This window comes from Oryza glaberrima, chromosome 11 (assembly GCF_000147395.1).
Source record: "Oryza glaberrima chromosome 11, OglaRS2, whole genome shotgun sequence".
Classification (NCBI taxonomy): Eukaryota; Viridiplantae; Streptophyta; class Magnoliopsida; order Poales; family Poaceae; genus Oryza; species Oryza glaberrima.
This window is the reverse complement of record NC_068336.1, coordinates 10,000,922-10,123,931: the sequence shown is the minus strand read 5'-3', so window position 1 is coordinate 10,123,931 and position 123,010 is coordinate 10,000,922. Positions and strand designations below refer to the sequence as shown.

The window sequence follows — 123,010 nt, the reverse complement described above, 5'->3', positions numbered from 1 at the left end:
CCACTATATATATACCTCTTGTAAGCCGCCGTGCAGAGATGTAACCTCACCTCAGATATAGTGAAGATATTTTGCTGGCTGGCGCCCGTGGTTTTTTCTCTTCTATTTTGGGAGGGTTTTCCACATTAAATCTCGTGTCTTTTGTGATTGATCTATTGTTTTTTATCGTTTGTTCGCCTATCGTTTCCTAACAACGAGAGCATTCGGTCGAGCCGGTGGCGTGCATGAAGACCCACCCCTCTTTCCTCGAGACGTGGTACTGCCACTGGCACTGGGCTGGGAAAATGTGGCCCATACCAACGCAGGTGGCCGTGCGAAGACATGCGTTTCGATCCAGTGAGCAGTGGGGCCACAGCAGGCTGGGCCCAGTTCCTCGATCATAATTTTTTTTATTTATACATTTTTTATTAAAATATTTACAAAAATAAATTTTTGTTTCGAAAATTTACAAATCTAATCGCCAAGGGCGGCAAGGGACCTAAATGCAAAATTTTTATTTATGTTTAAACCCTTTCCACCGGTTTTAATTGCTTAAAAAGTAATAATACTTATTTGATACTCTAAATGATTTTAAATGGAAAAGTGATAAACTACAAAGCTATAGATCTCATCAAGATCTACAACTTTTATATAAAGTTTATCTCCATCCAATGTCGTTTGAAATATAGATATGAGATTTTTTAAAATGTGTTTTATATTTTGTAACGAATATTTGGATATCTAAAACATCTTAAATGAAAAAGTTAACTACAATGTTGTAGATTTCCTTGAGCTCTACAGTTTTGATATAAAGTTTTATTTCATCTAACTTTATATAATATAATTTTAAATTGTAAAATCATAGAGCTAAAAAGTTGTGCTGAAAAATTTGCATTTAGGTCCCTTGCTGGTCTCCCAAAGGGCGGCAGTCGATTAGTAAATTTTCAAAAAAAATATTTTTGTAAATATTTTAATAAAAAAATGTATAAATAAAAAAAATCATCTTTCTCTTACCTCAAGATGCAGGTTGGCATCAGAAAGATGGGTCCACGTGGCAACGTAATTGTTTGATATGGTCTGAGCAAACTGGGGGTGAGGGAATTTTTGAATTTAAAGGGTTATTCATTTTGTTGTTATTTTTAATCTTACTCTAGATCTCGAAGAGAGTAGGGCAGATGAAGCGTCTCGCAGGAGGGAGAGGCAGCGGAGTTGGCCAGAGTCTCACCAGTGGGGAGGTCTGTCAGCCGTGGCTCGCGAGGAGAGTCTTTTACCCCTATGTCATTAAAAAAGTTGCTGCTGATCTGTGTGCCACAAAAAAGTTTGGAGTCACCTGTATGCCATGAGAAAAACTTTCGTTGAGCCGTGTGTCATTTCGTCCACCTTCTGTTAGAACTTAACAGTTCCATAGCTCTGACATGTGGGACCCATGTATAAAAATGACTAATTTGACCCTAAGGATTTTCAGCTCTATTCTCCTCTCCTGCTATCTCCCGTGAGTGCCTGCTCTCTCCCCGTTGCGCTGCAAGCCGCCGCACCCTAACCCTAGCTGCATGCCGCCGCCGCCGCCTCGCCTCGCCGGAGCCGTCATCGCCGCCACCGTCGCCGTGCGCCTAGGCCGGCGCGCCGCTGCGCCAGGCCGTCGTGCCTCCTCCTCTCCTCCTCCAGGGCCCACGCGTTCCCGCGTCGTCCCTCGTCGCGCGGCACGTGGGCGGCACACGCGGCGGGTGGTGGTTGGTCCGGGAGGGCGGCGTTGTCGTCGGTCGTCGGGTGGTGCGGCGCCGTCGGGCCCTCCATCGATGGCCGCCACCGCAGGTGAGCGAGTGAGATATTTGCGGTGGTCACGTGAGATTCGAATCACGATGTGCTAGCTGCGGCTACTGCTCTCATGCTATCTCTCGATCTCTCGCTCTCGCTCTCGCTCTCTCGTGTGGGGTTTCGAGATGCATCTGTATATGGTTTGGAGTTCTCGTCTTTTGCGAGAAACGGAATTTGGAATTATGCGATTGCTTTTGGAAATTGGTGCCCTTTGGAAGCTCTATGTGTATGCTTGATTCGAAGCATTAAATACAAAAAAAAAAGGGCATATGCTTGTTTTTATGTATTGGACAATAATACCTGCCCACATGAATTCCTGTCACTGACACCAAACTACAATATTTGATTACCCGTTATTTGTTGGTATATAATAGTCATACACCTGTTTTTTCCTTTTTACAAAATTTATTTCCGATTTTTCCTTATTTTTTTCCACCATTTTCTAATTTTTCCCACATTTTCCTAATTTTTCCCGGATTTTTAAACATTTTTAAAATTTATTCTCACTTTTTCTGATTTTTACCTTTTTTAAATATTATTTTTTATTTTTTCTGGTTTTTAACGCTTTTCCTAAATTATTTTTCACTTTTCTGATTTTTTAAACCCATTATTGTACAAAGGGCAAAACTGTCTTTACACAGCCCCTAACACCTCTGTTATGTCTCCATCCATCCAAAATGGCATACGGGTCAACGAAAGTTGGGCTCATGGCATACATGTAACTCCAAATTTTTTGTGACATACAGGTAACCAGCAACTTTCTTAATGGCATAGGGGTAAAAGACTCCGAGAAGGAAGACAACGCGTCTGCTCGTGGAGGAAGAAACTTTTAAAAATCTTGATCTCCTGAGGCCAAAGACTTTTCCCCAGGGAAGGGAAGTGACGTGGATAGCGAGGGAATTTTCGGTCCCGTGGGCTTCCAAACGTGCAAGTAATTAGGCCCGTGGATAGTTCATCGTGGAGCTTTTTCATTGGGAATGGGCTGGAATTAGGGGGTGAAAACGGGGCGGGTATTTCCTGACCGTTCGCTCGGCTGTATTATTTCGGATCAAATTTGGGTAAAAAATTTGGGTATCCGGAACTTTACACGGATATAGGGTTCGAATACGGGTCATTTTTGACGGATATAAGATCGGATTCGACGAATACGGATTATCCGGTAAAAAATACAGATATTATCCGATTAGTTATATGGATAGTATCCGTATTAGCCAAAAGGCCAACCACCAGTCCACCAAGCCCAACAGCCCACCGGCCCAACAATAATCCTAGGAAATAGGAACATGCAGCCGAACAGGAGAGAGACTGAGGGAACCCGAGAGTCAGAGAGAGGGGCGGCGTGCGCGGTGCGCCTGTGCGTGAGGGGCGGCGTCGCGTCTCCTTATTTCCGCCGCCGTTGCCGCTAGCCTGCCTGGCTGCCTGCCGCGCGCCCGCTTCCCTGCACTGCTGCAGCAGCTAAGCTACCCGCGCCAAGTGCCACCAGCCCACCACGCCGGCTGAGCCACCCGCGGCCGTCGCGCTGCCTACGCCACCCGCGCCCATCGCGCCGCCACCCACGGCGCTCGTCGCTACCGCTGCTGCCCGGCCTGCACCGGTCATCGGCAGCGGTCGCCGTCTCCGCCTCGCTGGCCTGCCGTCTGCCCGTGTTGTGTCTCCCTCCATCCTATTCCTAGTAGCCTCCTCGCTTCATTCGCCTGAGCAGTATTATGGTACTATCTATTAGTACTACTTACTCCGTTTCATATTATAAGACTTTCTATCATTGCTCAGATTTAAATATATGTTAATGAATCTAGATATATATTTATGTCTATATTCATTAACATCTATATCAATGTGGACAATGCTATAAAGTTTTATAACCTGAAAAGGAGAGAGGAGAGAGTACTATGTGGTACTACTGTTATGATGAATTGGCGATATTTTGGATGATGTCTACGTTTAGCTTGTGGCTATGAGGTACTGTACTGCTATCATGTTTCCTAATACCCTAATGGCCTAATATAATCGTGTTATGGATATATAGAATTGTTAAATGGTTATTGTCCATGTGGTATTTATGATTGTTGCTTCGACTTGATATCCGAATAAATATTCGTAACCCATAGTGTACGTATCTGTTTTGGTACGTATTCGTCAAATATTTTTACCTGATATTATCTAAGGTTATATCCATATTTGACATTAATTATCCGTGTCCAACCTGATTCCGATTATAAAATGTGGGTTATGATATGAGAAGGGTGAGACTTGACCCAACCCGACCCGATTTCACCCCTAGCTGAAATCCGGGCTGCCAAAGGAGCGCTTAAGGTTAGTGGCCAGATGTGACACTTATCAACAAATGGATCGATAACAAACTACTATTCTAAGTTTTAAAGAAAAACCAACTACTATTCTTTTATTCATTAAACGATCCCTGTTAACGGTTGAGTTCGTTTTTCTAGTTGGTGGTGGCAACTCCTCATCATAAAACACGAGAAAAGCTATTAAACACATAATTAATCAAATATTTATTATCATAAATTTGATAAATATTTTTATTTAATTTTTTTAAAAAACTATCTATATAAAAAGATTTTGCAAAACACATTGTTTTCACAAAGCAAGCTAATGGAAAAGGGAAAAGACGGAAGTTATCGCTGGCAAACGGCCAACGAATTGGCCCTTGATATGGGATGAACAAATCGAGTCATACATTACTCACTTGAATAAAAGTCCAGCTAATTATCCCAGCTGGTGAATGAATACACGTGGCCACAAACCATTTGCCGCGACCACTCCCTCCGCGTGGCTGTTTTGGGTTTCCACTTTCAACGGATAAGCCCTTTTTTTTTTGGGGGGGAAAAAGGGAAATTTCATTAATCAATCAAAGAATCCTCACACACCAGGTGTGTTATGAGGTTACAAGTGTTGTCTGGCCAAAACTCAGATCGAGACATAGTACGACCCCTATTAGCTAGGAAGTGACTAACAGTATTCTGGCATCGCAACATTTTCTTAATAGTTATTTCCCTGTTTCCTGAGATCAACTCACCTATCTCCCGAATCAGGTGAGCCAGTTCTGATCTCACATTATTTGCCGACTGATTGAGGTTTACAGCTTCCAGGCAATCTGTTTCAATGCAGATTGGAAGCAAAGTCCATTGAAGCGCCATGATAATGCCTTCTTTGCACGCTACGAGCTCTGCCTCCAGGGCACTGCTGCACCTCTCAATGAAGCCGCAAGCTGAGAAAATGACTGAACCTGCATTGTTCCTCAGGATGGCACCTATACCCCCTTGATTCAGGGAAGCATCAAAGGAGCCATCAATGTTCAGTTTCATCCACCCCGGTTGCGGCTTGGTCCAGGGAACAGGGGGTTGGATCTTCACTGGTTTAGAAGTGTTTCGCAGGGGATAAACCAACACATGCTTCCCTTTTAACAGTTTCCCAACCGGGTTTTGATGGATATCATACAGCGAGTTAACATAACTCAGCAGAAATCTTTTGGAGACCACAGCTGGAGGAGGTATTTTACCGTGAGTTATTTCGTTTCGCACGAACCACACACGCCACAGAGTCATCAGGAAAATAATTCGTCTATCTTCCGGCAAAAGCATAAGTAGGTCAAGAACCCAAATTTGGTCCTATACACCGTCTGACAATAGCAGGGTCCAAAAAGATGACATCTTGCATCTGAGTCCATAGTTGTTGTGCTTGAGGGCACCGATATAAGGCATGAACAACATCCTCCGTTTCTGTACCACAAACCTTGCAAATCTCAGAAGCCTCTAAATTCCTTTTCTTTTTATTCTCCATTGTGGGCAGACTATTGGAAGCTGCTTTCCATGCATGAATTTTCACTTTCTGTGGAACCTTGGACTTCCACAGACAATCCCAAGTTTTCCTCAGGTTTTCATCTGAGGAGCTGGAGCTACTAGCCATCTCATTGAGGGATAAAGCAAGGTGATATGCACTTCTGACCGAGAAAAGACCAAGTCTATCAGGGTGCCACGAGAGGAAATCCTCTTCTTGTCTAGCTGACAGCTGGATATTCAGAATGAGATCAGCATCCAGGGGTAAGAAGATTTGGTTAATGCGGTCAGAATCCCAGGTGCCATCCGGTTTAATCAAATCCGAAACCCAGATCAACCTGCAGCTGCCCTTCGTCGAGATTAGCCGGCGCGAATGGTTTCTAGGAATCCAAGGATCGCGCCAAATGTGAATTGATCGACCATTACCCACTCGCTAGATGGGTCCCTTCTTCAAGAGTTCTAGACCATACTCTATAGCTCGCCAGCCTGGAGACGCATTGCCACTGAAGCACGTATCAACCAGAGATCCATTAGGGTAGTACTTCGCCTTGAGTACTCTTGCACATAAGCTCCCAGGGTTATCCAACAGGCGCCAGGCTTGCCTAGCCAGTAGCGCTTGGTTAAAAACCCTGAAATCCCTGAATCCTAGCCCACCTTTCTGTTTCGATCTTGTCAGGCAATCCTAGGCCTTCCAGTGAGTTTTCCTTCTACCCTTCTCTGCACCCCACCAAAAATTGCGCGAAAGCCGATTGAGATCATCACACACCGAATCTGGCAACTTGAAAACTCCCATTACATAGACCGACATGGCCTGAATCACTGCTTTCAGCATAATCTCCTTTCCTCCAGCTAACAAAAAGTTCTCACCCCACATCATTATACGTTTCCAGATTCTTTCTTGCAAGCTCTGAAACTTACCCTTGCTCAATCTCCCCTCGGGGGTAGGAAAACCCAGATATTTATTCTCAAAAGACACATTGGTTAACTGAAGGGTGTTGCTGATAGAATTTTGTACCTCGGCCGAAGTAGCACTGCTAAACAACATTTAACACTTAGCCGGGTTGATAAGTTGTCCTGTTCCTAGGGCATAATCATGAAGGACCTCTTTAGTCACTCGGGCTTTGTCATTATTTGCCTTAAAAAACAAGAGAGTATCATCAGCAAACATGAGGTGCGAAATCCCTGGAGCTCTGCGGCAAACATGAACCGGAGACAGAGATCCTTCCATCACTTTTTCTTCCATCAAACAGGAGAGACCATCAGCCACAAACAGAAAAAGGAATGGAGATAGAGGGTCTCCTTGGCGGAGGCCTCTTGATGGAGCAAATGTACTCAACAAGGTTCCATTAAATTTAATTGTATATCTTATCGTGGTTACACACGCCATGATCCACTTAACCCAACAATGAGCAAAACCCAGTTTGCACATACCTTTCTCCAAAAATCTCCAATCCACTCGATCATACGCTTTTGAGAGGTCCAACTTATATGCACAAGCTGCCGTATCTGGTCTTTTGCTCTTTTGGATATAGTGAAAACACTCAAAGGCAAGTAAAGCATTGTCTGTAATTAACCACCCCGGCACAAAGGCACTCTGATTTGGCGATATCAGGTCGTCCAGGACTGGTCTAAGTCTATTGACAAGACATTTTGAGACAATCTTGTACAGTACGTTACATAGGCTAATGGGGTGAAATTCTTTCAGCTCTATCGACTGCTGAGTTTTTGGAATTAGCACAATGGCTGTGTCATTAGTACCTTCTGGCATCTCCCCTGAGGTGAAAAATTCCTTCACAGCTCTTATGACGTCCGCTTTAAGTGTGCCCCAGTTCCTCTGATAAAAGTGTGCCGGAAAGCCATCCGGGCCCGGGGCTTTTAGCGGCCCAATTTGGAAGAGAGCGTCGCAAATTTCCTCATCAGTGAACTCTTTGCACAGCTCTGCATTCATTTGTTCTGTTACTCTCTCCTGAAAAAGTCGTGTTACCCTAGAATGATCAACAGAAGGATCTACCTTGAACACTTCTTTGAAATATGAGATCGTCATATTCTGCAGCGCTGTTGTCGTACTTTGAATAGTGCCGGAGCTATCCCGGAGTTTAGAAATTCTGTTCTTCTTTGCACGCCACACTGATCTGCTGTGGAAGAACTTAGTATTCCTATCACCTTCCTTCAACCAACTGATTCTAGAGCATTGAAGCCAAAGCATTTCTTCCCTGTAAAGGAGCTCGTTCATGTGGTCAGTGGCCCGGCGCAACTCAGTCCTATCAGAGTTACTAGCTTGCAGACGTGCCAGATTTTTACGCGCCTTCTCCAACTCTTGACCTATGTTTTTGAATTTTGTTCTGCTCCATAGCCGGAGTGCACCCATTACCCGACCTAGGGCAGAGGAAATTTTCCCTAGGTCTTGCTTGTCGCCCACTTCCTTCCAAGTCTCTTCGATCACAGCAGTGGACTGAGCGTCCCTTTCCCAGCATATCTCATAGTGCAAGCACTTCGAACGGGTGCTGTGCTGAGGTTCCGAACTGAACTTTAGCTGAACCGGGCAGTGATCAGAACAAGGGGATGTCAGGTGGACAACTTGCGACTCACTGAAGATATCCCGCCAACTGTCATCAGCCAAAGCACGATCAACTTTGACCCTTACATTATTCCTCCCTTCACGGTGGTTATCATAGGTGAAAGGAACTCCCGAAAAACCAAGATCATGAAGGTCACAATTTTGGATTAGTTCCCGGAACGCTAGCATCTGCCCTTCACCTCTCTGTCGCACTGACAAATGTTCAAACTGCCATAAAGCCTCGTTAAAGTCCCCCATCACAAGCCAAGGTAGAGACGAAGTTTGCTTAATGGCAGATATAAGAGATCACATGCGATGTCTATGTTCAACTCTAGGTTCCCCATACACAAAGGTAACATGCCACTTGGGACCATCATGGGATAAACAAACATACGCATCAATATATCTTTCATGCACAGCTTTTATTTCCATATGGATAGATTCATGCCAGAATAAAGCTAATCCTCCACTCATACCATTACTACTCACACCTGCAAAACCTCTGAGACCAAGCCTGTTACGCAACCTACGAACTCTCTCTACCTTCTGTCTAGTTTCACTAAGGAAAACAATATGGGAACCCGCCTCTTGAACTAAGGTGCAAAGGTCACGAACTGTCATGGCATTGGGACTGTCGCAGCGTTCCCAATGCCACGACAGTTCCATGCTATGCAACTCATTGCTCCTAACGGGGCCGGTTCACCGGCTCCGTCAGTTTACCAGCGGCCCCTGGGCTGGTTGCCTCCATATCCTCCGCTTGTCCTGTTTCAGCTTTCCTGGAACGCTTCAAAGCTCTAGTTAGTTTGCCCTGGTCGGATTGCACCGGCTTCCCCACCGATGATGGTTGCTGAAAGAGCTGAATGGCCTGCTGAACCTGGCCTGAAGATTGAGCCGCCGAAAGAGCCTGCACATTTTCCTTGATGAGATTACCACGATCTTCCGAAGATACATCGCCAAAGGATGCTTGCTGGTGCAAATTGGCAATTGCCGGAATCATCCCCAAGGACTGAGCCGAATGTGAGTCAGACCTTGATTGGTCACAGTGCGAAACCGAGAAACCATGTTTCCCCAGAACACCACCAGATGTCCCACCCTTCATACCAACCTGGCTATCAACCATCATCCCTTGGGCTTGCTGCGCGAGCTGTTCATCAGTGTGTATATCCCCAGACTTTTCCTGGCCCTCAAAATCATCATGGGCATCAACTCTTGGCGGAATTATTTCATCCCGTTTATCCCCCTTCACCTTGCCCGACGAGGAGGAGCCAGCACTGCCAGCACTTCTGAATATTAGGTTCCAAGCAACACCGGCGTTGGCAAAGGCCTTCACCTGACCTATTCTCCTCTCAAAAGGTTTCAAAGGTGAGCAACGAAGGTCTGCCGAGAACCTGAAGGGGTGGTCAGCATTTGGCACTTTCTTATCACAGTCCTTATCTGAATGTCCTAGGAAGCCACAGATGAAACAAAAGTGTGGAACTCTCTCATATCGAAGATCAAAGCTGCGGGTCACATCTTTTCCTTGCACTGCAACCTTGATAGCAATCTTTGCTTTCAAGGGGCGATTCACCGGGAGGTCAACCCTAATCCGAAAGAAATCATACTTGTTTAGACCATCTGTTACCACATCCACTTCCCGTACATTGCCAAGCTTACTGCCGTAAAGCTTCCCTCTCGCCTATATCATCAAAACCAAGGGGAGATCATAAATCCTAACCCAGATCGGCACTGAATTGAGGGGAATCTTGGAAGGACAAGTGAGCCTGTCAAACTCAGCCACCAAGAGAGCATCGCCCCTATGAATCCACGGACCACCCTGTAGCACGAAATTGTAGTCTCCTTCCGCACTGAAGGTGATAATAAACAAGTTGTCCCTCAGAGATTTGAAACTCATATCTGCCCTCAGTCTCCAGGCACGTCACATGTCCTCAAATAGGGCTGATGTATTCGGCGCCCGGAAAGAATAGAAATGAGCCAGGATTGTCCACTGACCCGCCTTTGCGATCTCATCTTCCTCCAGGACAACCTCCACTACGTCGTCATCTTCTTCATCAATCACTCCTTCAGTAAAAACCTCTGGACCACTATGGAGATTAGGGTTACCCACAACATCCTTCTCTGACATGCTCGAATTAGATTGGTTTCTGCTCTTGGAGCCCTGCCTCCCCTCTTTCCCCGCAAGAACCATTGCCGCCGGCGTAGCACTCGGTAGAACAAACCTGTCGCCCCCAGTCGGCTTCAGGTGGGCAATCGTCTCACCGACGATCCCTTTATCACCCCCACCGGCTGTAGACTCCATTGGTTGAAAACCGAAAAGCAGTTGGCTAAACCCTAGATTGCAAGCCAGCAAACCAGGCTTCAGGGGAAACAAAGAGCATATCCCAAGAAGCCCCCAATCGATCTCTTTATACCAAAAGGTTAGGCAGTACGAGATGTAATCCAATTCTGCCAATGAGTTTGGTAAGCAAGGCAAACCAATCTGTCCCGAGATGATTGGAAGGCAACGAAAACCTTTCTTAAACCCTCTCCTCCCTGAAATCGAATCCAAACAGAAATGAAGATGACTTCGGATGAAAAACCCAATACCAGACCAAAACGATCCGGATTCGTCAATATCACCGGTGAGATCAGAACAACAACCCAGACATGGCAAGCGGAAGCAGGCGAGATCCCTGCAGACTCCACAAACAGATCGGAGGAGAACTCCATCCATAGACATCCCAAACCATGGGTGACGGCTGCCGCCGCCCGGTCGCCCGAACGACGCCCGAGCCATCCCTGCAGACTCCACAAACGGATCGGAGGAGAACTCCATCCATAGACATCCCAAACCATGGGTGATGGCCGCCGCCGCCCGGTCGCCCGGACGACGCCCGAGCCCTAACCCAAACCCTAACATTAGCTGTGTAATTTATTTCTCCATACCTGGTTCCATTTAACAGATAAGCCCTTTTAACTAGGCATGGAAACCATCTTTATCATTTTCGTTATAATATTAATTTCGGAATCAGAATCGAAATCGGAAACCCCAGATACAAAAACAGAATCGAATATTATCGAAACTGATAACGGAGTGGAAATGAACCTTTATAAAAATTCCTCAAACTGATAAATCCAATTCTCAAGGCCTCAACGGCCAACAATTCATTATAAAACACAATCATATAAGTCCAATTGTTAAGTATCAACTGTACATCACAAAACACAATCTATAGAATAAATTATCTATATTTAAGAGAGTAATGCTGTTGATAAAGCCCAATGCATGGAAAAAATATTCTTATGTAATTTTAGATTTGCATAACAATTATCTATTATATACTAAAAGTCCATTAAACCTCCTACAAACGCTCCTAAGCCGCCACTTGGCGCTCTAATAAATTAAAGAAATCCAAGAAATTCTAGAAAAAAAGCAAAACATCTCACCCTTGATTTTCACTTAATATAGCGGGCCCATTATTTTGCACCATTAGATATATATTAAACAAAATAAACCAAGATCCCATCCTCTCCCGCTCCCCTCATGGGCCTCCACTCCTCACGTACATGTACGTGTACGTACGTTACTCCCTCACAACCTCTCTTTTCTTCATCCCATCCATCTTCTAATTTTTTAGATAATAAATTTATTATGTAAAAAATAATTAGATAACTAAATAACTATAAATTTTTACAACATATTCTATTTATCTATATGAGCCATGTATTTTGATATATAAGAAATACATCGTTTTACAAATAGTCCTACAAATAGCAAAAAATAATAACATATACTATCATGTGGTTGCAAAAAATTTTACGTCATCTCTCCTTGCTCACTTTGGCCTCCTTAATTTCTAGCTAGCAAATAATAAATATCCATTAAATTAAACATCGTATATCACAATATATCTATTATATACTAAAAGTCTATTAAACTTCCTACAAACACTCTCAAGTTGTTATGTGGCTTTTAACGAATGCTCATACATCGCCATGTGACGCGGTAATAAATTAGAGAATTGTAAGAAAAAGTGAAACATCTAACACTTAAACTGTCGATTTGTTATTTTGGACCATTAGATTATTAGATCCATTAAAATATAGTCTCTCACTTCTAATATACCGTTTCTATATGAGAGAAAATACATCTGAAAGTGATAAAAAAAGACCAAAATAAAAAAAAGATAAAAAACCAAAAAACAATTACAGATTGAAAAGAAAAATTAACAGCTAACATATAAAACGTCCAATCCGGCAATCTGCTCACCTCTCAAGCATGTATATGCATCATCTGTTCTTTTTTTTTCATAAGTTGTTGAGAGCTGAAGCACCATGGTTACATCTGTCGATGTCCTCTTCATGGAGGGTTACATGCATGCGTGCATCCTTGCATGTATTAACTTATAAACAATATATGTTGGTTTTATGCTCAGCATAATTCTTTTTATTACTGACAATCTACCATCTATCTATCTATTAATTATATACTGAAAGTCCAATAAACATCGTCTAAATGCTACTAAGCCACCACATAGCATCTCTATAAATGGTTCTAAGCCGCCACATAGCATCCCTATAAACGCTTCTAAGCTACCTGAAAGGACCTTGATGTCGCCTAGAGGGGGGTGAATAGGCGGTTTTTAAAAATAAATGCGGAAGCTAAAACAAAATAGGGTCGCATTGTCTGATATCAGGTCGGATAGTCCTATGTAATCGGATATTCTGAACTGAGATCAGACTATCTGACCTGCACAACAACAATACAAACAGGAGAACAACCTAAGAGCTCTAGATTCAATCCACAAGCAAAGAGGTGAGCTCGACCAACAAAAATATTAGCATAGCACAAAGCAATGGAACAAGAAGGTAAAGAGAGTGAGGATATCACCGAGGTTTACGCGCCGATGTATGTCCCGGAGTTCAAATCCTTAAGGGAATTCTAGTCTCCGTTGAGGGGCTCGCAAAGAGACGGGTCTTTTTCAACCCTATCCTCGTGAGGTTGCACAAATGCACTCCTCCTTCCACTAAGGGTATCTCTTTCCTTGCGGAGGCGAGATCCGGCCTTCACAAATTTCTTTTGGCCAACCACACGTAGATCGGTGGCCCAAGAACGACACCTAGCCGTCTAGGAGTCCTCAACCTCCAAGAGTAATAAACACCACACAACTCTTGGATAAATCCTAGTGCTCAAGATCAAAAGAAACACACACTAGGCTCCCAAACTCCAAATCTACACACAAAGATCAAAGTCACAAAGAACAAGGGGGATTTGAGATAGAGAGGGAGAGAGCTCAAAAATGTGACCGTTGGAGGGGAAACTTTCAGCCCACGTCGGATAGTCCAATATAAGATCGGATAGTCCGATATTTTAAACCTCCAAGGCTACGAGAAACAGAGAACGAAGTTCCATGAAATTTCGGACTTTCCGAGACATCGGACTATCTGATGTTAAATCGGAGTATCTGATATTTTAGAAGCAAAAACTTCATCCTCAAACAGAGACTCAAGTTCCATGAAATTTCGGAGTCTCTGTATCATCGGACTATCTGATCCAACATCGGATACTCCGACACATAGAAAAACTCACTCAAAAGGATTTTTCAAACAAAGACAGAGAGTGAAGTTCGATAGTCCGATACATCGGATAGTCTGATTTCAAATCGGATACTCTGATGTTGCTCAAGTAAAAATGCAATAACATTTTACTCCGAACTCCGATTTCGAAGATCTTGGACTCTATGGAAAACTAGTTTCGTGGGCTATCAAACCCAACATAAAACATGGTCCAAAACCTTCAAGAGATTATGAAAACTTGCAAAGAAACCCGGTGTAAGTGTTGTGACAAGTGAAACAACTCGAGATTGAAATTTTGGCTTAGGTTTTTCAACTCATACAAAGATGAAGCATTTTGAGCGCTAGTATTCAACCAATTATATGCATGTGGTATCCCTCTTAATAGTACGGCATCCTAAACTCAAATTTAAAAAGCAAAGTTATACCAATAGGAGTACCTTCACACCATATCGTTTCTTCACTTGGAGGGTTACCAACGTCAAGGTCATTTGATCATCGGGAAGATCTCATCTTCTTGATCTTTGACATTTCATCTTCCATTTCTCCAATGATTAATGCGGATAATCCATGGCTTCAAGTGGCCTCGCACGGTTCATCACGACATAGTCTTCACTCGCCCTTCACCATCGGTTTCGGTTCGTCGGCGCCAATCCCCTTGCTTGCCCTTCACCACCTCATGGTCCATCGTAGCTGAGCGTCGCTTGTGCTTCACCGTCTTGCCATAGGTAGTCACTTCATACCCGCATCTTCAATATCTTCTCTTTAATTCTCATCCATCGATAAGTCCATTTCCTAGCTTCTTCATCGGACTAATCACTTGCTTATACACTCAATAAATGCATTAGTCCCTTAATCGTTTGTCATCAATAAACCAAAACCCACCAGGGGCATAATTGCTCTTTCACTACCACGTGGCGCTATAATAAATCACATAAATTCTAAGAAAAACAGCATTTAACCGTTGGTTTTCATTTATTTTGCTAGACCATTGTTTTATCCATGCATTGAATCTATATTAAAAAGCTACCAATTTAATTTATCTCTAAAAGTCCCCACTTCTAGGTGTAAATAAGTATGTACCCACGCAGGTCCCACGTTCCTCTCTTTTGTTTTGTTTTCTTTGTGAAATCAAAAAAGCAATACACTGTTAAAAAGTTTGAACTCAGCTCAAAACTATAGTTGGGATGTAAAATTAAAATTTAAACCTTCTTTGGATTATAGTAAAAAAAAAGTGTGCGATTGGGATTCCTATTGATTGCATCACTATATCGTCCTTTAATTTGCACGAATACATTATAGTAAGTCTAATGAAATAATTCATATCCTACTGTTACCATGCAAAAATAAACATAGGAAAGTTTAAGTCCATTAAACATCTTATGAACACTCTTAAAATTGTACATGGTACTATAATAAATTAGAGAAAATAATAGAAATTATCAGAAAAAGATAAAATATATCAAAATGTATCAAATGAAATTCTTGATGCCAATTGCAAAAAATTGATTCTATGCCGTACCGATTGAGAAAGCATGAGTAAACAATTTCAAGTATTCTCTCCCCCTTTCTCATTTACTCTTTGGCATCTTTAAAGCATGCATTTCGATAATTGCTCACAAATATCTCACCCTTTGATCAATCTTTTCTTTATCCCCTTTAGAATACTTCTCCCCCTTTGACATCTAACACCAAAAGGGGCATAAGTAAAGAAAGAAAAGCAAAGGGATCCTTGATGAGGGATCATCGAGTACTTACCTCTCAAGTATGAATAAAGATCACAAGTAAATCAATAAGCATTGAGATACAAACTTTGCACATAGAAAGCTCACATGCAAAGGGTTTAAAGCATAGAAGAAAAAAAGTCTCCCCTTTACATGTTAAAGACACATTTTTTTAATCTAATGTATCCCTCCCCCTTAGTCCTTCTCTCCTACTTTGGCATTTAAGCATGGTAAGGAGAGGACATGATACACAATGAAGAGGATCATCGAGATTTAAACTTGCCAAACCACTTCTTCACAAATTCGAGTGAAATTCTAGAGTTTTTTTTTAAAAAAATCTCACCCAAGATTTTCACAAAACATTTCACAAATGAGTTTCACATGAATGAATCTCATAGTTTGTGCTAAGACCAAAAAATTCATGTAGAATAAGGTCTCCGAGCACATTGGTTCACTTAGAACAACTTTGTGAGTAATACTCGCTTATTGACTAAACAAGCATTTCGTCACAACATTTTGCAAATTAGGCTAATTATCAATGAATTAAACTTGACCTAGATGCACAGACAAGGCAAGTGATCCAATCATACCAATTTGAATAACAAACTATGGATCATCGAATTACCTTCCTTGTCAATTTTTGAGATGCCCATTCGATAAAATTGATATCTTGAAGCCAATTTGAACTTGGCACATTGATGGGCTTGATGAAATCTCTTCCTTGATTTGCTTGATTCCAATCCCGAGAAAGAACTTAAGCTTTCCCATCACGAACATACTTAACTCCTTGATCACAGTCTGCGTCCTAATAGTGCTTGTGCTCTTCTTGTAAGGCCATGACCCAATCTGGTTTAGCATGTGCACCATCTTCCTTCTAATAGTCCAAAGACAACAAGAGAGAGTAACATTCACAAATTTTGCAAATTTAGAATGAATAGTTACTCCCTTTTTTAATGTCATCGAGGATGTTGTAGGGATAATCTCGTTGAACGATGTGGTGAATTCTTGGATGGTACACCGATTGGACTTGAGCTTGCATGGTGTAACTTTGCTCTTAAGTTGCCCTTGGCATCAATCCCATCCACTTGTGCCGGAAGCATGTCTTCATGTTCTTCATAGTCAATTGCGGTAGGTTGACTTGAGTTGATTGAGGTTGATCAAGTAGTCCACCTTGGTCATCATGGACTTCTTGTGGTCTCACCTTCCAAACTGTCTTTGAAGATGTTCTTAATCTCCTGTGAGACTTTAAGTATGCATGTTCTTGTGAGCTTGGAGCCACCAGCCTAGATCCTTCGGGTGACCAAGGAATCTTCCCGGAGTCTCCGGGGTGTCCACCCAGAGCCTCCGGGCTCGATGGCATGGTGATAGATGAGCTTGATTGCAAATCGAGCGGTCTTACCGAAGCCTTTGGTTCCACAATAAAATCTGCAATAAATCTTGTAGATAGGTCATAGAACATTGCATATCTTTCATTTTGGGAGTTTTACCCAATTCTCAATCAAATAGAAGCCACAAAAATCACAAAGATTTAGAAAACTGAAAGTTTCAGGATTTTCAGATTTTGGGGATTCAAAATGAGCTAGAAAAGAGCATTGAAACACTATCCCAATGACCTTCGAAAACTCCAAGTAAATTTATCCAAGACGTCCAACCATAGAGGATCAAAAGTTATTATATAAACCCATTTTGAGATATAAAAATCACAAATCAGTCAAAAACCATGAATTTTCTGAAAATTTCATCAACTTAAGCAAAGTGAGAAAAAGTCAAATTATTTCCAAATTAAATCGGAATGATGCAAAACCTTGCAGAAATGATCTTTTCACTTAATAGAAACTTTTCCAAAAAGAATTTCTCAAAAAAGATTTGTCTATCAAGAGAAATGTCAAAAAGAGTTTTGTAGGCCATTCAAGTCAATAAATCTCAACCAAAATGCCAAATCGCATCCAAATAAGATTTTTATAAGGTTTGACATTTGGACAACCTTAGATGGATTAGAGATACTAATTCGAGCCCATATTCACAAAGAATTTTGGCTCAAATAGTTGAACTCACCATAAGCAAGTTTTGGCCAAAAGAGGTAAAGTCAAGATTTTTGATGAACTTCACAAGGCTGCAACATTTGAATGGTTGGTCTTTCGGAAAAGCTTTGAACTAAAAATGTGTTTGAAATGACCAACCCTAAAAGTTTTGTATTGGCAACTTTTTCAAAAACTCAATAGATTTTGATTTGGGGTAAAATATCACTTTTAACAAAAACAAGATCACTACAGATCCTGTTTAGACTAAAAAGAGTTGTTTTCTTTTGAAAATAAGAAATTTTACTCCAAAAGCTTTGGAAAACATTTCAAACAAATGTTGAAATACTTTTGAAAATATTTTCACAAATATTGGCCTTTTACATACGATTTTTGACTTTTGACTAAATATGCTCTTTTGAAAACAATGAATGCAACTTTTGAGATTTTTCAAGTTTTGAGAGCAAGAGATACATGAATGTGGTTTGCACAATTTCACCCTAAAGTATCTCTCACTTGAAATCAAAGAATTGAACATTTGGGTTAACTCATAAGATTGAGCAAAAAGATACATAAAAGCTCACTATTCAAAAACCTTCAACCAAAAGTCAAGAAATAGTAAATAAGAAGATTTTGGATTGCAATACATATGTATGAGCTTGACATACCTCCATGAACCAATATATATCAAAAATAAGGTTCTAGTGGCAAAACTCACTTAATCTCGTAAAATGACCAAAACACATTTACGGGATGCAAAAGACAAGAGAGGTTATAGCACTCCCGCTAAATTTGGTAAATCAAAAACATTAGTCAAATTTAACTTATGCATCAACCAAGAAATGTTCAAGAATAAACATTATGCACAAGCATAACCTACACAAGGTTAGGACATAAATATTTAAATGTAAATACTTGTTACCGAGATGACATTGGTTCTTAATGTAGAACAACTATCCTCGTATTTGACTCCAATTTTGCGTATTGTGTGAACTTGATTTTCCACAAATGAGTCAAACCTCCAATGCATCTCCAAATACCTATTTCTCACTTTAGCACATTTTGGTCCCCAAAAACATTGGATCCATAAAGGTTAGTCACAAGAGACTTAGGCACCCAAATGGCCTTTGTGCTAGTGTGTGGCGAACAAATCACCCTAGTAGCATAAATGTCATTTTTGGCATTCCTAAGCAATTTATGATCAAATGAGAGACTTGGCTTAGGAATGTTACCCATGGGACAATTTTTACCAATATGTCCCTTTGCCCGGCAATTATAGCAAAGTCGACTTTTGCTTCTATATTGCTTTTTGGTTTGCTTGTTGCCGGTTTGCCTCTCACTTGATGTTTTGCATTGTACATCCAATGTGCAAGGAGACCTTGAGGCAATGTGTCCCACTTCGGTGCACTCGAAGCAAGTAATGGAACTCTTGATCATCTTTTGATTTCGTCCCTTGGTATAAGCGTTGTTGGACTTGCTATCCCTTTGATGGATCTTGGTGCAAGCCACGGTTGATCCCTCCTCAAGCTTCTTCACCATGCCCTCACGGTTATCTTGAGAAGGTTGAGCAATGCACACAAGTCCATGATCTATTTGCTTCTCCCTTTTGCCTACACAATCCAAGTCACATATAGTGCTCGGGGAAATATTTGCTTGGAAGCAACAAGGGTTAGTACAAGTGAGATCAACTTGAACATGAGGCTCATAGGATTTTACCGTTGCAATTATCACCTCATGAGATACCTCTAGCATGGCATGAGAATCCACAAGATTTTCATGAGAACACAAAAGTTCATCATGTCTTTCTTGTAAATCCACATACTTGTTAGTGATCTCGTCAAGTTGAGATTTAAGCTCTTGATTTTGCTTCTCCAAAGATGCTACACAAGCAATAAAATTAGTGGCACAAGCAAATTCATTTTCTAATTTTTCATACCTCATAATCAATGAAGAATGAAAATCCTTATGTTTCTTGTGTTCTTCAGTTAGACTCATGATTTCTTCATTCTTCTTAATGAGGCATGCTTGTTGCTTCTTAATGGTCTCCATGAGCTTTATCACAATTGTAATGTCCTTCTTGCTCAAGTGATCAAACTCGAAGTCACCATCTTCTCCCATAAAGCAAGCATGATCTTCGGAAATAGAAGATGAGCATCTTGGTGAGGTGGATTCTTCACTTGTCCATTGGCGCTAATTTACTTCTCCCTTCAAAAGGTTAGTTCCACAAGTACTATAGGAAGTTGAGCATTTATCCATATCATCCTCACACATATACTTGGGGCTAGGTGAGATACATGAGTCAACAACACAATGCAATATGACAAATTCATTATCGGTGTTGTCGGAATCCAATGGGAGAATTGGATGATCGTCAACCTTACTCACCAATTCATTACCTTCAATGTAGTCATGTGTTGATGATAAGGTGGATTTGGGATGATTATCTTGATCATCGAAGGTAGTCACTTGAGGTTCTTCGCATGGTGATGAAGTTGAGCACTCCTCAAGTGGTTCTTCCAAAAAGAGTACATCATCACATTTGGACTTGTCGTATCTCTTCTTGAGTGTGGTCCAAATGAGATGAGCATCTTCAAGCGGCATGATGGTTTTAAATACATCTTCATTCAAAACACTAAATAAAACATTAGTAGCTTGAGCATTGAGATGTATGCATTTCTCTTCCTCTTCAAATGATAGCTCTTTATCATTAGGAGGAGAAATGCTCACATCTACAACTCACTCTATTTGAGAACCCATGGTCCTAAATATGTCAAGTATGCGAGTACTCCAAGAATCATAATTTGAACCATCTAAAAGGAGTAAAGGAACTATATCTACTAAACCACTAGTCGACATCATTACTCTCTAGGCGGTAAAGCCCTTAATAGAGAGACCTGGCTCTGATACCAATTGAAAGGACCTTGATGTCGCCTAGAGGGGGGGGGGGGTGAATAGGCGGTTTTTAAAAATAAATGCGGAAGCTAAAACAAAATAGGGTCGGATTGTCTGATATCAGGTCGGATAGTCCTATGTAATCGGATAGTCTGAACTGAGATCAGACTATCTGACCTGCACAACAACAATACAAACAAGAGAACAACCTAAGAGCTCTAGATTCAATCCACAAGCAAAGAGGTGAGCTCGACCAACAACAATATTAGCATAGCACAAAGCAATGGAACAAGAAGGTAATGAGAGTGAGGAAATCACCGAGGTTTACGCGCCGATGTATGTCCCGGAGTTCAAATCCTTGAGGGAATTCTAGTCTCCGTTGAGGGGCTCGCAAAGAGCCGGGTCTTTTTCAACCCTATCCTCGTGAGGTTGCACAAATGCACTCCTCCTTCTACTCAGGGTATCTCTTTCCTTGCGGACACGAGATCCGGCCTTCACAAACTTCTCTTGGCCAACCACACGTAGATCGGTGGCCCAAGAACGACACCTAGCAGTCTAGAAGTCCTCAACCTCCAAGAGTAATAAACACCACACAACTCTTGGACAAATCCTAGTGCTCAAGATCAAAAGAAACACACACTAGGCTTCCAAACTCCAAATCCACACACAAAGATCAAAGTCACAAAGAACAAGGGGGATTTGAGATAGAGAGGGAGAGAGCTCAAAAATCCAAAGCACTTAGCACAAAGCTCAACCCAAAGCAAGATTGGAATGAAATCAGTTTGGGCAACCCTAGAAAAGGGTTGGTGGGGGGTTTATATAGATCCCCCCCAAAATGTGACCGTTGGAGGGGAAACTTTCAGCCCACATCGGATAGTCCGATATTTTAAACCTCCAAGGCTATGAGAAATAGAGAACGAAGTTCCATGAAATTTCGGACTTTTCGAGACATCGGACTATCTGATGTTAAATCGGAGTATCTGATATTTTAGAAGCAAAAACATCGTCCTCAAACAGAGACTCAAGTTCCATGAAATTTCGGAGTCTCTGTATCATCGGACTATCTGATCCAACATCGGATACTCCGACACATAGAAAAACTCACTCGAAAGGATTTTTCAAACAAAGACAGAGAGTGAAGTTCGATAGTCCGATACATCGGATAGTCTGATTTCAAATCGGATACTCTGATGTTGCTCAAGTAAAAATGCAATAACTTTTTACTCCGAACTCCGATTTCGAAGATCTTGGACTCTATGGAAAGCTAGTTTCGTGGGCTATTAAACCCAACATAAAACATGGTCCAAAACCTTCAAGAGATTATGAAAACTTGCAAAGAAACCCGGTGAAAGTGTTGTGACAAGTGAAACAACTCGAGATTGAAATTTAGGCTTAGGTTTTTCAACTCACACAAAGATGAAGCATTTTGAGCACTAGTATTCAACCAATATATGCATGTGGTATCCCTCTTAATAGTACGGCATCCTGAACTCAAATTTAAAAAGCAAAGTTATACCAATAGGAGTACCTTCACACCATATCGTTTCTTCACTTGGAGGGTTACCAACGTCAAGGTCATTTGATCATCGGGAAGATCTCATCTTCTTGATCTTTGACATTTCATCTTCCATTTCTCCAATGATTAATGCGGATAATCCATGGCTTCAAGTGGCCTCGCACGGTTCATCACGACATAGTCTTCACTCGCCCTTCACCATCGGTTTCGGTTCGTCGGCGCCAATCCCCTTGCTTGCCCTTCACCACCGCATGGTCCATCGCAGCTGAGCGTCGCTTGTGCTTCACCGTCTTGCTATAGGTAGTCACTTCATACACGCATCTTCAATATCTTCTCTTTAATTCTCATCCATCGATAAGTCCATTTCCTAGCTTCTTCATCGAACTAATCACTTGCTTATACACTCAATAAATGCATTAGTCCCTTAATCGTTTGTCATCAATAAACCAAAACCCACCAGGGGCATAATTGCTCTTTCACTACCACGTGGCGCTATAATAAATCACATAAATTCTAAGAAAAACAGCATTTAACCGTTGGTTTTCATTTCTTTTGCTAGACCATTGTTTTATCCATGCATTGAATCTATCTTAAAAAACTACCAATTTAATTTATCTCTAAAAGTCCCCACTTCTAGGTGTAAATAAGTATGTACCCACGCAGGTCCCACGTTCCTCTCTTTCGTTTTGTTTTCTTTGTGAAATCCAAAGAGCAATACACTGTTAAAAAGTTTGAACTTAGCTCAGAACTATAGTTGGGATTTAAAATTAAAATTTAAACCTCCTTTGGATTATAGTAAAAAAAGTGTGCGATTGGGATTCCTATTGATTGCATCACTATACCGTCCTTTAATTTGCACGAATACATTATAGTATGTCTGATGAAAAAATTCATATCCTACTGATACCATGCAAAAATAAACATAGGAATGTTTAAGACTATTAAACATCTTATGAACACTCTTAAACTTGTACATGGTACTATAATAAATTAGAGAAAATAATAGAAATTATCAGAAAAAGGCAAAATATAACACGTTTAGCAGTCCGGGAAACGTTCTCACTATGAACTAGATGGCCCGTACATTGCTGTAGGAGAATTGTGTGATAAAATAGTAGATATGAGTAGTAGAAAAAATATCTTATTTACTATATGATTTTCTTTCATGTGCTTGTATATTTTGTACCTTCATCAATTATTCAAAAGTTATAAATGGTTGAGTTGTATGGTGTGGCTTTTGGGGAGAAGAGATGTAATTTGCACCCTTGATGAATCATCCTAGGGCTAAAAACAATTGAGGTGTTGTGGCTTCATGAGAGAAGAGAGAATTAGCATTAGTTATACTTATTGGGAATGAACTTTATAGATATATAGGATAAGGGAGTAGCCACTCTGATAAGTTCTTTAGAGAGCTACTAAAACGCTTAATATGCAGTATACAATATACTTGATCAATTATTACGAGGTATATCCACACTACCACTATCTACTAATCCCTAAATCATATTTCTTATGAGGTAACCATGCACGGTGCACATAACGATTAGCTGATATCTAAAAAGTTGCGGTATATCTCTATAGCAAATAAAATTAATAAAATAGTAATAAGATGCATGCGTATGTTTTTTCCCTCCGCATGGGATCGAGAAAATCAAGCTGCTAACGGAAAGGTTGTTTGGTTAACTGCAGTTTATTTATGCAATGAAAGATGATGATTTCATCTATGTGGGTTAACAAATTTTAAAATTCATGTTATTTCTGTACTCTGTACAAAATTCGTTTACTGTCCAAAATTTGTTTATTCGCTGTTTTACACATGCATTTCTAACATGTTTCCGGCCTTCATACTTTTTTTTCAATCATGTGTTATAAACGAACATTCAAATTCTTTCACTAAGAGACAAAGTCATAATATTTAAAATCCTAATAACAAAATTTAAATAAGAGGCCCGCGCAACTGCGCGGGCTACCTTACTAATTTTTAAAATAATAACAGACAAACACCATGGTATTCACTATTCATTCACTGCTTAAAAAAGAATCCAGGGTATTTCAGTCACAAAATTTCTGGAAATTCCAAGAAAGTTTCTAGAAATTCCGAGAAAATTTCTGGAAATTTTCCGACCGATTCCGAATTCCGACGGAAACTGCCCTTATCATTTTCGATTCTGTTTCCGAGAAAATCTTTCCGAATTCGTTTCCGTTTCTGAAAAAATTCCGACCGACAGATTCCATTTTCAAAATTAGGTCTGGAATCCGAAAAGTTTCCGTACCGTTTTCACCCAGACCGGCTCAGGGAGGGAGTGAACTCTCACTGCCAAGATGGAAACTGAGCACCACTACCGACCAGCTAGCTTGCTAAATAAACCTCTTCCGGTTCAGCACTTGGACCGGACGAACTAGCAGTTGGACCGGTGACCCGGTGATATAGGTGCTTGAGCGGTTTAGTGACCGATCCGGGTTTTTTTTACTATGCTTTTAACTTAATGTTAAAGTGAAACGCAGCAACAACAAGGCGAACAAGGCGAACGGATCTTTAAATTATAGATAGGGTGCCCTCTAGCAAGGGATAGCCCTTGCTAGTTGGATGCTCGTTAGGGTACCATTGTCCGACGTACGAGACAACACACACAAGCAATGATGAACAGACGGACAAACATCAAAGTCAGATATGTGAGCCGGTGAGCATAGCCACGAAGATGAAATGATGATGGAGGAATGATACCTCGAATTATGGTTGAAAATGGTCTAAAATAACATCATTATTTCAAAACTGATTTTCATACTTAGCAATTTAACTATTTAGTGTAGACTATATAATGTTATGCTAAAAAAGAAAAAGAAAACCAAAATCTAAAATTGTGTAAAATGACACTACTTATACAGAAACAATACTATCGTTCGGTAATTTCCGCCACCGTTTTTATTCCTATTTGAAATACTTGATGGGCTGATGGTGGGCTGGCCACTAATATGATAGGCATAGGACTAATATGATAGGCATAGGACTAGAAAATAGGTCCAAATGTGTAGTGAAGTGCCACGAACTGTAACTGGGCCGATCGACCCATTCCTTCCTAATGGGTGTGTCCGCCCAACAAGGATAACAGCATTAGGGTGAATCCACCGGCTGGGTTCATGGGCGCAATGTTTTGCCACTTCGCACATCGCCCTTGTGGACTTGTGGAAAGGCACACGCACATGTTGTGTTGGAATTAATAGATGGGCTAAGGCCCATTCGAAGATTAATTCTTTGGAAAATCACAAAAGCCCACCTCATGGGATGGCATGTATGTGGAGTTTAGTACCACCTTGCTTTTCTAAAAGAGGAGGACCTCCTTAAAAGGGAGGATGCCCTCCTAGCTACTTGAAGCATGTGTGATGGAGAGAAGAGGGGAAACACGCGCGCGCTCGCCCGTCTCGCCTGGCCGGGCAGGCGACGTGCGTGCACGACGTACACGTCGAATGGTCCGCAAAATTGGCATGTTGCACATATTTGATATTGTTGTTCATGTTTTACTGTTTAGTTTACATGTGTAGATCTAATGATGCGTTCAATCTAGTTTACATCTGCAATGTCATGATTTATTTATGGAATAAATTAAATCATTATGTGCTTATAATTTCAACATGTTGCACCACAATGCCCTAGTAAATCAACCAATTTGTTGGCTCATAAGTCCACAAATATAAGCACCATTCGCCTTTCTTCTTACTATACAACAATTTGAAACACTGTTCTCCTAGAGAAGGTGATGAGATGGGAACTTCCCACTGATGTGGTCACTGACATATGGGCCATGGACGATCAGGCACACATGTTGATGACCTCGTTGGTCCGACTTTACGTCAGACGATCACAGTATAGAGGGGAGGATGCATGGGTTGGGTCTACTCCAATGGGTACTTAGGTCAGCCGCCATACCTATTCTTGTCACATGGGGGTGCTCTCTTGTGTTTTGGTTGGTCTCTTAAACCGTTAGTTTCTAACAGTTTGAAATGTACCATTTACGTGTTTAGTGAAGTATATGTTTCGAGCCTCCAAATCGTTTTGGGTAAATCTATATGATTCGTAATCTTGAACCTATAGGTAAGTTGAGTGAGATCTCAGGCATATATTTTTTAACCATTAGAGATCGAGCAGTCTTAAACAGTTTTTTAACCATTATAGTCCTTCATCGCTTTTGATTCTAGCACTTTAACGTTATCTGGACAGCTATAGCACGTATCAACAAATGTGTATGCATCCAGCTACTGTAATCTTGCATTTACTACAAGATCCTTGCCAGTACGAAAAATTGAATAAATCAAGCCACGGATCAACTTAAAACAAAATTTCCAGCTAAATGCTAACAGTACTATGCTCCTATACTTGGAATCATTTTATCAAACAATTAATTCGAATGATTTGGAAACGGCTATCCTACTATACTTGCTAAAAGAAATGAACCAGACAGAATGCAGGCATGTACATCCAAATTAACAGCTAGCATGACTAGCACACGTGGCGTCTAGCCGTTGGCCACGGCTGCCTATTTAAGCATGCATCAAGAAACCTCACCTCTTCACTTCATCGACATGGCCGCCGCCTTCCGCATCGCTGCCGCCATGGCCGTAGCTCTGGTACTCCTCCTGCTAATTCTTCCGGTGTAGCCGCGCGTGGCCATGGCCGACGAGCTGCCGTACTCGTGCGGGCCGCCGCCGCCGCCGTCGTCGTCGCTGGCGGCGCAGGGCCAGCAGCAGCAGCCGCACCGGTTCTGCGACGAGCGGCTGACGGCGGAGCAGCGGGCGGCGGACCTGGTGGCGAACCTGACGCTGGCCGAGAAGGTGTCCCAGCTCGGCGACCGCGCGGCGGGCGTGGCGCGGCTGGGCGTGCCGGCGTACGAGTGGTGGTCGGAGGGGCTCCACGGCCTCTCCATCTGGGGCCGCGGCATCCGCTTCAACGGCACCGTCCGCGCCGTCACCAGCTTCCCGCAGGTGATCCTCACGGCGGCGGCGTTCGACGCCGGGCTATGGCGGCGCGTCGGCGAGGCCGTGGGCGCGGAGGCGCGGGCGCTGTACAACCTCGGGCAGGCCAACGGGCTGACCATCTGGTCCCCCAACGTGAACATCTTCAGGGACCCGAGGTGGGGACGCGGCCAGGAGACGCCCGGCGAGGACCCCGTCACGGCGAGCAGGTACGCCGTGGCGTTCGTGACGGGGCTGCAGGGGATCGGCGGGGAGGCGTCCGCGTGCTGCAAGCACGCCACGGCGTACGACCTCGACTACTGGAACAACGTCGTGCGGTACAACTACGATTCAAAGGTGATTCCGCACTTGTGTGATGTCGAACACTCAAACTAAACCTATTTGGATCTTGGCCCAACTTATGATAACCGCGATAGCTAATTCGCGCGCACGCGTTGGCGGCACGTGTTTTAGGCCCATATGGCCCAGTGCTGGCTGGTGCGTATGCGACGGCTTCCACGTCTGTATTATTTCCCCGGAAAAGCCAATTTCCGTGTTTTTTTTCTTCTTTTCTTTTTTCATGATCTTTTTATTTTAGAATTGAATCTTTCGTCTTTAATTTTAGTTGAAAGTTTTGAATTTGAGTTAAAAAATTTTAAGATTTGAGTTGAATTTTTGAATTTTGATATGAAAGTTTTCAAATATTTAGTTAAAAGTTTTTAAATCTGATTTGAAAGTTTTCAAATTTGACTTAATTTTTTCAAATTTAGATTTGAAAGTTTCAAAATCTAAGTTGAACTTTTAAAAAAAAAATAAATTGAAAGTATTCAAATCTTAAGTTGAAAGTTTTTAAATCTGAGTTGAAAGTTTTCAAATCTGAGTCGAAAATTTTGAAATCTGGGTTGAAAGTTTCAAATCCGAGTTGAAAGTTTTCCAAATCTGAGTTAAAAGTCTATTTATGTATTATTTTAAAAAAATAATACTATAATAATTATCATTAGCGCTCATTAACGTTATCGATGTTAATCAGCGTTATTAACGCTAGGAGAAGCGAGATAGGGTGCATGCGCGGAGTTAGGCAGCTAGCGAGCTAGTGCGCACACGCCCATTAGGAACTTGTCAAAGGTTTTCATACTTTTTTTTTTTAACTTTTTGTGGCATACTCCCTTCCTCCTAAAAACGACAAACCCTGAGTTTGAATCTGGACATGATGTGTGTCCAGATTCAAACCCAGGGTTTATCTTTTCTTGGACGGAGCGAGTACGGGGAAAAGAGGGGAGACATCCTCTCAAGTGGAGAAAAAACATGGCCCTTACGAAAAAGGCTATTTCGCGGTCAGTTGCGTGCGTGGGCCCTCACAATAAGGACCAGGCAATGAGGCCCATTTCCGCCTGATTTCCTCTTGTGCGTGCGTTTGATTATTTTTTTGGGCCGGCGTATTTCTCTCTTTTGGGCTTCCCTACCTGATGGAAGTGGGCTTATCCGGTCATACCATTCTCTTATTTTTCCTTTTTATTTTTGTTTTTTCAATACTAGACTACTCATGTGGCCTTACTTTTGTTTTCCCTGCTCTACATGTGTGGATGGTTTTTCTTGAGTATATATAAGCTATGTTTTGATTGATAACGGGTGTTAGTTACGACGTGAGGTTCGCGCATATATATGCAGGTGACTCTCCAGGATCTTGAGGACACCTACAACCCGCCGTTCAAGAGCTGCGTAGCGGAAGGGAAGGCGACCTGCATCATGTGTGGTTACAACAGCATCAATGGCGTCCCTGCCTGTGCCAGCTCCGATCTCCTCACCAAGAAAGTAAGACAGGAATGGGGAATGAACGGGTACGATCGATCGATCCATGTCATTTTATAACTTTGTCAAAATATATGTCTCATTTATTATATAGTTTCTGTACATTTTGTCCATGATCACCTGTGTAGAATTATTAATTCTTTCATGAAAAAAAAAACTGGACGTTTATTCTCATATATCGTTTACACATGCATACTCAGGTATGTTGCTTCGGACTGTGATGCGGTGGCTACTATACGCGACGCGCATCACTACACGTTATCGCCAGAGGATACAGTTGCTGTTTCTATCAAGGCTGGTAAGTTCATTCTGCATTTCCTGTAAATAATGTTGATCAAGTTACAGCTAAATATACTCCAATCTATCATCACTTTGAAGCAAATGTTCAATATTGAAATTTCCACCGCGATAAGAAATTACCGGAAATTGAACATTTTATCCATATCTATCTATTATATAGTAAAAGTCCATTAAACTTCTTAAAAACGCTCTCGAGCCGCCACGTGGCACCCTATAAACACTCCTATGCCGCCAGGTGGCATTTTCTAATCTCACCGTCGATTTTCATTTAATTGGTGGACCCGTTATTTTAGACCATTAAATTAGATATATTTGCTTCCTCTTAATATATCATGTCCTGTGCATAGATGTCGTTTATACCCGAAAAAATAAACCATCCGTACGTACTTGGAAAGCACTAAAGGCACCTTTAGGACTGTTCATTTTAAAAAAGAACGTACTTACGTACGATAAAAAAACTATAAAACAGGAAAAAGAAACTGTTCACTTGAAAAAAAAAGCAAAAAATATATATCATAATAATAATAAAATTATAAATATATGACCCTAAAAATAAGAAAAGCTACAAGACCCTAAAAAATATATGTACATAGGTAGAAAAAAATATGATTTTTTTTACTATAATAATATAATTTATTCCACAGATATGGTCACGTGGCGTTCCTACTAGCACTCTTACCACCACATGGCACTATATAATTTCGCTATCAATTTTCTTTTAAAATGATGGACCTATTTTTAGATTATTAGATTAATTCGCTTACTGTTAATTTTCCTATGTATATGAGAGAAATTGTTTACCAGATGTTCGATTGAAACAAAACAATGAAAGAAATATAAGTACGATAATAAAGCTATAAAGCCCATAAAATACATATATAAGAGTATGTAAGTACGATAAAAAACCATCAAACAGAAAAAACTTTAGATATTGTTCACTTGAAAAGATACGTACTTATGCATGAGTGAAAAGAAAATCTATAAGACCAGAACAAAATATATGTACATCGATATAAAGAAAAATATACGGTCTTTTCAAAATACGATTTTCTATACTACAAAAAAAAAATTTATTACTCAACAAATATGATCATGTGGTGTTTCAACAAGCACTCTTAGATTGCCACGTGGCACTCTATAATTTTGTTGTCAATTTTCATTTTAAAATAATGGACCCATTATTTTAGATCATTAGATTAGCCCATTTCCTCTTAATCTCCTGTGTATATGAGAGAAACTATTTATCGAATATTCGATAGAAAAAAAAGAAACATACATACATAAAATAATAAAGCTATAAAGCTCCGAAAAAATACATATATAAGTTGGTAGAACCTTCGAAAACATATAGACGTTTTTCATAATAGGATTATCTACACTATTAAATATGCAAGTTAAACTACATTAATATAAAAAACAAATTAAATGTGTTTAAAGACCTATTTTTAAATTATATAGTCAACTTATAATCAGGTCTATTCAAATGTTGATGATTTATCATAGTTATATTATAGTGCTAAATACATTACAACCCATGGAGCGGACACATAATAATTAATATCAAAATACTTTTCAAATCATTTTGGTGACATATAATAATTAATGTCATGATAATTTTTGAAATAATTTCACATTGTATTTTATGGTCAAATATCACTTGATAATTATATAACACTAACTGAAATCTACATGCATGAAAATGAAACAACATTATAGTTTGTCAATTACATCTAATTTTATTTTAATTTTTGTGAGATTAATATTCTCAATTTTTTGGATTTTTCAGAATTATTTGATTGGTATGCCCAGGCAATGATCTTGCCATAATACAACTCCTTAATCTATCACAAAAAATATGGTCATTTACGTTTTTTCTTTGCCAAATAAGTTTGGTAACAAATGAACAATCCTATAACATGTACATAAAACTACTCACGATATATTTTCTTATTTTCTTATAGTTGAGAAATTATAATATGTTGGACAGATGTGATAATTGATGAATGTACGCTATACACCCTACTGATATTACTATAAGTGCACTTCATCTAATTAGTTATTATAAATAATTTGGAAAAATAAATACATTTTTAGAATTAGTAAAGGTGTCTCATGCAATTATTACCAATAGGTGCCAAAAACAAACCGGATGCTAAAATTTAGATCTTTGTCAAAATATATACAATGATATGATACTTTGAAGATTATCACGGTCACATGTTTGTTTAGCTACATTGTTGGCGGATGGCATGAGGCCCTTCGACCAAATCTGCCGAAACCTGTGGCGAAGGCTATGGAGCAAGAACGGCGTGAGGCGAAGAGTCGTACGAGTGCCTTGCCAGGCCAAAGGCGTCTCAGGCGAAGGGTGCAAGGCGAAGACTATCTGCGGAAGGAAGACGACTTCGCCATGGCAAGTTCGCCCCCGCGAGGGCCGAGGAAGCCTTTCCGGCCCATCAAGCTTAGGGGCTATAGGGCCGGCGATCGCCAGACGGCCCATCAGGGGCCCATGAGCCCCCATAACATTATGTACCCCTGTAAATGTCCCTTTCGTAAGGGTAATCATGTAAATTCCCCTGTACAACCTAAACTCTAGTAGTAAGAACCTGTAATGGGGCTATAAATAGGCCCCTAGGGCCATGTAATGGGGGGATCTAGAAAAAGGCAAACAATTCAAAATTCAATACACTTCGTTTCCTTCCAACCACTGTTGAGTAACCACGTCTTTCGACGTATGCAGTTGTCATTTCGACAACAGCTGGTGCCGACCGTGGGGACCTCCGAGTGAAACCACTAAGAGCGAATGCCACCGAAGAAGGTCGTGAAGGAGAAGGTTGCAAGGCGGAAGGAAAGCAACGCCGGACCAGACATGGCCGCCGAGGAGGGAGCAGAGCCTTCGGCGCCCGTGGCCGAAGATGGAGGAGGACCATTCGCTTCCACCTTTGCGCCATCACAACCGCCTTCGGCCCCCGCCACCTCTGTGCAAGTGCCGAACGTGGCCGACGTGGCGAAGGCGGCTGCGGTGGCAAGGGCACTCCAGACCAGGGCGGAGATCCTTTCGACAAGCCAACTGGTGGTGCCCCAAGCCGCTCCATCGCAGCCGGCAGCGGCCCCGACTGCGCTCGTCGCTGTGCAGGCCCAAGTCAGCCCTGACCCCGAAACACAAGCCGAAGCCAACATGGAAGCCATGCGACAGAACATGACACGGCTCCAACACATGCTTCGCCAAATGCAAGAACAACAACATGCATACGAGGCGGCAAGGCGGACCAAGGTCACGTCGGCTCCAATCCTTCAGTATTCGGCAGGTTATGTCCCACCTCAAGTCCATCCACAAGTGACGACCCAGCCCTTTCCGCCTCAAGTCGTACAAGAGCCAATGTACTTCGCCGGGCAGCAATCGGCCGCAGTCGCTGCCCAAGTACACCATCAACCACCTGCCCAAGCGCCACAAACAGTGGCGGAAGGGGCTTCGGCTCTGCAGGCGCAACTCCAAGCATTCCTTCAGCAACTCAACCAACCCCACTGCATTTCAAGTACAACCCCATCGGCCCACCCGGAGGGGAATACAACTCAAGGTGCGCCTAATTGGTTGCCACCGATTCAGCCGGGCCTGGGAGTTTCGCTGTGGAATCAAGGACCGCAGTTCGACTTCGTCAACGCTGCTCAGGCGCCAACCGTTCGGCAGCAAGCTCCAACTCCAGGCTTCGGAACAAACCAAGCACCAATCCAAGCTGCCATGACGTGGTCACAGCCAATTTTTGACCCATCCATGGCGGCTCAGCAAGTACCTCCAGTTGGAGCCGGGCAGCCGAATGCCATGGCCCAACCTCGCGTGCAAGCTACGATTTCGCCCTTCACCACACCGTACCCGCAGCAGGGTGCGGTAAACAGGGCGAGAGGCGAAAAGGGGCAACCGCTGAGTGGGGGAATCAAGACTCGTCCAATCCCACCCCAGTTCAAGTTCCCACCCATCCCGCACTATTCAGGCGAAACTGACCCGAAGGAGTTCCTCTCCATCTACGAGTCAGCGATTGAAGCGGCTCATGGTGACGAAAATACCAAAGCGAAGGTAATACATCTCGCTCTAGACGGCATCGCCCGTTCTTGGTATTTCAATTTACCAGCCAATAGCATTTACTCATGGTAGCAATTGCGCGATGTTTTTGTCCTTAACTTTGGAGGCACCTACGAGGAGCCGAAGACGCAACAACACCTACTCGGCATTCGCCAAAGGCAGGGGGAGTCGATAAGGGAGTAGATGCGTCGCTTCTCGCAAGCCCGGTGCCAAGTTCAAGACATAACCGAGGCGTCGGTTATAAACGCCGCTTCGGCCGGTCTGCTCGAGGGCGAACTCACAAGAAAAATCGCCAACATGGAGCCTCAGATGCTCGAGCACCTACTTCGCATCATTGACGGGCTCGCAAGGGGCGAGGAGGATTCCAAGCGACGGCAAGCTATACAAGCTGAGTACGACAAAGCCTCCGTCGCCGCTGCTCAAGCTCAAGCACAAGTTCAAGTTGCTGAACCACCTCCCCTCTTCGTTCGCCAGTCTCAGCCGGCGATCCAAGGACAGCCGCGAAGGCAAAGCCAAGCCCCCATAACTTGGAGAAAGTTCAGAACAGACCGTGCGGGCAAAGCTGTGATGGCGGTCGAAGAAGTGCAAGCCCTCCGCAAGGAGTTCGATGCCCAGCAAGCGAGCAACCATCAGCAGCCAGCCTGCAAGAAAGTCCGAAAAGACCTCTACTGCGCCTTTCACGGACGCTCTTCGCACACCACGGAGCAATGCCGAAACATTAGGCAACGTGGCAACGCGCAAGACCCAAGGCCGCAGCAGGGAACAACTGTCGAAGCACCCCGCGAAGCAGTTCAGGAGCAAACACCCCCAGCCGAACAACGCCAAGATGTACAGCGAAGGGTAATCCAAGTGATTACAAGGACTGACCCGCCAAGCCAGTTGTCCAAATGGCAGAAGAAGATGCAGATCCGTATGGTCCACAGCATCGCTTCGGCGGGTAAAGGGGCGCCGCAGTATCTGAACCAGCTAATTTCTTTTGGGCCGGAAGACGCAGAAGGAGTTATATTCCCGCATCAAGATCCCCTAGTAATCTCTGCTGAGATAGCTGGTTTCGAAGTCCGACGAATCCTGGTCGACGGAGGGAGTTCGGCCGATGTTATCTTCGCCGAAGCATATGCCAAGATGGGGTTGCCTACCCAAGCCCTTACCCCAGCACCAGCATTGCTCCGCGTTTTCGGCGGAGAAGCAGTTCAAGTTCTCAGCCAAGCACTTTTGCTGATAGCTTTTGGCTCGGGGGAGAACAGACGCGAAGAGCAAATACTGTTCGATGTCGTCGACATCCCGTACAACTACAACGCCATCTTCGGCCGTGCAACACTGAACAAGTTCGAAGCCATTTCCCACCACAATTATCTCAAGCTCAAGATGCCCGGCCCGACAGGGGTGATAGTAGTCAAGGGGCTTCAGCCTTCGGCCGCTTCAAAAGGCGATCTAGCCATAATCAACAGAGCAGTGCACAGTGTTGAGACCGAACCGCATGAACGGCCGAAGCACACTCCAAAGCCCACCCCTCATGGCAAGATAACAAAAGTGCAGATTGATGATGCTGACCCCATAAAGCTCGTATCACTAGGGGGCGACATGGGTGAAGAAGAAGTTGAGAGTATCCTAGAGATGCTCAAAAAGAACATCGATATCTTCGCCTGGAGCCCTGACGAGGTGGGGGGTGTCCCGGCGGATCTCATCATGCATCACCTAGCAGTCAAGCCGGACATCAAGCCAAGAAAACAAAAGTTGCACAAGATGTCTGTCGATCGCCAAGAAGCGGCGAAAGCCGAAGTACAAAAATTGCTCAGGGCGGGGGTTATCCAAGAGATTGACCATCCGGAGTGGTTGGCGAATCCAGTGCTGGTGCGGAAGTCAAACGGCAAATGGCGCATGTGTGTCGATTTCATAGACCTGAACAAAGCGTGTCCGAAAGACGACTTCCCCTTGCCGCGAATCGACTAGCTCGTGGATTCAACAGCAGGATGCGAGCTCATGAGTTTCTTGGTGCATATTCCGGTTACCACCAGATCCACATGAACCCGCTCGACATCCCCAAAACATCCTTCATCACTCCATTCGGCACATTTTGTCACCTCAGGATGCCTTTCGGCTTAAGGAACGCAGGAGCAACTTTCGCCAGGCTGGTGTACAAGGTCCTTGGCAAGCAGTTGGGGCGGAATGTGGAAGCTTATGTCGACGACATCGTCGTAAAAAGCCGCAAGGCTTTCGACCATGCGATCGACCTGCAGGAGACATTCGACAGCTTGCGCACAGCAGGCATAAGGCTGAATCCGGAGAAGTGCGTTTTCGGCGTCCGCGCAGGCATGTTGTTGGGTTTCCATGTTTCCGAAAGAGGCATCGAGGCGAATCCTGAGAAAATCGATGCCATCCAGCAAATGAAGCCTCCGTCAAGCGTACATGAAGTACAAAAGCTTGCAGGCCGAATTGCGGCACTCAGTTGATTCCTCTCAAAGGCAGCCGAAAGAGGTTTGCCCTTCTTCAAGACCCTCCGGGGCGCAGGAAAGTTTAATTGGACACCAGAGTGCCAAGCAGCATTCGACGAGCTAAAGCAATACTTGCAAAGCCCGCCAGCTCTGATAAGCCCACCCCCAGGAAGCGAACTGCTGTTACACTTAGCAGCTTCGCCGGTGGCAGTCAGTGCTGCCCTCGTCCAAGAAACAGAGTTCGGACAAAAACCGGTCTACCTCGTCTCCGAAGTACTGCAAGGAGCGAAGACAAGGTACATTGAAAGGGAAAAGCTCGCTTACGCCCTAGTGATGGCTTCGTGCAAGCTTAAGCACTACTTCCAGGCCCACATGGTCATAGTGCCATCATAGGACCCCTTGGGCGAAATACTCCGAGGCAAGGAAGTCACTGGCCGGCTCAGCAAGTGGGCAGCAGAGCTATCCCCGTTCAACTTACATTTTGTTGCACGCTCTGCTATCAAGTCTCAAGTGCTAGCCGACTTCGTAGCTGAATGGACACCGGTACTTGCCCCCGACCCCGAGCCCGCCTAACAATTCTGGGTGATGTGCTCTGACGGCTCGTGGTCGCACAGGGGAGCAGGCATTGCGGCAGTCCTATTTTCGCCGAATGGTGTGCCGATTCGGTACGCAGCAAGACTGCAGTTCGACACAACCAACAATGCAGCAGAATACGAAGCCGTTCTCCTGGGCCTAAGAAAGGCGAAAGCACTAGGAGTCCGGCGCCTGCTAATTCGAACTGACTCCAAGTTGGTAGCAGGCCATGTTGACATATCCTTCGAGGCAAAAGAAGAGGGAATGAAGAGGTATCTGGAGGCTGTTCGGTCCATGGAAAAATGCTTCACCGGCATAACGGTCGAACACTTGCCTAGTGACCAGAACGAGGAAGCAGACGCCTTGGCGAAATCCGCTGCTTGTGGTGGCCCACATTCGCCTGGCATCTTTTTCGAAGTCCTACATGCTCCAAGTGTGCCCATGGACAACTCGGAAGTCATGGCAATCGACCAGGAGAAACTGGGCGAAGACCCATATGACTGGCGAACCCCATTTGTGAAACACCTTGAAACTGGCTGGCTTCCGGTAGACGAAGCAGAAGCGAAGCGTTTGCAACTCAGAGCCATGAAGTATAAGATGGTCTCGGGTCAGCTTTACCGCTCTAGGGTACTTCAACCCTTACTTCGTTGCATCTCTTTTGCCGAAGGCGAAGAAATGGCAAAGGAGATACACCAGGGGCTATGTGGCGCGCACCAAGCTGCAAGAATAGTGGCCTCCAAAGTATTTAGACAAGGAGTTTATTGGCAAATCAAGAAGTGCGAAAGTTGCCAGCGTCATGGCCGAAGCCAAACCGTGCCCTAGTATGATCTGCAGCCCATTGCGCCAATATGGCCCTTCGCCAGATGGGGACTGGACATCATTGGGCCGTTCCCGGTGGCGCGAAACGGGTATAAATTCGCAATTGTAGCTGTGGAATATTTCTCTCGATGGATTGAAGCCGAACCCCTTGGGGCAATCACTTCGGCAGCAGTACAGAAGTTTGTATGGAAAACATTGTTTGCCGTTTCGGAGTGCCAAAAGAGTTCATTACTAACAACGGCAAGCAGTTTGACTCTGATAAGTTCAGAGAAATGTGCGAAGGGATTAACCTGGAAATCAGGTTCGCGTCGGTCGCGCAACCGCAGTCAAATGGGGCGGCCGAACGTACAAATGGCATGATCCTAGAAGCACTAAAGAAAAGACTCGAGGGGGCAGCGAAAGGCAAATGGCCAGAGGAATTGCTATCGGTTCTCTGGGCCCTTCGGACGACCCCCACAAGACCAACCAAGTTTAGCCTGTTTATGCTTCTTTATGGCGATGAGGCAATGACCCCAGCAGAGCTAGGGGATAACTCACGAAGGGTTATGTTCTCTGGGGGCGAAGAGGGGCGCGAAGTGTCGCTCGAACTCTTGGAAGGGGTAAGGGTCGAAGCGCTTGAGCACATGCACAAGTACGCCACAAGCACTTCGGCAACTTACAACAAAAAAGTTCGACCCATGGAGCTGATGCCTGGTCATCTTGTCCTAAGGAAGAAGGCGAACCCAGTAGCGGTTGGTAAGCTTAAATCAAAGTGGGAAGGACCGTACCTCATCAAACACAAGTCCAGGATGGGATCTTTTCGTCTAGCGACACTCGAAGGCGAGGAGTTCGACCATTCCTGGAACGCCGCCTCTCTCAAGCGCTTCTATGCCTAGAATGGGTGGCACCCAAATCGCCAACTTCTAAAAATGTACATACAGTCATGTAAGCCCTTCGGCACTATGTAAGCCCTTCGGCACTATGTAAGCCTTTCGGTAAAGAAAAAAAAAGAAGAGAGGAAAAAGGAAAAAAACTGGATGTAGGGCTATTATCCACCATGGAGGCCCGAACTAGTATAGAATCTCTGTGTCCTCCGCCTTCTTTTCATTTTTCGTGTGATTGATAATTTGTGGAAAAACCCCAAGGCAAACGCCTGATCCGCGAAAAAGGCCGGGGGGGAGAAACGAATCGGCCGAAGCATCGCTCGCCGAACGTTGAAACTGCAACAGCTTGTCTCGGAAAATAACTAGCCGAACGACGTTACGATTCGATCAACATAAAAGCAAAAGCGTCTCTTTCGACACAAAATGCTACAGATCGAAAACGAACGACGAAAAGCTGAAAAGTCAGTACACCTATTTCGCTAATATACGCAAAGGGGCCAGCATGTTCCGACCTAACAAAAGCACAAAATGTGACGATGCGAAGAATAGCGAAAAGGAAATAAAGCACATTCTTTATTAACTTCGAAAAAATAATCGAAGAATAGAAGGTTCACAACACGATACAATTTACTTTACAAGTAAATTACATCTTCGTCTCCATAATCACTATCCCTCCCTAAGGAATGATCAGGCGAACTAGGTTCGTCATCACTACTAATATCATACACAACCTTCAGAGGAGTACGGGGTGAAACACAGACTAAACTGTAACGACGCTGAAAGATCGTTTCCTGACGTTTAGTCTTCTGATGGTCTCGCCAAAAGCGAGCCATATCCTCCAAACGTCTTGAATGAACAAGATTGTAATCTTCTAAGGTTCGCCCGGGGTGCGCCCGCAGCCAGTCGGCAACCTTGAAAACCTTATAGCTGCGACCGTTTATCTCCATTTCGCGATAAACAGGCCGAAATGGACATCGCACCTTCGGCAGACACTTCACTGCCACAAATTTCTCGTTTTGACTTCGCCAGCTCCCGGAAGGGGGCCGGATGCACAACTTTCTGCGAACCCCCTAATGGACAGTGCAGAAAAAGAAAAACACAGCTTACATAGTAAGAATAGGCGAAAAAGGGGGAGGTAGGGCATAATGCGAGATGAGCGAAATAATAATATGCCAAAGACTTCGATCATCAAAAAGTAATTAAGATTGTGTCATATATTCCAAATGTACAAAAAAGCCTTTTTTAAGGTTTGGCGGCAGCCCGCCGAATGTACATCATTCGCCTCTCTAGGCAAACGCAAAAGAGGGAGAAAAACTACAAAACTCTAAAGAAAGGGCGGAAGGCCTCACACCTCTGGGTGATCCTGGGCATCGCCTCCAACCTCTTCGCCCACCGCGCCCTCTTCTTCGCACCGATCTGCCGCCTCCGCCTTCGCCAGTTGCTCCAGAAGGCGCGTCTTGGCAGCGGACCGGCCATCTTTCTGCCAGAACTGTTTTTGCCACGCGCGAAGAGCGGGCGAAATGTTCTGCGCACTAATCTCTCAGTCCCCCTTTGCATAGGTAGGGAACACGGTAACATGCTCGCAGCCGAACTGTTGCAAAAGGCCTAAGGTGAAGGCCGCCGATACACGCGCACAGCAATCGCCGTATGCGGTGGCGCAGTCCGAAACCGATCCGCCAGCCTGCTGGGTCTACTCAGAGAAGTCGAAGGCTGAGGCATCCTCGGCAAAGACCCCCGCACCTTCGCGCCCATGTCGGTAAGGGCGAGACAGAGCGTTTGGCAGGCCGTTCTCACGGATTCAGTGGTCTTCGCCATCTCCCGTGAAAACCGCTGCGACACCTCCGCGGCGCTCGCTTCGGCCCTGCTAGCCTTCTGGCGAAGAGCCTCCATCTTCGGCTCAGTAAGGTTGTAGTAATCGATGAGCACCGCCGAATGGGCCTTCTCCTTCTCCAGTTCGGCCTTGAGGCGATCAACCTCGGCCCTAGCCTCTTTCCCCTTATCCAATTCGGACTGAAGGCGTTTGACTTCAGTTTTCGCCTCCTTGAGGGTGTGGGCCAGGGCCTCCACCTCCAAGTTCTTGCGGCTTATTTCATCATCCTTGGCCCAAAGACGGCTCTTAAAACCGTCAAAATGGGCCCACACAGTTCGCTCCGTCGAACAGTGAGCCGCAAGAATCTAGATGAAAGATAGGTGCGGGCGAAAAGAACAAAAGGTTAACTGTGAGACGTAAAAAAAAAGAGGGAAGAAGAGGAAAACAAAGAAGAAAGAAAAGGCATACCCGAACCGCCAAACTTTTAATGGTGGAACATCCCTCGTCGAATTCGTTAAGTTCGGTGAACAGGCTCGGGGTGCTGGCGGGCAAGACAAGGTTGCTCACACCCTCCACAAAGGGAATAAGGTCCGCCCGAGTCTCAAAATCACTAGGGGCAAAGTGGGGCGCCGCAAGGGAATACTCCGAGGCAGATGCTTCGGCGGCCGCACACTTCCCCTTCGCCTTGACCAGCGGCGAAATAGCTGGCTCACGCACAGGGCTCCTGAAAACCTTCGCCGCAGCCGACACGATCCATTCGGCGGAGGCGGAAGCCCCGGCGGCGGCGCTACCGCCTGCCCTAGCAACGCCGAGCGGAGCAAGGGGAGCAGTCGAAAGGTCCAAACTGCGGCCAGCAGGCGAAGTCGGAGTCTCGTCAGAAGACTCGTCGTCGCTGAAAACGCGGGCGATGTCGACGAGTCCTTTCTTTTTGGAGATCTTCTTCACCGGACCTCCCTTCGCCACCGTGCCCGAGGAGAAGGCAACTAGAGCTTTCGCCCCTTCCAAATCCTTCCGTCGAAGGGGGGAGCTGTTCGACTCCACCCCGGTCTTGTTGTGACCTGGACTTGGGGTAGGAGTGTAGCCGGGGGTATCGAAGCCTTTTCGGCCCATCAAGCCTAGGGGCTATAGGGCCGGCGATCGCCAGACGGCCCATCAGGGGCTCATGAGCCCCCATAACATTATGTACCCCTGTAAATGTCCCTTTCGTAAGGGTAATCATGTAAATTCCCCTGTACAACCTAAACCCTAGTAGTAAGAACCTGTAATGGGGCTATAAATAGTCCCCTAGGGCCATGTAATGGGGGGATCCAGAAAGAGGCAAACAATTCAAAATTCAATACACTTCGTTTCCTTCCAACCACTATTGAGTAACCACGTCTTTCGACGTATGCAGTTGTCATTTCGACAACATATATATATGTTTAATGATCAATCTCACTCATTTCTAAAGATTACATTGTATCTCTAACATAAAAAATTAAGAAGTACTACTTAACACCATAAACAAATCATGTCTACACAAAACATAAAAAAATTATTTTTTTACGGGAAGAAATGAAGAACTATTTTGATCACATCCATCTTCTCTTTGTTTCCCTGAAGGGCACTGGGCAGAGCATGAATAACAAAGCTTGCTAAGCTACCACAAGTATAGTAGGGGGCACAGATATGGTTGAGTTAAAGCAAGCCTAGAGGAGGCCACAATTGATAATAGTGCTGAATTTCTCACTTACTAATACAATCTTCTTTAAGGGTGCCGATAGCAAACTAGGATTAATTAAAATCGTGCTCCATACTGGCTATGAGGCACGACTATCTCGACCCATGCTTGAAGGCAGTGGATAAATAAAGCCTTGATGGTTCCACCCATTAGAGGGGGCATTTCATGTCTATTTTTTAATGGTGTTATCGTATTAACCAATAGAAGCGCGGTAGTTTTAGATATTTATTCATAGATTTAGAAATAAGTGTTGACATAAATATTTAAGTATGTAGTGGAAATGAACGTTTTTTTTATTAATGATGTATTAAGCTTATTTTGGTGGTACAAATGAAGTTTTATTTATTAAAAAGATATCTACCTTTTAAGAGCAATGATAAAATTAATGGTGATAATAGGCAAGTTTACATATAACCTGGACAAAAGCGATTTTTTTAATCTGAGACATTCTTATCATCTATATTAAAGATTACGGTCTATTTCACAATATAGATTTTTGTTATTATGAGACAAAATCTATAATTTCTTATATCTATTGGATGAGATATGACATAATTCTAATAGCATTATTTTTATAAATAATAAATAAGATACCCACGCATATGCGCGGGCTTTCTTTCTAGTTATGTAAAAATAACTTAGAATTTTCAAGACAACGACAATTTTTTGGATCTATATCCCCTTTTCCCTTCTCGCAATATTGAACCCTGTTTAAAGCTAAGATTTGTTCCGATCCAACAAAAAGTACCTTCAGATACACATACACAGTACCTCATGGTACCAAATTATTTATGATCGTTCGATCTAACAATACAAATCCTGTCCAGCTAGATCCAACGGTCGGAAATGATTTAGTACCGTAAGGTACCGATACCTCGAGATACTTTTTGCTGGCCCGGAACAAATCTCTTAAAGATAGCTCACGACAATTGCAATGAATTGTGCGGGGAAATTCACAATGTACCAATATTGTTGCGAAATTTGCAATACTGTGAATCCTTGACAGTTAATTTAGCGTTCCATTAACAAAACTCCAGGTATGGAATTAAAAATCCTAGATTCTAGGCAATGAATTTAACTGAAATCGTGTTGCAATTATCAGGAATGGACGTGAACTGCGGGAACTACACACAGGTGCACGCCATGGCCGCAGTCCAGAAGGGGAACCTGACGGAGAAGGACATCGACAGGGCCCTCGTCAACCTCTTCGCCGTCCGCATGCGCCTCGGCCACTTCGACGGCGATCCCAGGAGCAACGCCGTGTACGGCCACCTCGGCGCCGCGGACGTGTGCTCGCCGGCGCACAAGAGCCTCGCCCTCGAGGCGGCGCAGGACGGCATCGTCCTCCTCAAGAACGACGCCGGCGCCCTCCCGCTCCAGCCCTCGGCGGTCACCTCCCTCGCCGTGATCGGCCCCAACGCCGACAACCTCGGCGCTCTCCACGGCAACTACTTCGGCCCGCCGTGCGAGACCACCACGCCGCTGCAGGGGATCAAGGGGTACCTCGGCGACCGCGCGAGGTTCCTCGCCGGGTGCGACTCGCCGGCGTGCGCAGTCGCCGCGACGAACGAGGCGGCGGCGCTGGCGAGCTCGTCGGACCACGTGGTCCTCTTCATGGGGCTGAGCCAGAAGCAGGAGCAGGAAGGTCTCGACAAGACGAGCCTGCTTCTCCCCGGCGAGCAGCAGGGCCTCATCACCGCCGTGGCGAACGCGGCGAGGCGGCCGGTGATCCTCGTTCTCCTCACCGGCGGGCCGGTGGACGTCACGTTCGCCAAGGACAACCCCAAGATCGGCGCCATCCTGTGGGCGGGCTACCCCGGCCAGGCCGGCGGGCTCGCCATCGCCAAGGTGCTCTTCGGCGACCACAACCCCAGCGGGAGGCTGCCGGTGACGTGGTACCCGGAGGAGTTCACCAAGGTCCCCATGACCGACATGCGGATGCGCGCCGACCCGGCCACCGGCTATCCCGGCCGGAGCTACCGCTTCTACCAGGGCAACACCGTCTACAACTTCGGCTACGGCCTCAGCTACTCCAAATTCTCTCGCCGCATGTTCTCCAGTTTCTCCACCTCCAACGCCGGTAACCTGAGCCTACTCGCCGGAGTTACGGCGAGGCGAGCCGGAGACGACGGCGGTGGCATGAGCAGCTACCTAGTCAAGGAGATCGGCGTCGAGAGGTGCAGCCGGCTCGTCTTCCCGGCGGTGGTCGAGGTGCAGAACCACGGCCCCATGGACGGCAAGCACTCGGTGCTCATGTACCTCCGGTGGCCAACCACGAGCGGCGGCCGGCCGGCGAGGCAGCTGATCGGGTTCCGGAGCCAGCATGTCAAGGTAGGGGAGAAGGCCATGGTGAGCTTCGAGGTGAGCCCGTGCGAGCATTTCAGCTGGGTGGGGGAGGACGGTGAGAGGGTGATCGATGGAGGGGCTCATTTTCTCATGGTTGGGGATGAGGAGTTGGAGACCAGCTTTGGCCTTTGGGGGTTGAGTTTAAGGAATAGATTTTAGAGAAAAAAACAATCGAAAGATTAGGTGGATGTGGGTATAAATTCTTTAGCTGGTTAAGCTAATTTAGCATTGATCAATAAATCTTATCGTTTGTTCTTCTCCATTCTTTGACATGCCTGCTGATGATTGAAGTTGTGATATATAATCCGTTTCATAATACAAGTTGTTTGAATTTTTTCATAGTCAAAACCTTTTAAGTATAATTAAGTTTATAGAAAAATATAATAGTATTTTTGACACAAAATAAATATAATATACATATTATATTTGTTTTGGGTTGAATATTCAATGCTAGATTTAATAAAACTAGTTGATAATTTACATATGTTAATTTTTTTTACAAACTTGGTCAAATTTAACAAAGTTTCACTAGGAAAAAGTTCAAACGACTAATAAAATAAAATTAAAAAAAACTTTTTTTTCTACGTAAGACAAAAATACCATTCTAAAAGTTGTTATCCAACCGCCTGGAAATCATACATTTTCATATCAGGGGAAGTAACATACTGAGGTGGAAATGCATTTTTAGAGACGCTCATTCTTACCTCCTCCGTTTCACAGTGTAAGTCATTCTAGCATTTCCCACATTCATATTGATGTTAATGAATCTAGACATATATATGTCTAGATTCATTAACATCAATATGAATGTGGGAAATGCTAGAATGACTTACATTGTGAAATGGAGGGAGTACTTGTTAGAACAAACGCATCCGGAAATGGTGTTTCAGCCTGCATTTGTATTTTCTAGGCGAAAACAGCTCAAAAAATATTTCATATTTTTACAAGACATCTATATTGGCATGTAATTAAGACCATATGTGTTGGTTGTACTGTGATGGAATATTGGCATTGTCTTGAATACATTATTTGGTTAAACTAAATATTGATAGAAAACGACCACTGAATATGAGCATATGAAAATTTGCGTCAAAAGATAGTATCGTTGAATAAATATTACTCCCTCCATCCTAACATGATGGTCATGTAAAAAAATCGTAAGTTTCAAATTGATCATCACAATAGGCTGTTTGGAGGAGATTTGCATACTGATTTACATTACTCGAAAAACGATTTTTTATGGCATTATCCTATTTTTCACTGTCGGTTATATAAGAAATCCGCTTGCAAAATTCTAACGAGGGATAGTGGGTTTAGGACCGCTAGTAAAAATCTATTTTCGCTGGCGGTGAGTTTAGAACCGACAGCGAAAATCCGTTTTCGCTGGCGATAGATTAAGAAGTCCGCTTAGAAAAATATCCCTATTTTTGCTGACAGACCTCTTATCCTACCGCCAGCAAAAATCTTTTCACTAGCGGGGACCGTGCAGCTCCAGCCCTTAAAAAAATCGCGGCAATAAAAATCGCTCCACCTACCCATCCTTATCTCCTCCTCCCTTCACTCCACCTACCTTATCTCCTCCTTCCACTCCCTCTCTCCCTCCATCCACAGGCGTGAGCAGCAAGCTCGGGCACGGGCGGCAGCGTGCTCGGGCGCGGGCGAAAGGGAGGGCGGAGGAGAGGGCTGGCGTGGGCGGCGGCGAGCTCGGTCGCGGGCAACAGGGAGGGCGGTGACGGAGCTCGGGCATGGGCGAAAGGGAGGGCGGAGGAGAGGGCTGGCACGGGAGGCGGCGAGCTCAGGCGTGGGCAACAGGGAGGGCGGCGGCGGAGCTCGAACGCGGCAGTTGGCGGCGCTCTGGCACGGGTGGGGAGGCCGGATCCGGTGCCGCCGAGCCGCGGGGAGGCCGGATCCGCTGCCACCGCGCAGCTAGGAGTCTGGATCCGCTGCGGGGACAAGGCCACCGCCGCCCCGGGGGACAAGCCTAATGCCAGTGGAGCTACTCCTCATCCAGATCTACCATCTCATCACCTTCCAAGGTCAGCACCCATCCGTTCTTGCGCTTCAATTCGCCATTTTTGTTGACACGGCAATCTGAAATCCATGTGTGGAGGTGATGGTGGATGCGCAGAAGTGACGAAGGCATTGTGGGCGAGGAAGAACGAGAAGATGCGGCGGTGCGAGCCTAGGCAGCAGCACGACCAGCTCCAGCGAGGCGACCCGCTCGTCGATGTAGCCAAGGAGGAGATGCAACGGCGGTGGCGAGGGTACTTCAAATTTTTTGTTATTGTGTTGATTTTTGTGATGCTATTGTGTTGATTTTTGTGATGCTTGAATGCTTGGGTGAATGAAAATTCTTTAATTTAAGTGGAACAAGGAAAACTCGAAGCTAGGTAAGCTGATTACGTCCAATTTTCTTTTCCTATTTTTTGCAACTAGGAAGGTAGCCCGCGCATATGCACGGACATCTTATTTAATGTGAGTGAAATTTTATTACGAATGTCCATGCGTGGGTGGCTTTCTATCAAAAATATTCTTTTACTTTATCCTAAACTAAAATTAAACTTATTTAATGTACTTTGAACTATGGTTATGATTTTTCTTCTAACTACCATTACAACATATAAATTATAAAATAAAATTACTTTAAACCGTATAGTTTTTAATTTATGATAAAATTTTGTGTCGAAACAATAGATATGTTTACTATGAATGTCCATTTGTGTGTTAGATTCTGCTTGAAATTTTAGATATATCCATTTTATTAGTCCTATCAAAATGTTTAAATATTTCTATTTAGGATGGGTTTTAAGCCCCGCAAAAAAAATCAAAATTAGATAAATTTTGTTCAATTTTCATTTCTTTTCATCTTCATCTTTTATCTTTTGGGGGAGAATTCCACACTATAAAGCATTCTTGAAATGTTTTGATATCTACAATTCAGGATGAAAATATAAGTGGGTTGATCCTGCAACCTGGCATGGGGTAAAGGCATTCGTTCTAAATTATATCTCTCTAAATATGAAAATTTAAAATAGAGGTCAAAGTATTTTTTTTTCACAAATTACCACTAAACTGGAGTGTCATGTAACAAAAACACGTTTCTAGATTGTTCTATGCTAAATGTTAGGAATTCACGATGTACCATAGCAAGTTTTACCAAAAAGAAATAAATAGACATGATCTTTTAATTACTATCTAAAATTGGCCTATATATTGCTAAGGCAACATCATGGTTGTTTTGCTGTTAAGATTCCTTAGTGCAACCAATATTCTTAGTACGATCTGTATGTTCAATTGGCCACGTAACTTTATAGGTCACATATATAATTTAGAAGCTATGATCATTTTAAGATCATTTATTGATAAAAGCATCCACATCAAATTGCATGGATGAATAGCTCCTATATACATGTTGAGAGAGAAAATAATTTAGTAGATAGAAAGTCGTTAGATGTCTAACGGGATATAAGTAATGGCTCTATCAGTTTTATAAAAAAAATAAGGTGGGATATTTTTTATTTTTAGTAAGAAATTTTAGTATTTTCTTATATTTAGTGGATGTCTCAATATGGATGTGGGTTGTGGAATGTAACTTTTTTTAGCATTTAAATATAGTAAATATGGTTATTAAATTATTGATTTCACTTAAAAAAAATAATGTGATAGTTCAAACAGATCATAAGAGACATATGGTGGCTATACCTAATAGGTGAAGTTTCGTTGGCCTTTTTCTTTGCGCACAAAGGTAATTTTAATTTTAATTGTCAAGAGATAAAAAAAAATATAGAAAAATAACACACCACACATGGACGGGAATGAAGGGAGTGTTGGGATTTTTTTTTAAAAAAAAGATTGATCTAACGACCTAAAATACTGTATTCATGTTTAACTTAAAACCAATGGTTGAATGTTTTATTTTTTTTCTCGGATTATTACGATTTTCTCTAATTTAAGCAGGACAAATAGTAGCTTAGCATAGCGTTTATGTGATTTAATGCCTATAGGGATGGAGAGGGAGGGAAGATAGTTTGGGATGTTTTTTTTCAAAAGAAAAAAAAATCTAATGACGACGTAAAATAATGTGTCCATCGATTTAAGTGAATACCAATGATTGATTAATGTTTCTCTAATTTAAGAGTGCCACACAACGGTTTAGAAATATTTATAGGATGTTTAATGGATTTAATGCAAATGATGTCTATTTGTGGGTTTTTTCCCATGAAGATAATTTTAATTTTAATTGTGATATGCTTTCACATGGAAAACTGTATGTATTATAAAGAAGATGAAAGGAATTCATTTTGAAAGGGTAATTTTAATCTTGGCCTGAGTAGTTAATAACCTTAAATTCATTATTTAAGACGAAGAGCAGGAACCGCAGGATGGATATATCAGGTTGAATGCTCCATCAAGCGACCATTGATGATCCTATTCATTGTTAATTTTTCTTCCAGTTATATTCTGATTTACATTCTTGATCTGGGCAATTCTCAAGTAACAGTAGTAGCGTATTGGCCACTGGTGCCGGAGGAATCAACATAAGATGCGAGATTAATTCTCTCCAGGGACGAATGTACCCTTTCTAATTGATTTTCAGATTTTTAAGCACCTTCTAATCTTAGCCTCTCATCTTCTTTAAAATTCGTGCATTTTTTTTAGTGGGAGAGTGAAGCACATCTCGATAAGAAAACAGAAAAACTACGTAAAAAAGATTACGTGCGGGGTCGGTGGGAGGTTTTCCTTTTTTTTAAGATAGATCTAACGATCTTAAATAATGGGTTCACCGATTTAAATAAAAATCAATGGTTAGATTTCTCTATTTTATTAAAGTGTCACGTGTCAACTTGAGAGTATTTATAAGGTACCCTGTGACGATTTGAGAGTGTTTGTAGAAAGTTTAATGAATTTTTAGTATATAATAAATAGAAGATAGATTGATAGATGGCTGTAGTTGCCTCCAAATCACTGGTCAAAGAACAAACAGGAAATACAGATAGTGCAGAGTGCATAGACCTCTAATGATTTACTGCAAGCTCTAATTAAGTCGTAGCTGCATAGCATTAGCAGTTTAAACGGCTTATAAAAAAATTAATTTATACGTAAAACTTTAATATATTTGGTCGCAACGACTTCAAAGTCAATGTAAAAAATTACGTTCAAAATATCACAAAATTAACTTCGAAACCGAGTTTAAAAATTCAAATTTTAAGTTTTGATTTAAGTTATTAGGTTGACCGATGGGGCTGTTAGCACGCCAAGTTGCCAAGTGTACGTCTGTCGTTTTGTCTTGTGCGTCGACGCACCCGAGCCGCCGCTTTTGACGAATTGCTTGACCTGTGCAGCGTCGACGCCCCTCTACTTTTCTTTTATACCCAACCGTATACGTACGTAGAGAGGAAGCAAGGCAACGCCCCCTCTACTTGTCTTGTCCATCTCCAATCTCAGTCCATTGCGTTCCAAGGAGCTGATTGGATCGACGGGAAGCCGGAAACTTTGGCTCCACAATGGATTAATTCGTCACCGCCCTATTAATTCCACTTCCCTGGTAAGCTTCTCGACTAACTTAAACATTTGTACCGTGCCGTTAGCTGCACCAAGTTCTACAATTACGCAGATATATTGAAGTCCTCTATTCAGCGATAATTAGCATAGTAAAGTGTTAGCGTCGCCGTGGTTGGCACGCCGGAACCCCTGCCCTGCCGGCCTATGTTTTCACCGCGCGTTGCACATGCATGCGCTGAGCTCTCCATCCTTGCCGCCTCGGCCCTAACCGAAACAATATGGCTTGCGGTTTGCGGCTCGGAATTGCGATATGGCTTCACAGTCGTCGTCTTGGCTTTTCTCTTGCCCTATTCCAACTACCTTCAATCTTAGGTCCCTTTTTTTCTCCAACAAAAGTTGGATGAAGATTAAGATTTCTGTGGCACGCTTTTCAAACGGTTAAACGGTGCGTTTCGTGCGAAAACTTTCTATATAAAAGTTACTTTAAAATATCATATTAATTTATTTTTTTAAGTTTGTAATAATTCAAACTCAATCAATCATACATTAATACTACCTCGTTTTGCGTGAAAAACATAATCTTTATCTTCAGAAGAAAAGAACGCCACCTAGCTTGAGATTTGCTAAAAGGACAACTAAACTGGAAATGAAAGCTAATTTGTTGCTGACTCTACCATTTTATTGTCCCATGCCAGTCCAGCTCGTGCAGCCGCGCCCACCTACTGGTTAGTGCTAATTAGTGTTAATGATATTCATTAGTGCTAATGATAATTTTAGTTTTATTTTTTTAACAAAAATACATAAACAAAATTTTTAGCTCAGAATTGAAAACCTTCAAGTCGAGATTTGAAATTTTTAATTCATTTTTTTTTTGAAAATTTTTATCTCAGATTTGAAAATTTTCATGTCAAGATTTAAAAACATTCAACTTAGATTTAAAAGCTTTCAATTTGAATTTGAAAACTTTCAACTTAGGATTTGAAACTTTTAACTCGGATTTAAAAACTTTCAATTTAGACTTGAAAACTTTCAACTCGGATTTGAAACATTCAACTCAGATTTGAAAACTTTCAATTCAATTTTAAACATTCAACTCGGATTTGAAAACTTTTAATTAAGACTTGAAAACTTTCAACTCGGATTCGAAAACTTTCAACTGAAAATTTTAAACATTCAACTCAAATTTTTAAAAAGTTCAAGTCAAGATTTGAAAATTTTTAACTCAAATTTTAAAACTTTCACATCAAAATTCAAAATATTTGATTTAAATTTGAAAACTTTCGTCTCAAAATTCAAAACATTCAACTTAAATTTAAAAAAGTTTCAACTCAAATTCAAAACTCTCAACTGATATTGAAGTGAAAGATTCAATTCATAAAATATCGCAAAAAAATCACGCGCATGTTTGGATGAACGAAGCGATTTCCGAAAAAAAACTAGTTGAATTTTATAACTGATTATTGCACTTCCATACTACTTTGGGGATGTGAAACTAATATAACTTTTCGAGAAAGAAAAAGCCAAATCTAACTCATCTTATTCTTGCTTCAGAATATATTTACAATATTGTGGAAGCAAATGTCATTATTGAGCCTCAAGCACAATAAACTTGATCCGGAGATCAAATCTAACATGTTAATAAAAATTTGAAGACATACTGAACTGCTGAAATGCCGGGTTGAGCCCGACATAGTTGTGTTCGGTGGGCTTGGTTGGGAACCCATGTACTGCGCACGGAAAACGGAGTAGTCTATTAGCACGCGATTAATTAAGTATTAGCTATTTTTTTAAAAAAATAGATCATTATGATTTTTTAAGTAACTTTCATATATAAACTTTTTTAAAAAAACGCGTCGTTTAACAGTTTGATAATCGTGCGAGTGGAAAAAAGGGGGATATGAGTTGGGGAAAACTGGGGAAGAACACAGCCAGTCATGGGGCAAAAACTGATAATTGCCGGTCTTAACAGCAGGTCTTAAAAGCAGCTCTGATCCCCAACTTTCGGTATATAAACAGCAAAACTCAAAAGTCTAATGCATCGATTTGCTTAAGATAAACATATTTCTAGTAGTTTTGTTGTTTTCCAGCTACTTTATAATAAGAACTTGTAGTAAAATAAAGGAGAAATAGTGCATAATTTTGAGTAAAGATGGGAATGGCTATGCCAAGTGCCCACGTGCACTTTGATCAGGCCCACTGGCCACCCCCTAAATCCAAGTTGCTCGCTCCCTCAAGTTGAAGACCCAACTGAGTAGTGGTCTGGCCGGCCCAACAATGGTGCTAGGCGGGTGGCCTAGCTAAGGAATAAGTTCACCGGGGGTCCCTTAATTTAATAGCAAGATTTTTTTTTGTCCCTCAACCATAAAATCAGAAATGTTCACCTCTAAATTTATTCAAACCATGCAAAGGAGGTCCCATGGCAGTATTTGCGTCAAAAAAAACCGTACAACAGGATGCCACGTCAGTAAAAACGGGTGCAAATACTACCATAGGACCTCCTTTGCACGGTTTAAGTGAGTTTAGTGGTGAACATTTCTGATTTTGTGGTCAAGGGACCTTAATAAATCTCGCTGTTAAATGGAGGGACCTCCGGTGAACTTATTCCCCTAGCTAATCACTGCAGTAAGGTCTGGTCAATCGCTCCTCGTCCAAATTGTCAACCGCTCGTCCGTTGGAGGGATTAACCTCAATGGTAGAGCTGTAGAGGACTGGTTATTAGCCATTCACATGCGGAAATGCTCTTCGGCGATCGATCACCCTGGAGATGGGGCAGCGATCGATCCCCCCTCCCTTCCCCCATCTGATTTTCTTTTTTAGCACCGCATTACTTTCCTATTTTAGTAAATTTATACATCTAAAGTTTATACACCTTAAGTTTACACATCTAAGTTTAGAGGCTAAAAGTTTATATATCCGATTCAAATTTGAATTTGAATTCAAATATTTTTTTATATATAGTATTTCTATACATCTAAAGTTTATAGACCTAAAGTTTATAAGTCAAAAGTTTATATACCCGTTTCAAATTTGAATTTGAATTATATCTGATTCAAATTTGAATTTGAATTCAAATATTTTCTGTATATAGTATTTCTATACATCTAAAGTTTATACCCCTAAAGTTTATATATCCAAAGTTTATAAGTCAAAAGTTTACATACCCGATTCAAATTTGAATTCGAATTATATCTGATTCAAATTTGAATTTGAATTCAAATATTTTCTATATATAGTATTTCTATATATCTAAAGTTTATAGACCTAAAGTTTATAGACCCAAAGTTTATAAGTCAAAAGTTTACATACCCAATTCAAATTTGAATTTGAATTCAAATTTTTTATATATAGTATTTCTATACATAAATTTTTCTAACTTTTGTTTTTTTAAAAAAATTGTTTGGTGTACTGTAGTAGAAAGAGAAGAAGAGGAGGAGGAAGGGGGAGAAGAGGGAGGAGTATAGGAGGAGGGGGGCCAAACCGATCGCTGGGCGATCGCCCTGGCGATCGGTCGCCCATTAGCCTCCCCCATTCACATGGCCGCACGGTCCCACCCATGGGTTCCCTCTCAAGTTTAAGCACAACAGAGGCCTTGTTTAGTTCCTAAAATTTTTTTCCCAAAAACATCACATCGAATCTTTAAATACATGCATGTAGCATTAAATATAGATAAAATGAAAAACTAATTACACAGTTTGTATGAAAAATGCGAGACGAATCTTTTAAGCTAATTAGTTCATGATTAGTCATAAGTGTTACAGTAACCCACATGTGCTAATGACGGATTAACTAGGCTTAATAAATTCGTCTCGCGGTTTCCAGGTGATGAGTTTGAAATTAGTTTTTTTATTCGTGTCCAAAATACCCTTTTGACATCCGGTCAAACGTCCGACGTGACACCCAAAATCTTTTTTCGCAAACTAAACAAGGCCAGAAAAGAGTCATTTCAGTCAAAGCGGTCAGCCACTCGGCCTTTGGTCCACTCTTTCATCCACTCAAGGTTCTATTCCTCATTTAGGAAAATCGAACTCAGGTCCACTAACTCTAGCCAGTAGAATATGAGTAATACTCCCTCCGTTTTAAAATATTTGACACCATTAACTTTTTAGCACATGTTTGACCGTTCGTCTTATTAAAAAAATTTGTGAAATATGTAAAACTATATGTGTACATGAAAGTATATTTAACAATGAATCAAATGATATGAAAAGAATAAATAATTAGTTAAATTTTTTTGAATAAGACGAATGGTCAAACACGTTCTAAAAAGTCAACAGTGTGAAACATTGTGAAACGGAGGGATTAGTAGGGAGGAGGGTTCGAATTGACTTCAGGAGTTTGTGACAGGTATGTATTGTTTCCGATTTCATACATTGCTATCAATATCGATGTATCAGTCAATTTTCTTGTTTACGTCTTACCAATTTATTTTCCGCATTTACTCTTTTTTCTCAAACTGTCATATCGTTGCCGACGTTTTATACTAAGTTTTAAGAAGATGTCCCATTTTAAGGAGTAAACGGGACCAAACCTTACAATGCCACTTTGGCTCCACAGTGGATTAATTCGTCACCGCCCTATTAATTCCACTTCCCTGGTAAGCTTCTCGACTAACTTAAATATTTGTACCGTGCCGTTAGCTGCACCAAGTTCTACAATTACGCAGGATATATTGAAGTCCTCTATTCAGCGATAATTAGCATAGTGAAGTGTTAGCGTCGCCGTGGTTGGTACGCCGGAACCCCTGCCCTGCCGGCCTATGTTTTCACCGCGCGTTGCACATGCATGCGCTGAGCTCTCAGTCCTTGCCGCCTCGGCCCTGACCGAAACAATATGGCTTGCGGTTTGTGGCACGGAATTGCGATATGGCTTCACAGTCGTCTTTGGCCAATCTGAGTAATCTCCAGCCACATACGCGGATTACAACTCCACCCTTTGTACGCCAGATTCAACTTTTCCCTTGCCCTATTCCATGTTCCACCCATGCTCCCTAGCCCGTAAGCCCGTAACTGCCTGGCCCGTTGGCGAGGAGAAGCGTTGGTGTTTGGAGCGCCGATGCCGCGGGGACGACGAGGAAAGTGGAGTGATAGGAGCGTGCGTGGATTATGGGATTTCTTGTAGAGAGACCTGCTCCCTCCCTCAGTTTTATATTACAAGTCGTTTTTATTTTTTCTTAAGTTAAACTCATTTAAATTTGTCCAAGATTATATAGATATATAGTAATATTTATAACACCAAATTAGCTTCATTAAATCTAAATTAAATGTATTTTGATATTATGTTTGTTTTGGGGCAAAAATATTGCTACATTTGTCTATAAATTTAGTCAAACTTATAGAAATTTGATTTAAAAAAGGTCAAAGCAACTTGTAAGAAAAAATAGTGCAAGTATAACATTTGCTAGAACGACAAATAAACTGAAAATGAAAGACTATATTACTAATTTGTTGCAGACTCCATTTTATAGTCCCATTGTTGGGTGTCCCTCATGTTCAATATTCTTTATTTAAGTTATCCCTTATATGTGTTTTTATAATTAATACAATTATCAATTCCCCATCGTGTTGAAATTTTATAATTGATTATTGCACTTCCATACTACTTTGGGGATGCGAAATATAACTTTTCGAGAGAGAAAAAGCCAAATCTAATTCATCTTATTCTTGCTTCCAGAATATATTTACAATATTGTGGAAGCAAATGTTATTATTGAGCCTCAAGCACAATAAACTTGAACCGGAGATCAAATCTAACATGTTATTAAAAATTTGAAGATATACTGAACTGATCAAATGCCGGATTGAGCCCGACGTAGTCATGAGGCAAAAACTGCTGGTTTGAGCCCAAAGCTGATTATTGCCGGTCTTAACAGCAGGTCTTAAAAGCAGCTCTGATCCCCAACTTTCGGTATATAAACAGCTAAACTCAAAAGTTTAATGCATCGATTTGCTTAAGATAAACATATTTCTATTACTCACTCCGTCCCAAAATATAAGTATTTTTGGATCCTGACATGGTCTCCGAGATGCTACTTTTACCAACAATATCTATATAAAAGTAAGATGTTTTAAATAAAAAGAGTTATATATTATGATAGTTTGTTTAATGATAAATCCAGTAACATCAATTTTACATGATTAATATTTTTATTTTTTAACTATTAGTAATCAAAGTAAAAAATGTTTGACTTGTCACTATGCTAAAAATGCGCATATTTTAGGACGGAAGAAGTAGTTTTGTTGTTTTCTAGCTACTACCTTCGTTTCAGGTTATAAGACTTTCTAGCATTGCCCACATTCATAGAGATGTTAATGAATCTAGGTATATATATATATGTCTAGATTTATTAATATATATATATATATATGGATAACGTTAGAAAGTTACTTTATAAGAACTCAGTAAAATAAAGGAGAAATAGTGCATAATTTTGAGTAAAGATGGGACCAGCTTGGCCAAGTGCCCACGTGCACTTTGATCAGGGCATCAGGCCCGCTGGCCACCCCCTAGATCCAAGTTGCCCTCTCCCGCAAGTTGAAGACCCAACAACCGACATAAGGGGGGCTGGCCGGCCCAACAATGGTGCCAGGCGGGTGGCCTAGCTAATCACTGCAACTAACTTGCACTTGCAGTCAGATCTGGTCAATCCCTTGTCGTCCCAATTCTCAACCGCTCGTCCGTTGGAGGGATCAACCTCAATAGTAGAGGAGTCCTACCCCCGTGGACCATGGTTAGAGGAGTTCTACCCATTCACATGGCCGCACGGTCCCACCCCCGTGGGTTCCCTCTCAAGTTTAAGCACAACAGAAAAGAGTCATTTCAGTCAAAGAGGTCAACCACTCGGTATTTGATCTAACAAAATTGGATAAACTTTTAAATAAAAATTGCATGCTTTTTAAACTGCTAAATGGTACGTTTCGTGTGAAAATTTTCTATATGAAAGTTGTTCTAAAATATCAGATTAATCTATTTTTCAAGTTTGTAATAATTTAAACTCAATTAATCACACGTTATTACCACCTCGTTTTTGCGTAAAACCTTTAATCTTCATCTTCATCTTCATGAGATTCCAACACTACTTTCTATAACTCATTTAGGAAAATCGGACCCAGGTCCGCTAACTCTAGCTAGTAGAATATGAGTAATAGTAGGGAGGAGGGTTCGAATTGTCTACGGGACTTTGTGACGTGTATTTATTGTTTCCGATTTCATACATTGCTATCAATATCAGTCAATTTTTTTTATATACCTATAGTGGTGTTTGAATCTCCTAAAAATAAAGATAAAGATAAAGATTAAGTGTTTCACGCAAAACGATGTGGCAATAACGTGTGATTAATTGATTTTTAATTATTATAAACTTAAAAAGTAGATTAATCTGATATTTTAGAGCAACTTTCATATAGAAAGTTTTCACACGAAACGTACCGTTTAGCAGATTGAAAAGCATGTCACGGTATTCAAAATTTAATCCTCTCCTTACATAAGAAACGAACAGGGTACGCCTTACCAATTTATTTTCAGCATTTAATTTTTTTTCTCGAACGATCAAGTCATTGCTAAAGTTTTATATTAAGAAGAAGGTGTCCCATTTTAAGGACCAAACTTTATAGTGCCCCGTTAATCAGGAAAAACTGTGCGAAAACCACAACTACAATAACACACCAACAACTAATCTAATCTAAGCTAACATGACAAATTAAGCCTGACACAAGGTATCGGCCAAGCTTGTCATTGAGGTGACACAACAGCCTACACATGTTATCGTTGTTGAGCTTGCCACCCAAGCGACACGCAACTTTGACTTCAGTGCGATGCTACCCAAATGCCAAAAAATGAACAAACATAATCGATACCCACGAAGGACATTGGCCCAAACTACCAAGGAATCACTTCCTACACACAGCTAGCATCAACAACCATATAAAGTGATTGCAGTGTGTCATCGTTTTTAAGCTTCGTCGCACCCCAGCAGCTAAGCAGCTCTGACTCTACCCAGCAGTAACCAAATAAGAATGATGAACACCCGTCGTAGAGCAAGGAACGAAACCGAGGTAGCGAAGGCCTCGTCAAACACCCTAGGTTTGTAGAGCTTCAGAGGCATTGTAGGAGTCCACCATTGGCGACCGTTGCACGCGAAAGGTTCTTGGTGCTATGAGAGGTCAACGCTAGAACGACGCTTGCAAGAAGGGGAATGATACCTAATGGCCTCGTCGTCGTCGTCATGCCGGCTAATGGCCTGGCAGGGCTTTTGCCAGTGATTCCCAACCAAAGACCCACACAAACATCATGCACAACGATTGTCACCGGACCACCACACCATCACTTCAGCGCCCAAGCCTCCTAGTCCACGATAGTGGCCTATCACAGCGGTTGGCACCCGAGTGACCAAATTCGTCGCCAGCCGCCACCTCGCACACAACCAGCTACCACCTCACCTTGGCCTGCGGCCTCGCCCTCCTCCTTCACGCTCGTCCCACACGCAGCACGGACGACGACAACAACGATGTCGGGTCACGACTTCGCCCGCGCTTGCCAGATCTGTGGGTGCTTGGGGGAGGGGAGATCCGGCCATAGAGGTGCCAGATTCGCCGCTTCAAGCCGACCCGCCGTCTCTGCCTCCGGCCCTGTCATCGTCGGCCTTACTCCAACCTCCTCGTGCTTGGGTCGGTTCCATCATGCCATGTGGGCCTCGCTGCTGCCTTCCCAACTCGTCGCCAGCGAGCTCCGGCGCCGACGGCAATGTGGAGGAGGAGATAAGGGTGTAGCGGTGTGGGCAGCTAGGGTTCTACCCCCGATCTGCCCGCACGAGAGCGATGTGGGGGCCCTTCTGCATTTACTTGTCGGAATTAATTTCATGCACAATAATATCTGATGGTTGTTTCGGCCAATCGGTTGTTCTATGTTTAGTCTTGATGCTCTTATTTTCATCAAGAGGGCAATACTAGGATAAGTCATAGTGTGGTGCCTAATTGCTGTTTTAGGAAGAAAAGCAGGTTAGGAAACTAAGGACATAGTCAATTGAATGGATATCCGTATTCGTCCTTCGAGGGAAGATACACTAGCCCTAATTACGATGGTCTGTATTGGCTGGTCAGTCTTGATCCTCTTCTTATCCCATTTCCGTAGTGAGTGCTCTTGTGCCCGAAGTAATCAAAGGTATATTAGTTGTCACTTTTTTTTTATCTCAAGGCATGTTTATAGATCCAAGGAATCGAGTACTCAACCTTAAACTTCCCTGATTAAGTCTCTCCTTATTGAGCTAGTTAGGTTGATACGGGAGGTGGCCCAACCTTCTCAGTGTAGGATGGAAAATACAATGAACCCAACGAAGCGGATGAATAACATGCAATCAACATAGCACACCTTTCATCTCACCATCACAAAACTACGAATGCGGAAGCTAACTATCTAACCCTTCATCCCTAGCGGGAAAGCAAACAATAATGTTGATACAATCACCATGTTCCCCTTTATGTGGTTGTGCCAAATCATGGAAATATCGTGCAACGAGACCCTCACATCCCTGTAACTCAAAGCTATTTTTTCTTTGTAATGTCAAGTCTCTACAATGGAAGTATACCTATTTCTTATATGGAAATTCTAAGACCTCTAAAATAATAAACAAGCTCATTACATAACTTGGACACAAAGAAAGAAAATCTGCTGCAGCGACCATTGGCTTTTTTAGTGGATTGCGGTTCAAACTTATAAACACGAGTAATCTGACTGTGGGACAAAAACCATGACGTGGTCCATCAAATTATCTTTCTAACAAGTATGCGAACAACTAAAATGGAGTCCGTATGCAAAATCCATGACCATTTTACTGTTGGACTGACCAGGCTGTCCAAACCAAATCGAGCTAAATATACAATTCTTCTTATCTTCAATTTTCTCCTTGCCGATGATTTGATCACCGAAACAATTGAACCCATGTAGATGAGTTACTTGCCAACTTATAGAGAATATTGTAATAGACGGGAACTATCTAATCATGCCATAGTTTAGCCCATTGGGCTCTTCGCACCAAATCGTTTGCGGTGCGGCGTTTTCAGGATCCAGGGAGTGTGTCTGAGCTTCTCGCTCAAGATTGTAATCATATTGTGTTGAATAAATAAAGCTCCCTGTTTCTTCGCAAAAAAAAAAAATGCCATAGAACCCACAAACTCCCCAAAGTTAGCTATTCTCACGCATCACTTTTCCAACACTTTTGATTGGACCATTCAAATCATGTGCCACTTAATCCATTGGAAAGTAGGCATGAAAAATCCGTTGGAAAGTAGGCATGAAAAACTTTCTTAATATGACCCTTGGATACATTGAATACATCTGTTTAGGTATGCAACTCTTTAGAGAATTTATTGTCGATCGATACTGCACCATATCCTCATCACAGGTGTCCTTTCTTTTATCCTTGACCATAAAACTTCGATATATTTTCTCAGATAACCCCCACAAGAGGTTGGCTCGATTATCTTCCTTAGTAGGAAATGTAATTTGACGGTACATTTTGACCAAAAGTGTGTCCTTGTGGACGATACCCTGTGTTGTCGAATGACAACTGCGAGTGTCGAACGACGTGGTTCACTCATGGTGGAAAATAAAGACAATGTGTATATTAGTACTAACTTTTCTTGGGGATCTCCCCTTACATGCCCCTTAGGGTCTATTTAGTCTTAATACAAGCTCATACACACTAGGGTTAATAAGTACAGGGAAATTTACATGGATACTCATGATAGGGAGATCTATTAGGGTAACTAGAGTCCATTTTACTTTGGGCTCCTTAATGGGCCCTAACTTGGGCCGTCTGTGGCGAACGACCTTTCTAGGCCTCATGCCCTCCCGGCTTCACGGCGAAGACGCGCTCCTGACAGCGGTGAAGCTCTCATGCTTCGCTTGAACGTTTGCCCCAGGATGAATGCCGTGGTCCTCAACTAGTTGCTTCGCTTGAGCCGTAGTGGTTTCAGCAGCCTCGGTTGAAGGCCCTAGTGGCATGCCTCCAACACCATGTTTCTATTTGAAAATCTCATAAGAAAACATAAAAAGACCTTCCAGTTCGTCTTAGTTCACAGAATCATCATATCATTCTCAATTTTGGATTTGGTGCAGTTCGCATCAAGCTTTCTAAATATTTCACACATGAATCTAATAGATGTTATTATTTTACATGTGTATTCTATAACTCAATTTATTGTTATAGAGGAAACCAGTAAAGTTTAGTTCAACATTTTCCATTTCTTTTTTTTATTTTTACATATCATTTTGGTTTATAAAAAAGAATCCTACCTTTTCAGGAAAATGGCCAGGCAGATGCGACTACAACAGCTAAAAGACATCACAGGCAACTTCTCAAAAGAGCAGGAACTTGGTCGTGGTGGATTTGGAGTAGTCTACAAGGTATGATGAAGCGTTCTACCTTCCAGAGAGTAATCATATCTGTTTTTGAAGCTAACACTATGAAATATTTAGTTTGGGGGACGATTTTGTTCATGCAATGCATATGAATTGTTATATAGTCAATTTGTAATATAACTATTGTTAGTTTGAATCATTGGCCTACAAAATAAACCTAGCTTTGATAATATATATATAACAGGGTCTGTATGTAGCTATAACCACATTGGAAATGTGGAAAACTAAGGCCTTGTTTGGGGGAGCTTCTAGCTGCTGCAGCTTCTCCCAGAATCAGAAGCTCCCCTAAACAGTTCAGCTTTTGGTCCAGATTCTGGGAAGCTGTAGCTGTAGAATCTAGAAAATAAACTAGAAGCCAGAAAATGGGAAACCCAACTTTTCAAGATTCTCAGATGCTAGCTACCAACCAGTTGCTTCTCAGAATCTTAAGCTTGATCCCCCAAAACAGGCCCTAAGACAGCCAATGCTTAGATACTCCACACTTTTTTTGGGCATTTTTGAAAAGGAAAACGTCGATATCTCCCCTAAATGCAGTGATAAAATTCAGCATACGAACAATCCCCGCCCACACAAACGATTTTATAACTCTTTTTAGCACAGTGAAACCGTAAACGAATAGGTTGGACCAACTAGCTTGGACAATAAGCATTTTATCAGTCCTCGGTCTTATCTATAGTTTATTGCGATGATATCCTAGAACCATATCGGTTCTTTTTGGATGTACATACTTAATGTGCATTGTCAAACAAAGGTTTCATTCAAAGTTTCCATCATATTGCATGGTGTTTGCTCTTCAAAAATTTATGTCTGTAGTAATGAAATAATGTTAACAGGCTATTCTTAAAAATGGGGTATCCGTGGCTGTGAAGAGGCTTGAGGTCAATCCTGGAATACAGGACAAACAATTTAAGAACGAGGTTAATCATCTCCTGGGGCTAAAGCACCAAAACATAGTACAATTATTAGGCTACTGTGACGAACGACAAGAGAGATTGATATACGATGAGTACCAACGAAAATACATTTGTGCTGAGGTGCAAGAAAAGTTACTCTGTTACGAGTATATGCCAGAGGGAAGCCTTGATGGGATAATTTTTGGTAATATTTTCTATTCAGCATTTGTTTTTTCAACTGCTTATGTACGTAGTTGTTAATTTTTTTTAAGAAAAACGGATAGGCTTTTATTATGTGCTTATTAAATGTTCATAAAAGTTTGTTCGCAATTCTACTTTTTCTTCATTCGCAGATCAATCTTGTGGTCTTGAATGGTGTGACTGTTATGCAATTATCAAAGGAATATGCAAGGGTCTGTGCTACCTTCATGAGGAATGCCAAAGAAAGCCTATTATTCATTTGGACCTAAAGCCGAGCAATATATTACTGGATGATAACTTGGTGCCAAAAATTGCTGATTTTGGCTTGTCAAGGCTCTTTGGTGAAGAACAAACACGAACTTGTACCACAATGGTTATAGGATCAATGTAGGTCAATTTCCTTTTCGGTATTTACATGTTCATTGCCTCTTCATTTTGTAATTCAATTAAGTACTGTCATATATAAAGTTTAAAAGCAAGGTATTCTTGTCGTTGTCATGCAGAGGTTATATGGCACCAGAGTACTACAGCGAAGGAGAAATCTCTTCAAAGTCAGATGTATATAGTTTCGGTATTCTAATCCTAGAAATCCTGACAGGAGAGAAAAACCAACGAAGCCATGTGGATCCATCTGGCCAGCGCTATATTAGTACTGTATGCCCCTACTGCCTGCTGCCCTCTCTAAACAATTGAGGATTGTTTCTCAAAATATACTGTTAAAGATTTTCTTTGTGCAATTATTGTGATACTCACATGATAATTGTTTCGAATGATGATTACATGTAGGTACGGAACAAATGGTCAAGGATATCGAAAATAATGTCACAGTCTTCATCCCTGGATGCAGATGGCTGCCAACAAGTTGTTAGATGTTTTAAAATTGGGCTAAATTGTGTGGACTTAGATCCACGTAGAAGACCCTTGGCAAGTCAAATAATTAATATGCTTCCATGGGAATGTAAGAAAAATGAAGGAATGCCATCAGAGCTTGTTCCAAAATCTTCAGACGGCAGCTGTACTAGTTCGGCGGTGACCAATCACGTAACACTTGTACAAGTAACACATGCTCATTTCTAATTAAATTATAGTACATATTTGGTACATATAACATATTCTGGTGCTTTTGTAAGATAGTCATAGGTATTATATGTGGAAACGGCTGGTGAGGTATTATGCCTAGTACCGATGCCTAAATATAGAGTAGTGGTGCGTACTCCCTCCTTCACATAATAATAATGGTTTTTGGGTGGACGTGACACATCCTAGTACGCACAAAATCTCTTATATTATAGGACGGAGGGAGTAGATCACAAGTATCCAAACTAACAAACCATATTGGTCATCTCTGTAACCTGTGAGCATTGTACCTAGTATCCATAGGATCAGGCTTGGGTGTCGTATCAGGCTACTAGTTGTATCATATGTGGAATCAACGGGGTATTATGTATGGTATATATAGATATGATAGGTATCATGTATGATACCTCAATCTCTCAATCCCAACCCCAGAATATGCTCCTTCCACTAACCTTCCCCTCGTTGTTCCCGCACCTGCGCTCGCCCTCATCTTCTCTTCTCTACCAAGCTGCTATGCTGCTTCTCAAGGATCATGCCCCCCCCAACGCCCCCCATCAAACTAAATCACAAATGCTATTCACCTGCTGAGTACGCACATGGAAAAAACTAACTTCGACACAAACTACTAACTAGCTAAACATGACTTGATATGGTGAAATATACAAATGGTAATATTAAGTCTAACAGTAACTCTGTCCCTCTGCCTCTACCTTTTTAGGCTTCTGCCGGTCTCTCTCTCTACCTATCATGACCTCCCTTCCATGCCCAAGCTCGCGCTAGACTGTCCCTCCACCTACCTCGACCTCCTGCCCTTGTCATAGCTCTTGCTGGTCTGTTCCTCCACCTATCTGAACCTCCTGCTCTCAATAATCAAGGAGGAGGAAAGCACAAATAGTTGGAAGGCAAGTTGACACCGCACTGCTGGGGAAGGGATCTTTACTCCCGGTTGGCAACCCTTTGTAGTCCCGGTTGTGCAACCGGGACATCTTTAGTCCCAATTGAAATAACTAGGACTAAAGATGCATATCAAGTAAAAAAATGTGTGGGATGTGGGAGTCAAACTCAAGATCTCTCACCTCAACCCTCATACACGTTACCATCCCACCTACTATACACATCTGACCTGGATAGAGATGCTTTCTTTTTACACTAACCCTAGAATCATCTTTAGCGAGACTAAAAATATCTTTAGTCCGGAGTGGTGTTACCAACTGGGACTAAAGATCGTCACTTTAGTTCCGGTTGGTGTTTATCGTCGGGGCCTGACACGGCTTGATAGTTATTGAACCATGTCTAAAAATGACCTTACGGCTTTCGAACCGGGGCTTAAGATATTCTTGAGTCCCGGATCCTATTCAAACCGGGACAAATGTGATTTTTGTCATCCGAGTAAAGATTAGTTCTCTAGTAGTGCCAGAGGACTTGGTGCTGCCGTTCATCACTTGTGTATAGTGGAGGTCAGGGAGTCGTGGGCAAAGGAGAAAAAGCCATTATACATATCAACAGTGGGAGGAGGAGCCTTCAGATCTGAATCACGAGGTTCATAAAGTGACATCCTTTGGATGGTGGACAGCTATTTTTAAAAACATACTCAATTTTGATGCATGATTTTCATTTTCTACCAAAAGAACTTAAGTTCTATGAAAGTATACAAAGTGCTCAGAGCAAGACTTCGCTTTTTAATCTGAATCATAGTAAGTAGGATCAAAGCATGGCAAACCATGGACCAGTTTGGTTGGTGCCCTCAACAATATGCCTAATAAATTTGTGCGCCTGAGAGGCACTTGAGTGCTTGCCTGCACTAGTAGAGATCGGCATATCTATGACGATCTGCTTTTGTCATGGAAGATGCGATAATCGTCGTAAAGTAACATCTATGACGAACTTATGACGAAATAGGATTCGTCATAGAAGTCGCGTCACATTTGTTTTCTATGACTACATAATAGATTTCGTCATAGAAATGCTTCTATCCATGACGAAGGTGCTCGTCACAGAACTGCTTTCTAGCTGGCTAGTGACAGGCATTGTCCAAGCCACGTGGCTGCCATACGTGGAATCTACGTTGGATGTGACGTGGCAGATGACGTGTACTCCATGTTGGATCAGCATCTCCAATATGCTAGAGCCACGTGGAAGTCGTATTTAACCCCACGTGTTGGCATTTCATATGTCCACGTGGCGTTGCATGCTAACGCCACGTGGCCGAAGGTGGCAGCACCACGTGTTCTCATTTTGAGGCGCCACGTGTCTGTATCTGATTTATGAAACGTGTCTTTACCTGATATAGCCACGTGTTAATCTGTTTTGATGACACGTGTCAAACACATTAGGGATTATGGCCCACTCATTTGTTCTGGCCCAACCCATTTGGCCACACATTTTACATCTAGTTGTGGCCTAGTCCACTATTAGTTCTAGAAAATTTTTAGCATTAGCCTATTTGGAGCAACAATTAGAACTTCGCAGCACATTACAAATAGGCCCAACATCAACATTGAACATAGATACCAACTTCATTACAAATAGGCCCAACATCAACATTGAACACAGATACCAACTTCACCGATAATCCCAAACTTGTGAGAGCCAGCATCGCCATCAGCTCCACTGGCGGCAGCGGCCATGGGCCACCGAGCTCGACATCGATTGTTTTTCTGACCTGCCCGAGGGTGATGGGGAGGAGCCTGGCAACCTGATAGTACAGAACCATATGTTAGATTATTTTTTTATGCGCTAGATAAACAACAAGAAACAATATGTAGATACGGCATTAGTTTTTCAATGATAGGGCTACTTTGCAACACCAATCTGATGTCCCCATAATATATTGCACTAACATATCTCAATGTCCTCATCCCTAACCCACCTCATTTCATTGGCCAAGCAAATAAGCAACCGAACTAGAGTGCATAGGAGTATAGCACTAAAATTTTAGACACTAAAGTTATGATACGAGTAACTTCCTATGCATGCTTCATTTCTACGGACTATGGGCATATAGCATTTAAACATACAGATTTGTATGTAGGACCGTAAAGTGTGGTGGAAAGTTATGGACACCATTTAAACATGCTTCATTTCTACAAAGTACATGCATACAGCAACAATTTCAAAATTTATATCACTAGTGGCATAATGTGGCAGCAACATCACTAAGTATAATACTATAACACTAGAGTAGAATGCGCGCTTTGCGCGCTGCACCAGTGGCATCAGAAGACGAAAATTTGTCATTATTTAGGTAAACAGAGTAAATGAAAAGATATTATAGCAGATGAGTACCAATTCTGCCATATATATTTTAATCTCAATGGAAAACTAAATCTCAATTTACAATATAGCAAGTCCAAACATATGTAAACTTATGAGCATAAAAACGTTTACATATGTTTTGTTTATAAAAGCTGCTTACATGACCTCACTTGCATGTCTCACTTGCAAGCAAGGCCTGCAATCATGGGTCATCTAGGAGTATTGATTTCTATTCAATCCAGCTCAAGTGTTACTAGATTGTTACAGTATAGTATTGTTTCACTTTTGGTGTAGGATAATCCCAAATGATAGGGCTGTTTCAACATCCTAGTTACTGTAGTGATGCTGTTTTTTATGACAGGCAAACGGCTAGTGACATGATCAGACCATGGAATTAATTTAGTAGTACCATATACCTTTTTTTGTTTCAAACAGCAGACTGCAAACTAACCATTCAATGGCACTAACAGATTAAAGACTAGTATAGTTACAGAATACAGAACTAAGTGCATAGTGATCTACCCAAAGCATCAACCGATGTAACATTGTTGTTTGCTCTTTCTTATACTAGAAGGGGGGAAGTGTGTTTTTGGAACAATCACAATAGTTTAGTTCTCTGGAGTCACTAGCTAATGGCATAGTGATGATGGTGATTAGCATTGTGCAGCCAACGATCAAAGTGTCCATATGATTTTTTTCTCAAAAAGTTTGGTTCAGTTGATATCATTCAGGAGCATCTATGTACAAATTGGCTTATTGAGATGATTCACAAGTCATAACCAAGTGCAATTTTCATTTAACTATACACTGAACTGAACATCCTGACGCACTATCAGTCTATATATCCCATGGAATAATGGAAGACAAGGCGTACCGCATATGCTCAATTATATATTCCATGTGCAATCCTACCATGACGAGGAGGGCATTCGATCCAACTTCCAAGACAGACCAGGTTAGCTAAACCCTTCACATCGAAGAAACCAAAACAAACTCTTCTGAAAAAAGAAACCAAAACAAACACGACATGCGAAACGCAAAGAATAACGCCAAGCCTCCACTCCATGGGAGTTGTGACATCCAATCTAGACAGTAAAAATGCCGAAAATCTAGAACAAGAACAACTAGAGAACCCTCACGGGCATAACGCCGAGCACCTGGTTCACGCTCCACCTCCAGGATGGCAGCGGAAGGTAAGCAAGAGACCTTCGATCCCTCCCCCCGACCATATACCTTTTCCACGTCTCAAACTCCACCAGATCCACCCACCCAACCAAAGTAACCAACCCCCATGAAATGCGTGAAGGGAAGGAGAAGGTGGGGATGGCTTACGGGGTTGAAGCTGCTGGTGGTGGTGGTGATGACTTGCCCGAAGATGTCGACCTTTGGACGGAAGATGACGAGCTGACCAGATGAGGCGAGGCTGAGACAGCGGTCGCAGGGGGAGAGCTGCACGGATCCGCCGAAGTAGAAGACGCCGACGCTAGCGAAGGCGATCCCGAAGCTGAACCCGTCCCCGCGCTGGATCCGCGTGTCGCTGCAGGGGTCGTGCACCCCGTTCTCATCCGTCGCTGCCGCCGCGAGCGCTACGTCGGCCAACAGCAGCGAATGCAACGGCGCGGAGGCGGAGGCGGAGGCGAATGCGGCACTAGATGCCGCTGCCGCGGATCTGGCGAGGCAGGAGGGGAAGGAATGAGAGAGGACGGGGGTTAGGGTTTGCAACCCTATTTTATACTTCATTGGCGCAACGATAGCCATTCGATCAAGAATCAATGGCCAGAAATTTATGGGCCGAGTACAGTAACGGGCCGATTTCAGGGTTTAGGCCTACAAATATATGTGGTATTTTTTAAATTTCAATTTATGAGAATTTTAAATTTAATTTTAGGATGACTTTTATGTTTCAAATGAAAAAATCATAAACAATAAAATTGTAGAACTCATTGAGATCTACAACTATTGTATGGTCTTTTTTACAAATAAGTTCATTTGAACAATTCAAATTTTGAATTTTCAAAATTTGACAACTTCAAACAAAAATTAGGGTTAATAAATGATTTTAGATGGAAAAGTCACCAAAACTAAAGTTGTAGAACTAATCAAGATGCAAAATTTTTATTTTGGTCATTTCTTCATTTGACTCTATTTGGACAATTTGAAATTTGAAATTCAAACTTTGAGAACTTCAAATAGAATTTTTTATCAGTGAACGACTTCAACTGAAAAAGTCATCAACAACAAAGTTATATAATCCATCTAGATCCACAATTTTTATTTTGGTCATTTATTCATCCGTCAATGTGATAGTAACATTGTTTACAAATTTTACATATTTGTACTATGATTTCATAGATTATAAGAGATATGTGTAAATTTTGAGAACAATGTTACTATCACTTTGTCGAATGAACAAATGACCAAAAGAAAATTTGTAGATCTCGATCAATTCTACAACTTTTGTGTTCATGACATTTTCAGTTGAAATGATTTACTGCTTCAAAATGTCGTTTGAAATTGCCACTTTTTGAAATTTAAATCTTCAATTGATAAAACAAAGTCACATGAAAGTATGATAAAAATAATATTTGTAATAACACAATAAGTTGATAGATCATGAATTTAGATAATTTTAGAAAAAAGAATAATCAAATTTGAAGTTAGTATGAGGGAGAAAGACTACCTATAAGTTTTAGCCAAAGATTAAAAAGAAAAACCACACTTTATGATGAACCCCATGAGCAGGAGATAAGGGCCATTACCTGCTAACATTTTGGTATATATAGCCAAGTGCATGACCAATGACAAAATACTTGAGTGGCTCAGTGGTTCAGAGGTATTGTGTTAGTGATCGTGGGTTCAAATCCCATGTAGAGGAATATTTGTCCTTTTTTGCTACGCCGTGCTGTATTGTGGGACCCAGTAAATTTTGTTTTACCTCGCCGTGGGGCCCAGTAACAATTTTTTGTACCGTGGGGCCCGGTAGTAACAATTTTTTGCGCCGTGGGGCCAGTAACAATTTTTTTTACCGCGCCGTGCTCTATTGTTGGGCACAGTAACAATTTGGATAGCCACATCTATGCGTTGGGACCGATAGGTATTAATAAATGAATGGTGTGTATTATTTGTGACGAAATTTTCTTTTGTTCTTTGACGTAATTTTTCATTTCGTCGTAGAGTTTTGCTATTTACCCCCACCAAGACTGATCCATGACGAAACAAAGAAATTTCGTCATGGATATGCTTTATTCAATGACGAAATTATACAACATTATGAGGAAAACGTCATAGATGGGCGATTTCCTACTAGTGCTGGTCAGGTAGCCAGAGAACGAACTTGTTGGGTTGGCTGCCCTGGCTTGAGAGAGGAACGGAAATTATGCTTCAAATGGTTACTTCTGATGGCCTGACGCATGTGTACATGGCAAGAAATAAATCTGAGCATAATTGTATCTTCTCTCGATGGGTTGCAACCTCTACGAGGGGGATTAGGATAATAACTGAAATGTGCTGCTATGCCTAGAGCTCAGGCTACCCTCTTTGGACGCCTGACTAAGGCTAAGCCCATGCCGGAAGATATCAGGTCATGGGAGGATGCGCATCAGGGTAGCAACCAAACAACTATGTGCAATACTCACGCTTGTCTCAGACCAATTTCTCTCAGGGAAGCAACGAAATAGGTCTCCTATCTACCAAAGACTGGGTAAATAGCTAAAAAGGGTAATGGAAGCAAAAATATCAAATCTTGTGAAATAAAAATTACCAATACAATCGAGTTGAAATACAAAGCAAATAAAACTAGAACAATATAAAAAGAGAAAGAGATTTTCCACAGTCACCTTTATATGAAGATGATATTTATTGAAATCAAAGCAAATAAAACTAGAACAATACAAAGTTCATCCAAACCACTCATCTGTGACCACACGAACTAAAATCTAAATGAAAGAGCAAAAGTCTAATAACTTAACTTTTGTCTCCACAAATGTGTCTCAACTGCTGTCTCCCTCAAGTATTTACCCATAATGTATTCATTACCTTGTAGCCCCTATAGTGTTTATATACCATAATGTCCACCACCAAGTATGAGTTTGGAATCCCACTAAAAAAAAAGTATGAGTTAGGATTTCCGTACATTCTAATCCCTTTCAATCTTGCCTCATGTGGCTCCGTACAGTTTTGATATAGGACACGAGGTTACCGGTGCGAGGATGCACGAGCAACAACACGTGAATGGAGGGATTGGCTAGGTTAAGGAAATGGTCAGGGTCAAAAGGGACATTTCACCTGCTCCACACTAGCTCGCTTACATGTTTTGGCGCATGTTAAGAAACACTCTTTGCACTGAAATTTTTAAGAACAAATGTAGACGTATTTGGAGAGGGGCCACCAATATCAAATTTGTTAGAACAAATACGATGTTTTTAGTAGGTATAAAAATAAGAAAGTTTGACCTTTTATACTTTTTCCGCGACACACTCTATGGCATAGTAATAAATGAAAACAAGCTCTCTCTTCTCTCTCTGTACATGCACATGCACTCAAGTGCTAGCTCCCACTTTCTCTCTTTGGGTGGTAGTTGTATCTTGCATATAAAGGAGTATTCATGCTATCTGCCATCCGATTAGATCGTTGTATTCGTCATGATTATATTTTTATAACATTGTCTCGTATCTCAGATGATTATATTTCCATGAAAGAAATATATATGTTTCAACCATTAAAATTCTGTGCATATATGTTTCAACCGTTAAAATTCTATGCATGAGTGCAAAATTGCATCGGATCGAGTCACTCTCATCCGAAATACGCAAGCATGCGTGTGTTCATCCATGTCCTTTGCCTCTAACTAGATGGATTCCACACCAGCCGTGTAGCATGTTTATTTTTTCGAATAATGTTGTCTGCACACATGTTAATCCCTCCGTCCCAAAATATAAGGAGTTTTGGTGATGTGACCTCTCCAGATTCGTAATAATAGGATGTGTCACATCCAACCAAAAACTTTTTATATTTTGAGACGGAGAGAGCATATGTTTTCAATTTAAACTTTAATGGTACTAAAACAATCGTATCCATTGGTTACATAATGGTTCACATAGTTCCTTCTTCTCCGATTAACTTGGGAGTTCTAAGAATTTTTAATTAACAAGGGAATTTCGCATCTCCATCTCCTAGATTAATGTGGAGGCTTGCAGAAAGGGCCTCCAATTAGTTCGTGATTTTTTTTGGCAAAGAATGCAGTAACTAAATTGAAGTTTTCAGAAACATTCAAAAGCACTCCAATTTATTTGACACCCTGAAGAGTTTCATATCAAGTTTAGGAGTTGTGTTGCAATCGTTCACTTAGTAACACTTTCGAGCCCCCATAAGGTTTTAGTAATGAGTTGTAAAAAAAAAGTGTATCGATGTTACGCATATCAAAAACAGAAAGGAAAGGCTTAGCAGCACAAAATGGCAAGTTACTCTTCCAGGATTAACATTGAAAGAATGCATGGAGTGTTAATCAGAATGATGTTTGCATGTGAAACTTAGTAAATTATGTACAGGCTTGGTTCTTGTGTGATGCCTTTAGTTGCATACTGCGATCTACTTATAACAAGAGAATATGTAGTTAAATTCATAACAGCTTAATGATTAATTTAGAATTTCTCTATGTCCAGACTGTTGATGGAATGTGTATATCTGTCAAGATTCCGTCCATTGCGAAAACCATTGAACTCAGTGTAAAAAAATCAGACATTGTTGCTGATGTCAAGTTGCAGATTGAACTGAAGGAAGGAATTCATCTGGATAACCAAATCCTGATGTATGCAGGTCGACATCTTGGCGATAGTCAGATTTTAAGTGAATGTGGTCTATCAGATGACCATATACTTCATGTTTTGGTTTCTCCAGCCGACAAAATGTGTGTCTATATAAACATTAGAGATACAAGAACTGTTAGGGTTGATGTCAGGAACTGGTATACTGTTGCGGATGTCAAGTTGATGGTAGAAACAATGTTTGGTTTTCCTGAGTGCTCACAGACACTCCTGCCGACTAAATCGGGAGATGCTATCGAGCTTAACGGCACTCAAACACTCAAAGATCAGAATATAAAGAACAATGCCGTCCTGATGCTGCTTCCGGATTTCCCGATCTTCATCAAAACATGGGAAGGGAGGACATTGACCATGGTGGTTAGCTCATTTCACACTGAAGAAGACATCTGGGAGAAAATTCAAAAGAAGTCCATGATTAATCCAAAAAATACTTTCTCTGTTACTCTGGGCATGTTCTAAATCCTGGGGTTACGCTTCACGTGTATAAAGTTAAGAGCAATTCCACTATCAGTATCCGCCTTGGGAATTCTCATTCTCAATATGTAAAAGAGGAACAAAAGAACTAGTGAGCAGGTTGGAAAACTTCTTTAAAGTCCCATGATTAGGGTGGTTCTTCACCGTACCAATCAGCTTGAGGCTGGCTTCCAGATCTGGAATACTATTATTCTCTTGTTCCAGAACACTATTATTTCATTGCTTACCTGGTACTTTTGGAATCAATGGGTAGAATAATGTTGCTTATAATTATGATGACAGAAAACATAACTGCACTATTTTTCTATCATATTGAACAATGGTATCTGTAAAATCGAAGTGTGTTTCATTGTTATGTTGTGATAAACAATTAGTATCTGAGATAATTGGTTTTGATATTTGAAGATTAATTATTGGCGAAGTAGTTTTGGCACCGGTCAAATAGGGTGTGTGTACACTACTAGGAATTCGGGCAATAGTCACGAGTCCCCCCTTGCAACGGCACTCATGTGGATGCAATAGGGTTTTGTATCGCATCCAAACCGTGAAATGGTGGTAATATGTTATAGTAATGCAACGGCGTGTGTGTGTTGCGATATGTATGGATTTCGGTTGCAAAAGAAGGGGGTTGATGCAACCATTTTCCTATTTGTGTTGCAATTCGTTGGGTCTATTACCATGTCATTTCAGAGTTGCGTTAGTGATGTTTGGCGTTGTAAAAGAAATTTGATATTGCAACCACATTGTAACATACCCGAAATTTCAGGACTTCAAATTTCTTGTCAAAATAGTTAGAGGTTAACTTCTCCAATTTTGAGTGCCAAAAAATTTCCGTTTTAATTTAGGTGATGACCAACTTAAACCATTGCATGATTAAAATTTGAGAACAAAATAAAACCTTTTCTTTCCCAACATTAGACTAGAAATGTCATCAAGCATTTGAGCATACATGTGCATAATGCATGCCTAGTCTTGAGTCCATTGCGCATTTGGTTTTTGTCTCGCTTTTCATAATAGGTCTCATGAGTATAAACTAAAAGGGTTAAAATTACTTAAAAAACTATAGTTAATCTTGGGTGATAACATGTGGACTTAATATTAAATTCTAATATCATTTTCTCAGCCCAAAAGAAGTTTAATGTAATCCCTATAATAATAATATTAGGTGCCATTATGAAGTAGGAACACATATACAAAGAAAGGTTATTCTAATTCTTTTAAAAAAAATCTGTGCAAAATGAAATCATGGAAAAATTTATGTAAACTATGTTTAGCATAAGCAATTCACTATAATATTGGTACAAGTTAATAACTAAGTTTAATACCACAAATTAATCAGTCAAAGAAGAAAATTAAAATAAATCAAATTAAATTTTAATCGGCTAAAACCATACTTCATCCAAAAGTACATTTAACTGCACATAAGTGAACATGAAAAATAAATTATTCAAATACTAGATTATTTATCATGCCTAAATATAATTTTTCTAGATTTTTCCTCCTCTGTTTAGGCTTCCTAAAAATTCAATCTACCTTTCTAATAGCCCATTTTGTTTAATTTCTGTAAGCAGTCTACCCATTATTTTTGAGTGCAACCAAAGAAAATGGAATCTAGGTGTAATCATTTACCTGCAGTAAAATCAACACTAATTAATTTGGTCCACACATTAAGTTATGAAGCTACAAAGTTAGGGGAGAGAAAATAATCTAAAAATTCGTCTAAAACCGTGTTCACCCAGAATCTTAACCACACCTCTCTCTTCCACCTAGAGCACTTCGTCCTGGGCCCACTTGGCAGCCTCTCCAGCTCGCCCTTTCTCTGTGCCTCACCCTCAGCCGACCAAGAACACAGAGAGGGAGAGATCGAGCTAGCCGACGCGTGGCCACAACGTGTCGACAACCTCGGGCTTTCCTTTTCTCGCTCTCTTCTCCTCCAGTCTGAGTCGCCATTCCTCACTCATCACTCAGAGCCGAAGAAGCCGACGGGAACAGGTCCTCTGCCTCTCCGTCACCAGCGACCTCACCGCTGGTCGTAGTGACAACGACCATCGCCATCTCCGTTTGAGTCAAGGTCACCTCTATCTCTTTCGCGTTTTCATCTCTCCACAAAATGCTGAGAATTTCCTCTTTTGACCTCAACCCCTCTCAGGCAGTGCATCGCCGGGAACGCAAGCCACGCCGACGACGCCCCGGAGCACGCACCGGAGCGCCGCCACTTCACTCATCGTCGCTGTCCAACCACCCTCGTCTACCTCGGAGCAAGCCGCTGCGCCATCGTCATCGCCTCAACCTTCTCTTCAAGACGCCTCAAGAACTCCAGCCGGAGACATCAAGAACACAGAGAGCGCACTCTTTTCTTCCTCGGTGCCGATCTGAACCCGTCGCCATCGCCATTGTCATTTCCTTCCTCTCCGGTGAGCTATAGTCCGATTCTTCGTGCACACACCATCCTTGAGACCTCACAAAACACACATTTATGGCAGGACCTTGAGTTCTTCGAGCCATCGCCGTTCACTCAAGGAGGAGCACCATCCCCGAGCCGTTCCGCAAGCCGCCGCTGCTGCCAAGACCTCGACAACCCTAGCTTGACCCACGGTGAGCATCCTGAGGGCTAGAAGACCACATACATGCATCCTTTTCGTTCGGAATCGACTTCCATGCACACATGCACTTTCACCCCGAGAACCACCGCCGCTCACACTGCTGTCACGATTGTTTCCGACCACCTTTGACCTTGAGATAACCATGGATAGATGCGCAAGGAGCTTAGGAATGTTTTCTCTTTTGGTCGCACCGCGAGAACGGCCGCCATTCATCACCGGCGCCGGCGAGAAGCTCGCCGAGTCGCCGCTGCTCTGCTGCTGCCCATGCCTTCTTGCTAAGACACTGACCAGCGGACCCCACATCATTAGGCGCTGAGGATTCCGCTTAGAGAGAGTTTAAATCTTGCAAGGTCTAAATTGTAAATTATGCTAGGATGACATGTGGAACCAAGGACTAATTAGTAATGAATTAAAAGAATCTGAGGACTCTTAATGAATTTGGTTCATCACATACTTTGGACTGCGGGTTGATTCCTAAAAACCTCAAGGGCCTTTTTGCATATTGGTCCCTCACTGACACGTGGACCCCATCCTTTAAAATCTGGAGAATAATTAAGAAAATGCCCAAACAAATATATGTTTAGCAGAAAAATGCACAAAGTTGTAAAATCTATATAAAATCAAATATAGCTCATTTTGAAGTGATTCCAGTTGCTGTAGATTCTTAAGTTATGAACTCTATTTTAGAAATATAAAACTTGACACTCACTATACAAATAATGTCTCTAAAATTTATCTAAGATAGGTCATACATAAAACATGTATAAACTTATAAAATACATAGAAAATTCATCTCAACTCATTTTGAAACAAAATCAAATTCTATGAATTCATCATCATGCACTCTCTAATTAGGTGAAATAAAAGTAATTACTTACTTTGCATCAAATGCCTCTAAAACTATTATCTCTAGAATGATTAGTTTAGATAAGCTAAACTTTAGAAATTCATGTAGAACTCAATTTAGCTTCAATTTGAGTAAACTTAAGTTCTATAGGATCATCAAAATATGTATTTCCATGTTATGAAATAAGATTATATACTTCCTGTGTAGTAAAAGTCTCTAAATATTCATATAAGGATTTACTAACATAGAGCAGCCTTTAATTTGTAAAACATGTAGAAAATTCATTTTTAGTCCAAATGAAATTAACAAAGTTTCTATAGAACCAGCAAAATAGTTAGCTTCAACATAGTAAAATAAAATTTGGCACCTTTTGTAGAGAACATAGATCAAAACCTTAACATAGTGAAATAAGAATTTAAACACATAGTGTTGTTTAAGTATTACATAAACATGTATAAGTATATATACACTTTAGGTCTAATTAAACCTAAATAAAAACTTGATTGACCAGTGAAGCCATAGTTACATTCCCATCCACCAAAACTTAGAAGAACATAGCTCATATAATAATTTCTAGGTTAATATAATATATTGCTAGTTTAGATTAGAGCATCTCTAGTTTATAAAATATGAACCATGGTAGTAAAAACCATAAACATGTGAACTAAAAATGTTTTAGTTAACCTAATTATTCCTTTTATTCAACTTAATTAAACAGGAAGTAGCATATTCTGAACCTACAACTTGAGAGTCATGCACATATAAAATACTATATGCCTAAAACACGTTGTAACTTGTAAAATCTATAAGAAAATCATTATAACTCCAAAAATCGTGAAACCAAATGTATTAGTCTGAGAAAACACATCTCCACACCCTTGTGAAGTCTAATCTAATAAAAATCACTTTACAAAAGTATTTCATAACACTACCTAAGACTATACTACTATAAACCGATAAAACTTCTAAAATTCATAACTCCCAAATGGAATAAGATAAAATAGGAGTTCTTTCACCTAAATTCATTTTAGGCCAGTACCTAATCACTGTGCATAAATCATGCATTTTAGAGCATTTTGAATTTTCAGCTCTTTCGGTGTTTAATTGCATAACGTGTCCTTTATCTAGATAATTGCATAATCGGTGAAGGAGTGGATTAAGTGCTAACATTTCTCTGATAAAGGAAAGTTTTCTCCTCCCATCTTTTGAACACATTGAATCCCATGATTTGAGGAATGAAAATATTTGTTTGCAAAGTTTCATGTGAACTTAGACTATATCGGTATTTGAAATTGGGTTAAGGTAGTTATGTCCTATTTGCTGTATACCCCACCTTGAATAATTGATCCTCTTGTTGTTTGAACCCCTAGAAATGGTTAGAGTACACTCTTTGTGCTCAAATGGGTTTATATATGATGTATATGCAACTACTTGCTTAGCCATGCTTAGAAATATGCAAATGCTCATTCCATCTATAATTAAAATGTGGTTTTGATACTCGAACCTTTGCTTGAATAAAATGAATATGATGGGTATTTGCGAACTAAAATGTGTAAAATGTGATTTTATACTTGGGCGGTAAGTGGTGTGCATATGGTGTTAGTTACATACCGATAGGGGGAGTGTTTGCCCAAGTCCATAAGGACCGAACTTGGGTCACCCATTTAAAGTTATTCGTACATCCACATGTGCTAGTATGGGATGGCCTAAGCTGAGTAATCTATTTAGGATTAGCCTTGCATTCTGGTAGGCCAGTGTGTATGAGTTCGTATAATTCAGAGGAGCTTCCTATTTACCCCGACGTGGTAGTTTAGGTGACTAAGCGTATCCAATACAACGGTATTGTGCCACGTGGTGGGTTCCCGTCGTGTCCGCCACCACGACGTTAAGTTTAAGGCGTGGGCCTAGGATGGAGGAACACGTATTGTGCTGGTGCAAGGCTAGGCTCTAAGTAGTGTAAAGGCTTTGTTATGACCTCTAGTTCACATTCAACATGAAGAGTGTGGTGGAGTCTTGCAAACTCAAAACAAACTAGAGAGTTCATATCATGTGGTTAAATATGTACAAACTCTGCAGAGTTCTTTAATCTAATCGATTAGCCGTGCTCACGGTCATGAGCGCTTTGGTGATGTGTCATGAGTATAGACTTTATGTTTTAAAAATGTGATCATGTGACATTGGTTTGAAATTGATAAATGTGTTGAGTTGTGTGTGTGAGGTGATATATTATGACTTGTTGTCAAAGGATGACAACAAGAGATTGATTATGATGGAATTATGATGAACTTAATATTGAAACTTAAAATTTGTTTTGTTAATTGAAGCATCAACACCTTTACAAAAAAATTGCGAAACAAAACTTGCTTTATGCTGAAATTGAACTACATATTGCCTTCCTTTGAATATATGCCTTACATGTAGTATGGTAGGATTAACTTGTGCTTGCCAGTACATTAACTTGTTTAATGTACTGACTCTTGCTGTTGATATAACCTTTTGTTTGCAGGTATAGACTTAGTCTTTGAGTGATGCAGGTTCCGATTGCTTTTTCTAGGATGAGAACTTAATGGGGTAAACCCCTAGTCAGTGTGCTTGTGATTGGGTAGTCAAGCTTCCGTTGTTCTCTAATATGTTTATTTGGCCGGTCGGCCTATGTAATTATTAAATTGTTGTAAGTCTTATGTTTCTTTCATCTTAGTTGTGTTTGCTATGTATAATCATGCTTAAGATGAAAGTGTGAATCTAGGGCACATCTTGGGTACTAGATTCACATGAGTATGAGTTAGGGATATTTGAGAGGTTGTAGATCTTTAGCCATTTTTGTCAAGTCTCCTGAATGTGTAACACATCTGTGTCACGACCGGAAATAACCCAACGGGCGTTCCTTACGTGCGTGTATTAATCCTTGTCCCAGGAGGCAAGGTACACCAAAAGTTGATGCGATTCAGAGTTTAACAAGCGGAAGCGTAAATAATTAATTTATTACATGGGCGGCGAAGGCCCAGCACACAAGAAGACAAATGAAAAACAGCGGAAGACTAGGGCGACGACCACAGGCGCTTGACGGCAGGCACGAGCTAGACACCAAAGCCTTCATCTTCCAGGAACTCCTCTTCTGGGTTTGGGAAAAATTGAGCAAGACGGAGTACAACCACCGTACTCAACAAGACACACCCACAAGTGCAGAATAAATGCAAGGGAGTACAAGGGGGTTATAATATAAGGGGTTAGGGTTTGCAGTAAACAGCATTAAAAGACACTTAGTTGCTCAAAGCTATTTTGTAAATACGATCCTAGAGCTATACAAGATTATTAATCAAGGCCGTGAACCCACACGAACCTGCCTTAACCCAAGGCCTACGATGATTCAGACCGAACTGGCAACCCGACCCTGGGTCCCAGCTCGTCCCAGGCCAACCCAGGCCAACCATTCCACATTTTAGTTGTTAAGCAGGTTTTAAGAACTAAAACACTAACTTGGGTACATTGCTCGGCTTGCCCATAACCGAGGGCGCGGCTATTCGAATAGGTTATACTCTGATCAGAGGTGTACATCTTTACCCACAAGACACATCTTCCTCACGTGTAACCACGTGCCACATACCACCACGATATACGGACGGAAGACGTGACATAGTTTCCAACCTATCCTAGCTATAGACAAGAGTACCGACCCAACCCCACCTACGGCTGGAACCCCCGAGACAGGTAGGCAGGACTGAGCCCCTAGCAGCAGGACACCCGTCCTGTGCCATGACATCTCGACTACCGAGCCGCAGCTTGTGTAGGCTTCATTTGCCCTAGAGATGTCCATCGACCCCCGACTTCGTCCATCTCCATCCGTGTACTTTTGTTTATAACCAGACTGAGCCACAAACTAAGCCTTACCCACTAGACATGTGGAAGTACGATAGTGTTTTGCAACAGAGGCCCGAAGACCGGTCCTTATATGGCCGAGGTGCTACTATCAAAACCATGCACCCCGAGCCCAGCCTAAAACCATTTTGAGGATTTTGAATAGAGGGGGAGGTGTGAATCCAATTCCATAATAATCCAACCATTCCATAGTGTCCAGGTGATATGAATATTCCCAAAGTCTAGAGTTGTAAAACCACCTAATGTTGCCTAATTAAGCGGTGAAGCATCTACCTAAATTCATACTAGTGGTACCATGAGTAGAGTGTCCACTAGTTGGGGTTTTGTTTATTCTAGAGTGAACAAGGTAATAATAACAATAACAATAATAAGGTCATAACAAAGGTAAATAGGCATGGCTAGATAAAACAGTGATAACGCGAGAATTTAAGTAAAGCGGTAATGCAATAATTTAAATCAAAATAATTTTATAAACTGGGATTTAATATGCTCAAGGATGATGTGACTTGCCTTGCTCGCTTTCCCAAACGTCGGCTTCAACCTCCACGAAGAGCGGATCTTCCGAAGCTGCAGCGTCTACACGACCAACGGGAAAGAAAAAGGCTTTTAGTCTAATAAACTCCATATAAAAAGCAGGAACAAAGCACAAAAATGGGTTCTTGACTTCTTAAGGAAAAATTAGAGACTTGAACGGTCCAATTCCGAGTTCAAATGGCCAAGTTATGGCCATTTGAAGTTTATATGCTCTTTAAATAAATATTTGCGAATTTCTTCATTTAAATTTTAATTTAAAAAGGGTTTGTTGCGTCAGCCGAGAGGAGGGGGCGCGCGGACCGGGTCCACAGGAGTGGGGCCCACGCGGCAGCCTCACGGTCCACGGTGGACCGGGCGCACCCGGGCTCGCACCGGCCGGCGCCGTGGGCCCCATGCATCGGCCGCACCCAAGGGCGCGGGCGGCTGACGCCCGGGCCCCACGCGGCAGCCACTCGGCACGCCCGAAGGCGGCCATGCTGGCGCGGTCGGCGGGAGGCGGCGCCTGTGCCCCTATGGTCACCGGCGGCGGCCATAGGCACGGCGGAGCGGCGGCCGAGAGAGGGGAAGGGAAGGGGGAAAAGAGGCGGCGGTCCACGGCTCACCCTAGGTCGACGGCGACGACGAAAAAGGCGGCCGGAGCGGAGGAAGGCGGCGGCGCGGCTCGGGTCGACGGGGATGGCGGCGCTCCGGCGGTCGGCGAGCTCGACGAGGGGGTGAACGGGGACGGCGACGGTGCGGCGAAGCCGAAGGAGGCGACGCCGGGGCGGGAAACGGTCCGGGGCGACGACGGCAGCGGACCGGAGCTCGGCAGCGACGGCGGAGAGAGAGAGCGACGTCGCGAGCTCGAATCCGGCGAGGAGGAAGGGCGGCGAGAGGCGGAAACGGACGGGGGAGGTGCGGCGAGGGTTTAAATAGGGTTGGAAGGGGGAGAGAGCGGCCGGAGGGGAAGGAAACCGACGCGGGAGGTCCGGCCGCCATTAATGGCGCCGGCGAGATTTGCGGGGGCAAATCCGCCCGTTTGAACGCGAGAGAGAGAGGGAAAAATGGGGGGAAAGGGAGAGGGAATCGGGGGAAACATTTCCCCCCACTTTAATGCACGTGGGGACGGCGGGATGCGGCGGATTTGGCGGCGGCGGCGGCGCTTGGCGTGGGCGGAGCGGCGGGAGGACCGGGATGACGGGTGGGCCCCACCCGTCAACGAGGGTGGCGGGCGGGCCTGCACGTCAGCGGCGCGCGCGCGGGGAGGGAGGCCGAATGGGCCGCGGGGGAGAGGAGAGAGAGAGGGGGGAGAGGGAGATGGGCCGAGCCGGCCCAAGGGAGGGAAGGGGGACTTTTAGGGTTTTTCTTTTTATAAAACCTTTTTAACTTTGTTTATTTCTTAATAATTATTATTTGTGCTCTGAAAATTCTACTAAAATTTATTTACGCATTTTAGGCTTTTAGGAAATATACAAAAATCCTCCAAGCCTTATTTGACTTTTAACTTTGCACATTTTAATTTTTGGAGGCTTTCACACGGATTTTAATTATTCTAGGCATAATTTTAAAGGATATATTTTAGGGTCGTTTTGGGACGTGACAATCTGGTCGCTGCCTTCGAGTGGTTTGACGGGCACATCTCAGGCTGAAGTTGACTGGCAGGCTAAGGACCCAGCAATGTCTCCAATATTCCTCTCTTGAGGCGTCGGATGTTTCATTATGCTTGTTTGATGACTTGAAGTATTCATTTCATCTCTCAAATATAATGGAAGGTCCGGAGAGCCTATGACACTCATAAGGTTGCGTTGCTTTAGTTTGCCACTATCACAACCGTTTTCTTGCGTTGCATTAAAGGGAATTGGATATTGCATCGACGGATGCCACTGGATGCAACGGCATGTTCATATTGCCACGGTTTGTTGTGAATGCAATAATGTTACTAGACGCTTATTGCAAGGAACATAATCCCCATCGCAATAACTTGTATATATCGCAACGATTACTGGTGTTGCAATAGACATGTTTATGTGGGCCTTCAATATAGCCGCATCAGGGCACACGTGTGCTATCCCCTTTGCGGCTGCAGTGTCCCCTTCCATGCAATATTCTACGTGGTCTAAATTATTCTCTAAAATTTTCCATGAATTTTCGGAGCTCAATAACTAATTTTAATACCATAAAGTTCATTTAATCTATTAAAATAAATGAAAAACAAATTAAAATCCTTCTCTCTGTCCGTGGGCCTTTTTCGGCCCAAGTGTTACTCTCTCCCTCCCTCAACCCGCAGTCTCTCTCCCTCCTTGGACCAGCTTCCCCTTCCTCTCCTCCCTCTTCGGGCCATCGGCCCAGACCTTTTGCTCCTTGCTCGCTGAGACGTCCATTTCGCCACCCTCCTCCCAATTAATTTCAAAATATTAAAACTTAGGGTAGTAAATGTTTTCAAATGAAAAAATTGTCAACAACAAAGTTGTATAACTTATCAAGATCTACAACTTTTGTTTTAGTCATTTTGCTATATGACTCTGTTTCAATAATTTGAATTTGAATTTCAAATTATGACAACTTCAAACAACATTTTCGAATACTAAATGATTTCAACTGAAAAAGTCATCAACAACAAAGTTGTATAACTCATCAAAATATATAACTTTTATTTTGGTCATTTCTTCATCCGATAAAGTGATAGTAACATTGTTCACAAAATTTACACATCTCTCATATAATTTATGAAACCATATGGGAGATATGTAAAATTTGTGAACAATGTTACTATTAATTTATCGATAAAGAAATGACCAAAATGAAAATTGTAGATCTAGATAGATTATACAACTTTCTTATTGACGACTTTTTCAGTTGAAGTCGTTCACTAATAATAAATTCAATTTGAAGTTCTCAAACTTTGAATTTCTAATTTAAAATTATTCAAATAGAGTCAGATGGAGAAATGGCCAAAATAAAAATTTTGCATCTCGATGAGTTCTACAACTTTGGTTTTGGTGACTTTTCCATTTGAAATCATTTATTAACCCCAAATTTTCTTTGAAGTTGTCAAATTTTGAAAATTAAAAATTTGAATTGTTCAAATGAACTTATTTGTAAAAACGGCCGATAGTTGTAGATCGCAATGAGTTCTACAATTTTGTTGTTTATGATTTTTGCATTTGAAACACAAAAATCAGTCTAAAATTAAATTTAAACACTACAAGGAATATGACCTTCTGGGACGAATTCCTCGTGATGACGGTGCTATTCTCCATTAGCACATTCCATTTTATGACGATTAGTATGAGATGGGGTGGCTTAGTGAAAAAAAAAGGTGTTCGTCGTTAATACCAGATTTCGTCAGAAAGTATTTCAATGGGACATTGTGACGAATATTAATTTGTGATAAGAGGCAAAAAGCAAATGTCACAGACTTATATAATGCATTCCTAGAAAAATATATTAAAAAGTTAAAGCAATTTAAACAAGTGAATTAATGAGGGGACTAAAATTTATCCTTTAAAAATCATGTTCAAAAATATTTTTGTAATATTCCAAGTGGTATAAATTATTCTCTGAAATTTTCCGTGAATTTTCAGAGCTCAAAGTTCATTTAACCTATTAAAATAAATAGAAAAAAATCCCTCTATATGTCCTTGGGCCTTTTTCGGTCCAAGTGTTACTCTCTCCCTCCCTTAGCCCGCAGCGTCTATCTTCCTCCTTGGGCCGGCTTCCCCTTCCCCTCCTCCCTCTTCGGGCTGCCGGCCGATCCCTTTTGCTCCTCCCTCGCTGAGAGGTCCATTTCGCCGCCCTCCTCTCAATTCAAATAATTTTTCGGGTATAAAATAATTTCAAATGAAAAAATTGTCAACAACAAAGTTGTATAACTTATCAAGATCTACAACTTTTGTTCTGATCATTTTACTATAAGACTTTGTTTTAATAATTTGAATTTGAATTTCAAATTATGACAACTTCAGACAATATTTTCAAATACTAAATGATCTCAACTGAAAATGTCATCAACAACAAAGTTATATAACTCATCAATATCTGCAACTTTTGTTTTGGTCGTTTTGTTATATGACTTTGTTTCAATAATTTGAATTTGGTTGGAGGGAGTTGGTGATGGGGAATGGGAGTTTATAAAATCTGGGAGTTTAGGTCTGTAGTTTGGTTGGAAGACTTGGGAATTTGAGGGGGTTTGGGACGGGGAATTAAGTGGTCTAATTCCCACCAATCTCTTACCTGGGGGAGGCCTGTTAATTCGTGAGACTTGGAGGGAATTCGATGTGAATCCAAACAAAGGATGGGGACTAAAAAAGTAACTCCCATGACCAATCTCACAATCAACTCCCTCTTTCAAACTCCCATTCCTCTTCCCTTTTCTTGCCAAATAGGCCATTATATTCTTCATACTTCATTCATCAAATCATATAGCTCATATCGTCTCGTCTGCATCAAATCCAATGGTTAAGATCACGTGCACGGTCCACCTTCCCTGCATGTGATTGCCCTGCCTACGCACACAAATCACGTCCAGCCCTCCTGCACACGATCTCCTGAGCCGAAAATCACGCCTCTCACATCGCTCCTCTCCCCACGCATTCCCAGATCGCTCCGCTTCCCCTCGCCCAACCGGCGGCACTCTGGATGAGCTCCTCGCCGTGCTCGACTCGCCGTCGCTCGACGACCTCGCGGTGTACGCGTCCAACATGGCGACCACCGCGCTGGCTGACAGGTCGGCATCGGGTGGACCGCGCGTCGCGTTCACGTCCGGCGTGTGGTGCGACGCCGCGCTCCCGCTGATCAAGCACGCCTACCGCGACGCCGTCCTCGGCAGGTACAACCGTACAATGCCGAGGCCATCACCGTCGACTTCGAGAACAAGGTTAGTATATACCATTACTAATCTGCACGATGAATCAATGAAATCAGATCCAGATGCCAATTCAGGGCGATGCGAATCATAATTTTAAATTTTTTGACACTGTTCTTGATTTGGTTGGGGTTTCTTGAAGGCCGGGAAAGCAAGAAAGCAGATCAACGAGTGGACGCGGCAGGTGACGAGGGGCCTCATCAACTCTGTCCTGCCGCCGGGATCCATCGGCCTGACGACGGCCATCGTGCTCGGCAACGCCATCTACCAAGAAGAAGCCGTTCTACCGCCTCGACGTCGTCCACGACGTGCCGTACATATTGTCGAGCAACTCCAAACAGTACGTCGCCGTGCAAGACGGGTTCAAGGTGCTCAAGCTCCACTACAGCGCGCCGAATCTCCATAACAAGCCCACGCAAGCGCGGCCGCGGTGGCAGCAACGACGACGACCTCACGAAGTACGCCATGGTCATCTTCCTCCCCGACGCGCGCGACGGGCTGCGTGGCCTCGTGGAGAAGATGGCGTCGCGTCCGAATCGGTGTGGGTCGGCGAGTTCATGGTGCCCAAGTTCAAGGTGTCCTTCGCCGACAGCGTCGTCGGAATCCTTGGGCAGCTGGGGCTCCGGCTGCCGTTCTCACCTTAGCTCGCCGACCTGCTCGTCATGGTGGAGGACGACGGCTCTGGCTTGCCGTTGTTTGTGAGCCAAAGTCATCCACAAAGCGGTGATCGAGGTGAATGCGGAAGGAAGTAAAGCTGCTGCCGTTACCATGGCGATGGGGGAGAATTGGGTGTTCAGGGATGAAGCGGCCGCTGCCTCCGCCGCTGGTGGACTTCGTCGCCGACCATCCGTACTTGATGGTATCAAGTGAAGTCTCAAATGATTAATACATGATTATGCTTTGAAGGGCTTTGGGCTTAAGCAAAACATGTTGGATCACTAATTGTCACTCTTCTCAAATTGATCAAATAGTACTGCCCATCTCGAACTATGTATATTCTACTCTCCATATCTGCCTACTCTTTGTGATCACATAGTATAGTGTCTGATCTATCTGGTATGGTTTGAACAGCAATATATTGGAATGGTACGCGGCATAACTCATTAAATATTCTGGAATTTGTGCCGGAAAGATCGATCCAGTCACTCCTTAGAAGTCGTTATGCATATGTTTGATGAGTTAACCAATAACAACTTGATTAAATCCATTTGTTTACCAGGTGGAATTACACTGAACAAATTTTATTGCACTAAATAGATCATTTGGATGTATTCCTTGATAAAATTTGCAGGAAATCTAGAAAAAAATGGGAACAGAAGAACACAGCTAATCTTTTTTTTGGCTAAACCTGTTGATGAGTGATTATTACTATTTTGCTTATGTGACATGATATTTAAATTGTTCAATAAATTTCTACGTAATCTGTCCGTTTTCATCCTTTGCCAAACAGTATTTTCATTTAGCTCGCTTCAGGTTTCTTTTATTTATCAATGGTTTTGGCATTGGATATCAAACAGGTGCACTGTTTTCTATTAAACATATGGCTGCCAGAAGAATTGAATCTAGCCTTCTAGTGCTGAAGCTGTTGATCTACAAATTAAAATCACTACACCTGGAACAGGGGAAATCAAATATTTTTTCGGTTAATTGAGCCAAAAAGAATTTCTCGATGCTTTGAATAATGTTCAATAGTTGCTGCACCGAGTGCTTGATTGTTTTTATTATTTTAATACTTCATATTTTTATTATTTTCAGCTTGGCTAAATTATGGTTTCTAATCTTTGTGAGCAGCTCTATGGAGGGCCATAGCGATTTGCCAGAGCAGCATGGCACTATCTAGGTAATAGTGGCTGTTACAAGGTAACCATCTTTTTTCCCCCTTCACTTTGACAGATGCAGTCACAGAGATGGAGTCTTGCACCGAGTAGAGGTGTTGTAAACAAAAGTGGCTGGAAGGCAAGAAAAGAAGATTAGAAAGATGCTTGACTCGAATAGCCTTGTGAAAATCTTACATGCTGATACATAGGAGGCGGCGAAAATGAGATACAAGTGTGAAAATACGGTTGGAATGGTGGACTCCATCTCTTGAATTTGTTCATCCAATTGATATACATGGCCTTGTTATGCAGCTTTGGTGAAATTTGACAGATTCGTATTATATGCAACTAAATATTGCTATTTGTGACATTCCTATGAAATGACCCGTATCCACATACTATCATCAAACTGTATGAGTCATGGGTTGAATCACTGTAATTGTTTTGAATGATCATATAGGATTGCTTAAAAATGGTGTGCTGCCAAACATGCCACATGGTAATCTAATGTTCGTGCACGGTTCGTGACCCACTTGTTCGGACGTATGACACGTATGACCATTCCAGGTTTATATGTGTAGTATTTGGTTTGGTGCAACTAATGTGGGTGGAGACCTAACTTGTGACGTCGTGCCGTTTGGGTGTAATCTTGTTAGTTTTGTGCGTGTCAGCTTGGTGCGACGTTGGTGAATACCTCTCTACCTTTTAAATCATAAATATATCTCATTTAATATTTGATTGGCAAAAGATATATCATACATGGTCTTTTGAGTATTTTATTTGTATTACTAAATATTATCGTAGCGTTAGCACGGGTATATTACTAGTTCCATATTTCTTTTCGGTTGAGTCAATTTTCTTCCATAATGGATGCAGCACTAACCTGCAACTTTATAATTACCTTACAAACTTACACCTAAATTCCCAACTCGTCATGCAGTAGTGCTATGGCCTTCGATTTGTTCTGGTTCTGTCAAGTGGTATTACCAAAATACAATTTTTCCCTGATAACATTAGCAGGGAATCACCAATTTAAATTTAAATGTGTGCCGATATTACTAATTTAATTGTAGAATTCTTTGAATTTGTGAAGTAAAATAAGGAAGCTCCATCTGAACAAAGCACTGAGAAGAACTGAACTAATCTACAAATGTTTCCTCACAAAGGTGGATTGTGGCTTCCTGATGGAAGCCTGTTTACAAAGGCAGTATATGTCTTTGCGTGCTTCTCTCTTTCTATATACTGTTACAATCTGTTTTTCTTTTGACCTGAAATGTTGCTCTTTCTGCTCATATACCAAGTAGACACCAGGCAGGCAGTGTGAGAAATGTGAACAAAGCTAGGCTGGTGCAAAGCTACTATTTTAAACCATGTAATCTATTAGCTTAGACATTTAGACAGATGGGATACTTCACTCAAAACTATAGTATTTCTACACATGGTATCTTCAATCATCGCACAATTGAAATGGCATTTATTTTTACCGGTGCCTTGGTGGTAGCATTGCATGTTGATAGTGGTAAATGCAAACACGGTGCTTTCTCTTTCTCACCCAGTCAAGTACAAGGGGGTAATCACATGGGTCATCTGAAGTTAGCAGGCACCAGGTATCCTAAGTAAAATAATCTGAAATACAAATCTCTAGGTTAACAAAACATCAATTGCTGCTGTCCCATTACAATTTCTCTTTTGTGTTGAAATGTTTTGAATTTTTCTGGAAAATCTGATGGCCAAGGGGACATTCAACACAAGACTATTCTTATATGACTCACTTAGAGATCGACTACTTGAAAATCTCAACTTCATGCCAGAGTTGGAAAATGGGATTAGTAATGTAGTTATTTAAATACCGAACATATTTCAGTTACAAATCCAGTATTAAACCATGCAATTGGCTTCTTAGTCATGCAGCCTAACTTTGTTGAGTCAAGGAAAATTAACAGTATTAGAAGGACAAACATCATGCCATTGGGTCAATTCTGCAGTTAAACATAGTTGTCTGAAATTTATGAAATTCTACATAGTATCCTATATAATTATATTTGGATTTTGGATAAGGGGTGGTTCCACACTTACATATAATTACATGCTCAATCTTTGGAAGTTAAGGGCCACTTTGGATTGAAGAAATATTATAAGGTATAAGAAGAAGGATATGAATCCTATGGAATCTTTAGTAATTGTCCGAGCTTTTATGTGTGAGATTGTAATCTATTATGGTGGTTTTGTCTATCACCCTTTTTTAAAGTTGATTGGAGTTTTCCTACAGTAATGCATAATAGAAGTAATTTATCTGATTTTTCTATTATGCAAAATGGCCTAATGATGATTTCTGAGCTGTCTCTGTAGTGCAGGGTATACAATACGAACCACCGGGTCACTCTCTTGGTTCTGATAGGAGCAGATTGTCTTTAAGCAGTTTGCATCTTCTTGAACGGTTATGCAGGTGCCATGGCCATACTATTGAACTTGTTAGAACAAACAAGACAATGGATGTGCCCAAGCCCAACAACTAGACAGTACCACATAGCTTCTGATATTACCGATAGTGCCCTGAGAATTAGAGAAGACTGTACAGGTCCTATTATCATTTTTTCCCATTTCTTCAGCGCTGCTTCGGCTCCTGCAAGCACCCGCACCCCTAAAATCCAGGCGCAGAAGCGAACCTGAACTCTGACATGGTGGGTATGCACCTAGCACCCACAAGTTCTTAACTCATTGGATGACATATTATTGACAAGGAAACTTTACACTAATGGCATGTTCTATTTAGCACTTTAAATATGCAAATGAAAAAACTGTCAGAGAGTGATGACATATATTTACAAACTGTTTGCATTTAATTTCAGAAGCAAACTAAGTATAAGGATGCTCCACCCACTGCAATTGATCTTTTCAAGGAGTGCCATTGCAACAGCAAGATGGGTTTTAATGACCCTGTAAAGAATGTTATTGTGAGTTACTTTTTTCTTTTCTTTTACAATTATATATTAATGCGAATGAAATGTGTTTTGTGATTTCTTATCTTCCTGTTGCTAGGCTGAGATAGAAGTTATCATTGATAATCCTGCACAAGAAGGGCAAGATATGATTGGACTTTGTAGATATGTTCAATGATGTAGAGCTTTGTTTTGCTATCTAGGATATGGTTTGCTCACCGACTGAACCTAGTTTGCTCTCAGACTGTATTTGGAATGTGTGTCTGGTTTTGGATGTTAACTAGGTTGTAAGATTTGTGTTGTATTGGATTTTCATCGGGTTGTGCTATATGGGTTGTTATCGTGTTTGATTGTTGGGCATATATGGGCTTAGCCCACTTGTTATTTGGTACTAATATAAATGAATCTAGTATGACGGGCTCAAAATGGTGTGGTACAATGTTTGGGCCTTTATGGGCTTTTGCAATGGACTTGTCACATTTTGCAACATGACGAAAAATTCAATGTTTGTGACGTAAATGAAGCGTCATATATCATAAGATCTTGCCATCATCGTGGCAATATAGGGGATCACCTATAGCATTCAAGATGTTTCGGTGGCAATAGCAGTACCCACCTATAGCCACTAAAACTTTAATCGTGGCAATAGCAGTGCCAACTTATAGCAACCACAAAAAAAATATAGTGGCGATAGAAGTGGCCACCTATAGCCACCAAACCAATTAGCGTAGCAAAACCGATGCCCCGCTATAGCAACCGAAAAAATTCTAGTGGCAATAGAGGTGCACACTTGTAGCAACCAAACAATTCTAGTGGCAATATAGGTATCCATTTGTAGCAACCAAATATTTTGAGTTGCAATAGATGGTCCAACTATAGCAACGAGATATGTGTAGCGTGGCAATAGTGGGATCTATCTATAGCAACCAAAACTGTGAGCATGGCAATAGAGGTCGACCTATTACCATGTTTGAGGCCCGTTGTAATACACGTTTTGCAACGCCACGTTGCAAAAGCACTTCTTACCACGCTTTGCTGGAAGGCGACTAGTTCCTACAGCAACGGCATTTGACGTTGCAATACGTTCTATTACCACCAACACACCGTTGCATTATCTGTTACTTGCCACGGTTCATTCAGTTGCAAAATAAGTTTTTATTTGCAACGGCAAAGTGATCAAGTGGTAAAAACGCTATTACTATGGAGTTTTGCGCCATGAGCCCTAACGACAAAAATCCATTGCATTTTATCCTATTCCAACGGTTTTGGGCATATTGCAACGACTTCTAGCCGTTGCATAAGTCCGATTTCCTAGTAGTGGTACCGGTCAGACCGGGGTGATAATAAATAGTGTTTTCAGATGATGAATAGGTTCTTCGGCTGAGTGGAGCCGGTCAGACCAGGGTGTGGCCGCCAGTCAGACAAGAGTGTAGCGAGCGGTCAGACCGGCCAGCCCGATAGTCTAACCTTCCGATCTGTGTCAGTTTGTTTCAGATTGTTTCTTTGTATATCCGTGATTAATTCATGTTTATGACTTCTAGATGGTACTATGTATATGTAATACTATTATGTGCTAATGTTGAGTCAAGTTGGAGATAACTTATACTCGGATATGGTTTCTTCGTTGGTTCATGCATAGGTAAGTCTTGATGCCTCGGGAGAGCGTTGCCGATGATGTATCGGGAGTCAACTTGAGACAAGATGGCGTTCGGATGATCAAGATATTATGCGAGATGCTTAGGCTAAAGATCAATGCACATGGTTGGTGAAGATTCCATGTGGCATACGATGGAGATATTTTATGCGTATGGGATGCAAAGTCAAATTTGGAAGAAGTCCAAATTTGGTACAATTGGAGTTTGTAAAGTTTGTTTCTTGTGCGGGAAGGTTTTCTAGGGGATTAGGACTTCTTGTACAAGTTTAGTTCGTGGCTTTAGGCTGCTTACTTACCGTTAATCAAGTTTTAGTTGGCAATTAATTATCCAATCATGATTTACCACCGTGAGCTACCATTAAATATCCATCATTAAGTAATAGTAAAGCATTAATTATCCCAATCATGTGCTAGTGTTCTAAGCATGGCTTGACAATTATATCTAATCGAGCTGAACCAATATATAAGGTCCAACTAGTCAAATTATAACCTATAAGAAAATAAAGTCATCTTCGGCCATAACATAGGGAAAAGGCTCACCACTCGATGGCATTCGAAAATAAATGTTTATTTGAAATAAATAGAGAATTTAAACGTAGGATCAACATGCTCAAAGAAATTGCGTTTGGGATCTGTGTGACTTGCATTGCAATAATAGGTCTTCAATTAATCTTCTGCAACACTTCCAACGCTCTCGTGAACCTCTGAAATGACGGAAACAACAACTAACACGCAAATCGAGGAAAAGACTAAGAAACCTCAGATAAATAGTGCATAAACATATAGATCATGATTTTAGTTGAATTTAGAGACTTGAACGGCCTCATTCCGATTTCATATGAATTAGTTATGAATATTACAAGATTTAATTGAACTAAACCAATTAAAGAAAGAAAAGACTATTTCAAATCAATTAAGAAATTTACAAATAATTTATAACTGAGAAAAAGATTAAAAACATCATCCAGAAAATATTAGATCATATTAGGTATATGACATATATTAAAAGGAATAATATGTCATTGAAAAGAGGGAAAAAATCTATATTGATTTTGGACGGCTGAGATTAATCTTGACCGAGAGTTGACTGAAATCCAACGGATTAGATTGAATCCGATCTAGGGTTTAGATGGAGACCACGTGTACAGAACACATAGCCACCACGGAGGATGGAGGGGCTGACGTGGTGATGATGTGGCAATTATGTGGACTGCCATGCGAGCACGACGGCCGACGACACTGGATGACGGTGGCACTCTGGTGGACATAGAGGGCACGGGAAGGAAGAGGAGGACGCGGCAATCCTTACCAACACTTACACGACGACGAACAGCGAAGGGAGAGGCCGGCGGCGAGGTTCGGGTCCACGGCGGCGACGACTTTCCAGCGACGAGAGGTGGCAACGGAGGGGAGAACGGGCCTCTCTTTGCTTCTGCGATGCCGAGGAGGGCAACGGCACTTACCGGGGACGACTGAGGTGGCGGAAAAAGGTGGCTGAAGTGGCGGCTGGAGGTGGAGAGAGAGGAAGCTCGCGGCGAGAGGCAGCTAGGGCACGGCGGCTCGGGGAAAGGAGGGGAAAACGAAGAGGAGACCCGGGGCATCATTTATATAGGCGGAGAAGGAAGAGATCGATGCGGATTCTAGAGAGATCGGCGGCGGAGAAAATAAGGATTATCCCGAGTTCGTCGGGATAAGAACGAAGACGAAATTCACGAGATAAACTTCGAGAAAATTGGGGCTTTCTTGGGAGAAACGAATAGGAGATTGAGGGGAACCGTTTCCACAATCAATTTTGGATTAGGAGCAATGGCATGGCTGGAGATTCAGGGGAATCCGTTTCCACGATCAATTTTGGATTAGGAGCAATGGCATGGCTAGATTTGGTGGAGGATGCGGCGCTACTGCACATGAGCACAGAGGGAGGGGGAAAAAATTGTGTGGCACCCCATGCCACAAAGCATGCATGGCACCCCTATCGAGATTTTGCCACCTGGCATGCACAAATCTTGGAGCACTTCTACCTTCCAAACTGCATGAAATTAATTACTCCATTCGTTTTTAAACATTTGACGCCGTTGACTTTTTTTTTAAATATGTTTGACCATTCGTCTTATTAAAAAATTAAGTGATTATTAATAATTTTTCCTATCATTTGATTCATCGTTAAATATACTTTCATGTATACATGTACACTAGAAGGGATACCATCATCTCAATCGGGTGATAAACCCCATCTTAATCGGGTACGGCGTTCGTCACAGGCTAGAAGTCACAGATGTGAAGAGTTATCTCAATCGGGCAAACGGCCATCACGGATGAATCTATCTCAATCGGGCCCTAATTAAAGCCCGTCACCGATAGCTTTGACCCAAACGACCAGTCAAACTATAGCCCGTCACGGATGACCTATCTCAGTCGGGCCACAACTAGCGCCCGTCACAGATGACCCTTATCTGTGACGGGCATTAACTATACGCATAGTTAATGCCCGTCACAGATAAGTATAATCCAAAAATAAATAGATTTTATTTTTTTGGCTAGCCCTCACTTGTGTGCACCAACACGGGAAGTTCAAACTTCCCGGTCGGTCAACCATTCTGAAATTGTTCTAGGCCAAGCACGCTTAACATCAAAGTTCTTTGGAGATTCGCTTCCGGAAAAGTAGTTGTAACTTGTTGGTATGAGTATTCTATTAATCCTATTAAGCCCTAGGTCAGGATATCAAATTGGGGTTATTAAATGATTTCAAATGGAAAAGTCACCAAAACCATAGTTGTAGAACTCATCGAGGTGTAAAATTTTTATTTTGGTCATTTCACCATCCGACTCTATTTAAACAATTTAAAATTTAAAATTCAAAGTTTGAAAAGTTAAAATAGAATTTTAGATCAGTGAACGACTTTAACTGAAAAAGTCATCAACAACAAAGTTGTATAACTCATCAAGATCTATAACTTTTATTTTAGTTATTTTTCTATATAATACTTTTTGAACCGTTTGAATTTGAATTTGAAAATATGACAACTTCAAACAACATTTTCAAATACTAAATGATATCAACTGAAAAAGTCATCACCAACAAAGTTGAATAACTCATCAATATCTAAAACTTTGATTTTGGTCATTTCTTCATACAACAAAGTGATAGTAACATTGTTCACAAAATTGATATTTCTCTTATCTGGTTTTATAAACTATAACACATATATGTAAAATTTGTGAATAATATTACGAACATTTCTCGGATGAAGAAATAACAAAAATAAAAGTTTTAGATCTTGATGAGTTATTCAACTTTGTTGTTGATGACTTTTTCAATTGAAATCATTTAGTATTTGAAAATGTTGTTTGAAGTTGTCATATTTTTAAATTCAAATTCAAACTGTTTAAAAAATGTTATATAGAAAAATGACCAACTTAAATGACCAAACTAAAAGTTGTAAATCTTGATAAGTTATACAACTTTGTTGTTGACATTTTTTCCATTTGAAATCATTTACTACCCGTAAAATTATTTTGACTCATAAAATGAATTATTATACTGCACTTAATTATTTTGCTATAGTCAACTTACAAATATAAACATTTATATGAAAAATGGAAAAATAGTCATCGGTGACGGGCTTTAGTTAATGCCCGATAGAGCTTAAATATATAGTCCGTCACTGATGAGTCATCTGTTACGGGTCTAGTTGTTATCTCAAACGGGCTTTAAGTTGTGGCCCGTCACGGATGATGGTCATCCGTGACGTGCCACAACTTTAGGCCCGTTTGAGATATGGAATGTTATCTCAATCGGGCCTAAACTACGGCCCATCACTGATAGGTGTCATCCGTGACGGGCTTAAGTTTTATACCCATCTAACATGTCTGTGCGACCATATCTCAATCGGGCATTTTTCGGCCTGATTGAGATGACTTCATTGTGGCGGCCTGCTATTTCTAAGCATATTAGAGCCCGTCACAGATAGAAGGATCTGTACTATTTCACAAATTTTTTTTAATAAGACGAATAAAATTTTTTAAATAAGACGCGTTAAAAAGTCAATAGCGTAAAACGTTTAGAAACGGAGGGAGTAAATGGCTATCGCTAATCTCGCGCGCGGAAGGATGCCGGTGGTCGCGAGCTGCGACCCATGCACGCAGGTGGAGACGAACACATCATAGGAAATGGATGGCAGGAAATGGACGGCGGCAGCGGCGGACGGCCGACGGCGGCAGATCGACGTAACGTATTAGCACGCACGCACCAACACGAGCAAAGTAGCGGCATTGCAGCAGCACGGCTGACGCCGGCAGCAGCAAAGTGCACACAAATTGAAACACGGCGGCGACGTCGACTCAATCGATCGATAAATTTAATAGTTTGGAATTAACACACGAGAGCAGAACTAACATAAATATTATTTTTGATACAGTTTGTACATAAAGAAGAGGAAGTAATGGAATATTGTGATAAAGGGAATTGTTGAATCACAAACTTGTTTACACAATGACATACCACAATCATGCACGTGGAATTATCAACCCTGATGTTTCTAGTGTTGCTGAAATAGCAAGTTCGTAAACTCTCCTTGGACAGCAGGATAGAGACACCAATGAAGAATCTTGCATGGCATTTGTCCTCACCGGCATTGTATTGTTCGGACATGTATTTGATTGGACATCAGGAAAGAATATCAACGAAGAATCTTCTATAAGCATGCCATTTGTCCTCACTTGCATTGAGTTATCTTCACATGCATTTGATTGGAGTTGTTCCTGAATCAAAGGTGTGCAGAAAATTTAAGATATGTGAGCACACATATATATATTATAGGAAGATAATGAGAAACTTGCTTTGTTCAGGTGAGGATCTATAGTGTAATGACCGGTGTCAGGCGACACCAACGATTTTTGGCAAAAACTATAGCGAAATTGCTTATCCATATAATATAACACTATAATCTAAACATAATTAGCATATTATGACACCAACAGACACGTTATGACACCAACAAATTGATTTTTTGATCCGCCACTGGCTTTGTTGATCTTACAGTGGATTGTGAAGGTCTAGTGAAGGTCTATCTGTTTGTGTATTTTCTGATGCCGTAACATCTTTTCCTATGAGATTAAAATAGAGAACAAAAGTATAAGTTAACAACAAAATAGAAGAGAAGGCATAATTTAGTTTAGAGAACCTACTTTTCTTTCTTGTTTTCTTATTTGAAGTATTTCTTCCTCTATCAAGTACACTTTTTGATCTTTTAGAATTTAAACCTTTTTTGTGTGGAGGAACTCCAAAAGAGACACGTGTCTTCACAACATCTTCAGTGCACTGACTTGTACATTTAGGAAGATCATCATCTAAACTGACTTTGCTTAGCAAGTCATCTATTGTCGGGCCTAGAAATTCACTAGTAATTTCCGAACTAATTTGTGCATTAAATCCTCGTCCAGGAATCAGCCGAGGTACATAAACCGACAATTTAATATACAGATTCATCAAATAACTAAAGCAACAAATACTTACATAAAAGGCACTTTAGTCCTCACCACGAAGAAAACTGCAGCGGAAAAAAAAATGTAGCGAAGCTTCAGCTCCACTTCCACAGGCAGCTCAACTGAGATCTAAGCCAAAGGTCTTCTCCTTCTGGATCCTTTTTCTTCAATTGAGGTTTGATGATTATTGCAAGGTGAGTACATGGAATACTCCGCAAGCCACACAGCAAGTATGCAAGTGCACAAGGATACTAAAGGATGGCATAATATAGTGTTCATTTGCGAAAACAACATTTAGTAAAGATCTAAGAGTAGTAAAACAGCAGAGTAATTAATCATCAATATTAATCAACACTGAACAGCGCACCCATGCTGCTTAGGCCCAACCAAACCTGAACAACCAACCCCGGTCGTACAGATCAAACCTCCAAACTAGGAATTTACCATTCCAAACCAGGAGTCAAATTAATTATCACATTATTAACATTAATGAGTAGTGTGGGACTAATCACGAAAACATTGTTAGACCTGCCCATAATCGCGGGCACGGCTATTCGAATAGTTTTACTCTGGCCAGAGATGTACCACTGTACCCACAAGACACGATTCCACACATGTTGCCATGCCTCGAAGTACCACCACGGCACTACAAAGGGGGAAATCGTGACAATACCCTTCGCATAACACAACTCACCACAGTGCACCGTTCCTGGATCATAATCACCCCCTCTACAACCAGAGGCATGGACTCCCAGCGACCCCCACGGACTTCTCGCCGCTTCTCAGTCTGGTACCCCGTAATGAACCATGCTATACAAAAGGTAAAGCCGTTGCCCACGCTGGCTTGTGGTTGGCACGGTTAATGTTTCACAACAGTAGCTCGCGAACCGATCCTTAATTGTCATGAGCACGACCTTCAAAACCATGTGCTAACAACCCACCATTGTCAAGTTTAATTATCAATTAATTATCATAACACAATTAACCATCGTGAGCTACCATTAAATATAATCATAAATAATAATGTAGTATGATTCATCCCATTAATGAGCTAATGTTTCTAAGCATGGCTAAGCAATTATATATATAGCTGTTGGCAGATGGCATGAGGCCCTTCGACCAAATCTGCCGAAACCCGTGGCGAAGGCTATGGAGCAAGAACGGCGTGAGACGAAGAGTCGTACGAGTGCCTTGCCAGGCTAGAGGCGTCTCAGGCGAAGGGTGCAAGGCGAAGACTATCTGCCGAAGGAAGACGACTTCGCCGTGGCAAGTTCGCCCCCGCGAGGGCCGAAGAAGCCTTTCCGGCCCATCAAGCCTAGGGGCTATAGGGCCGGCGATCGCCAGACAGCCCATCAGGGGCCCATGATCCCCTATAACATTATGTACCCCTGTAAATGACCCTTTCGTAAGGGTAATCATGTAAATTCCCCTGTATAACCTAAACCCTAGTAGTAAGAACCTGTAATGGGGCTATAAATAGTCCCCTAGGGCCATGTAATGGGGGGATCAGAGAAAGGAAGAAATTCAAGATTCAATACACTTCGTTTCCTTCCAACCACTGTTGAGTAACCACGTCTTTCGACGTATGCAGTTGTCATTTCGACAACAGCTGGCGCCGACCGTGGGGACCTCCGAGCGAAACCACTGAGAGCGAATGCCACTGAAGAGGGTCGTGAAGGAGAAGGTTGCCAGGCGGAAGGAAAGTGACGCCGGACCGGATATGGCCGCCGAGGAAGGAGCAGAGCCTTCGGCGCCCGTGGCCGAAGATGGAGCAGGACCAGCGCCATCACAACCACCTTCGGCCCCTGCAACCTCTGTGCAAGTGCCGAACGCGGCCGACGTGGCGAAGGCGGCTGCGGCGGCAAGGGCACTCCAGACCAGGGCGGAGATCCTTTCGACAAGCCGACTAGTGGTGCCCCAAGCCGCTCCATCACAGCCGGCAGCAGCCCCAACTGCGCTCGCCGTTGTGCAGGCCCAAGTTAGCCCTGACCCCGAAACACAAGCCAAAGCCGACATGGAAGCCATGCGACAGAACATGACATGGCTCCAAGACATGCTTCGCCAAATGCAAGAACAACAACAAGCATACGAGGCGGCAAGGCAGACCAAGGCCACGTCGGCTCCAATCCTTTAGTATTCGGCAGGTTATGTCCCACCTCAAGTGTCACGACCGGAAATAGCCCAACGGGCGTTCCTTACGTACGTGTATTATTCCTTGTCCCAGGAGGCAAGGTACACCAGAAGTTGATACAATTCAGAGTTTAATAAGCGGAAGCGTAAATAGTTAATTATTACATGGGCAGCGACGGCCCAGCACACTCAAAGACAACGGAAAACAGCGGAAGACTAAGGCGACGACCACAGGCGCTTGACGGCAGGCACGAGCTAGACACCAAAGCCTTCATCATCCAGGGGCTCCTCTTCTGGGTTTGGGAAAAATTGAGCAAGACTGAGTACAACCACCGTACTCAACAAGACACATCCACAAGTGCAGCATAAGTGCAAAGGAGTACAATGGAGTTATAGTATAGGGGTTAGGTTTTGCAATAAACAGCATTTAAAAGACCCTTAGTTGCTCAAAGCTAAATTTAAAACACGATCCTAGAACTATTTAATATTATTAAACAAGGCCGTGAACCCACACGAACCTGCCTTAACCCAAGGCCTACGATGATTCAGACCGAACTGGCAACCCGACCCTGGGTCCCAGCTCGTCCCAAGCCAACCCAGGCCAACCATTCCACATTTTAGTTGTTAAGCAGGTTTTAAGAATTAAAACACTAACTTGGGTACATTGCTAGGCTTGCCCATAACCGAGGGCGCGGCTATTCGAATAGATTATACTCTGATCAGAGGTGTACATCTTTACCCACAAGACACATCTTCCTCACGCGTAACCACGTGCCACATACCACCACGGTATACGGACGGAAGACGTGACATAGTTTTCAACCCATCCTAGCCATAGACAAGAGTACCGACCCAACCCCACCTACGGCCGGAACCCCCGGGACAGGTAGGCAGGACTGAGCCCCTAGCAGCAGGACACCGGTCCTGTGCCATGACATCTCGACTACCGGGCCGCAGCTCGTGTAGCCTTCATTTGCCCTAGAGATGTCCATCGACCCCCGACTTCGTCCATCTCCATCCGTGTACTTTTGTTTATAACCAGTCTGAGCCACAAACTAAGCCTTACCCATTAGACATGTGGAAGTACGGTAGTGCTTTGCAACAGAGGCCCGAAGACCGGTCCTTATATGGCCGAGGTGCTACCATCAAAACCATGCACCCCGAGCCCAGCCTAAAACCATTTTGAGGGTTTTGAATAGAGGGAGAGGTGTGAATCCAATTCCACAATAATCCAACCATTCCATGGTGTCCAAGTGATATGAATATTCCCAAAGTCTAGAGTTATAAAACCACCCTATGTTGTCCTATTAAACAGCGAAGCATCTACCTAAATTCATACTGGTGAAACCATAAATAAAATGTCCACTAGTTGGGATTTTGTTTATCCTAGGGTGAACAAGGTAATAATAACAATAACAATAATAAGTTCATAACAAAGGTAAATAGGCATGGCTAAATAAAACAGTGATAACGCGGGAATTTTAAATAAAGCGGTAATGCAATAATTTAAATCAAAGTAATTTCACAAAGTGGGATCCAATATGTTCAAAGAATGATGTGACTTGCCTTGCTCGCTTTCCCAAACGTCGGCTTCAACCTCCACGAAGAGCGGATCTTCCGAAGCTGCAGCGTCTACACGACCAACGGAAAAGAAAAGGGCTTTTACTCTAATAAACTCCATATAACAAGCAGAAACAAAGCACAAAAATGGGTTCTTGACTTCTTAAGGAAAAATTAGAGACTTGAACGGTCCAATTCCGAGTTCAAATGGCCAAGTTATGGCCATTTGAAGTTTATATGCTCTTTAAATGAATATTTACGAATTTCTTCATTTAAATTTTAATTTAAAAATATATTTATTGCGTCAGCCGGGAGAGAGGGCGCGCGGACCGGGTCCACGGGAGGCGGCCACGTCGGCGTGGCCGGCGGGAGGCGGCGCGCCCGCGCCCCTATGGTCGCCGGCGGCGGCCATAGGCATGGCGGAGCGGCGGCCGAGAGACGGGAGGGAAAGGGGGAAACGAAGCGGCGGTCCATGGCTCACCCCGGGTCGACGGCGACGACGGAAACGGCAACCGGAGCGGAGGAAGGCGGCGGCGCGGCTCGGGTGGACGGGGTCGACGGCGCTCCGGCGGTCGGCGAGCGAAACGGAGGGGTGGACGAGGTCGGCGAGGATGCGGCGAAGCCGAAGGAGGCGGCGCCGAGGTGGGAGGTGGTCCGGGGCGACGACGGCGGCGGACCGGAGCTCGGCGGCGACGGCGGAGAGAGAGAGCGACGGCGCGAGCTCGATTCCGGTGAGGAGAGAGGGCGGTGAGTGGCGGAAACGGTGGTGGGGAGCTCGGGGAGGGTTTATATAGGGTTGGGAGTGAGAGAGGGCGGCCGGAGGGGAAGGAAACCGGCGCGGGAGGTCCGGCCGCCATCAATGGCGCCGGCGAGATTTGCGGGGGCAAATCCGCCCGTTTGAACGCGAGAGAGAAGGAAAAATGGGGGGAAAGGGAGAGGGGATCACGGGGAGTGATTCCCCCCACTTTATTGCATGCGGGGACGGCGGGAGGCGGCGGGATCCGCGGCGGCGGCGGCGCTAGGGCGCGGGGGAGGCGGCGGGAGCGGCGGGAGGAAGGGGATGACGGGTGGGCCCCACCCGTCAGCGAGGGTGGCGGGCGGGCCCGCCCGTCAGCGGCGCGCACGCGGGGAGGGCCGAGTGGGCCGCGGGGGAGAGGAGAGAGGGGGAGGGAGATGGGCCGAATTCGGCCCATTAGAGAGGAGAGGGTGATTTTTAGGGTTTTCTTTTCATAAAACCTTTTTAACTTTGTTTATTTCTTAATAATTATTATTTGTGCTCTGAAAATTCCACTAAAATTTATTTACACATTTTAGGCTTTTAGGAAATATACAAAAATCCTCCAAGCCCTATTTGACTTTTAACTTTGCACATTTTAATTTTTGAAGGCTTTCACAAGCATTTTAATTATTCTAGGCATAATTTAGAGGATGTATTTTAGGGTCGATTTGGGACGCGACAAACCTACCCCCCCTTAAACGGAATCTCGACCCCGAGATTCGGAAGAATTGGCGAAGAGATCTGGATGGGCTGCCTTCAGCTCGTCTTCACGCTCCCAGGTAGCTTCTTCCTCGGCGTGGTTGCTCCATTGGACCTTGCAAAAACGGATTACCCGGTTCCTGGTCCTGCGCTCCATGGTGTCCAGGATCTTCACTGGTCTCTCCACGTAGGTCAAGTCTTCGCGAACTTCAATCTGCTCTATGTCGGCCTGCTCGGTCGGCACTCGAAGACATTTCTTGAGTTGCGACACATGGAACACATCATGCACGTTGCCTAAGGAAACGGGCAGCTCCAATTGGTAAGCAACTTCTCCACGTCGAGCAATGATGCGGAAAGGACCCACGAACCGAGGAGCGAGCTTCCCTTTCGCTTGAAACCTGTGTACACCCCGCAACGGCGTTACCCGGAGATACACAAAGTCATCCACTGCGAATTCCAGGTCGCGGCGTCGGTTGTCTGCATAACTCTTCTGCCGAGACTGTGCTACCTTTAGGTTTTCCCGAATGGTCCTGACCTTCGCTTCAGCTTCTCTCAAGATATCGGTCCCGAATACTTGGCTTTCCCCAACTTGGTCCCACAATAGTGGTGTCCTGCATTTGCGGCCATACAACGCTTCGTATGGTGCCATCTGTATGCTGGCTTGGTAGCTGTTATTATAGGAGAACTCGGCGTAGGGGAGACTCTTATCCCATGTCTTCCCAAAATCTAGGACACATGCGCGAAGCATATCTTCGAGGATCTGGTTCAGACGCTCGGTCTGCCCATCTGTCTGCGGGTGGTACGCGGTGCTGAAATTTAATCGGGTTCCCAACTCTTCTTGGAGTTTCTTCCAGAAATGAGAGGTGAACTGGCTTCCCCGATCAGATACAATTTTCTTGGGGACGCCATGCAGACTTACGATCCTAGCGAAGTAGAGTTCAGCTAGTTTGTTCCCTCCATAGGTGGTCTTTACGGGAATGAACCGTGCTACCTTGGTTAGTCGATCCACGACTACCCATATAGAATCATATCCGCCTTGGGTTTTTGGAAGTCCGGTGATAAAATCCATCCCAATTTCATCCTATTTCCATTCTGGCACTTGTAGAGGTTGGAGAAGTCCGGCCGGTCGTTGGTGCTCGGCTTTGACACGCTGGCACACATCACAAAGGGCCACGAACTCTGCGATTTCCCGCTTCATACTAACCCACCAATATTTCTCTTTCAAGTCCAAGTACATCTTCGTGCTGCCAGGATGGATGGAATAGGGACTTTCGTGAGCTTCCTGAAGTATCAACTGTTTAAGTTCCCTGACGTCTGGAACGCATACCCGATTTCCATTCCATAGGGTTCCGTGTTCATCCTCTATGAAACCAGCGGCTTTACCCTGTTTCATATTCTTGAGGAGCCCATGCATATCCGGATCATTCTTCTGAGCCTCGCGGATTTGATCGAGCAAGGTAGGCTTGGCTTCCAATGTAGCCAAGAATCCACGACCAACTATGCTTAGGTTCAGGGCTTCCAACTGTTGATTAAGTTCTGGTGGAATGCCACGGACGCCAAGAGTGTTGCAATGGCTTTTTCGACTTAGAGCGTCGGCGACTACGTTGGCCTTGCCAGGATGATAGTGGATCCCCACATCATAATCCTTGATGAGTTCTAACCATCTCCTCTGCCGAAGATTCAGATCCGACTGAGTGAAGATGTATTTCAAACTCTTATGGTCAGTATATATTTCACAGCGATTTCCAATGAGATAGTGCCGCCAGATCTTTAGAGCATGAACCACAGCGGCCAGTTCCAAATCATGGGTAGGGTAGTTGCCTTCATGAGGCCGCAGCTGGCGTGAGGCATAGGCTACCACATGACCTTCCTGCATTAATACGCACCCCAAACCTTGGCGCGAAGCATCACAGTACACCAGGAAGTCCTTACGAGTATCCGGTAGAGTTAATACTGGCGAGGAAACCAGCTTCTCTTTGAGAGTTTGGAATGCTTTCTCACACTGCGGACTCCACACAAATTTTTCTTCTTTCTTCAACAATTGTGTCATGGGTCGAGCGATTTTGGAGAAGTTCTCGATGAACCTCCGGTAGTACCCGGCCAAACCCAAAAAGCTGCGGACTTGAGTGACCGTCTTGGGTTGCTTCCAATCGGTGACGGCGGTCACCGTTTCGGGGTCCACAGCAACTCCTTTAGCAGATATCACGTGCCCTAAGAACTTGACTTCGGACAACCAGAACTCACACTTGCTAAGCTTGGCATACAATTGATGTTCCCGCAGTTTTCCCAACACCAGACGGAGATGCTTCTGATGGTCTTCCTCTGATTGTGAGTACACCAGGATGTCATCAATGAAGACCACAACGAACTTATCCAAGTATTCCATGAACACTTTGTTCATTAAGTTCATGAAGAAGGCAGGAGCATTGGTTAGACCGAACGACATCACCGTGAATTCATACAGCCCATAACGCGTGGTGAATGCGGTCTTCGGGATATCTTCTTCACGAATACGCAATTGGTGATATCCGGAGCGAAGATCGATTTTAGAAAAGACGGTGGCACCTTTGAGCTGGTCGAACAGATCATCGATCCGAGGAAGAGGGTACTTGTTTTTGGTAGTGACTTCATTGAGAGCTCTGTAGTCAACACACATCCTCTTTGTCTTGTCCTTCTTTTCCACAAAAATCACGGGAGCACCCTAGGGGGAAGTGCTCGGCCGAATATACCCCTTTTCCTTCAGCTCTTCCACTTGCTTCTTGACTTCGGCAAGTTCATTCGCGACCATACGGTAGGGCCGCTTGTACAGAGGAGTTGTTCCTGGAGCAAGATCTATCCGGAACTCGATCTCCCGCTTGGGCGGCATACCGGGTAGTTCTTCCGGAAACACGTCACCGAATTCACTGACGATGGGGATTTCTGACAGTCCTATCTGATGAAGTTCCAAACTGCCAACAGAGGTTGGGGGTGCAAAGAACACAACTGGTTGTTCCGGCCCTCGGTACAGAGTGACAGTGCGCCTTGCGCAATCCACTACACCTTGGAATTGAGCCAACCAATTCATCCCAAGGATCACATCCAAGTTCTTGGTGTCCAGAAGAATCAAATCCGAGGGAAAAGGGATTCCCTGGATTTCTATAGGAACGGCTGGGCTATAATACTTTGCTGTCATATCCCCTCCAGGGGTGGTGATGAGCAGAGGGTTTCTAAGCCGTTCTACCCCCAGTTGATTTCTTCCCACGAAAGGCATAGATATAAACGAGTGGGAAGCTCCAGAGTCGAACAAAATGGTAGCAGGAATGGAATGAATGAGGAACGTACCAACGATGACGTCCGGTGTCGTCAGCACATCCTCGGCAGTCACGTGGTTCACACGACCCCGAGCGACGTTCTTACCACCGTTGTTGGGGCGGGGAGGCGCTTGGCCTTGCTGGCGCCGCGGCTTCGGGCATTTGTCCGCAAAGTGCCCGGGCTCGAAGCAGTTGAAGCACAGACGCTGCTGTCCTTGAGTGTCTCTGCGGCCTTGACTAGGCTGCACAGCTGGCGCAGGAGGACGGGGTGCACGGGTACCTTGCTGACTCTGCTGTTGCTGCGGCTGCGAGGAGGATCCCCCTGGGTAGGGATTGGTGTAGCGGACCCTTTGGTTAGCCCCCTGTTGATTGCGGAAATTCGCCAAGCGATGCTTGTGCGACTCCAGTTCCTTGTGCTTGGCTTCCAAGCGGATGCTCTTGTCCACCAGACGCTGGAAATCTGGATAATCCCCAGAGACCAGACGCACAGATAGCTCAGGGTCCATTCCTGCCAAGAACTTCTCCTGCGTTTCCTCATCTTCCCGAACATCCTCCGGGGCATACCGGGCCAGGTTGTTAAACTCATGCAAATACTCCATCACAGAGCGGTTGCCTTGCTTCAACTCCCGGAATTCCCTTTTCTTAAGGGCCATGACTCCGGCGGGCACATGGGTCCTCCGGAAAGCGGCGGTGAAGCGGGCCCAGGTAATAGGCTGCCCCTCGGGCTGCGTAGCCTGGAAGTGGTCCCACCATAGAGATGCGGGCCCCTGCAGCTGGTGGGTGGCAAAGATGATTTTCTCCGCATCGTTGCACTGCACGGTGTCTAACTTCTTCCCCACGGCATGCAACCAATCCAAGGCATCCACGGGGTTATTGGAGCTGGAGAAGGTAGGCGGGCGGATGCGAAGGAACTCGGCGAGCTTAGAATGCTGCGGGGTTGGTGGTGGAGGCGGAGCATTATGCTGTGGTGGAGGAAAGCAGCCATCATGTTGGCCTGCTGGGCGAGGATTTGGGTGAGGATGGTGTTGGTGTCTGGTGGTGGTGGTGGTGGAGGGGGAGGAGGTGGAGGTGGGCCGCCTTGGATGTTGGGGTTGCTACCTTCGGGTTGGTTGCCATCACCGGTAGCAGCAGTTCTCCTGGTTGTCACCATCTGAAATACCCCAAAACAAACCAGCCAACGGGGAGAACAGACTATTAAAACTAATCACCCAAGACTACCATAATTCTTGAATTTATTACTGCTATTGAAATGGGTTCATTAAGGTTCAAGTTGCTTAAGCAAAAAAAATAAAGACAGGCTCCGACACAGTCATACCACACACCGGTACAACCATGCCCCACACGACTCCAACGGAAGACAAACGAGAAAGAACACACGCGCAAGCCTACTAACTGCTCATCTACTTCTGCGACGGGCCAGGGCGGAAGGTGAGCAGCAGCGCATCCTCCGTGCTACCAACGCCGGAGGCTTCCCCCTCCTGAGGAAACACGGGCGCGGGCTCGGCACGAGGGGTCTCCACGAAGCAGGTCCACGCCAAGGACTGACGAACCAGCTCAGGCCTGGAGGTGCTCTTGCGGGCGGTGATCTTCTGGCTGCGGCAGACGCGGCGGCGCTTGGGACGGCAGACCTCTCCCTGGGCGACCTTGAGCTGACACAGCTGCGCCTCCAGCGCGTCTAGGTCCTTCTTCAGCTGCAGATTCTCCTGACGCAGCTCCAGGATCTTCATGTTGTTCTCGACCATCCCACGGCGCACCATATGATGGAAGTCGATACGGGCCGCATCGTACGCCTCCACCATGCGCGCCAGGTGCATGATGGTAGCGTCATCCTCCGAGCTAGCATCCCGGAAGGTGGCGTAGTCGCGGGCTCCTCCGCGACGAGAGTGGTAGCGGTAGGGCGAGTGCTGCAACTCGTCCGAGTAGCGCTGGTGAAGAGTGCCGATGGCGAGGAGTGCGGCGTTCTGGCAAGCGGCGGAGAAGGAATCTCCTCCCGCGGTGACTGCCAACGAAGTCCTCTCGGGAGAGCCAGTGAGGATCACTGCAGCGACCTCCCAAGCAGCGTGGGGCTCTGCATCGTCGCCCTCCTGCGCCGGGAGCTGCTTGCCCTGGTAGTCCACTCCATGCGGATATCCCAGGACAACGCACATGCCCCGCAGCTCCAGGACAAAGCCGGTCAAGTCCAGGCCACGACGGTTCATGCTGCCGGCCATCTACAAGCAAGGACAAAAGAGAGAAAATATTTTAGAGATTAGCTTTAGATGATAAATGAAGCAGCAAGACAGAGAGAGACTAAAGGATTTTCACAAATAAGAGAGGATTTTTTTATTCCGAAAATATTGCTAAGGCTTGGGATCTAAGGCTCGTCCTAGGGTCAAGGGGGCTCTGATACCAACTTGTCACGACCGGAAATAGCCCAACGGGCGTTCCTTACGTACGTGTATTATTCCTTGTCCCAGGAGGCAAGGTACACCAGAAGTTGATACAATTCAGAGTTTAATAAGCGGAAGCATAAATAGTTAATTATTACATGGGCAGCGACGGCCCAGCACACTCAAAGACAACGGGAAACAGCGGAAGACTAAGGCGACGACCACAGGCGCTTGACGGCAGGCACGAGCTAGACACCAAAGCCTTCATCATCCAGGGGCTCCTCTTCTGGGTTTGGGAAAAATTGAGCAAGACTGAGTACAACCACCGTACTCAACAAGACACACCCACAAGTGCAGCATAAGTGCAAAGGAGTACAATGGAGTTATAGTATAGGGGTTAGGTTTTGCAATAAACAGCATTTAAAAGACCCTTAGTTGCTCAAAGCTAAATTTAAAACACGATCCTAGAACTATTTAATATTATTAAACAAGGCCGTGAACCCACACGAACCTGCCTTAACCCAAGGCCTACGATGATTCAGACCGAACTGGCAACCCGACCCTGGGTCCCAGCTCGTCCCAAGCCAACCCAGGCCAACCATTCCACATTTTAGTTGTTAAGCAGGTTTTAAGAATTAAAACACTAACTTGGGTACATTGCTAGGCTTGCCCATAACCGAGGGCGCGGCTATTCGAATAGATTATACTCTGATCAGAGGTGTACATCTTTACCCACAAGACACATCTTCCTCACGCGTAACCACGTGCCACATACCACCACGGTATACGGACGGAAGACGTGACATAGTTTTCAACCCATCCTAGCCATAGACAAGAGTACCGACCCAACCCCACCTACGGCCGGAACCCCCGGGACAGGTAGGCAGGACTGAGCCCCTAGCAGCAGGACACCGGTCCTGTGCCATGACATCTCGACTACCGGGCCGCAGCTCGTGTAGCCTTCATTTGCCCTAGAGATGTCCATCGACCCCCGACTTCGTCCATCTCCATCCGTGTACTTTTGTTTATAACCAGTCTGAGCCACAAACTAAGCCTTACCCATTAGACATGTGGAAGTACGGTAGTGCTTTGCAACAGAGGCCCGAAGACCGGTCCTTATATGGCCGAGGTGCTACCATCAAAACCATGCACCCCGAGCCCAGCCTAAAACCATTTTGAGGGTTTTGAATAGAGGGAGAGGTGTGAATCCAATTCCACAATAATCCAACCATTCCATGGTGTCCAAGTGATATGAATATTCCCAAAGTCTAGAGTTATAAAACCACCCTATGTTGTCCTATTAAACAGCGAAGCATCTACCTAAATTCATACTGGTGGAACCATAAATAAAATGTCCACTAGTTGGGATTTTGTTTATCCTAGGGTGAACAAGGTAATAATAACAATAACAATAATAAGTTCATAACAAAGGTAAATAGGCATGGCTAAATAAAACAGTGATAACGCGGGAATTTTAAATAAAGCGGTAATGCAATAATTTAAATCAAAGTAATTTCACAAAGTGGGATCCAATATGTTCAAAGAATGATGTGACTTGCCTTGCTCGCTTTCCCAAACGTCGGCTTCAACCTCCACGAAGAGCGGATCTTCCGAAGCTGCAGCGTCTACACGACCAACGGAAAAGAAAAGGGCTTTTACTCTAATAAACTCCATATAACAAGCAGAAACAAAGCACAAAAATGGGTTCTTGACTTCTTAAGGAAAAATTAGAGACTTGAACGGTCCAATTCCGAGTTCAAATGGCCAAGTTATGGCCATTTGAAGTTTATATGCTCTTTAAATGAATATTTACGAATTTCTTCATTTAAATTTTAATTTAAAAATATATTTATTGCGTCAGCCGGGAGAGAGGGCGCGCGGACCGGGTCCACGGGAGGCGGCCACGTCGGCGTGGCCGGCGGGAGGCGGCGCGCCGAGAGATGGGAGGGAAAGGGGGAAACGAAGCGGCGGTCCATGGCTCACCCCGGGTCGACGGCGACGACGGAAACGGCAACCGGAGCGGAGGAAGACGGCGGCGCGGCTCGGGTGGACGGGGTCGACGGCGCTCCGGGGGTCGGCGAGCGAAACGGAGGGGTGGACGAGGTCGGCGAGGATGCGGCGAAGCCGAAGGAGGCGGCGCCGAGGTGGGAGGTGGTCCGGGGCGACGACGGCGGCGGACCGGAGCTCGGCGGCGACGGCGGAGAGAGAGAGCGACGGCGCGAGCTCGATTCCGGCGAGGAGAGAGGGCGGTGAGTGGCGCAAACGGTGGTGGGGAGCTCGGGGAGGGTTTATATAGGGTTGGGAGTGAGAGAGGGCGGCCGGAGGGGAAGGAAACCGGCGCGGGAGGTCCGGCCGCCATCAATGGCGCTGGCGAGATTTGCGGGGGCAAATCCGCCCGTTTGAACGCGAGAGAGAGAGGGAAAAATGGGGGGAAAGGGAGAGGGGATCACGGGGAGTGATTCCCCCCACTTTATTCCATGCGGGGACGGCGGGAGGCGGCGGGATCCGCGGCGGCGGCGGCGCTAGGGCGCGGGGGAGGCGGCGGGAGCGGCGGGAGGAAGGGGATGACGGGTGGGCCCCACCCGTCAGCGAGGGTGGCGGGCGGGCCCGCCCGTCAGCGGCGCGCACGTGGGGAGGGCCGAGTGGGCCGCGGGGGAGAGGAGAGAGGGGGAGGGAGATGGGCCGAATTCGGCCCATTAGAGGGGAGAGGGTGATTTTTAGGGTTTTCTTTTCATAAAACCTTTTTAACTTTGTTTATTTCTTAATAATTATTATTTGTGCTCTGAAAATTCCACTAAAATTTATTTACACATTTTAGGCTTTTAGGAAATATACAAAAATCCTCCAAGCCCTATTTGACTTTTAACTTTGCACATTTTAATTTTTGAAGGCTTTCACAAGCATTTTAATTATTCTAGGCATAATTTAGAGGATGTATTTTAGGGTCGATTTGGGACGCGACATCAAGTCCATCCGCAAGTGACGACCTAGCCCATTCCGCCACAAGCCGCACAGGTGCCAGTGTACTTCGCCGGGCAGCAATCGGCCGCAGCAGTGCATCAGGCCCCTCACGTGCAACTACAAGCTCAACCAGTCGCTGCCCAAGTACACCATCAACCAGTTGGCCAAGCGCCACAAACAGTGGCGGAAGGGGCTTCGGCTCTGCAGGCGCAACTCCAAGCTTTCCTTCAGCAACTCAACCAACCCCACTACATTTCAAGTACAACCCCATTGGCCCACCCGGAGGGGAATACAAGTCAAGGTGCGCCTAATTGGTTGCCACCGATTCAGCCGGGCCTGGGAGTTTCGCCATGGAATCAAGGGCCGCAGTTCGACTTCGTCAACGCTGCTCAGGCACCAACCGTTCGGCAACAAGCTCCAACTCCAGGCTTCGGAACAAACCAAGCACCAATCCAAGCTGCCACGACGTGGTCGCAGCCAATTTTTGACCCATCCATGGCGGCTCAGCAAGTACCTCTAGTTGGAGCCGGGCAGTCGAATGCCATGGCCCAACCTCACGCACAAGCTGCGATTTTGCCCTTCGCCACACCGTACCCACAGCAAAGTGTGGTAAACAGGGCGGGAGGCGAAAAGGGGCTACCGCTGAGTGGGGGAATCAAGACTCGTCCAATCCCACCCCAGTTCAAGTTCCCTCCCGTCCCGCGCTATTCAGGCGAAACTGACCCGAAGGAGTTCCTCTCCATCTACGAGTCAGTGATCGAAGCGGCTCATGGTGACGAAAATACCAAGGCAAAGGTAATACATCTCGCTCTAGACGGCATCGCCCGTTCTTGGTATTTCAATTTACCAGCCAATAGCATTTACTCATGGGAGCAATTGCGCGATGTTTTTGTCCTTAACTTTCGAGGCACCTATGAGGAGCCGAAGACGTAGCAACACCTTCTTGGCATTCGCCAAAGGCCGGGGGAGTCGATAAGGGAGTACATGCGTCGCTTCTCGCAAGCCCGGTGCCAAGTTCAAGACATAACCGAGGCGTCGGTTTTAAACGCCGCTTCGGCCGGTCTGCTCGAGGGCGAACTCACAAGAAAAATCGCCAACAAGGAGCCACAGATGCTCGAGCACCTACTTCGCATCATTGACGGGTTCGCAAGGGGCGAGGAGGATTCCAAGCGACGACAAGCTATACAAGCTGAGTACGACAAAGCCTCCGTCGCCGCTGCTCAAGCTCAAGCACAAGTTCAAGTTGTCGAACCACCTCCCCTCTCTGTTCGCCAGTCTCAGCCGGCGATCCAAGGACAGCCGCTAAGGCAAGGCCAAGCCCCCATGACTTGGAGAAAGTTCAGAACAGACCGTGCGGGCAAGACTGTGATGGTTGTCGAAGAAGTGCAAGCCCTCCGCAAGGAGTTCGACGCCCAGCAAGCAAGCAACCATCAGCAGCCAGCCCGCAAGAAGGTCCGAAAAGACCTTTACTGCGCCTTTCACGGACGCTCTTCGCACACCACGGAGCAATGCTGAAACATCAGGCAACGTGGCAACGCGCAACACCCAAGGCCGCAGCAGGGAACAACTGTCGAAGCACCCCGCGAAGCAGTTCAGGAGCAAAAACCTCCAGCCGAACAACGCCAAGATGCACAGCGAAGGATAATCCAAGTGATTACAAGGGCCGACCCGCCAAGCCAGTTGTCCAAACGGCAGAAGAAGATGCAGATCCGTATGGTCCACAGCATCACTTCGGCGGGCGAAGGGGCGCCGCAATATCTGAACCAGCTAATTTCTTTTGGGCCGGAAGACGCAGAAGGAGTTATGTTCCCGCATCAAGATCCCCTGATAATCTCAGCTGAGATAGCTGGTTTCGAAGTCCGACGAATCCTGGTCGACGGAGGGAGTTCGGCCGATGTTATCTTCGCCGAAGCATGTGCCAAGATGGGGTTGCCTACCCAAGCCCTTACCCCAGCACCAGCATCGCTCCGCGGTTTCGGCGGAGAAGCAGTTCAAGTTCTCGGCCAAGCACTTTTGCTGATAGCCTTTGGCTCGGGGGAGAACAGACGTGAAGAGCAAATACTGTTCGACGTCGTTGACATCCCGTACAACTACAACGCCATCTTCGGCCGTGCAACCCTGAACAAGTTCGAAGCCATTTCCCACCACAATTATCTCAAGCTTAAGATGCCCGACCCGACAAGGGTGATAGTAGTCAAGGGGCTTCAGCCTTCGGCCGCTTCAAAAGGCGATCTAGCCATAATCAATAGAGCAGTGCACAGTGTTGAGATAACAAAAGTGCAGATTGATGATGCCGACCCCACAAAGCTCGTACCACTAGGGGGCGACATGGGCGAAGAAGAAGTTGAGAGTATCCTAGAGGTGCTCAAAAAGAACATCGATATCTTCGCCTGGAGCCCTGACGAGGTGGGGGGTGTCCCGGCGGATCTCATCATGCATTACCTAGCACTCAAGCCGGACATTAAGCCAAGAAAACAAAAGTTGCGCAAGATGTCTGTCGATCGCTAAGAAGCGGCGAAAGCCGAAGTACAAAAATTGCTCAGGGCGGGGGTTATCCAAGAGATTGACCATCCGGAGTGGTCGGCGAATCCAGTGCTGGTGCGGAAGTCAAACGGCAATTGGCGCATGTGTGTCGATTTCATAGACCTGAACAAAGCGTGTCCGAAAGACGACTTCCCCTTACCGTGAATCGACCAGCTCGTGGATTCAACAGCTGGATGCGAACTCATGAGTTTCCTGGATGCATATTCCGGTTACCACCAGATCCACATGAACCCGCTCGACATCCCCAAAACATCCTTCATCACTCCATTCGGCACATTTTGTCACCTTAGGATGCCTTTTGGCTTAAGGAACGCAGGAGCAACTTTCGCCAGGCTGGTGTACAAGGTCCTTGGCAAGCAGTTGGGGCGGAATGTGGAAGCTTACGTCGACGACATCGTCGTAAAAAGCCGCAAGGCTTTCGACCATGCGATCGATCCGCAGGAGACATTCGACAGCTTGCGCACAGCAGGCATAAGGCTGAATCCGGAGAAGTGCGTTTTCGGCGTCCGCACAGGCAAGTTGTTGGGTTTCCTTGTTTCCGAAAGAGGCATCGAGGCGAATCCTGAGAAAATCGATGCCATCCAGCAAATGAAGCCTCCGTCAAGCGTACATGAAGTACAAAAGCTTGTAGGCCGAATTGCGGCACTCAGTCGATTCCTCTGAAAGGCAGCCGAAAGAGGTTTGCCCTTCTTCAAGACCCTCCGGGGCACAGGAAAGTTTAATTGGATACCAGAGTGCCAAGCAGCATTCGACGAGCTAAAGCAATACTTGCAAAGCCCGCCAGCTCTGATAAGCCCACCCCCAGGAAGCGAATTGCTATTATACTTAGCAGCTTTGCCGGTGGCAGTCAGTGCTGCCCTCGTCCAAGAAACAGAGTTCGGACAAAAACCGGTCTATTTCGTCTCCGAAGCACTGCAAGGAGCGAAGACAAGGTACATTGAAATGGAAAAGCTCGCTTACGCCCTAGTGATGGCTTCGCGCAAGCTTAAGCACTACTTCCAGGTCCACAAAGTCATAGTGCCATCACAGTACCCCTTGGGCGAAATACTCCGAGGCAAGGAAGTCACTGGCCGGCTCAGCAAGTGGGCGGCAGAGCTATCCCCGTTCGACTTACATTTTGTTGCACGCTCTGCTATCAAGTCTCAAGTGCTAGCCGACTTCGTAGCTGAATGGACACCGGTCCTTGCCCCCAACCCTGAGCCCGCCGAACAATTCTAGGTGATGTGCTCTGACGGCTCGTGGTCGCACAGGGGAGCAGGCATTGTGACAGTCCTATTTTCACCGAATGGTATGCCGATTCGGTATGCAGCAAGACTGCAGTTCGACACAACCAACAATGTAGCAGAATACGAAGCCGTTCTCCTGAGCCTAAGAAAGACGAAAGCACTGGGAGTCCGGTGCTTGCTAATTCGAACTGACTCCAAGTTGGTAGCAGGCCATGTTGATAAATCCTTCGAGGCAAAAGAGGAGGGAATGAAGAGGTATCTGGAGGCTGTTCGGTTCATGGAAAAATGCTTCACCGGCATAACGGTCGAACACTTGCCTAGAGACCAGAACGAGGAAGCAGACGCCTTGGCGAAATCCACTACTTGTGGTGGCCCACATTCGCCTGGCATCTTTTTCGAAGTCCTACATGCTCCAAGTGTGCCCATGGACAGCTCGGAAGTCATGGCAATCGACCAGGAGAAACTGGGCAAAGACCCATATGACTGGCGAACCCCATTTGTGAAACACCTTCAAACTGGCTGGCTTCCGATAGACGAAGCAGAAGCGAAGCGTTTGCAACTCAGAGCCACGAAGTATAAGATGGTCTCGGGTCAGCTTTACCGCTCTGGGGTACTTCAACACTTACTTTGTTGCATCTCTTTTGCCGAAGGCGAAGAAATGGCAAAGGAGATACACCAGGGGCTATGTGGCGCGCACCAGGCTACAAGAACAGTGGCCTCCAAAGTATTTAGACAAGGAGTTTATTGGCCCACTGTGTTGAAAGTCTGTGTTGAGCAAATCAAGAAGTGCGAAAGTTGCCAGCGTCATGGCCGAACCCAAGCCGCGCCCCAGTATGATCTGCAGCCCATTGCGCCAATATGGCCCTTCGCCAGATGGGGACTGGACATCATTGGGCCGTTCCCGGTGGCGCGAAACGGGTATAAATTCACAATTGTAGCTGTGGAATATTTCTCTCGATGGATTGAAGCCGAACCCCTTGGGGCAATCACTTCGGCAGTAGTACAGAAGTTTGTATGGAAAAACATTGTTTGCCGTTTCGGGGTGCCAAAAGAGTTCATTACTGACAACGGCAAGCAGTTTGACTCTGATAAGTTCAGAGAAATGTGCGAAGGGCTTAACCTGGAAATCAGGTTCGCGTTGGTCGCACACCCACAGTCAAATGGGGCGGCCGAACGTACAAATGGCAAGATCGTAGAAGCACTAAAGAAAAGACTCGAGGGGGCAGCGAAAGGCAAATGGCCAGAGGAATTGCTATCGGTTCTTTGGGCCCTTCGGACGACCCCCACAAGACCAACCAAGTTTAGCCCGTTTATGCTTCTTTATGGCGATGAGGCAATGAGCAGGAGCATCGGTCAAAAGGGGGCGCCGCATACCATACCACATGGTTTGCACGGTCTCGGCCGAAGCTCCAATCTCACCCTTGCCCGTGAGGGGTCTGTTGGCTGATGGCATGAGGCCCTTCGACCAAATCTGCCGAAACCCGTGGCGAAGGCTATGGAGCAAGAACGGCGTGAGGCGAAGAGTCGTACGAGTGCCTTGCCAGGCCAGAGGCGTCTCAGGCGAAGGGTGCAAGGCGAAGACTATCTGCCGAAGGAAGACGACTTCGCCGTGGCAAGTTCGCCCCCGCGAGGGCCGAAGAAGCCTTTCCGGCCCATCAAGCCTAGGGGCTATAGGGCCGGCGATCGCCAGACAGCCCATCAGGGGCCCATGAGCCCCTATAACATTATGTACCCCTTTAAATATCCCTTTCGTAAGGGTAATCATGTAAATTCCCCTGTATAACCTAAACCCTAGTAGTAAGAACCTGTAATGGGGCTATAAATGTCTCCTAGGGCCATGTAATGGGGGGATCAGAAAAAGGAAGAAATTCAAGATTTAATACACTTCGTTTCCTTCCAACCACTGTTGAGTAACCACGTCTTTCGACGTATGCAGTTGTCATTTCGACAACAATAGCATTTACTTGAATCAATCCAATATATAAGGTCTAAACTAATCAATTTATTACCCATAGGAAAATAAAGTCATCTTTGGCCATAATTAATTGGGAAAGGCTCACCACCCGATGACATTCGAAAATAATGCATAAGTTGAAATAAAACAATAGCTGTAAACAGATTCAACATGCTCAAAGGGTTGTTTGAAATTTGTGTGACTTGCCTTGCAAACAAGCGTCTTCAATTCGTCTTCACTAACTTCTTCAACGAACGAACAATCCTTCGAAACGATAGAAAACTAAACCTAGAACGCAAAAAAGGAAAAACACAAATAAAAACCAAATAAACAGTACAATTATAATTCATAAATAGGTAGAGTTTGAATTTAGATGAATTATGAGACTTGAACGACCTCATTCTGAGTTCGTATGAATTAGCTATGAATTTTACAAGATTTAATATAATTTAGCCTTATATAGAAAAGGAATTACGATTTATTTGGAACAGAAAAACAGACGCTGACGTCAGCGATGACATCATCACCGGCAACGCAGTGGACCGCAAGGTCGCAGGCGCTAGGAGGCTCGGCCGGGCTATCCGAGTGCACCAACGTGAATAGGACGACGAGACGAACTCACCGAGGGGCGGCATGACCACGGACGATGACGGGAGATGGCCGGCGACGAGATTGAGATGGCGAACTCCGGGGAAAAAGGATGGGTGGACGGGCTTCCTGAGGACCTTGCGATGCCGACGTAGGCTTCTGCGATGACCAGCGAAGACGGCAACGGCGACGCAGCTTGGCTGAGGATGGAATAGATCGGCTTCACGGCGACGACGGTGGTTTGCAGCGGTGGCGCATGGGTGAACAGGCTTCGGCTTGGCGCTGCGATACCAACGGAGGAGACGGCGGGGTTCGGCGACCACGGAGTCGACGGCAATGTGCGGCTAGAGATGCGGCAAAGGCCGAAACCCTCTGGTTCGCGTTGGCAAGCGGCTTCCGGCGAGATTTGGTGAAAAGGAACCGGTGGACGGGGTAGAGCTCTTCACTGCGAAGCCGAGGAAGGCGACGGCGCAGTTCTGGGATGACTGAGGAGGGGGCGCGACGTGGCTGGAGCGGCGGCCGGCAAAGGAGAGAGAAGCCGAGCGTAGCGGCGGCTCTAGGGCTAGGGAAAAATTCGGAAAAAAAGGAGGAAACGGATGAGGAGGCCGAGGGGCTGCCAAAGGAGGGGGGGATCGGCTCGGATACGAGGGGAATCGTCAGCGAAAGAGCTAGGGTTCGTCGGCAAAATAGAAGATAAACTACACTTCGAATCCACGCGATATACCATGGGATTCAAGGGGGTTTCTTCGGGATAGGATAGAGGAGATCGAGGGGAATCCATTCCCACAACTAATTTGGAAAGAGGAGCAACGGAGAGGACGAATTTGGTGGGGTGGTGGCGCTGTACACGGGCACGGCAGGGACGAGATCAACCGGCGGGAGGTTAGGGGCGACACTGTAGCAGACGAAGGCATAACAGACTTCTTTTTGGGCTTCCTTTTCTTTACTAGGCCTGATTGCAAGAGGGATCAAACTGAACTTCAGCTAAGTAAGAGAAAGAGGAAGAGTGGGCTGCTGCGGGCTAAGCAAGAGAGAGAGGAGAGAAGTGGGCTGAATTCGGCCCAGATAAAGAAGAGGAATTTTAATTAACTTTTTAATTTAAATAATCACTGAAATGATCTTTCATTTATTAGAAATACTTCCAAAGCTCAAATAATTCTGGGAAAAATCCAGAAAATACTTGGACATTAAAAATATTTAATAAAATTTTATCTATCTCAATTTAATGTTCAAAATTTTCATAGATTTTATTCACACACTTACTTTAATCATTGAGTAATTTCTAAAAATTTCTTTTTCACAACGATTTATAGTTTAGCGATTTTCGGGGTGTGACATCTATTTCACAAGCTACTTTAACCATTCAGTTTTCAAAGTGATCAACAACATCCTCTTTTCGCATACTTTGTCCACCTACTCGATATGTATTGAGGTGGCAAGACAACAATATTATTGTAGTTAAAGATTCCTAGAATGTGCTTGCATAATATACCTGCATGATTAGAGAAATTATTTAAATATAAAATAAAAGGACATGATGAATTCAAATCCATTAACTTAAATACATAGTATACCTGAGCAGGTGTACATCTGGCAAAAACAAGATGAATCCAAATTATCTGAATTAAATACCACCTTAGCTTCATCCTTATTGTGATCAAACTGTGTTACACTATAAGTGTTCATTGGCCGATTTGGACCATCCGTATCTCCACCCATGTGGCCGTCACGTCGGTGCCCCGTTGGCGCCACGTGTGCACCACATGGTGCACCTGCCCGTGCCTCCGTGGACTTGGTCTACGGTAGACCCAACACCCCTTGAGTTACCGACAGGTGGGACCCGTTTGTCGTCGCCACTCTCCCTCGGTGACGTCATAAACATTAGTAATTGCACAATAATTGGAGTAATAATTATAGAAATTCATTTAAATGCCTCAAAACTTCTAAAATTCATAACTAATTCATACGAACACCAAATTGGGCCATTCAACTTGCAAAATTCATCTAAAATTGAGCTCTATATGTTGGTTTACTTTTCATGTACTGTTTGCTTGGTTTTTGTTAGTGTTTTTCCTCATTTTGCGTGCCAACGAGTAGATTCCGCCGTTTCGGAAGACCGCGGTCATGAGGAAAAAAGTTCGGAAGATCGTTTGAAGAAGCAAGGCAAGTCACACATTCTCCTTGAGCATATTGAGCCTACTTTATAAGTGTTTTATCATTTGCAAATAAAATTTCAGATCTTGCTAATTAATTGGGACTATGGTATTACCTATCTTTTCGCTTGTGCCATATTACTTGATATCCATTCCTTGACAAACTTGGGTGATAATTCGACTAGCTAGTGTAACTTATGTTGACATAGTAGAATAATATATGCTTAGCCATGCTTAATTGCCACTAGCTCACATAATAGGATAATTACATTACTAGACATTTAGTATCATGACGAGCTGCGTGTTTGAGACATCCGACCATATTTCATTGGTCGTAATTATCCAACTAAAATGCGACTGAATGGTGGGCTGTGGGTGCATGGTTTTGCTAGTCGCACCTATTGCAATTAAGGATCGGTTCGTGGGATGCACTGGAAGACTTGCCGCACTTACCACAAGCGGGAATGAATAACTGCTTGACTTGTAGTATAACTTTTCCCTGCCTGACGTACCGCGGCAAGGGCGAGCGTGATGGAGTTAGGATGGGCCCTGCAACGGCCTTTGCTGCTTCCGGATTCACCTAGGCACAGGGGGGGTCTGCCCGCTGCCTGCTGGGGAGCGGGGAGAAACCTGAGGTGTGGCATCGATTGGTCAGGGGGAGTTATGCGAAGGGTCTCGTCACAATCACTCGACATGGTGACGTGTCTATGTAGGTACGGTGGCATGCCGGTGGATTGTGTCTGGTGGGTACAGTTGTGCACTACTGGCCAGAGTAAAACTATTCGAATAGCCGTGCTCGCGGTTATGGGCAATCGACCAGATTCACCGTGATTAGTCTCACCCTTAATAAATCGACTTAATGAACTGGTGTAGTTCAGGTGCTTTTGTTGGGCCTGTTCAACATGGTGTAGCGTTGTTTAGTGGAGATTTAATATTGGCTTAATTAATCAAACGTTTTAATGTTTTCAACTATGAAATGTTTACAACTGCCTTTATGTAAATAGCCACAAACCATCCTTGTATCCCCTTGTATGTCTGCATCATTGTTGTGGCCTGCTGAGTATGGTGGTTGTACTTAGTCTTACTATTTTCCCCCTTTTTAAGAAGTGTAGTGCTTCTAATCTGAAGACGAAGTTAGATGACCATGGCTCAGACCCCAATTGAGTTTTGCCCGTGGAGTGGAGCTGATGCCTCGCTAGGATCGCCTTTTTCCACTGCTACAGCTTTTGTTTCGGTGTGAGGACTAAGTGCCTCTTCTGTAAGTATTTTATGCTGTATTTACGTTTGGACCTGTATATTTACTTAACGTTTTGTGTACCCTTGCTGATTCCTGGACAGGGATTTAATGCACAAAATAGTCTGAAAATTTAGGCTAAATTTCTGGGCGTGACATATCCTGTCGAATGCTGAACAAATCTTGCTGAGTCTTTGGCTCCCCATATGTTCACCTGAAGTTGAGGATGGAGATGTCCCGTAGCTGCTCCCATGAGTAGATGCTGCTTGGGGGAAGGTTGAAATACCACGATCAGGCGATACCTTCCAAAGCTAGATGTATCACTTTGGCCTTGGTATTTTCATCACCATGAGTAGCTTCGATTGTCGATTCGTAGATCGACGGAAACCCACCTGGATCGGTTCCACGAGAATATCTTGTAACAGCTAGATACTTGAACTAGGGTGGGCTGTTGTGGCTTCTTAGCCCCTAGCTCAGAGGTAGCATCTTTTTGCCCCCCTGCCCTTAACATCGAACCAGACTGGTATTGTGGCGAGAGGTTCGGGTACGGCGCTGCAAAGGGCGAAGCTAGTTGAGGAACAGAGAGCCACCTGGTCTGCCCATGGCATCCTGAGGGAATGGTGGCGAGATCAACTTAGATAACAATGCAAGCAATGAAGTTAGCGACGAGCAAGCTACTCAACTAGAGCCAGCTTAGCAGGATCAATCTCAAGAAGACAACAGTAATAGAAGGAAGCAGCTTGTGTCTTTCAACTGTTATGACGAGATCATTTTGCAAGAGAGTGTCCAAAGCCGAAGCACCAACAGTCACAGGGTCAAGTCAACAACATCATCGTCACCGGAGCCAATGCAGTGCCAATTGCGCCTTCAAGTGATCCATCTCAACCACAAGTTCCAAAACAGCAATAGTTCTTCTTAGGTGGTGTTTGAATCTCTTGAAGATGAAGATGAAGATTAAGTGATTCACGCAAAACGAGGTGGTAATAACATGTGATTATTTGAGTTTTAATTATTACAAACTTGAAAAATGGATTAATCCGATATTTTAGAACAACTTTCATATAGAAAGTTTTCGCACGAAACACACCGTACAAAATCCATGCGCTCAGAATACAGACATCGAGGGCGTCCAGCTGGTATAGTTCATAGATATCCTTGAAATTGATCGAAAGAACATCTTCCCCTTGTAAGAAGTCGGCGTTCTTGATCCTCGCTCCGATAATCTCCCTACCGCTGGCACTCATCTCCATGTACCGTTCATGGAATTTGTACATCTGTGTCGGTAGGGACTACCGCTGCTCAGGCTTGTCAAGCGGTTTACCAAGTTCGTACTGATGTGTCACTTCCGCCTTTGCGATTGGTGCGCCTTTAAGCAACTGAGCCCTAGTTAGCCCGGTGTCAGAAATGAATTCTTTTATTCAAATTTCTTGCCCGGTCACCAACTGCTCGACCTCCTAGTTTGGTTGCTCTCCATGCTGAGGGACTTTTTTGGACTTTCCATAATATGCTTTCTTAAGTGTTCGCTCATACTCCGTTAGCTTTATGGCCTCCTTGGTTGGTGCCGACATAGTCTTGAAGAACTTCTTGGCACTCGGGACTATAGGGATCTTCTTTTCAGGACTCCGAGGCTTCAATTGCCTCTTTACTTCTGCTGCCACGTAAGCGTCAAGCTCCTCTTGCGCGCAATCGTACGGTGGCTCCTTCTTCTCGGTGGTGTCAACTTTCGCTTTCTTTGTTGCCCTTGTGCGGGCTGGCGGTGGAGCTTGGTGAGATCTTGACTTGGAAGGTGCCAGAGGACATGGCGCAAGAGCCTGAGGAGGAGTCTGTGCATGAGCCTGAGGAGGAGTCGGTGCAGGAGTCTGTGCAAGAACCTGAGGAAGAGACGGTGCAAGAGCCTGAGGAGGAGACGGTGCAGGAGCCTGAGGAGGAGTCGGTGCAGGAGTCTGATTAGGAGGAGATGGTACAGGGGCCTGAGGAGGAGACGGTGGAGCCGGAGGGGATGGTGCACGAGACGCCGCTTGTCGCCCAGGGAGGATGATGTAGCGCTTGCGCCATAGTATAATGGCGTGGCTTGTGTCTCATAGATGCGTCTCACCGTCTCCTCCAGGGTAGTCCAACTTGAGGTCCTCGTACGCGGCTTCTACCAGCTCAACTTCGACCCTCAAGTATCCTGTTGGAATCGGCCTGCAGTGGTAAGTCCCTGAAGGGTCGTTGGGATGGCCATTCCCGACGCCACCTTCATGTGATGAGAGGTTATCTATTAGTAATCAACCTAAGCAACAACTTGCGGAATATCTACAAGTCAAAAATCATAAAACTATGAGCATACCTTGATTGATAAGTTCTTGAAGGGAATATGCAGCTCACATGGTGTCCGTTGCGTGATCTCATCAACGGGGCAGGTGGTTTCGTCCTGAGTTTGCATGGCGTCCATGGTCTGTGATCCTACCTGCCCCGTTGAGGCGCAGCTGCTACGATTGCCTGAGGGGCTGACCATTACAGGAGGAATGTACGACTGGGGATCCTGGGACCGATGTGCGGCCATGCGTTCATCCACCTTCCTTGCCACCTCCTCTTGCATGCTGAGTTCGTAGCTCGATACCCTGTACTCAAGATCTGCAATTTTCGCCTCAGTATCTCTCTTGCTCCTCATCCGACTCCTGTACGTGTGGATGTCCTCCTTGAATCCAATCTTCCAAGGAACCACGCCTTTCCCTCGTGTTCGTCCTGGATGCTCGGGAGTCTA

At 43.7% G+C, this 123,010-nt stretch overlaps 3 protein-coding genes and 2 pseudogenes across 5 annotated transcripts; 4 read left to right on the top strand and 1 right to left on the bottom strand.

Annotated features, from left to right (window-relative positions):
- Positions 1-26,306: 26,306 nt before the first annotated feature.
- Positions 26,307-43,701, top strand: LOC127755676 (probable beta-D-xylosidase 7). The gene is made up of 5 exons (XM_052281358.1): positions 26,307-26,312; positions 26,502-27,152; positions 28,464-28,633; positions 28,805-28,902; positions 42,299-43,701. Exons 1-5 carry the CDS (start codon positions 26,307-26,309, stop codon positions 43,699-43,701), a joined length of 2,328 nt encoding a protein of 775 aa, XP_052137318.1.
- Positions 43,702-48,957: 5,256 nt separating this feature from the next.
- Positions 48,958-62,961, top strand: LOC127755212 (cysteine-rich receptor-like protein kinase 37). Of its 3 annotated transcripts, none has more exons than XM_052280869.1 (6): positions 48,958-49,087; positions 60,342-60,444; positions 61,293-61,557; positions 61,706-61,940; positions 62,057-62,207; positions 62,340-62,960. In XM_052280869.1, the coding sequence occupies exons 2-6, from the start codon at positions 60,346-60,348 to the stop codon at positions 62,628-62,630; spliced, it is 1,041 nt and encodes a 346-aa protein (XP_052136829.1). In that variant the 5' UTR covers positions 48,958-49,087; positions 60,342-60,345; the 3' UTR covers positions 62,631-62,960. The 3 variants fall into 3 exon arrangements, with proteins under 3 accessions (XP_052136829.1, XP_052136831.1, XP_052136830.1); XM_052280870.1 differs by lacking the exon at positions 48,958-49,087 and adding an exon at positions 53,163-53,638 and having other exon boundaries at positions 62,340-62,961; XM_052280871.1 differs by lacking the exons at positions 62,057-62,207; positions 62,340-62,960 and having other exon boundaries at positions 61,706-61,944.
- Positions 62,962-65,121: 2,160 nt separating this feature from the next.
- LOC127755675 (uncharacterized) lies at positions 65,122-67,625 on the bottom strand. Its single transcript, XM_052281357.1, has 2 exons — positions 67,218-67,625; positions 65,122-65,325 (listed from the first exon to the last, which is right to left on the bottom strand). The coding sequence occupies exons 1-2, from the start codon at positions 67,623-67,625 to the stop codon at positions 65,122-65,124; spliced, it is 612 nt and encodes a 203-aa protein (XP_052137317.1).
- Positions 67,626-74,291: 6,666 nt separating this feature from the next.
- LOC127754258 (uncharacterized) lies at positions 74,292-76,791 on the top strand (annotated as a pseudogene).
- An 8,510-nt stretch (positions 76,792-85,301) lies between these two features.
- LOC127755674 (putative serpin-Z8) lies at positions 85,302-85,974 on the top strand (annotated as a pseudogene).
- Positions 85,975-123,010: the final 37,036 nt, after the last annotated feature.

Coding starts and splice junctions, on each gene's coding strand:
- LOC127755212 (XM_052280870.1), top strand. CDS start 60,346: ATGGCCAGGCAGATGCGACTACAACAGCTAAAAGACATCACAGGCAAC. Junction 61,558..61,705: donor CCTTGATGGGATAATTTTTG/GTAATATTTTCT, acceptor CTTCATTCGCAG/ATCAATCTTGTGGTCTTGAA. Junction 61,941..62,056: donor ACAATGGTTATAGGATCAAT/GTAGGTCAATTT, acceptor GTTGTCATGCAG/AGGTTATATGGCACCAGAGT.
- LOC127755675 (XM_052281357.1), bottom strand. CDS start 67,625: ATGAAGTATAAAATAGGGTTGCAAACCCTAACCCCCGTCCTCTCTCAT. Junction 65,326..67,217: donor CCACCAGCAGCTTCAACCCC/GTAAGCCATCCC, acceptor CTGTACTATCAG/GTTGCCAGGCTCCTCCCCAT.
- LOC127755676 (XM_052281358.1), top strand. Junction 27,153..28,463: donor GGTACAACTACGATTCAAAG/GTGATTCCGCAC, acceptor ATATATATGCAG/GTGACTCTCCAGGATCTTGA. Junction 28,634..28,804: donor CAGGAATGGGGAATGAACGG/GTACGATCGATC, acceptor ATGCATACTCAG/GTATGTTGCTTCGGACTGTG.